At 39.0% G+C, this 144,179-nt stretch overlaps 4 protein-coding genes across 8 annotated transcripts; 1 reads left to right on the plus strand and 3 right to left on the minus strand.

The window, feature by feature from the left end:
• Positions 1–632: 632 nt before the first annotated feature.
• Positions 633–5,549, minus strand: LOC137268371 (solute carrier family 22 member 18-like). Its single transcript, XM_067802929.1, has one exon. The coding sequence runs from the start codon at positions 5,221–5,223 to the stop codon at positions 3,871–3,873; it is 1,353 nt and encodes a 450-aa protein (XP_067659030.1). The 5' UTR covers positions 5,224–5,549; the 3' UTR covers positions 633–3,870.
• Positions 5,550–5,670: 121 nt separating this feature from the next.
• LOC137268855 (DNA ligase 3-like) lies at positions 5,671–45,581 on the plus strand. 3 transcript variants are annotated; one of them, XM_067803427.1, is made up of 21 exons: positions 5,671–5,756; positions 6,342–6,858; positions 13,720–13,842; positions 15,121–15,306; positions 15,822–15,928; positions 16,643–16,687; positions 18,134–18,220; positions 22,730–22,809; positions 23,867–23,944; positions 24,215–24,377; positions 24,896–25,051; positions 29,154–29,285; positions 29,967–30,046; positions 33,123–33,210; positions 33,507–33,584; positions 34,424–34,547; positions 35,060–35,424; positions 35,676–35,870; positions 39,061–39,290; positions 40,662–40,731; positions 43,466–45,581. In XM_067803427.1, the coding sequence occupies exons 2-21, from the start codon at positions 6,357–6,359 to the stop codon at positions 43,565–43,567; spliced, it is 2,991 nt and encodes a 996-aa protein (XP_067659528.1). In that variant the 5' UTR covers positions 5,671–5,756; positions 6,342–6,356; the 3' UTR covers positions 43,568–45,581. The 3 variants fall into 3 exon arrangements, with proteins under 3 accessions (XP_067659528.1, XP_067659530.1, XP_067659529.1); XM_067803429.1 differs by having other exon boundaries at positions 15,127–15,306; XM_067803428.1 differs by having other exon boundaries at positions 5,711–5,772; positions 6,348–6,858.
• A 3,362-nt stretch (positions 45,582–48,943) lies between these two features.
• LOC137268617 (DNA ligase 3-like) lies at positions 48,944–81,570 on the minus strand. Of its 2 annotated transcripts, XM_067803192.1 has the most exons (12): positions 81,412–81,570; positions 76,369–76,447; positions 70,892–71,394; positions 63,266–63,397; positions 62,770–62,876; positions 62,156–62,200; positions 60,478–60,564; positions 55,812–55,882; positions 55,531–55,608; positions 54,762–54,879; positions 54,256–54,360; positions 48,944–52,955 (listed from the first exon to the last, which is right to left on the minus strand). In XM_067803192.1, the coding sequence occupies exons 3-12, from the start codon at positions 71,184–71,186 to the stop codon at positions 52,917–52,919; spliced, it is 1,077 nt and encodes a 358-aa protein (XP_067659293.1). In that variant the 5' UTR covers positions 71,187–71,394; positions 76,369–76,447; positions 81,412–81,570; the 3' UTR covers positions 48,944–52,916. The 2 variants fall into 2 exon arrangements, with proteins under 2 accessions (XP_067659293.1, XP_067659292.1); XM_067803191.1 differs by lacking the exon at positions 76,369–76,447 and having other exon boundaries at positions 52,828–52,955; positions 81,412–81,524.
• Positions 81,571–99,754: 18,184 nt separating this feature from the next.
• Positions 99,755–141,576, minus strand: LOC137268860 (DNA ligase 3-like). 2 transcript variants are annotated; one of them, XM_067803437.1, is made up of 13 exons: positions 141,327–141,576; positions 131,053–131,575; positions 128,359–128,490; positions 126,197–126,303; positions 115,858–115,902; positions 109,735–109,821; positions 108,458–108,528; positions 106,068–106,145; positions 105,178–105,301; positions 104,648–104,791; positions 102,990–103,102; positions 102,376–102,445; positions 99,755–101,545 (listed from the first exon to the last, which is right to left on the minus strand). In XM_067803437.1, the coding sequence occupies exons 2-13, from the start codon at positions 131,345–131,347 to the stop codon at positions 101,444–101,446; spliced, it is 1,368 nt and encodes a 455-aa protein (XP_067659538.1). In that variant the 5' UTR covers positions 131,348–131,575; positions 141,327–141,576; the 3' UTR covers positions 99,755–101,443. The 2 variants fall into 2 exon arrangements, with proteins under 2 accessions (XP_067659538.1, XP_067659539.1); XM_067803438.1 differs by lacking the exon at positions 141,327–141,576 and adding an exon at positions 141,006–141,112.
• Between the last annotated feature and the right edge of the window lie 2,603 nt (positions 141,577–144,179).

A 144,179-nucleotide genomic window follows, 5' to 3' on the forward strand; every position in this document is an offset into this window, starting at 1 on the left:
ATGTCCACTAAGTAACGAGGGGATGTCAATAAGTTTTGAGCCTTGAGCATTTTTCATACCCAGGTGTCACAGCCTATGGTACGACATTGCACCTTGGGGTGTAGCTGATGTGATATATAAGTTTTGGTATCCTACTCTCAGAAGTTAGTGAACAGCTCAAATTGACAGAAAGAGACCCCCCTCACAGCAGTGAAAATGAATAAAATTGAGCATAGAGCAGTAATTAAGTTTTTAGTTCTTGAAGGAAACTCGGCGAAGAACATTGAAGAAAGGCTTTCAGCAGTTTATGGGAAGTCTTCCCCTTCATCTGCTACCATCAAACGATGGGTCAATGAATTTAAGCATGGCAGAGAGAGTCTTGAAGATGACCCCTGTCCAGGTCGCCCAACAACAAGCACTAGTCAGGAAAACATTGACAGAGTGCGTAGACTTGTGCTGGAAAATCGTCGAATCACACTCCATGAGTTAGAGGAGACCAAAGGCATTTCACACGGATTCATCAAGACAATTCTTCATGAACATCTCGTCATGTCTAAGGTGTGTGCAAGATGGGTGCCAAGAATGCTTACAGATGAAATGAAGCAAACAAGGGTCACCATAAGCAACTCCATGCTAACCAGATACAACAAGAATCCAGAAGATTTTCACTTTCAGCTAGTAACCTGTGATGAAACCTGGATCCACCACTATGATCCTGAGAGCAAACAAGAATCCATGGAATGGAAACATCTCATTTCTCCCAGGACCAAAAAGTTCAAAGCCTCCAGATCAGTGAAGAAGGTAATGGCGACAGTCTTCTGGGATAGCAAAGGCGTCATCCACATAGATTACTTACCAAAAGGAAGAACAATGAATGGGGAATATTACGCTAACTTGTTGAGGCAAGTGCGACAGTCAATCAAGAAGCGCCGGGGCAAGATTAGACGTGGTATTCTTCTACATAAAGACAATGCTCCAGTACACACCTCTCGCGTTGCAGCTGTGCTGTCCAGGAATGCAGGTACGAAATCTTGCCGCATCCCCCTACTCTCCAGACCTGGCACCAAGTGATTACCATCTGTTCCCAAATCTCAAGAAACACTTGCATGGTCGTAGATTTCAGGATGATAATGAGCTTATTGCTACTACTGAGGCTTGGTTTGAGGACCAAAATGGCTCTTCTACAGAGATGGCATCAGCGCCTGGCAGAAAAGATGGAAGAAGTGTCTTGACTCATAAGGAGACTATGTTGAAAAATAAATGTGGTTCATACCAATATTTTGTGTTTTTCTTTGCAAGGCTCAAAACTTATTGACATCCCCTCATACCTTGGTGGCTGATTACCCATTGGAACTGGTAAACCTTACAAGTCATAGCAGGGATTGAGAAAGAGAACTTTGACAACAGGCCATTTTCTGGATTATTAGCTATTTTCTGAATTAAGAATGGGCCACTGCCGTAGCAATAGTAAACTTCAAAATTTCATTTGAATATGCAAAATGGCCCATGGCCCCTGCCTTTCCCAATTCCTGTCATAGTAACCATTTCATAACAGAGCAATAGTTCCATCACCATTTATCAAGCTCATTCAAATCATAAGTTTATAAGTGGCGTCAGTTTTCAAAATAACCACCTGCCCGGAGGCCCCATACCGGTTTATTTGTCCAGTATTCTATATGAAGGCATATGGAGTTTCAACCAGTATTTGACAACATTTATGGAAAAATAAATAGACGGGGAAACCTTACATTGAATTGTAGGGTCAAATTCCATTTGTGTGATTTTGTGGGAAAGAAATTAAAAACATACCTTGTGCTCACCTTCCATACAATGGGGAAAAATTGAAAAAAATGGAAATTGTCCCTTTAATAATATGTAAGTTGTCGAGGATGGATAAGGTTCATACAATGCAGAAAAACTTAAAAACAAGATTGAGGCTCATCACTCAAAGTGATGTAAATAAAACTGACATTGAGGTGTTCATGCCAAGTAAATATTTCTCTTCAGACCAAATTCAATAATGTCAATGTGTGTGTTTCCTTTTTCTGCCAAATTCCAAAACTTGTCAAGGTACCATTATCTGGTACCCCATCCCTACCACATTACTCTAGTGTGGTACCAACAGCAGGTTTCAAGAATCAGGTACAAAAACTCCACTTAGTTACTGTGTTAGCTGCGCCCTGACAAAACGTACCAGATAAATCTATACTATTAAAGATAAGAAGCCAAAGTCATCAATATTCCCCACAATGGCAAAATACTCTCTATGAATATGTCTTCTAATTATGATTAAGTCAAATGTACTGGCATGTATATAACAATGTGGAAGGAGAGTGCTGAAAGGTTTTGAAGTTCTGCTCTGAAAAAGAGCACTACCGACAATACAAGTCAAACTTGTTGACATGGAAATGCAAATAGTTTATTCAGAAATCCAAAAACTACGAAAAGGCACCAGTACACCACCAGATCTATTGATATACCAAGTTTGGTGAAGAATTATAAAACTGTTTTAAAGTTCTGCACCGTAAAAGACAATTGTGCACAGACGAACAGAGTCCCTCTTGATAACCCCCAGCAAAAAATGTTGGGGGTGGATGAGAATATTCCAACAATATGTTAGCAGCAGACACCAAGCTTGGGCTTAACATGTTGAACCATTGTGAGTAAGTGAAGCCAGGTCTTTGATGTCATGACACTTTTAGCTCCAGATTTCCCTATGACCCCTTTTATAAATGAACATCCGACTCTATAGATGCACAGTATGCCATTGTGTAAAATCAGAAAGTACAAGGACGAGATGAAGCTATAGTGAAGCCATGGATCAAGACAGGTACAGGTCCACAGGCTCCTGAGAAGGGTAAGTAGAGTGAGTATGGTTTCATGCCACTTTTAGCAATATTCCAGCAATATCACTGCGGGGGGACTCCAGAAATGGGCGTCACACACTATATCCCTATGGGGAATCAAACCTGAAGCTTCGGTGTGGCAAGCAAATGATTTAATCAATACGTTACCACACCGCAGGACACGGTAAGGACAGTCACTGGTAAGACACATACATGTATTCTTCTTTACATAAAAACATTTCTCAAAATACCATGTGGCAAATATTGTAACCGATGCATACTCACACAAACAGCCCAATTCTCAAAGATAAAATTATTAAATAATACATAAAGAAAGTCACTAAGAAATAAGCCTACTCTAAATACTACAGCAATTGGAAACATAAATTCAAAGCTTACTGACATTCTAATCTTTTTTTTCAGATTATGAAATAATCAAAATGCAAATTACATGTTTCTTTTCGAAGACTCTGTCTCTACAAAAGCAGTTATGCAAGCACATTGATCTATAGGAAAATATCACAAAATACAGAAAATTGTACAAAAACAAACATGCACAACAAATTAAAGTTTTTCAAAAATATTTCAACAACCATGCATACTTTTAATAACCATTGTTGTTTATTTGATGATTTCAGTAATCACTGTTCATAATTCTCTATCCTGACATGCTGGGTATTTGACATTAATCACATGATCCCAACAAGTTTTAATAATCCAAACAAACTCTTAAGCTGAACTAAGCATGTTTATGATTACAACAAAACCATTTTGAAATAATTCTCAACAAAATAGTGTAGCACTTGGTTACCACTTCCTACATGTCATTACTTATACAAAGATAATTACCGAACTGGCAATTCAACTGTTATAATAAAAATATACATTTCATTTTGGCATATATTTAGAACAGTCTGGCTAAAGTTTTTATGTATGATGATTATGCACCAATCTATCAAATAATAACAAAATAAAAATGGTCAACATTGCTCCTTTGGCATCTGACATTGGGACATATTCTGACATAAATAACCAAATAACCTGACTATATATTTCCTTGTCCAGTTGAACTTTGAGATCTGAACTTCCAGAAGAGGACAATTGTGACAACTGCATTAGTCACAAATCCCAGATAACCAAAAGAATGAAAGCCAATATTTTCCAACATGTAACCTCCAAGCGTTGGTGACACACTTCGCACGAGAGAGTTAACTGCCATGTTGACTCCTAACATAGCACCAGTGTCTGCATCTGCGACAGTTTTAGTTAAAGAGCTGCTGATGATGACATTCTGCGTTGTTAGTCCCACAACCAGGGGTAAACTAACCAGGCATAGCTCACGTACATTTGTCACAAAAGAGAGTAGTAGGTACGACCATACTAGGATAAATGTTGACCACTTCAGAATTTTACTTTCGCTAAATTTCTTTGTTACTACTCCGAGTCCAATCCCCTGCACAACCATGCTGGTGATTCCAATATAGGACATGAGGTAGCCATTTTGATCAGGTGCCAGGTTGAATGTATTCAGAGCAACAACTTGAAACATGCTCTGGAACACGCCAATGGGAACACCTGATGCTAGCCGTACTAGAAGTAAAAACAATGCTCCAGGACCCATGATTAACTGTATGATTTTCTTCAGATTAAAGATGCTCTTTTCAGAGGTATCTGTTTGCACATCTGCTTTTTTAGTGTGTTGTGGTACAAACATCAGAACAAGCGCGACACTTAGCAAAGATCCTGCACTTGCAATAAATGCTGCGATTTGCTCTCCCAAGACTTTTGTCAAGATTCCTCCAATCAATGGGCCAACAACCATTCCAACACCGTATGACATGCCCAACTTTCCAAGTGCATCAGCCCTCTGACTTGCATCTCCAATATCTGTCACAATCATCTGACCACCTTGCATTGCATGCATGAAGAGCGATGGAAGTCTTGATATGAACAAAATAGGAATGTTTGTTGACATACCTAAAAGGAAATATGAAAGTGTTGATGAAAGGAAAGCCAGTGTCATTGCAGCTCTACCACCAAACAAATCACCAAACCTACCAAACAGTGGTCCTCCAGCTAACTGGACCACTGCAAAAGTTGTCTGAAGGTATCCAAACATCACAGGATCTACTCCAAGTTTCTTGGACAGATATGGCAGGGTTCCGTTTTGGATCCAAAAACATGTGGCATACAAAAATATATTTAAATGAGTAATAGCAATTACTCTATTTATCTTCCAGCCTCGAATCCGAATAAACTGGCTGTCATCCATTTCAGTTTTTAGCTCTTCAGTTCCTGTCATTGTCTCTCTGGGGGTGTTTCCACGAAAGTTAACGTCAGCTAAATCTTTAGCCGGTAAGTCCTTAGTTGGTTTCGGTGGAGCAATGTTTCTCTGCATAGTAGCGGCTGGTTAGTGAACTATTCGTTAAGTGAAGCAAATTTTGATGATGGCAGACGCAAGCGACGAGCATGCAGCACTGGCGAGCAATGACTAAGGACTTCGTAGTACACATGTTATAAAACGATAGCGGCGATGGGTTTGTGACGTGTCCCACTAACACTGATCCAAAACAAAGTATCACGTGATTATGATCCAAAGTCCATTTGCGGGGTTTTGGCGAGGTAATGTCAAAAGGACATGCGCAGAGATAAGACAATGTTTGTTATCATTACATTCTTAGTTCTTGCATTCAGATATGACTGCGTTGTCGTCCTAGCACCGAACACACTGAGATCCAAACTAGAGTTAACTCCCTTAACTACCATATAGACTAGGTTCCTGTCTCGTAGATGCCGCGCAGAGTATATAAGCGGTGCCAGTCTATGTAAGCGTCTTCCGGTGAGGAAGAAACAAAACATCTTCACTCTGTCTTTGTGACATGGTGTGACAATGCCGGCTGACCACGGGGTCAGAATTTGTCTTAGATGCATGTATGTTATTTCTAAAGTTCTTGTTTCTTGCACGATACACATGACATGCATGAACACGAATGAGTCTGTTGTTCTATTGGAGGTATAATCGTAGTGGCTTCAGGGTCAGCGCCGGTTTTGATTGTGCAATTACTCTCATTACTGGTGCAATAATTCTACTAAACGTTCAGAAACAAATCTTAGTATGACATCACATAGATATACTTAGAAATAAGTATAAGAAGGTGTATCTTTGTGATTTTGAATCCTTTTATGAATTCTAGTTATCTGATGTGTCACAAACACATATTAAAGCAGAGACCATACTGTTATATGGTGTAAGCACATCAATCATGGGATCTAATTTTCACACGATTGCACATGTTTCAAATGATTAAGTCTCCTTTTGATATTTTTGTGAAGCTCTGTTTTAAACATATTTGCCTTAATTCAGCTAAAAGTCTTATGTTTAAACATGCACTGAGTTGGTTTACTAAGTTTAGACAGAACAAGTCAGATATGAGCTAATTTTTCCCTAAAGCTTGATTTCATCATGACTAAATAGATACTGTTTTCAGGATCATATTTTATGTTCATATATTTCAGGGAAAGAACAAGTAAATGATCAGAAGTCCTCGTCAGATCAGTTTCATAATCAGAGCTATTCACAGCAACTTTCATTGTGGAACGCACCCATGTCGCTTGGCCTCATTTTGTGTTCAGGCACCAGTTTTCAATTTTACATTCCTTAGCAAAAATACTTTAGTAAGCAACCGTCACCTAAACTGTTACAGTTTTTTTTCAAATCAATATAGATATTTCTGTTCTGACTTCATAATGTCGGAAAATAGATATATTGTTGGCTATGCAAAATTGGGGACATCCAGCTGTAAAAAGTGCAAACAGAAAATTGAAAAGGGAGCATTAAGAGTTGGAAAAGTGGTTTCCAACCCATTTAGTGATGAAGGGGGTGACATGAAACAGTGGTACCATCCTGCCTGCATATTTGAAACATTTGTCCGTGCCCGAGCAACGACAAAGAAGATTGAGGATCCTGATGATGTGGAAGGGTTTGATGATCTACAACAAGAAGACAAGGATGTCATGCAGAAGCTCATTGATGGTGAGGACTGCTGCAGAACCACTGCACATTATTTGAGATTTAATACTCATTATGTGTCACGGTTTTTCCACTCATCTTAAGTACTGCAAATGCTCATGCAAAGTTGTGTCTCTAAGGTGGACTGTTGTTGCGTGTTTGAAATCCCTGGTCCATCCTTATTGCCATGAGTGGTTTGAGAGCAACCTAGTCAGGTTCATTAGTTTCATCACAGTGGGATGCATCTGAGAACTAGTTCTTGTTCTATTTGGTATGTTTTAAGGTGAATTGAAAGTCAGTATGTGTTATCCTAACATGTTTATGCTTAGGATCATTTCATAATGAGCACTCCCTGTCATTATCACAACCTTTACAAGTGATTTGAAGACAAGCCTATGATTCCTTCTTCTGTTAACATGAGACTGGTAGTCCTGACTGCAGTGAATGACTCATCTATGGAAATTTGAGGTAACACTGCTCCCCAACAACAAACTGCAACCAAAATTCATTGGGTGGTCATAGGCTTTTTCAGTAGTACCTGACCCATGAAGGTCTCAGGGTAGAATAGGTCTTCTCAACCCATGCTTGCCATAAAAGGCGACTATGCTTGTGAGAGGCGACTAACAGGATCGGGTGGTCAGGTTAGTTGACTTGCTCGACACGTGTCATCAGTTCCCAATTGCACAGATCAGTGCTCATGTTGTTGATCACTGGACTGTATGGTCCAGACTCGATTATCTACAGACCGCCCTCATATGCAAAATGGCGCCATGCACAGGCAACATTTTGACATAGATTTTAATGTCAAGAAGCAAGTGATTGACAATGGCATTAGAATCTATGTCAAAATCATCATAAAGAAGGGTTTTTTTTGTATATATTTTATTCATTTCAGCCATTTTACATTTAATGCACAGTAGGAGTCATCCATTGTTTCATATGCTTGTGATATTAATATATTGTTTAGCTGCTAGTAGAGTGTGGTTAAGGAACTTGCGTCCAGTATCAATACCCAACAGTATCTCAAAAACTGAAAAGTTTTCATCGATATTACATGTTCTATATATGTATAGTTTCAGATTATTCCAAAACTGTCACACATGTACAAGCAACAAAGACATGGATTATACTTTCAGGTTCAGAGTTGTAAAAGAAACAAACATTGCTGTCAACCAGGTTCATTCTTAGCAATTCTTTTTTTTCTAAAGACACAGTTGTAAATGAGTGTGTATTCTAATTCCGAAAGCTTTGTATCCTTGTTGTGAAAATATTTTTCCAAGGGCTATCTATGCTAACATGGCTTTCTCATTTAGAGCAGGGCTTCAGCAGATGATACTCTGGCTGTTTATACAATACTTTAAAGTATTTTCTGTAATTTGTATTGCTATTTATAAAGTGATAGTTGTTATTGGGTCACAATGTTTAGTGTTTTGACTGATAGTTATTATGGGTCATATTTCGTAGCGGGCAATGTTCCACGGAAATCTACAGATTTAAATGCAAATCAGTCAATCTTGAGAATCGTCCAAATCTGGGGAGAAAAGTTTTAGGGGGGTGAAGTCCTACTTATTAACATCAAATGCCCACATTTGTGCCTCTTTGGCTATGAAATTTGAGAATTTCAAAGTAACCTCTTTAAATATATTGTTGCGGCCCCCAGATGAAACAGGAAATGTACTCTATTCACTTCTCCACAAAAAATGCTTTGTGGAATTCAGTGAACATATACATGGGCTTTCTTGGGACTCTAATGGTGTGCAACTTAATTCTCATATTTTGGTTTTCTTTTTTATTGTTTTGTTGTGTGTTTTTTTGTTGTTGTTAGTTGAGAGACATTTGAACTTAGGTGTGGTATGGTGTGATGTTATCCACCTCTCAAAAACTACTCTATGAACTTATAGATGGACTTTCTTGGGACTTTATTGGTGGAAATCTCATATTTTGTTTTGGTATTTTATTGGTTTTTGTAAGTTTAGAGACATTTGAACTTAGATACATTTTGCTGAATTTCTCTGTGATGATAGTGTAATAGGGGATAAGGGGGGTGTACGGTATGTTATCCACTTCTCCACAAAAATTACTGGATGGAATTGATTTAGATTACACATGTGCTTTGTAGGGACTGTGTGCAATGTGTGTAATGGTGTGCATCTCATATTTTGATTTTGTATTTTATTTATTTTTCCAATTATAATGCAGTTTAAATTTACATACAGTTTCTTGAATTTCTCAGTGAATATAGTGTTATAGGGGATGAAGTCCACTTTTCCATAATAGTTTCTCATCAGAATTGATAGAGCTGCTATGTATTTTTCATTGGGACTCTAGAGCTCACTCAGTGTAGGTAACACCTCCTACAGCAGCGGGGCATCCATGTCCTTGGACACAATTTTGTCTTGTGAGTTTTTTCTGTTATCAGAGAATATGTGATTCAGTTGTTAAACTGGGGTTATCATAACAGAGATCTGAAGTCATTTATGTTTCTTCTAATAGTGAACATTTCCAACCTGAAACGTTGCCACATAGAACCTTGTATACATATCTGATATGTATGTAGACTGTTTGTCTTGACTGTAATTGTAACATTCGACTTTCACTGAACTTTATTATTGTGTAACACCTCAGTTGGCAGTATTGCAGCTTGTGGCCTGTGTCTGGACACGACAACAGAGTGACTGGCATCATGAACATATCTATGCAACATGGATATGAACACATATATCAACCAAGGTGGCAAGCCTTACCACTCCGTACCCTTAGTCTTTACTTGTCTGTTCAGACAAACAGGGGTTGCTGAAGACCAGTTCTAAATTGGTTCTTCACTGGCAAAATTAAAAGTAATTTTGATAAGTTTTCTGTAAGTATTGCACCTTTCAAAGGTGCCAGACAGCTGAGAAAGGACAAGTTGTACGAATGGAATATATATATTATTAACAAGCATTTATTTTATCAAAGTGAAATTAATCAAATGAAGAATTGTATCAAGATCTGTTTTCAAACCGAAAAAAAATATTGATAACAAGTGGAGATTTTATGGACTTTAACATCATTCAACCCGTCAGATTGTATCTCATGCACATGCTGATGTTTTCATGGTTGCACATCCATCTTTGTCTCAGTCAGAAGTTGTATATCAGTAAAGATAGTCCTAGTTCTTTATCACTGTGGTGGTGTATGGTCATGTGCATAGAGCCCAGATAACAGCTTTAAGCAACGTCAAGCTCAGGCAGTTCTTGAATTAGTGACTGCGTTTGGCAATTTGACTCCCGAGAGTTTCTTTGACTTCAGCATACCCCTCAACGAAGCAAATGTGATACATGTGATCTCACCCTGGTCAAGTGAGTTCAAAATTGCCTCATTTCACCCAGCAGAAAAGGGGTACCCAGTGAGATAAAGTCATGTGACTATAAACTTTTAGGACCCAAGAGGCAGCCTGGGTTATCCAGTGTAATGATAATCAGATTCTTATAACAGCTCCAGTGAGCAGCTAGTCAGATGGATAGGTGCTATATTAATGAATTTTTGTTATTATTTTATTATGATCTGGTCCAGACTCGGTTATTCCCAGGCCACTATCATGTACATGATATACTGGTAGCTGGAATATTGCAGAATGGAGCGGTATACAAAAGTCGAAAACAAAGAATTGTGAAAGTACGTAGTCTTCATAAGAAACTATGTATACATATGTAACAACTTAAGTACCATAATACAATCCACATGGTTTTATCTTAACCTGCAAACCTTCCCCCATTTACTCCTTTCATGTGTCCTTGCTTGAAATATAAGGGACCTTTAACAGAATGCTGTACTTTAACATTTAATAAATGCCCTAATTACAAACTTTTTATCCCCACGGCATGTAATGCGGGGGGATATAGTTGACGTCCCATCCGTCCATAATCATATTGTTTCCGGAGCACAACTCAGAAACAGTTCAATATTTTTAGACCAAACTTGATAGATATAGTAATCTCAGCCTATGGTTATGCCCTTTACTATTTACAGAGTTTGGGCATTTTTATTTGTTATGTTTTCCCATCTAACATTTTGGTGTTAGTCTAATGGTGGGGTGGGTTTCGTTTCCGGAAGAGAACTCAAACACCGTTATTTTTCTGCAAAACGTGGAAGATACATCAATCAGAACCTAAAGTGGTGCCTTTTGCAATTTACAAGATTTTTTTATTTACTGTTTTCCCGGTTTGTAATCTCAGCCTATGGTGAAAAGTGAGAGGTGTGTTTCGTTTCCAGAGCAGGACTCAAAAAATTTCTATATTTTTCTGCAAAACATGGTAGATATATCAGTCAACCTGAAGTGGTGCCTTTTGCTATGTACAGGTTTGTGTGATTTATCATCCACCCGGCATGTCTGAGCATAACTCAGAAACCGTTCAATATTTTTAGACCAAACTTGATAGATATAATAATCTCAACCTATAGTTGTGCCTTTTGCTATTTACAGATTCTGGGCATTTTTATTTTATTTTTTATTTTTCCCATGGAACATTTTGGTGTTAGTCTAATGGTGGGGTGGGCTTCATTTCCGAAGCAGAACTGAAAAAACATTCAATATTTTTGTGCAAAACTTGGTAGATATATCAGTCAGAACCTAAAGTGGGGGCTTTTGCTATGTACAGGTTTTTGTGATACATTATTTTCTCGGTTTCCATGGAAACATTTTGGACTTAGTCTCAAAAGTGAGAGGTGTGTTTCGTTTCCGGAGCACAACTCGAAAACTTATTAATATCTGTCAGCAAAACTTGGTAGATGCGTGTGCCAGACCCCAACGTGGTGCCTTTTGCTATTTACAAGTTTTTGTGATTTATTGTTTTCTTGATTTCCAAAACAAATTGGACTTAGTTTAAAAATGGAGTTTCCAAAGGGAGGGGTGATGGAAAAATCACAGGATAAGCACATTAATATGGTTCCCTTTAATATTTTTATGCAGGTTTACTCAAAAGTGTTTAAAGGAAAATAGAGGTTCTTTGATTGGATTGTGCTATTTCTTTTTATCCCCCCGGCATGTAATTCAATGGGATATAGTCAACTCGTCCGTTTGTAATCATTTTGTTTCCGGAGCATAACTCAGAAACTGTTCAATATTTTTAGACCAAACTTGATAGACATAATAATCTCAAGCTGTAGTTGTGCCTTTTGCTATTTACACAGTTTTGGCATTATTATTTTTTTATCCCCTCGGCATGTAATGCGGGGGGATATAGTCGACACCTCGTCTGTCCCCCGCCCATCCGTCCGTGCGTAATCATTTTGTTTCCGGAACATAACTCAGAAACAGTCCAATATTTTTAGACCAAACTTGATAGATATAATGATCTCAACCTATAGTTGTGCCTTTTGCTATTTACAGATTTTGGCGTTTTTATTTTTTTTGTTTTTCCATGGAACATTTTGGTGTTAGTCTAATGGTGGGGCAGGCTTAGTTTCCGGAGCAGAACTCAAAAACCATTCAATATTTTTCTGCAAAACTTGGTAGATATATGTGGCAGACCCCAAAATGGTGCCTTTTGGTATTTACAGGTTTTTGAGAGTTATTAATTTCTCGGTTTCCATGGAAACGTTTCAGACTTAGTCTCGAAATGGAGGGATGTGCTTCATTTCCGGAGCAGAACTTAAAAACCATTCAATATTTTTCTGCAGAAATTGGTAGATGTATCAGTCGGAACCTAACATGGTGCCTTTTGCTACTTACAGGCTTTTGTGACTTCTTAGTTTCTCGGTTTCCATAGAAGCATTTTGTACTTAGTCTCAAAAGTGGGAGGTGTGTTTCATTTCTGAAAAGTGGGAGGTGTGTTTCATTTCTGAAGCCGAACTCAAAAACTTCTTAATATCTGTCAGTGTTACTTGGTAGATATGTGTGCCAGACCCCAAAGTGGTGTATTTTGCTACTTGTTTTTCTGATTTATTATTTTCTCCGTTTTTATGGAAATGTTTTGGACTCTCAAAATGGAGGGATATGCTTCATTTCCGGAGCAGAACTCAAAAACCGTTCAATATTTTTCTGCAAAACTTGGTAGATATATCAATCGGAACCAAAAGTGGTGCCTTTTCCTACTTTCAGTTTTTTGTGATTTATTATTTTCTTGGTCTCCATGGAAACGTTCTGGACTTAGTCTCAAAAGTGAGAGAGGAGCAGAACTCAAAAACTTCTAAAAATCTGTCAGTAAAACTTGGTAGATATGTGTGGCAGACCGCAGAGTGTTGCCTTTTGGTATTTACAGGTTTTTGTGATTTATCATTTTCTTGGTTTCCATGGAAACGTTTCAGACTTCAGACTTCAAAATGGAGGTATGGGCTTCGTTTCCGGAGCAGAACTCAAAAACCGTTCGATATTTTTCTGCAAAACTTGGTAGATATATCAATCAGAACCTATAGTGGTGCCTTTTGCTATGTACAGGATCTTGTGATTTATGATTTCTTAGTTTCCATGGAAACGTTTTGGACCTAGTCTGAAAAGTGAGAGGTGTGTTTCGTTTCCGGAGCAGAACTCAAAAACTGTTCTATTTTTCTACAAAATGTGAGAACCTGAAGTGGTGCCTTTTGCTGTTTACACGTTTTTGGGATTTATTATTTTCTCCGTTTCAGACTTAGTCTCAAAATGGAGGGATGGGCTTCGTTTCCAGAGCAGAACTCAAAAACCATTCAATATTTTTCTGCAATACTTGTTACATACATCAGTCAGAATCAAAGTGGTGTCTCTCGGTACTTGCTGGTTTTTGTGATATATTATTTTCTCTGTGTCAGTGGAAACTCTTGTTTACATTTGCTACTTGTGAGCTTGGTGGACAAATGTTTCAGTGTTATAATGCCTTTCTGTAAGACCCGGTCGGTCTGTGACGGATAGCAAATGGGAAATTTCTGTTTCAGATTTCTTAGCAAAGTCAAATGCAAAGGGTAAAGGCAAGGCCCCAAAGAAGGCTGTTGCACAGAGCAAACTGCCATTCTCCCCATCTAAGGTAAAGAATGAGAAGGATGACAGCTTTAGTGCAGGTGAGTCATTTATCAGTGTCATGCCTTGTTTTATCTGGATCTGGTTTGATGCAGGTAGACATACATTTGTGTCAAAACATGTCACTTTATGAATATGGTGAATGATCAGGGCACCTGATAAGGGCTGTATCAGCTTATCTACAGATACAAAATATGCACGATATGGTTGGAAATAATTTAGAAACCATAGTAGATACCCACACAGGAATGGTGTATAGTCTTAAAATTATTTACAGACGTGTTTATCTGAAAGATTATTATTTTATTTGTTGACCTGTTTACACAAGAGTAGCAATGTTGTGGTGCATATATGTGATGAAACACATAGCTGATGCGCCATTAAATTCCATCCAGTACACTAAATGTGCTAATGACCCATGAAGGTCTGTTGTAGAATAGCCCTTCAGCAACACATGCTTGCCATAAAAGGCAACTATGCTTGTCATATGAGGCGACTAACAGGATCCGGTGGTCAGACTTGCTGACTTGGTTGACACGTATCATCGCTTCTAATAGCATATTTCAATGCTCATGCTGTTGATCACTGGATTATCAGGTCCAGACTGGATTACTTACAGACTGCTGCCATATAGCTGGAATATTGTTGAGTGCAGCGTAGAACTCCACTCACTTGCTTCGTCCTAACGGTTTTCAGTACTCCTGTATCGCCCAAAAAAGAGTACCTACTCACGATGTTGAAAATAACAGATATTCCCAAACTGCTTAGAGAGGGCATTTGGTTTTGAATCCTACATAAATGTTTTTTTCCATGGTATTAACATCATTCTAACTTCAGGCTTACTGACTTCTGTGGCTGTTAAAGAATGTGGCAAAGGTGGTAATATAGGCTTTGTCATTAAAGAAGGAGATATCTCTGTCTAAATATTGTGTATCTCTGTCTGTACACTGTTACCATAGTCGGTGCTCACGAATGGTGTTTCAGAGTAACAGGACATTGGGCCCTGTAAGTGTCAGATGTCTGTCTGACCCACTGAAAATTCACAGTACCCACAGAATAAAATTAAACACACATTTCAAATTTAACATTTCTTTTAACTGGCATTGAAATTATTAACATTATATAATGACAAACATTATAAACATAATTTTTTCGTATAAACAGTGAACAAGTGTCACAGGCCACAATTAGCAACTTCAGACAAAGTTATTGTGATATGTTCAGTCACTGGGGCCAGCTGGTTGGGGACTTCTGTCTGACCATTGGCAAAACTGCCAGATTTGTCAAAGGGTCAGACACTATTCTTGAACACTGCATAGTTACAGATCCTTCAACAAACTCTGATGCTAATGGCCATGCTCCACCCAAGTTCGCGGATGGTGATACGGAAAGGGACAACTCCTTTAGGCAGTTCCGTCGGCTCTGTGCCGATATAGCCGAGGAAAACAGCTACACCGGCAAGACTGCTCTCGTGTCCAACTATCTCAGGAAGGGGAACAGTGGCAGTAAGTTGATGAGGAACAAATTCTCTCCCTATGCAATTCCTGACAATGTTGTCAGTCCTGCAGTATGGCTGTTATATTGCAAGTCAAAACTTCTAGACATGGCCATGTTTAACACTGTGATAAAAATGATATGGTAGTAGTACTACCAGTGTCCAGTCAGTTTGACACTCACTCTAGGTGATGAGGTAGTCTGGTGGTTAAATCGTTGGTTCATCATGCCGAAGACCCAGGTTCAATTCCCCACTTGGGTACATTGTGTAAAGCCCATTTCTAGTGTGCCTTGTCGTTACATTGATGGAATATTGCAAAATCATCATTGAACCATAATCAATCAAGCAAGCAAGCAATCAGTCGATGTTGTGATGCTGTAATGTGATCGTCCTATTTCTTGTGTCCCACCATTTTCAACTCATTGTAATTCATTGTTACCATTATGGGGAATGGCAACGTATGACTGATATTTGTTATGTGGCATCAGTTTCACCTACCTCTACCAAAATGTCTGTTATTTCCAGCTGGCTACAAAGGCGATGTCTATCTGTTGATGAAGTTGTTGTTGCCAGGTGTTGTCAAGACTGTATATAATCTCAACAACAAACAGCTTGTCAAGTTATTCAGTCAGGTTGGTAACCATTTTTGGGAGGTGGGAAAGCTTCGAGGCAGCAGTGTTGATACTAGGACTGGGACAGGTAACGCCGACACTCCTGGGATGGATGGGTAATGAGATGGACCTGGGTACCCATCTCAGAACCCAGGCACGTTATGATCATGTGACTAATAGATTAAACAATGTTACATGTTATTCTTTCATGATAAAAAGGTTGTACTGTCTTTGAAACTTTAAACAGAATTCACAGTCACTTCTTTTTAATATGATATGTGGTTAAGATGATGAAAAAATTGAAAGATTATTCTCAAAGCTGAAATTGTCAGGAATTAACATAATGGGTATCTTGGTAGGGTAGGGTAATAGGGGTGCGGTACCCAGGTAAAATATTTGGACCCATCCCAACCCTAGTTGATATATTGGTTGACTTATTAGATTTCAGTTCATTTGTTTGAATTCCAGCAACCCAGCATGAGTTACGTCCCATGGTAAATTTTAAGCACTTTCCAGCACAGTATTTTCAGCAGAAATCCATCTCTTGTAGTTCAAAGATCAGGTTCAGCTTCATGATTAGTCATGGAAGTGACACACTTTGAAAAGTTTGTCATGTGAGTAGAAATTCAATGCTAAACATACTGAAGACATGTACATACAGTTACACCAGCTTATACCTTGTTGAGAAAGACAGTGTTAAATGCAACATTGATAAAACATGAATTTTTTCTGCAGATATTTGGTACAAGTTTAAAAGCAATGGTAGAAGATCTGGACCAGGTATGTGTTTTAGCTTTTTAGTGTCGGCGTGTTAAGTTAAAGGTCACATGCAACATAAAACACAACTTTGCAGATTCTGATACCTTTCGGTATGCACTTACTGCAAAATATCATCAAAAATGCCAATTCAAACTATAAGGTTGAAAAAAATGCGATGTAAAAAGCCAGAGAAATCTGAGGTCAAACCATTCACTAATTTTCCTCCAGTGATTACAACAGCTATGCTGCAATGTGCCTATAATGCATGCACAGTTAATAGGTTAGCGGAGCTTGAAACAGTCTGCCTGCCCGGAGTATGAGGTCGTGAGCAGTAGTCGTATCTTGGTTGTGTACACAAACAAGTAAGTAATCTACTCTAATAATCTAATCTACATAAACAAAAACATGTTGATTCTAATAATCAGACCCTGTCACAGAGAAAACTTAATGTCTGGTTTATCAACACCTATATGTCTGCTTGCCTGTCTGCTGATGACAGTATGCCATGTGCAACTTCGATCATTGACCACATGCAATTTGAAAATAACACCTATCTGGCTTATAAGCCATATACAAAGAACCAGTTAAGTGTATTGGCAAATGAACCAGTGGCCATTGAGAAGACTTTGTTACATTTGAGTGCACACCCACCAGCTCTGACTGGGTTTTATATCACAGCTGCTCTCGAGGGAGATAAACCCAAGAACAAGATATTGCACTTTTGATTTGCGATTATATGCTTATAATTTTCTTTATTTGTTGTTTCTCAATCAGCAATGCATTTTATGTATTATGAATGAGTGATAACTGTGTTTCAATTATGTTTAATTTTTTGGTTGCATGTGACCTTTAAGGAATGAGTTACAAGGTTCATGTTTCAAATTGTTCAGTGATGGACCAAAAGGGTAGAATATATGTGCTTGTTTCTACTGTGTTGAAACATTGCCAAATGAAAAGATTCAGAATTGTTTATCCATAAAGTTGTAGCTGTTGATATTGTGACCTCATGGGTTATTTATAGTATGAGTGTAACTATATATGTTTGTAGTGTAGGTGGCAGTATACACTGACGCCTGCTAATACCAGCACCTGTCTAGTCTGGCACATTGTCATAATGAGCATAAGAATTTGGTCCCATTTCTAACAGTATTATGATCATTAAATCCATATTCTGCATTCTGACTTAACTTTTTGGTTCCAACAATCAAATTGAACTATTATTGGCACTGTCTAAACCAGCATGGGTATGATCAGCCCAATCAAGGTCCCATAATCCAGTACACACCTCTCTGCATGTTAGATAATCAGAGATAAAGAGAATGACAAGTGTAAATGGCAGCCATGTTGGAAATTGATCATCACTGTCTAATCCGGAACCCTGTCTAAACCGGCATTATATTTTAGTCCCATGGGTTGCCAGTTTAGACAGGTTTCAATGCATACACATAATGATATGTGTCTCCACAGGGTGATGTAGCAGAGACTGTCAGGGTATTTTTTGAGACTAACAAAAATGTGGAACCCTTGAAGAAGAGTGTCCTGTCGTTACAAGAGGTGAGTGAAAGGGACTCGGTCGTGAAAAGAACGGGGTGCTGGTCGCCCTGTCACATCATGTGTCAATGTCTTCACATTGAGTTGCTTTACTAAACATGCCACAGCAGAATGATCATGGGCCTCAATTTTTATTCTTGATGGTTATGTTTGTTGTGATTAGTTTTCTTCAGTGAAAGAACCCACTTTTAGTTTCTTCAGCTGAACAAATTTTAAGTTTAAATTGATGTTTATTAGCCTCTTATTGAAATATACGAAGTATACATTTTGGCTGCACCAACTGATAGTTTCATGAACCTGGAGACAGTAGGAAGTTAAACCCTGACTTACGAGTAAGGGTAATTCTGTGTAGAGTTTTGGGGAGATGATTCTTGACACAGTTATGGTGGTGGTGGGGTCATTATACCATGGAGATGTGATATCTTGCATGGCGGGCAAGCTGGCTAAAGTGCCAGGCTAGTGATTCAGCGAGCATGAGCTGACAGGATTGAGCCCACCTGTGCTGTGACTGGGTATAAAAACCTTGGAGTCAACTTTGTGTGCAAACAACCCATAGTGTACTGTCCTATGCCTTAAAACACGGGCAAACAGTAGCGCAAACAGGTTTGTGCAACAGAGAGAAAATGTCTTTTTGTATACGAGCAGAGTGAGCAAAGGTTGGCAACGTAGTTCACTCACTTCGGTTTGAAAAATATTGTTCATGTCAAAATAAAATATCGCCACCATCAAAGGTACACACCCATTTCCTCTTTGGGTTTTACGTTTCCAATCCCATGTTTTATGATTACTCACATGAAATATATTGTATTCAACATTTTAAGCACCACTTGTGGTTTATCAGATCTCCATTCACCTCCATTCCCCCTTCAAACATCTGGTTCAATTACCTTCCCACTGATTGTACTGATATCTTCTGTTCGGGACATCATATCTGCAGTCTTCCATACAGTAACAAAGTACCAGCAACAGAACATCCTGTTCTTTGACACTCTGAGGTTCCTGATAGTTTCCTTCAGCAGGAAGGGTTGGCTGCATGCTTCACCAAGACACTGATTGAGATACGGGTCCTTATTACTGTAGAACTCGGATCTACATCGTTCACAGTGGCATGCACACATGCAAGCGCGAACTCATTCACAGAATGTAGATTTGTCTACTAGACAGACACGCATGGAAGGAGCATACCCATGTTCACGTAAGGATCGACAGCTGGAGAGACGATTGCTGGAGCATTTGTGCAAGGGTCTGGAATCCCTACCTAGGGCTTTAATAAAATCGCCTCATAATGCCAGAAGATTCCAATTTCAAAGAGGATAAGATAAGATCCTATCTACTCTACTTACTTCAAAGAAGGATAAGCAAATCATTTCCAAGCATCTGGCACCTATATCAGCGGGACTTACTCCTGTAAGGAGTCAAGTATCATGGTCGTCTTGCACCAGCAGCGAGGAATTCAACAAGATTATGTTATGATGTTTCATTGAACCCGGTTACTATAGTCAACGTGTGTCAACATGAAGGAAGCTTGGAAATTGCTTCACAACATGTGTATAAGATGACGATGGTATTATCTTCATTTAAAGAACACCGCCACAACTACCAGGAGGACAGTATATCTACATCAGTATTAAGCAGCGGAAGGTTTCCCTCGCTTCTACTCAGGCATCTGTACACATGACCACTCATGTATCTCCGGGACAAGCAGAACAGTGAAGTTACTGACAAGCCCAAGTGTTAGCAAAGGAATCACTGACTGCACAAGTTCTGACGTCACATCTGGAATCTGATTGGTCCACAAGAGACAATGCCCTGTAACAGTTCATGTGTCAGGAAATTATCTGCAGATGGAAACAACCCTTCCAACATGGAAATAACTCAGATAGCACAGATAGCAGTCTACAGCATCATTCGATTATCTTCACAAGTCATAGAGGTCTTCTCCTGACAGCAGACTGAACATTGTTAATCTGGAAGCTTGCAGCAACAGCTATCACATGGATGACAGCTCACTCACAATATACAGTGTTGGTGATCTGAAGACGAAGAATGACACATCTTCACGGCAAAGGCAGTAACCTTGGCTCTATGCAGATCGACTTGCTCATTATGTGATGATAAATGGAGGCAGAAAGGCTTTACAGCTTTGAAAGCTTTACATGCTCAAGTGGCAGATTACCTATGTCGCCTATGACATACTCGAAGACTCAAAGTTTTCACATTATCGACTTACCTGGCAGCTCATAGCTGTCACCATGAAAACAGGGATCAAGCTGACAAAAGTGCCAGAATTAGTCGCCCTACTACGCTTATTGAAGTTGGAAGACCAACAACGAATGTGGTACAACACCTCACCAGTGACAAATATGAGCCACTAGATCAGACATCCTTTGAATGGCTAACACAGTTAATGCTGTTCCTGCTTGCCCTGGCAACTGCAGCTCGGATGTCAGAAATGCATGCTCTGGATTACAGTCAAATACGATTTCACTCTGGACATAGTGATATCATCCACTTAAGACTGAGATGTGATTTTGTTGCCCAAACTCAACTGCCTGGACAATTGGATAGATAATTCCACATCTTGGCATTATCTTTGTGCCCTGTCAGCATATTTCTGACAAACGAAAACATGAAGATGACAATTTCAGCACCGATTCATCCCCTTATCTGCTGAGACACCTACAGAAATATGACTGACCACAATCTCAGTATGGATGAGAGCCATTAAAGAAGGGGCCTACAAAAAAGCAGGATTTAACCTCAGCGAGCTTCAAATCTTCATGAAGTTAGGAACCGCTCATAATTTATCACTAGCGGGGACAATGAGGATTTTTATATTTTTTCTGTACAAATCTGGTAGCCCAAATACTTGGGACAAAACAAATAGCCCCCCACACACACATTCTATGTACAATATATGTATTAGTAATGTAGAATATCTGTACAAAACAGCTGACCCCCCTATATTCTGTGGACAAAAATGAATGGAGCCCCCCCCCCAAATCCTCATCGCCACCCCCTGGTGATAAATTATGAACGGTCCCATAGAGCTTATGGGTCTACACTCGCTCTACATGGAAATTGCTTGCTTACAACTTCAATGTAGGGCTGCTTTTGGAAATTGGATACAGTGTTTGCCAAGCTCTACCTCAGAGACATAACCATGGAGGACGTCTCAAGCATTCATCAGTTTGGGCCACTTCTTGTAGCACAGATGCTGAGTTACACTCAATCCTTTTTATTATGAGTGATGATGACCTTGTCCTTGTAAAGGAGATGCTTGTACATGAAAAAGGGTATCAACTCTGTTGAGGACATCACGAAGAAAGAGTTGCTATTGATAACTATTTGGAGAAAGAAACTAGTATGTCTAAAATTTCCCTCTTTACCACGTGACTTGTACAAACCAAGACACTTTGCAGAGGCTAGCATGTATGTCAAAATGAAGATACTTGTACATGTAAATGGTCGTAACCTGCCTTGATAAGATTATTTTGGCATAAAGTTGCATTAGACCGAAGCAGAAGGTTAGCTGATCTATATATCCACAGAGACATGTCAGAAGTATCTTCGCACGTAGAGAAGTCTGGCTGGATGTGGTCCCTCTGATTAATAGATGAATATAGGAAGAGCAGGGCCGGAAAAATTTCTGTGTTCCCGAAGAGGGCAAATACTGGTTTTACTTACGTGACAGCCAGCACCGTTTCCATCAGATAAGCATGATAAGGAAAAATATGTAATATGTAGATTCTCGTGTCAGGCTTATAATCAGAGAAAGTAACAAGCATGGCCAGTCATGTGACCAATATTGGCAGGGAAGCAGGGAGCTGCTCTTGGATGATGATATGTCATTTTCAAAAGAGGGAACTTCAGGGCATTTCAAGTGTTCCAGTATCTTTGCATAGAGGGAGGAGATAAGCATAGTGAGCATGAGTCAGGATAAGTATAACATATAAATTTTACTCACCAAATTACATTTTGACATGGAAAATATTTTTCCAACCAAGGGAAGTTCGGTGTTCCCAACTTTTGCTCTCCTCACTCACATACAAGAAGACTGTTTATTTTCTCTCTCTTGCACAACCCTATTTGTGCTACAATTTGCCTATGCTGAAAATAACACCTAAATCCATTGGTATATGACTAGATGGTGGTCATATGAGTGCATGTAAACACCAAGTTGTGGGTACAGCAACATACAGTAAACTTAGACAAAGTACTGTGACTTTGTGTCCCAGTCCACCCAGCTGTGAATGGGTACCTCAAGGATGAGAAAGCTGTAATAACCTAGTGGCAGCAAGAGTTGCTTACTTCCTGGGGAGTTGACATTGATAATATGATGTGCCATTGAGACTGACATCCAGTGGTTGAAGGAAAATATGTCCGTGCCTTGAGCATGCACATGTTGATTATGTGTGCTATATACATGTGACATAAAAATAAATAAAAATTAATCTTGGACCGTTGAGGATGGCAGGAGTTGTTTGCACCTGCAGAAATTTTGTGTTGCAGGTGGATGGTCTCCTGATTTCTCTGGCCAAGCTCACCAAGGAGGACGAGCAACTCAGACTACTTACAAAAATTGCTAAAAGGTAATTGGAGGTGTACTGCATCCAAGCCATGGAGATGTCAGGGCAGACATCTCAGTCCAAGTCTTGCTATGAATGAATGCAAAGATCAGAATCTGTTGTGAAACAGTATACCAAGCTATTAGTAGAAATGCAGTATCTTACCTTCATTTAAGTACAGTGTTTTTTTCATTTAAAGTGACATAGATTATGGTTATTTTAACCCATGTTATTAAACAATGAAATGTTTGGTTCTTGTTGCTTATTTTCTGCATTATGGTCATATATCATATACCAAACAGGATTGACCCGAGGACTTTATACCATTTCACCAATAGTGTTTAAGTACGTGACTAGACTGATTGTGTCTTGTGACACTGTTGTTGTTGATCAGTGCAAATGTTCGTGCAAACTCACTGTAATCAAATCACCCATGAAGATCAGTGTTAGAATTGATCTTCAGTAACTTATTCTTGTTGTACGAGGCCGCTAACAAGATTGGGTGGTCAGGCTTGCTGACTTGGTTAACACATGTCATTGGGTACAAATTGTGCAGATCAATGCTCATGTTGTTGATTACTGGATTGTCTGGTCCAGATTTGATTATTTACAAACTGCAGCCATATAGCTGGAATATTGTTGAGTGTGAAGGAAAAATAAAATCTGTCATTCAGTATTCAGATCTTATAATCTGCTGTCATACCTCTCTTCATTAGGAATCGGGAACATTGCCAAGGAGATTTGGTCAGGGAAAACTTTCAATCAGCTAGTCAGTGACAAGGCTAATAAATTATTGGTATGGATGAATGAAAGTTTCCGAATCCAGTGTATTTATCTCAAGAACAATAAGTTCCTAAAGTAGATCTGGTCTTTACAAACATGCAGATCGTAAATGTCAAGATATTTTAAATGCATACATATTACTGTCTTAGACATATCTCATAATTGTTTGAGAGATACACTCACAAGCATGTACAAACTGCCATGATGCACCTGAAACGCTGATGGGGTGACAAAAAGGTATTCATACGTGCACTTCTTCCATTAAAATTGGATCATGTGATGGGCTTGTTTGTTTCAGATGTACTGGAAATGATTTGAAAATGGTGGTCCGTCTCATCAAACACGACCTTCGCATAAACTCAGGGGCAAAACATATGTAGGTTTGGACTTCAATATGTGATGTGTTTTGTCATGTATTGTCTTGATTGTGAAAAAAAAGTTAGCCATGCTAGTCATCAATAAGTTCTCAGTTTATTCTGTCATTGATAACTGTGAAAATAGCTCAATCCATACTTGTCTAAATTCACCGAATTCACTGAGCTTTAAGTTAAACATCAATATAAAACCTTTTCATTTTCATATGTGTAGTTGGTACATCATTATTTGCTATCCTGTATAAACAGCAACTTCTCATCTTTGATCTCAGATTAGATGGCCTTGATCCAAATGCGTATGAAGCATTCCAGGCCTCTCGAAACCTGAAGGATGTTGTGGAGAGAGTTCAAGCTAACGCAGAGGAAAGCAAGCCAGGCATGAAGAAGAAGTTGAGTGTCCGAGCCTCACTCATGACTCCTGTACTTCCTATGCTGGTCAGTATCTTCTTCATCCCAAGTTTACTGGTCTCTGTACATGATACGTTGAGGAATATTGTGTTTATATTGTAATTTCTCTTTCTCTCCCCCCCCCCCACACACACACATCAAAAGAAAAACACACAAATTAAATGTAATAGTTTAAAATTTTAAAGCACTATATTGCAACACAACATATCAATCTTTAGATTCACTCAGGACACATTTTTCAGAAAGTTCATAAATATCACTTCACTTCACTTCACTTCACTTCACTTCACTTCACTTCACTTCACTTCACTTCACTTCACTTCACTTCACTTAAAAACACAGATTGTGGGTGATGGCTCTTAATAATTCAGATGCCAGTTGTTGGGGGCAGTTGTCTGGGTATGTGGGGGCAGTTAGCATGATACCTTATTATCAACCTGTCATAAAACAGCTTTTAGTGGTTGAGGCTTCATTTTGTCAGTTTTCCACTGAAATGCCACCAAATCACTTGCACTTTATTTATTCACCAAGCACTGTCTGTCCAGGCTGAGGCTTGCAGGTCAGTGGAGCAGGCCATGAAGAAGTGTCCCAACGGATTCTACGCCGAGATCAAGTATGACGGAGAGAGGGTGCAGGTCCACAAGAGGGCCGACGAGTTCCGCTACTTTAGCCGCAGTCTGAAGCCTGTCCTGCCTCACAAGGTGATAATATGAACAATTGGATGGCTTTGTAGGATTTGTCAGAAAAGTTTGTCAGTAGGAGAAGTTTGACACCTGGAGAGTCGATGTATCAAGAGTAGTCCAGGGAATAAGAGTAAACCTAATTTCATAGGTTCATAGGAATCTGGGTATGGCGCTAGTCTGGGACACTGCAATTTGCTGTGCCTTGGACATGTCAGAAACCAGGGATGACAAGTTGGAAAACTTGGAGTTGCCCGATGGCAGAAAATGTCAGAGAGCTTAATCACTTCGTGCTTTTCTCTCACATAAAGGATATGTCTAGTTATAACTAGGTGGGTTAGTTTCTCTGATTCTCACTAGGTTTATTCACTTAATACTGTCTTGAACTTTAAATAAATAGTGAGAAAAGTTTATGCTGCTTTGTTTTTAAGAATATTGTGCCAATGAATTTTTATTTTTAACTGTTATCTGCTATCTTGCCTGAATGAAATATTGGCGTAATAATTGATCACTTTCAGTGATTGATATAAGGGTAGCACTTTTTTTCAGGGCATTATCATTTGAGATCTTTCATTAACTGCCCAATGAAGGAGGGCAGTTGAATAACTTTCTGTTATTATAGCTAAAATGGATGGTATTTCTAATAAAATAAGAATACAAACAATGACATCGGTTTTGAAGCTTTTACTGCGGCCTGCCTTTAGAATACAGCACCACAAACTTTAAAGACACGTCATAATACTATTTTATGTAATTGCAAGTGATTTTGTTCAAAAGCACGTTCTTGAAACAATGCCCTATGACGCTGGCATAGCAACAAGGTTGTCAAGCTCAGCAAGTGCGGATAAGCTCCGCTCACTGATGTTTCATCTCTACTAGCCATGTCATTACAGAAACCCAACAATGTTGCGAGTTTCCAGAAGTAGTTCCCAGCGGATGCGCAATTTTTCGCAAGCACCAGTTTTAAATATTTTTTCTTTTTTGCCTAATATGCTCATATTTCTTTGTATTAAGAGGTGCTGAGGTGTTATATTTTATGTATTTATGTATTTTGTATTTTTAAGTTTAGTAAGAATGACTTACATTGGTCACATTGCGCTATGTTTTATTATTCGCAATTTTGGTCAATTAAAATAATCTAAATATATTCTATATTTCGGTTTCAAACGTAACTATTTGGATCAAAGGAATTATAACTGTAAACTAATATACATACATATCTTTGTCATTCAGTAATTTGCACCATTACAAGGAAATATTTATTTTTCAAAGCGGTAAGAATTCATTACACTGGATACGTCAGCAATTTTTGTGCTGGTTCGGTGTGCGTATTATATTTATTAGAATTATTCCAAGGGTTAGGGTAAGGGACCTTATCCAATATAGTAGGTAAATGCATGAGTACCAATTGTTTTCGTTTTCCATTTTTAGTATTTTGTTCACAAAGAAAAATTAGAGACCAAAAACGTCAAAAGTTAAATAAATGATGAAATGGTTTATTGTCGAAATTTAGGGCTGATGGAAATCGGCCTCAAGCAGCTTTCACCTCTAGATCTACATATTTTCAATAATGATTCGAAGTCTAACTCACCCATCACCAAACATGCCCATGTCTCACTCATTCCTTAGGGCGATCCACATTATCCTTACTGTATTCCCTACAACACTTTTCTGTCACGAAAGCACACAATGATTTTTATACAAGCACGTCATTCATGCTTGCACTGTGAAATCAACGTCTGACGCCTGACGTCAACAACCATTTTCAGTTCGAAAAACATCAGCTCATTCAACACAGCATGGCATCTTGTAGATTACGTAATAGGACGATCGTGCCAAATGACCATTTGGCAACCATCAGTAGATTGAAAGCACGAGGCACCAAGTCTACCCATAACCTTCATAATTGTCCGCAACCAATTCGACTCTTTCTGTTCATTTCTGTGACGTCACAGGAATGACTAGCTAAATTTGCACCTTGTGCAACAATGTGGGTGTAGCTCAGTCGGTTAGCTGTCGGGCTAACAATCCGAAGGTCACGGGTTCGCGTCCGACGGGTTCTCACAAACTGGTTGCCTGTCTCACTGACATGTGACCTACAGCTGGGAACGTCCTCACGAGAAATTGTGGTGCTGAATTCTAAAGGTGCTCCTTTACTGCTAACAGCAAATGATGGAGGTTATTGACACACTTTCTACAAATATGGAAACATCATAGAACAAAGCAGGTGGCATCAGTATTGAGAGTGATGACATTCACCCTTGCCCTTTGCCCATACTACCAGCTGCCTTTTTTTCCAAGTGCTGAATAAGGTTAGACTTCCAGTCAATGTTTTCATTGCTGTATGTTGTGATTTATGGTACAGTTGTTATGGCTGGCGCTGACACTAAAGTGAATAATGGCACAGGTAGATGTGACGAATATGAGTCAGAAATATCGACAGTGATAAACTCAAGATCAGACAAGCTATAGGTGACAAACAGCTGAGCAACGTATGATGTTACCTAACAACAGGCTTAGTAATGGAACATCTTCAGCATAGCCCAATGAATTTGTTACCTCTCTTTGCTGACTTTTTGGCCATTCAGGTGTCTTAATTATCTAACCAATTAAAGTTGGCTGCACAAACCATGCAGGGGCTGTCTGAAAGAGGGAGGAGTTCTTGTATATATTTTTAACAATTTTCGGACCTGTCAATTTGTCTGTATGATTTCCCCCAAATCTGAGTCGCACTGCGAACGAACCTGACACTGGCAAATTCGGTTGTAACAGCGACTTAGCTGATTGGGTACTGTGTCATTATGTATGTGTCCATCCATTCCTGCCCTCAATCAGTGCTCTTGAGCATTCAGAATCCAAAATGGCGTTTTGTGCTTCTTTACTTAGCGTTCTCATAATGTCTTTCAGACCTCCTGTATACACCACAGTGTTTACAAGTTCAAGGTCCTCTACCTCTTCTGCCATCATTGCAGTCTTTTTAAAATTATGTTGACAGTCATGAACTATAGGTTGATAGGAGCCATACTCCAAACGCCTAAGTGTGTGACCATCTCTTCCTGTTGGATTCATGTCCCTTTGATCCTTTCACCTTGTAAAGCTCGCATTGCTACCACCACAATTGTATCCACGACTGTTCTTAAACCCTTGTGGACCACTGCTTCCTCTTCCAGAGTTAGAGTAGTTTGGCCTTCTACCCCTGTGTGCCATGAAGACCTCGTGAACTGAAATTTTTGCCTCTACTTTTATGAGATTTGATGCTTCACTTTCTTCATGTTTGGCTATCATACCTTCTTTCAAAAATGTTTTCGAAGAAGCAATTACTTGTTAAAAAAGAGTATCCTTCTTAGTGAGGTCCATACCTGTCAAAACTAATAGTTTTTTTTTCTGTTGTTAACATTGCTCTCCATAACAGTTTAAATACTAAAACTTCAGATCTTTCTTGATTTTCTTGTATCAAAGGCAGTAGTATTATTCAGTCATTCTTTTCACTGTTTTTAAATTTTTCTAGAGAGTTTGCAAGTTCATCATTACCAAAATATTTGTTTATTAGTGCAGTTAATGCATCTAATCCTGTGTTTGATTATGTTTGATTTTAGTGTTTCCAAGTTAATTATAATTGATGCAGGGTCATCTTGTGGTAGAGATGATGCAACTACCCTGCCCCTCTGTTTAGCAGAATTTCTATGATTTCATTCCAGGCCATCATTTCCTGTTTATGATGTTCATAACTTTTATCAGTCCTCTTCTCAGGAGCATTAATTCTCACTGTTGTGGCTTTTTCACACACAAATATTTTTCAAACTGGGAGTAATGAGTCATGAAACACATGCTAGAAAATATTTCAAAGTCTTTCACAGACACTTTAGGTCATGCCTTTTGTCGATAAAATTACCACCACATGTGGAAAATATCACTTGTCAAGCAACCACACTTTGCTACCATTTGTTCATTCTCATACACCCTGTAACATCATGGCAGCTGACAGCACACATGCTTGCTTCTTGCCATCTTTATTTCTACGCCCACTTCCTGGCAGATACGATATCAAAGCCTCTCACAGACTCTTGGGCCTGTGTAATTAATATATTCACATACCTTCACTTACCCTCTTCCCACTTTGCAGGTAGCTCACTTCAAGGAGTTTATCCCCAAGGCATTCCCATCTGGCGATGACCTCATTCTGGATGCTGAAGTGCTCCTTGTCGACACCAAGACAGGCAAACCCCTCCCATTCGGAACACTCGGCGTACATAAGGTAACATTGATAGAAGTAATGAGTATGGTGAACCACTATTGAAGTTGTAGTTTCAGCAGTTTCATTAGTTAATAGTCAGGATATATTGTATCCTGTATCAAATGTCCTGACTGTATTTTCAAGGTTATCAAGTTAAAACTGTTTCAGGAAATGCTCACATTTTCTCCGATCTTTTACATGGCCACTATATTTTAATGGTTACTTATTTTCTTTGTGTGTACCTATCTATATGGCAATCCATGATCTGTCTCAGACTTCTTGTTGTAACAATAATGGAAAAACATCAGATGTTCTGGATCTTTTTGCTTAAGGACACAAGCAAAAACAGTGCATTATCAGATAGTTTCAATAGATGTGAATGAGTGAGTTAGTTTAGTTTTACGCCGTACTCTGCGATATTCCAGCTATATGGCAGTGGTCTGTAAATAATTGAGTCTGGACCTGACAATCCAGTGATCAACAACATGAGCATCATTCTGTGCTATTGGGAACCGATGACATGTGTCAACCAAGTCAGCGAGTCTGACCACCCAATGCCGTTAGTCGCCTCTTACGACAAGCATAGTTGCCTTTTGTGGCAAGCATGGGTTGCTGAAGGCCTATTCTACCCCGGGACCTTCAGGGGTCTTCAGTAGATGTGGTACAGTCACCACATCAATGGAATATATATCTTTGTTTCAGAAAGCTGCCTTCTCAGAAGCCAAAGTGTGTCTGTTTGTGTTTGACTGTCTTCACATCAATGGAGAAAACCTTATGGACAGGTGGGCCCAAGGAACAGCGTTCCCTCTGTAACTTTATTTGAAGTTTTGATTTGTAAGGACCATCACAGTGTTTATGGCATGTCTCCTCCCTCTGTGTGAATAATAGTGCAACACTTAAAATTCCATGAAGTTCCCTTTTTTGAAGAGGATGTAATATCACACGCACCCGAGTGTAGCCTCCCTTTATAGTTTGTCACCCTTATTGGTCACCCGAGCGGCCATGTTTGTCACTCGCTCCTCCACCACTCTAGTGAAGGGTAGTGGAGGCACCTGGGGTCTCTATACGGCACATATCCTTTGTATTTTCGATCATTTATCCAATTTTTGCTGTATACAGCTTATAGTCTGTATACATTATCATTATGTCTTAAGTTATTGCTAAATTTTACACATTTTTTACATTGTTGGCCATTTCATCTTGGGTACTTGTGTTGCATTTGATGAAATCGTATTTCTGTTGTAGGTACTGCTTTTATTATGTCCTTCATGCACTAACATTTGTTATCCAGCGTTCGTAAACTTTGTGAGAATTTATCATGAGAATTCATGATTTGTTAAGCTGTGTTCTAATTGGTCATTCTCAAAGGCTTCCAGATGTGACCTCCTACCAGTGTTTGTTAGACTCAGTAGAGGAGTGTAACGAATAATACTGAGACTATATTTACTTAAGTTGACATCACGATAGATCTAGAATCAAGGAAATATCGATGCTTCCTATTCAATGGTCATCACTTCCAGAGGAACATCCTACAATTTGAAATATCATTGGCTTCCAGGTTATTTATTCAAGTGACCAAGCCCATTGTTACTTATCAACATCATCAAGGGCTACGCAGTGCCTTTTACGAGGATGACAGGATTCAACTCAAGACTATAGTTGGGTCCATTACATCAGTTTCTGAATGCTCACCTAGACAGCATGGATCCAATAGCCCTACTGAAGCCATACCTAGTGTGGTGGACTTACAAATTGATTGTTTATGGAGGAACCACTCATCTTTATGTAGATGCATTGCTACAGGGATGGGGAGCCCACTTCTACAACAGAGTTACAGCAGGAAAGTAGATAAGACAAGAACAACTGCTTCACATCAGTCAGTAGGAGATGAAAACTGTAAGCAACGCCTTACTACCCTGCTTGATTGCACCAAGAAACAAAATGCCAATTGTCCACACAGACAACTCCAGAGTTGCATTCTACCTATACAGACATGAATTAACAAGATCGACAAGTCTACTAAAGCTCACCCTCCAGATGTTCAGCATCATTGATGACCTTAACATCTTCATAAAGGCATGTCACATTCCAGGAGCATAGAATGTCATGACAGATGCTCTACCTCGTCCACTACAACCTTCTCCGATGGAATGGAAGTTACAATTGTGCATTTCAGCTATTCATTCAGATGTTAAGATCTCCGCACATAGACCTGTTCAACAGACACCCACATTCGTCTCTCCAGTGCCAGATTAGTTAGCATGTGCAACTCTCAGCATATCATGCAAAGCATTAGATGCTAATGTGTTTCCATCTCCAGTTCTACTGCCACAAGTAACTGGGAAAATCTGCAACTGATTTTTGTTTCTCATCCTTATACAAGAAGTAGGAAGTCCATCCCTGAAACTACCAGAGTGGTTGAGCTCCTCCATCTGCACATCAAGCATGCTCACATGAATCCATCATTGTTCCAGCTTCATGTATGGACCATGTCAAAACTTGACTAAAGAAAAGAGAATATTCTGCCAGAGCAGCAAAGGCAGTAACCTTTCCTTTTATGCACAACTCGCACTTTATACAATAAGTGCAAGAGACTTGAGATATATGCATGGTGGAAGGGCATCAGTGGGATTCAATTCACCTGGGAATCAGTTACCTGATCAGCCTGACAGACAATTCCACATCCCAGCATTATCTACAGACCTTGGTCCAGAGGATAAGCAGGACTTATCCTTGTGTCCAGTCAGAGCCATGAAAATGTATTTACAAAGCAACAAGAAGACGAAAATTCAAGCACCTGTTCATATCTTTGTCTTCAGATACACCTACTGAAGTCTCTATATGAGTATGAACTATATGAGTTTGCATGAGAGATGTTTTACAAAGGGCCTACAAAGCAGCAGGATGAGTGTACATGAACCTCCAATCCACATTAAGGTAGTTTGCTAGACTCGCCCTACATGGAAATCTGATATGACATTCTCCAATTTGGGCCATTTGTAGCACAACAGCTAATGGTTTCACAAAAGCGATGAGTAATTCTCACCTTTTATCATGTGATTTGTAGGGACCAACACTCTGTGGAGTAAATGGTTGAGAGTCCATGCATATGCCGAGGACAGGCTAGCATGAGTGATTATGACCCTGTACCCTGAAGGGTTGCCACTTGTCTTGCTAGGAACATCTTGACAAAGAGTTGCACTAGATAACTAGCAGGACACTAGTATGTCTATATATCCACATGAAGATATCAGCAGTCACTTCACAATAAGAAAAGTCTGACATGATGTGGTCCCCTAGAATTAACAGATGAAGGTTGGAAGAACAGGGTCACCACAGTGCTGTTACAGGTCCCATGGGGGAAACTACAGGATGTATAAAGACAGCCAGAGAATCCTGGCCTGACCCACCACTGATTCTGTTGGATTCCGTTAGTATAATAAGCATGAGTCAGGGTAATATGTAATTTTCTGAATAAAATTGATATTTTTAACTTAGACCTGACTCATGATGTCAAGCCCTCCCAAACTTCCTGCTTATGGCATGCTGGATTTCCCTAAAAGTGGCTTTTGTTTGGTGAGAGTGGCAAGAGTGGCCAGTCAGATGACAGATAAGGGCACCAAACCATAAAGGGAAGGAGGCTACTCATGGGTGAGTGGGATTTTACGTCTTCTTCAAAAAAGGGAATTTCAAGGGATTTCAAGTGTTCCACAGTCATTTGTATAGAAGGAGGAGACAAGCATAATACGCAGGAGTCAGGATAAGTATAGAATATCATTTTTATTCAGAAAATTACATACTATGATATGCATGTGATATTCTTCAAGTGACTCACAGTTAATGTAAATATGGTTCCAGACCCATCAAGAAGAGGAGGGCGATACTGCAAGATAATATGCAGGAAATACCCAACAGAATCATGTTCTCAGAGTATGAACACATTATGGTAAGAAACGGTGGTGGTAGTGGTAGTAGCAGTTGCAGTAGCATCAGCAGTAGTAGTTGAAGCAGTTGTAGCAGAATTAGTAGTAGCAGTGACAGTAGCATTAGGGGTTGGAAGAGCATTGGTTTTGTACTAAACAAACATCATCATCATCATCATCATCATCAAAAGTGTTTATCCATCTTACCCATACTTCCAGTGGTAATACTGTTTATTGTAAGACCGTAACTTTGAGTAATATTGTCTGGTCTTGTACTAGAAGGAACAGAACATGAACTGTATCCTTCATCTGTTTGCAGAAACCAAGTGACCTCCAGACCATGATGGACAAGGTGTTCCGTGAAGGCCTGGAAGGGCTTGTGCTGAAGGATGTCAATGTGAGACATATTTGCCATATCTACATGGTGTTAATTAATGTTGATTACACAGTTGATCAGAAAATAGAGTCTCCCCTAAATGGCAGCATACAAGACTCTTCATTTTGTTTCTCTATATTGTATGAGTGCTCTCAGTTCAGTTTTGTGAAAGGTACACTGTTTTGAATGAATGTGGTTTTAATACCACTGTGAACAGTATTCTGGTTATATGATGGCATGTTGGTTTGAAGTGGGAGAAAATCTTTAAGTGATGGCATTCTTGGAAGTTTACATCTTTTTGGGAATCCTTAACAAGGGTATGGTGGTGACAAACCAAGAAAGTGGGATTCAAACACACATGTATCGCTGTCTGATGTACCAACGAGACCCAGCTTTGCACAATGAATTTGCAGTGCCTAACATGAAACATCTTACGTATGTTTGAATAATAAAGGGGTGGTGGGGTAGCCTAGTGGTTCAAACATTCGCTAATCACACCAATAGGTACAATGTGTTCCTGGTGTTCCCCGCTGTGATATTGTTGAACTGTTGATCAAAGTGACGTAAAACCCAGCTCACTCACTTTATGAGGGGTGGGGGGTGGGGGACAGAGAGGTGACCAGTTCACTTCATGGCATGTTCTTATGGTCCAAGTTCAGTCTTGAGCTTTTGTCTTTGGAAATAGACATTTGGACGTTTGTGCCAGTTTGAACTCGCAAAAAATCATGGCAAGTTTAGTCTTGCCAAATTGAACACTTGTCTTATACAAGAGGAAACATTAAGTACAATTCAATGTGTTTTAAAGACGCTGCTGGTAAAGTGTGACTGTTTGATATGGAACTATGTTCATGTATTTTCAGAGTCACTATGAACCAGGGAAACGGCACTGGTTGAAGGTGAAGAAGGACTACCTTCATCAGGGCAGTATGGCTGACTCAGCCGACCTCGTTGTCCTTGGGGCGTATTATGGCACAGGAAACAAAGGTATGTACAAGTGTTACCTTGTTACAGTGCAGTAGGGGTTTGTTCCTCAAACATATTGTAGCATCAAGGTGAGGCAAAAGTATGAATTCCTGAGTTGTTTTCCTGTTAATTACCTATGATCATGCCATGAAACATTGCTCACAACATCATCCACTTGTTTGTCTGACACAGAAGTAATTTTAGTATGCTATGATCATGCCATACCCCTCTCCCTTTCCCTCTCCTTCCTTCTCCCTCTTCTTCCTTCTCCCTCTTCTTCTCCCCTCCCGTTTCTTCCAATTCCTGTCCCTCTCCCCATCTTCCTCTCTCTCCCTCTTCCTCTCTCTCTCCCTCTTCCTCTCTCTCTCCCCTTCCTCTCTCTCTCCCCTTCCTCTCTTCCCTCCTCCACCTTCCTCTCCCTCTCTCCTCTTACCCCTCACCACGTCTTCCTCTCTCCCTTTCTTTTTTCCCTCACCTCCTCTCCCACTCCTCCATGCTGCGTCTATTAACAAAGTTCCTTCTTCTTCCACCAGGTGGCATGATGTCAATCTTCCTGCTAGGTGTGTATGACCCCAAGTCCAAGCTCTGGTGCACGGTGACAAAGTGTGGCAGCGGTCTGGATGACAAGATGTTGGAAAGGTTGAACAAGGAGATGGACATGGTCAAGATCAGCAAGAACTTTGCCAAAGTGCCCTTGTGGCTCAACATCAAGAAGCCACTCACACCAGATTTTGTCGTCACTGATCCTAAGAAGGCACCAGTCTGGGAAATCATCGGAGCTGAGTTCAGCAAGGCAGAGGTTCACACAGCTGATGGTATCTCTATCCGATTTCCCAGAATTCAGAAGTTCAGGGACGATAAGAATTGGGAGAATGCAACGGATCTTCCCAGATTGAAGGTAGTGATGTTTAGAAAAAAACACATCATTTGTATCTTGAGGAGGCAAGTAAGCTAAGTGGTTTGGTGGATCTGAGTACAATTTCTTAAACAATTAGCTGTGATAATGATATTTTTGCCAAGATGATATGAAAATACAGCAGCTACCTGACCATTCATTCCTAAACACACTCACTCATTACATGATAGACAGACAGGGCCAAGCTAACCCTATGCTTTGACTTGTTACAATGCTGTATGCTTCTTACCCAGGTCTTGTACAAAGAATCCAAGGAGAAGAGTGACATTGTTGTACCAAAGACGACAGGAAATGATGAAAGTAATGGTAATGGTGCCAGGCACAGCAATGGGGGTGACAGTGACAGCATGGACATGGACATCCCCGTGAAGAAAACACCAGTCAAGAGACAGGCAGAAGATGAGGGGCTGACCACGCCCACCAAGAAGGTGAAAGACCATTTACAGTGTTCCCAGAAATTATTGAGAAAATCTTTGGTTTTTTTCTAATGACGCTAAGATTGGAAAAATTGCTTTCACTATGCACTAAGCATACTAAATAAGGGAGACAACTCTTGAAGGCTGAGAAGGCAGCTCATTACGTCAAGAGTTATCTCCCTTGTCTGGACAGACGGCTTCCTGTGTTGACATGGCAGAATTTACAGCAAGAGAGAAAAGAAAGCTCATTCTAGATGATTTTGAAAGGGGTGAGGCTGATGCTAAAGTGTTAGCTTGTAGACATAGTATTCCTCTGACTACAGTATACAGAACTTTGAAGAATATTCAAACAGGAACCGGGATAGAGCACAAAGCAGGGGCAGGTCGGCCTAGGAAATTCAGTGTTGTGGATCGCCGTAGACTTGGGCAGATTGTGAGTAGGGGCAAACTGAAAAGTGTTGAGAACATCAGAAATGAAATGATTAGCAGAGGAAGTCCTCAGGTATGCAATGAAACAGTTAGGCAGGAATTACAGAGACTTAATTGGGTGAAAAAACGTGGAATTCCCTCGCCGTTGATGCAAGATGACAAAAGATACTGTCAAACCTATCTACCAGCGACCAAAACATAGCCCGAAGTTTCACATGTGGGGTGGCATATTGGCTCACGGAGTGACGCCATTGTATGTTGTCACGGGAAACTTGACAAAAGAAAGATACGTTGACATTCTAAATGGTCACCTTCTTCCGAGAGCACAAACATTGTATGAAGATGATTGGATTTTCCAGCATGATAATGACCCAAAACACACTGTGCGCTACACAAAACAGTGGTTGTCGGGCGAAAATGTTCAAGTTTTAGACTGGCCCAGTTACAGCCCAGACCTAAACCCAATTGAGAATGTGTGGGGAGTCATGAAGGACAGAATAAACCAAAAGGGACTGAGAAATATTGAAGATATGAAGGCCGAGGTGGTCCAATATTGGGATACCCTGTCACACGATTACCTACAAACTTTGATGGGTAGTGTGCCTAGGCGTATTCAGGCATGCATTGCTGAGCGAGGAGGTCTAACAAAGTACTAAAACAAGACTGAGACTGTAAAAGGATGATGTTTTAACATGTTTATGTAAGTAAAACGCCAGAAGTTAATAAACGTAATGAGTTACATGACGCAACATGATTCTCAATAATTTCTGGGAATACTATAATTCAGTAACAATTTCAAGACATAGAGAATTTAGGCTGATATGATTGCTCCCTCCACTCCAGTTTACTTTTAGTAAGGAAGAATGGATGTCCAGTCTTCTGTGATGCTGCTGTTTTCCTATGTGTAGAGTTGTGGCCAGAATAATTGTGACCTCTCAAATTATGATTCACCTCAATTATATTTCTAGGTTTTTAACCACATTTTCATCGTAATGACTTTGGAAATTTGTCCTTAAGTAAACAGAATACTGCTTAAACACAGTTACTAAACAAAAAAGTAGTTCCACAACACTCATCTTCAATAATCTCCAGGGTATATGTTCCAATAAATTTCAGTATACCCTGGATGAATCTAGATTTTATTACCTCCCTTGGCTGGCTTTTCATCCAATTTCTTGTCTTTGCGTGGAAGTTGAGCATACCAAACACAACTCACTTTCACTTCCCAAATAAGTTAACCAATTAAACTTGGCAACACAAGTGATGCAGGGGTACTCTTAAAAGAGGTAGGTGTTCCTGCATGTTTTCTAAAGTTTCAGACTTGTCAGTTTTTATAATTTCCCCCAAAATCTAAGTTGCTCTGCGAACAAACATTCATTGCTGCAAGTGGAATCTTTGTTGAGACTGGCAAGCTCAGTTGTAATGGCAGCTTAGGTGGCTAGCTACTGCGAGAATGTGGAGCCAGCAAAGGGAGGTAATAAAATTATTGGGCCAAGACGTAGATGCATTCAGGGTACTTGCAGAGATTTATTGGAACATTTACCCTTTAGATTATCGAGGATTTACAACACCTGGTTTCTTCAATATTTAATGCCATGACAGATTCACTGTAGTAATGTGAAACAGTGGGATATTTTGAGTAGTTTGTACAGATGAAGGCAGAAATTGCTCCCTAAACATTACTCAACTGACAGCACCCATTAACATTGACTTGTTTTGTACAAATGTAAATTACACAGATCTTCTGGTCCAGGAACATGTATGGCATATGTATAAATATTTCATAGTTTTTTAATATATTATGGGATTGTATTCTTATATGCATGGCGGTAATGGTGATGATCGCACTGGATTTTCAGAATAACAATGATTTTTTGGCTGCTCAAAGAAATTTGGGCTCCTCCTTATGATCTTAAACCAGGCTGAAATACTGTCCTAAAAATCAAAATAGTCTCTATCTACGCTCATATATGAAATGCTTATGCTATATGATGAAACTTAAATTCTGTTATTATCTGTATTTATTACATTATCTACATGCAGCATATGTCATATTTGGGATTTCACTTTCTTAGTAAAGTACAAATTCTAGTTCTTTCTTGGTTGAGTCCAATCCGGGATTCGAACCTGCACCCTTAGCGCTGGGCACCTAACTGCAGGCTAGACGGCTGACTTTGTGTGCTGGCAATTAGGTGCCTGACTCTGAGGGTGCGGGTTCGAATCCCGGATGGAACTCAACCAAAAAAGTACTAGCATTTGTACTTTACTAAGAAAGTGAAATCCCAACTACAACATGTGTTGCATTTGACCACTTTCTAAATGCCATTGTGTAATCATTATCTACATGCAGTTGGTGTCAGTAGGTGTGAAATCTATCATCATGTCATCTGGTTCTAGCTATTTTGTCCACGGCAGAAGGTCTGAAATATCATGGTAAGGTGTTACTGTGTTGTTTCTGAGCTTTATCCCAGACTGACCTGTGAAGGTCCGGGGTAGATAGTCCTTCAGCAACCTATGCTTGCCATGAAAGGCGACTATGCTTGTCGTAAGAGGCAACTAACAGGATCAGGTGTTCAGACTCACTGACTTGGTTGACACATGTCATCGGTTCCCTATTTTGCAGATCGATGCTCATGCTTTTGGTCACTGGATTGTCAGACTCAATTATTTACAGACCGCCGCCATATAGCTGGAATATTGCTGAGTGCAGCGTAAAACTTAACACACTCACTCATTTATGTAACACTATTTAATCATGTCCAATTTATTTCAGCCTAAACCAGAATGCAAGTATGGTTCCACTTGCTACCAGACCAGCCCCGCCCACAAAGCAGTTTTCTGTCACCCAGCTGGTGGCAGCACCCCACAGAAGTCACCGTCCAAGCCCTTGACTCCTGGGGTAACAAGTTCCTCCAACAAACTACCCAACATTTTCACAGGCTGCAAGATCTTCCTGCCTGAAACCACAGAGCAGTTCAAGCAGCTCAAGCGGTATATCATTGCGTATCTTTTACACATGTGGTCCCAGTGGGGATTCTGGTTTACTGCAGTCTTTAACGGGGGTCTGGGCCCCCATCCCAATCATAGTGCTTCAACTGTCATAAGTTTGTTTTCGCTAGGGGAGTTAGGATACCTAAGGGCTGGGATCCCAAGTTTCTTCATAATATAAGTAGAACTGTGAATGTCTGGGTTGGAATACTGGCCTTCAGTAACCCATGCGATTAACAGGATCGGGTGGTCAGGCTCACTCACTTGATCGACACATGTCCTCAGTTCCTAATTGTTCAGATTGATGCTGATGCTGTTGATCACTGGATTGTCTGGTCCACTATTAATTGACAGACCACTGCCATATAGCTGGAATAAAGCTTAAAACTAAGCTTACTCATGATATAAGTCACTGGATTGTCTGGTCCTCACTTGATTATTTACAGCCTTATCTTACAGTGGAAACATAGAACAGAGTCTTGTAGAAAGAGCATGAAAGCAAACAAAACCATGCTCATTGTTACCATTATCGTCATAAGATTAACTATGATCTTCATGCCTGACATATCTACATGTAAATCTGGTTATTATTCATATGAAAGAACTGACTTACTGTTACAGTAAATCAATGTTTGTATGGTTAGTGAAAGGATTTACGTAAACTTACTGAAAAGTAATCTCATTCCATATACCTGTTATAGCTGTAACATTTGTTGTGAGCCTGTGTTAAAGTATCACTTTAGCCTTAGATCACTTTGTGTAACTTGGCACTGACTGTCATTCTTCCTAGTATAGGTCCATCTCTTATTCTCACAGTAGTTCTTGGTAGTTTTTTACATCACCAACCGGTAACCAGGAAGTGATCCAATTCTGCCAATGATCACAATCTTGCAGTGTTACGGATATCAGTGGGTTTTTACCAACTTGGACATGTCATAACTTCTTCCCGCCCTTTCTGACAGGATTGCTCTTGCATACACTTCATACCATTACTTCCTTGTTATCCTGCAAGAAAGAGAGAAGCCTCATTTTGTTAATGGCGGATGGTATTGTTTCACACCTGACTCAAGAGTAGTAAGCCACCTGATGGATCAAGCAGCTGATACGTGCATATCTTAGAGGATAAGACCCTGCATTTAAAACAAGCATTCATACAATAAGAGTTGTTTGTATTATTTTTTCAGCCAATATCCGTAAGTACCATGAGAATGGATAATGCCTTCGCACCAAAAGCAATTCTGAAGATATATGCGTACTGTGGGTCAATCCTTACCCACACAAGTAATTCTTCTATAGTTTATTTCTATGAATTGTGACATTAGCCGTGACTACTCTTATGATTTTAGCCAAAACCAGTCTTTCTGTTGTTTCCTTAATTGTCACAAGTTTTGATGGAGACTTGCTCCCAGAGTTCAGTAAGGGATCAGCTACACATATTGTGTCTTCTAAAGGAAAGGTAAGTCAGTGCTTCAACAGTTCATGAGTGAGTATTGCTTTATACTACTCTTGGCAATATTCCAGCAATAGCACAGCTGGGAACACCAGATGTTGGTGTCACACATTGTACCCATTTTGGACATGGAACTGTAACCTAAGAAGATGTGACCTGGGAGCACCTTAAGGACATGGTTTAACCAGAGCCCCAAACATGTAAAATATGCATTTCATAATCTTTCGTTGTTTGGTTTCTTAAAAAAAAACAAAACCTTTTTTGAGTTTGAACAGTGAGTGCTATTAATCACCACAGATGAATAAAATACTGAGGATGTCATCATAACCTGGCCCCAATTTCCCAAAACAAACTTGAGTTTTTACTCAAATTTCAAACTGAGTTTGACAGATTGAAACATCTGAATTTTTAACTCAAATGTATTTTTGAAACGCAAAAGCCAATACAAACTTAAAAGTCACATGCAACATAAAACACAACTTTGCAGATTCTGATACCTTTCGGTATGCACTTACCAAAACAAATCATCAAAAATGCCAATTCAACATATAAAGTTGAAAAAAAACTGTGAAATTTGAGTTCAAACGATCCACTACTTTTCCCCCAGTGCTGGGGGAAAAACTGGTTTCAACAGCTATGCTGCGCTGCACTCATAACACATACGCAGTGAATAGGTTCGCTGAGCTTAAAACAGTATGCCTGCCCAGAGTATGAGGTCGTGAGCAGTAGTCTAATCTTAGTGGTGTACACAAACATGTAAGTAATCTACTCATTACATAAACACAAACATGTTGATTCTGATAATCAGACCCTGTCACAAAGAAACCTTAATGTCTGGTTTATCGACACCAATATGTCTGCTTGCCTGTCTGCTGATGACAGTATGCCATGTGCAACTTCAATCATTGACCACATGCAATTTGAAACGTTGTGTGTCAAAGAATTAAAAGAAGATTTATCCATAAAAGATGTTGGTGGTATGTAACAACTTCTAAATACATGAACCACTAACAGACATCAAACTCAAATTGCCAACTATACTTAAGTTTTAAAATAGATATTAGTTCATTCTTGGGAATGCATTTCCCTGTGTTTTCTCAAATTTGAGTGTAAGCTCAAATTGAGGTTCTTGAGAGGCATTTAGAAGTTGGTATTCTAATATACGACAGAATGGCATGTGTCAACTTCTTTATTGTTTTCACAATGTTTCTGGGCTATTCCTAACCCCATCGTCAGGTGGATGCTAACTAACAGTTAAACAGGATATATATACTAGTAATGTACATGAAGCCAGAGAGGTGATTTAAGCATGTATATACAATTGAAACATAGCAGATGAAAAAGAGGATTAAAATATACAAAAGCTGGTATGGTGTTGTTACAATGGATTAATCAGGAGAAGCCAATGTATTGATAGGTGTACAATGGTGAGGAGATGATAGACTAACAATTACAAAAGCTAAGATACTAAGGGCGGGATGATGCTGTAACAGTGAATAGCAGATGATTGGTGAAGCCTCGTGTCTAACTGATTTTCCAGGCATTGGGTAGGTAAACCCCTAGAATTAACATTCCCTACCAAGGTCATATTAGCCATCACATCAGCTGACTGCTCAAGAAAACTGCCGGTATAGATGTGACCTTCAAGTCTGACAAAACACTCAAGACCATTCTGAAGGCCAATGGCAGATGTACACCAACCAAGACCACTCACAAGCCCAGGAGCTGCATCTACAAGCTTATGTGTGACTGAGGCAGTAGCTATGTAGGAGAGACATCTCGCCCAATAGACATCAGGCTGAAAGAGCACAGAACCTCAGTAGAAAAATCAGATCTTAAGTCAGCCCTTTCTGAAATTTTGTCAACAATCCATCACACTCCATTGACTGGCAAGCAACTACAATCATAGCGTTGAATGTCCATGATTGGCGAGGACGCAAACTCTCAGAAGCCATCAACATCAAGAGATTAACCCCACAGATGAACAGAGACCAGGGGGTTTACCTACCCAATGCCTGGGAAATCAGTTAGACACGAGGCTTCACCAATCATCTGCTATCCGCCATTACAGCATCATCCCACTCTTAGTATCTTAGCTTTTGTACATTGTTAGACTATCATCCTCCCACCATTGTACACCTATCAATACATTGGCTTCTCCTGATTAATCCATTGTAACAACACCGTACCAGCTTTTGTATATTTTAATCCTCTTTTTCATCTGCTATGTTTCAATTGTATATACATGCTTAAATCACCTCTCTGGCTTCATGTACATTTCTAGTATATATATCCTGTTTAACTGTTAGTTAGCATCCACCTGACAATGGGGCTAGGAATAGCCCAGAAACGTTGTGAAAACAATAAAAAAGTAGTTGACATCCATAACATTTTTTCGTATATAAGCTCTAACTGATGTCAAAACTCAGACTTAAGTTTGTTTCGTAAAATTTGCTGCCTGAACTATACTAGTTGGATTTCAGGCTTTGTCTTTTGAAACATCTTACTTTCTGACATACACAGATTTTCTAGCAGTTGCTTAAAACAAAATTTTCTGAGGAAGAACTACCCATGTATCACCGCTAATAAATGCAGTGTTACTGAGGCACCATACTCACTCACTCACTCACTCACTCACTCACTCACTCACTCACTCACTCACTCACTCACTCACTCACTCACTTACTCACTCACTCACTCGAGTCTATTTATTAATATCTCACTATTATTTCATTTCAAGATTGGAACAGTAAATAGCAAGGCCAAGGTTGTGACCCCTGAGTGGCTGTGGCAGTCGATCAAGAAGAAACGGCTGGCATCAACTGATGTGTACAGACCCTGAACATTCACACATTCTTAATCATTTTTTATACACCAAGAACTTAAAAATATATGTGTTGGCTCAAGCAGGCTGAGTTGACTCATTCAGTGGCTTCTTCACACCAAGATCAAAGTCATGTAAATGTTGACAAAATATTTGGGGAAGTTGAAACAAGTGACTCCTGGTCAGTAAGATGGTAAGTAACATCTCCACACATGGCGCAAGAATAACCCAGGTTAAGTGATTCCAGATATCTGAATCCAGAGTACATAATTAATTTCTCTTTGATGTTCAGGGTTTTATTAAGACTTGTCAAAGGCTAAGATTCGGCCTCAAATCTGGAGTATATATTTGATAAACTGCCGAAATGGTAATTCCATAAAGTATGATTTAGCTCAAGTGATGGCATGGTTCAGGTGACTTAATGCTAAATTTACTTTGTTATTTTGAACACTTTGTTTATATGCTTTTTAGAGATTCCTCAGGTATCTAATGATATCTAAACATTTTATGCAAATCTCAGTATCAGATATAATAAAGGGTGTGGTTTTTTTCACATTTTACAAGTTGGGCAACTAGTTCTGAGTTTTATATTAATCTGTGCATGTACAAAATGTATTTACCAAATGAATGGTTTTGAGAATATGAGGATCCCAGTGTCCATTTGGAAACCCCTAAGACTCACCAAAATAGAATGAAAAGTTTTTAAGTTTATGGAAAGTGACAAAACGTTCTTACACAATAAGAATTAGGATCCATTACCGATCTGGATCATTTTAATTTGTTGGTTGTGAGAGAAATTTTGTTTGAAAACTTGTTAAGTTCACTTCGTTTTTTTTAACCCAACCATAAGGCTTTGAATTTTATTGTTTAATATCTGGATGAACAAATTCTGCAATTCTGCTATTTCACTGTGGTCAATCAGTATTAGATGTGTCATTCTCAAAATGACCAGAACTGTACTCTCAATAAAAGCCTTTTTTACTCATATAGGAGAAAAATTATTTGTAAGGAATGATATTCCATCTAATAATTCTCTTCAGATCCGATTCTTTTTAGCCACACTGGTGAGGCACATATGAACAGCTGTTTCATGTGATATCCTGATTTTCAGTGACCAAGAGATGTACACAATTTATGAGTAGTGTGAGGTTTGAGAGAAACATCAGATATCTATGTCAGTGAATAAATGACAGTCAGTCAGGGAGGATTATCATTTTATACAGTGAAGTATTTGCAAACTGATTCTAAGGGTCATTTTACAGAATTTTAGCAGACATGTTTCACCTTCAATCTAATAATAATAATAATATTGGCTGGCCGGGCGTGTACATCATGGAAGGTTAAGGTTGAGATCAAGAGCTGGGTGCCTTGTATGTCAATTTATGTATCCCATATATCTTGATGTTCTTCAAAATAGATTTATCATCAGGAATACAAAGAATTACTTTGATTTAGCTGGATTTTGGCTTGGACACAATGGTGAAGGTTTTCAGGTCAAGGTCATGGGGTATGCCAAAAGGTCAGTATATAAATTCCATATACCCAGCTGTTCGCATAATAAATATACCAGTAGTGCAAATACAAAGAATGAATTTAGTGACATATTATGTGTTATCTGTCACGTGACTGCTATCAGACCGGTACAAGTCATAGAAGAACATCTAGAATTTCTTGAAATGTGATATGAAGTGATCAGTTTGTTTACATTTTGTAAGAAATAACAATACCCACATTTTTGTCACCATATTCAGCTGCAGTAGAATGTTCCATTATATTACCACAGCGATATATAGCCTTTGGATGAAATTTCTCTATAAGGATATCCACCCTGGTCACCATGGTGACAGATTGTTTATTTTTAAAGAAAATTTGACATGAAAATTATTTCTAGATCTACTGCAGACTGACTATGTGATTAGTAGAAGTATGTTCAAAATGAAGAATTTTGTTATTTCATTACATTCATGGTATATTTTAGAATGTTGTTACAATGGATACTGATGTTTTTTGGAATACATTTTTGTAGCCCCTCGTTTTGTCATAATTATTTCCTTGAGTATGTATAAATTGTACATATTCATGTCATAAGGTCCTGGTAGGTTAGTTCTGGGTCCTATCCCTTCCACTGCATGCATTCTTTTTTTGGTGTCCCCATGTCCATATGACTTCATCAGGGGGTAAAAATGGAGTTCTCGGCCTCATGTCACAAAACACTAAGGTGGTCCGATCATAAGTCACTAAGGTAACCATAGTGCAATGCTAAAGAGTGGGAGATAAGGCTAACCTTAGAAAAAGTGCCCCTGTGACACACATGTGGGGAGTGCAGTCCATACAGATTTCTGGATGAGGGACAGGTATGCAGTCTTGGTATCTTCGTTGAGGGCAGATCATCATACCTGTTGCTTATGGCATCAATCACTGGGTTGTTTAGTCCAGAGGGGGTTAGTTACAGAACCTTCACCATGTAGCTGAAATATGTTTGAGTGCAGTGTAAACAACAATCTAACCCTTTGTAGAGAACCAGGGTGTCTGAAAGCAAGCCCTATCATTTAGAGGCCCATGAGCTTTTATTCAGCATTCTTTTCCAAGCCCATGGGCTTCTATTTAATTCCAAAGTGTGTCAAATGTGTCCAGTTTACTGGCATTGCTCCAAATGGAAAAGATGGCTATAACAGATCTGAACAGTTGACTTCAAGGTTTGGAAGAGGGTGATGTGGATGTAGTTGATGATGCCGCAAGCGATACTGATGATGAAGATCCTTTCAGTGAACTTGAGCTGTTTGACTGACCTGTTGGAAACCCCATAAATGATGGCCAAGCGGTGTCGACTGCAATGCTCTTTTTGTGCGATGTATTGACTCATTTCAATCCCATAGTTCTGATGACCAATTTTTAAACATTTCTAAGTTTATAAGAGTTATATTACAGTTTATCTTACCTCACACATAAATGATGGGGTAGGCACTTATTATTATTTTCAATGTACGCCGCTGCTAATGGCAGCTCATTCGGTTCTTCATGGTAGTACTTCTTCATCTCAAATAGTATTGAATCACACATGATTCATGGAAATTACAGATGATTTGCGAATACAAATGGATGTAAGGGAGATAACTCTGAATTTGTTTTTCTTGTTTCATCTGCAAAATCCATTGATGGCTACAAAAAGATTTGATCACATTCCAGTAAATACTTTTGACAAATGTTTAAATGTAGTGGCTGTGAATATCAAGAAGTAGAATTATACCTCAGTGATTTTACTAAGACAATACCTGCAGGAAAAACAGCAATATTTCAATCGTTTGATTCACACGGGTTTGCAGAAGTGTATGATCTGATGTGTCAGAAGTTCAGAATTAACATTGAGGTGTTCAGTTAGATAAATACATTGTTCACTGCCCATGGGTTGATGTACCCTCGATGCTTGTTTATGTTCCCAGAGCCCCCCCTAGTGACCTGTGGACAACTTATATTGTAAATGTTCTATTTCATTGCCTAGTCATTGCAATATTCATGAAAATGATATTAAAAAGATTTATTTCCTTATGATTTTTTTTTCCATATGATTGTCACTTGCAAAAAAATCTGAATAAAAGCCCATGTTTCAGAATATAAGCCTGGGCTTATATCTGGTGTCAAAGACGTTATTTTCAGTACAGATGCCCAGGGCTTGTTTTTGGATAACCCCAGTAGCTGTTATGATATAGATATTTGTATATAGTAAAGATCTGATCACTGTAGTTGAAGCCAACTGTGTCAGTAGTCACTGTGAGTAATTGTCTTTAAGAAGCCATCTTAAATTATATTAAAGTAAGGAAAGTAAACAAGAGTGTAATGCCAAATAGTTTAAGTTGTCTGTCAGTTATTTCTTCTGCAGTTAAGAGATCATTTATTATTTATAAAAGTTTGAATCTCATGTTTCACTGATAGCAACAAACAGAAGAATACTATTACATTTGAATTCTTTTGATTTACTTCATAATTGTTGTTTTGGGCTCCAGTAGATCGAAAAGAGATCTAAGCCGAACAGAGATCTTAGTATGTGTTTGGATTGTTTTCCAGCCTACAGCAAACATACTTTTCAGTAAAATATTGGGTACATTGTTTCTCTGTCTCTTCCTGCAATGTTTCGATCAGTATATGTAATGAACCAAACACCCTTCCAAACATCAGGGAAGGTAACTTCAAAATGTTAACAGTCCCAAATGGGACCAGACCAGACACCAAGATATGATCTTTACTCCAATGTATGGAACATCTAAATATTTTTACCAGACTAATGAGCTGGCTAGATGTAAATCTAGACTGTCCATCAGAAAGCTAGCCTGTCTCAGGTGGTTGAACAGACCCTATTTCATACACAGCTTTAATTTGAATTTGTCTCAGGCCCTATGAAGGGTGGTTCTTCAGTCATGCTGACCTGTGAAGGTTCGGGATAGAATAGGCCTTCAGCAACCCATGTTTGCCATTAAAGGCGACTATACTTGTTGTAAGTGGCAACTAAAAGGATCAGGTGGTCAGGCTGACTGACTTGGTTCACACTCGTCCATGGTTCCTAATTGTGCTGTAGATCACTGGATTGTCTATTCTGGACTTGATTATTAACAGACCACGGCCACATAGCTGGAATATTGCCAAGTGTGGCATAAAACTCAACTCACTTCAGTCATGCCACAAACTGCATGTATATTGCTTTAATAAATTATGTACAATTCAACTGTTTCTTTAGACTATCAGCATTGCTTCTTTGAATCTGGTAGGGGATACTGGGTTAGGACTGCACCACAACAATGTATGCTTGTAGTTAAAGGCGACATAGTGTCTCAGGTGGAAAGGCTTGATGGTTTGTTTGATCATAATTATATGTCATTGTACCTTGACATGGTCAGGCATTGTCCAACACATCATGTAGCTGTTTCTTTCTTGGAATCACATATTGTGCATTTCTATAGTTCAAATAGTATGAAATTTCTAATATCTTTGAATAAATTGATTTTGTAGAAAGCATTCGTTTTTTCATTTGTCTTGGTTTGCATCACATATGAACAGGCTAGAAAAGCAATGCCACTGCTTGTTGCACATTCTGATCTTATGGTTTGTCAGACTGGTGTCAGACCTGAAGATATTCTGTTCTAGCACTGATATATTTGGAAAGAGCATAGTCATTTTTTTCCAGGTAGAATTAGGTGTGATAAAAGGAACTTAGTGGTTAAAGCGTTTGTTCATCACATCAAAGACCCACACTCAATTCCCCACATGGTACATGGGGCAGTGAATAAGTGAAGTCCATTTCTGGTTTCTTCACTCCCCGTCAATGATATTGCTGTAATATTGCTAAAAGCAGAGAATATTCAATTTAAACTTAGTAGTTATAATATGAAACAAGAAACAATGACTAATTCAACCTGTTTATTTATAACAGACAAAATAATACAAGCATGTTAAACATCAAAATATTAGTATAAAATGTGAGCACAACTAACCGAATATGAAAAGAATTAAGTAGATTGTGTCAAGAAGTGGTCTAATGGATTTTCATGGAAAAATCAATGACGAAAATAGCTACCACAGATTTACTTGTGCATCTTAATTACAATACCACAGGACGGAGGACAGATGGACGGACTTACTGGTCACCAGATCCCATTTAGGGCTCAAATAATTTTTTAAACATTGTGAATGTGTGCCCCTCTTTTCTTCAAAACAGGAGTACTGGAAAAACAAGAGCACATTTAGACTACTGAATAAAATGTAATGGGTTACCAGTAATGTTAGTTAGTGTTTCATGTCATATATGCATGGTAGCACCACAACATTGCTTCTCGTGTGTAAACATGCCAATAAACAATAAATAAGTGCTTTTGTCAAATAAATATGTCCATAAATGATTCTAAGACCATACACCACACAATACACCACACAATGTTTTGTAAATTATTTCCTACCACCTTGTGCTTATTTTTTTCCCCCATACATACACCGTAATGACCCTTATCTGCAGCCCTGCCGTTAGTGAGATATTGCATTATTTGCGATATGACATGCATCAAAGAAGTTGACAACATTTGAAGCATCTCATCTCATTATGAAATGGTAAGGTACATTTATGTTTGGGAAACCTCAAAATGTCTTATATAGAGAACTTAGGACTTTCAATATCATATCTGCCAGCACAAGTTGATGAAGGTTACATGAGAATAACTCTGTTATTACTGAAAATAACATCACAAACATTTTTTATCATCTTAGAACATTGTTCTCTAGTTAATATTAAGCATCCCACGGTGGTTTTGTGTTTGAAGGAAATTTATTGAAACTACTGAAATAAAATGAGAATAAACTGACACATAGGTGTTGTGCCCACTAAATATATACCGCTGAGTAGCTGTCATATGTAATGACTGTTATGCATCAGAGTGGTATTGTTGATGTCATACATCTTCACATTAGATATTCTTGCTTGAGAATTATTTGTTCAATTTGAGAATGGTACACACAATATAGACAGAGTAGTGGAATCCCAGTAGTCCAACCCAGACATTTTGTACTGCCTGTCCATGTTTTAATCTCCTGCTGAAACCCAGACAAGCAGTACCATTTTTTAACATCGCTTTGTATGACGCAGTCAGGGAACTGAACCACTGACCTTCCTGTCTCTGGGCACATGCTATATCCAGTGCATCAAAGCAGATGATTATTAGTTATGAATCGTCTACATACTATTAAAGTGGATAGTAAGAAAAACTTGAAAAATCAATGATCTAATACTGCATGGTGAAAACTCGTTAAAATTCCAAGGTTGAGTTCTTTAGCGATATGTGAAAAAATGCAATCTGCGTAACACGTGGTATCACTACGTCCATGTTAGTGCTGTTAGTACAAATCTACTGCAGCAACATATTGTCATCATCTCATCAAAATATCTGACATAAATGTTGGTAATAAAGGTATCAAATGAAATACCTTGGTATCATTCACACTCCCTTTTCACTGAATCTTATTTTGACCTTCACATAAAAACACACTCCAAATATATCGACCATATCAGTGTATGAAATAATGCCCATCTGACCTCCCAAGACTGGTTACATTTCTGATGGATGGTCTAAATTTACAGCTGGCCAATCTAGTGAAACTCAGTAGTTCCATATATCTGAGGAAATTCACAATATCTTTGAGTCTGGTCTGGTTAAATCCATTTTGGGCTGGTAACTTTTGAAGTTACCAGCCCTGATGTCTGGCTGCACACTGGGCTTATTTCATACACTGACAATACACTACATTACCCTCAAGACCCCATGGACTGTTTGCAAACAATTACCATGTTTTCATGAATTTCATGTAAGTCTGAGTATTATGAACATCCCTTAATTCTTGGGTACATATTTTCTGAAAAGCAGTGAAACTGTAAAACTGGTTAGTTGTCTAAAATTTAAAAAGAAAAAAAAGAAATTGCTCTCAGCACTGACAAAGATACTGCAGACAATGGGACATTTCAGGCTAATGAATGGAATGGAGTATAATGTCATGAGGAAAAGCATTCATGCAGAAATTTAGCTGCCTTGATCTTGTAATTTTATTATGGAAATTTACAGAAATATATATTCTGGGCTTCCCATAACCCACAAATGTCTGGAACAAACTAGAATGTCACCATTTGGGGGATCAAGCATGTCATGTTTCAGCTCCACTGCTGTTGGAGAAATCCAAAGCCCAAATGTCAAAATACAAAATGTCACAAGAAATGGAATGTGTGGAGCCTCAAGTAAGGACAAAATGTTATTTGAAATATCAAACTAAATGGTTGAATGATGTCCAAAAGAAGTTTCAGCTTTCAGTACGACCAAAATGGAAAGGTCAAGTGGAGGTTAAAACATGACCTATTGCTAAAAACACCACTTACTACAAGACACAAAACTCCATTACAATTTGAATAAAAATGTCTTTGGAATTAATGTAAAGGTTAAATAAACATGAAAACATAAAATATTGCAAAATATGGAATGCATCTGTTCACCCACAATGTAAACGATTGACCATATATGTTGTAAAGTTCATTACATTTTAGCCAAAGATGCAGTTGACTTTAAATGTGCATCAAAATGATGTTTGTTATGTAAACCAGACCACTTACCTATCTTGTCATCAGAATGTAATGTCCACAAATTTGTACTGAATTATGCAAATCATCATGCCCCTTGATACTTAGATGTACACTTCACATTTCATTGAGGAAGTTAGTTATCCAGGGATTAGGAAAGGCAGGGGCCATGGGCCATTTAGCACCTTAGAATAAAAAATGGCCCATTAAAATTTGAAGTCTACCATTGATACAAGTGCAGTGGCCCAATTTACATTTGGAAAATGGCTAATAATCCTGAAAATGTGCCATTTTTCATTTTCTCTATCCCAATCCCTGTTTATCTATTGTTTGTTCACTTGAAGCTATAAAATATACTCTTTCACCAACAGAAAAATAGCTTCATGAAAGTATAGAATTTACATATGACTCCTTCCCACAGAGCCTATTCTTACAGGATCTCAAAATATAGCTAATCTAGGGTCATATACCACATATTTTAACAAACATGGCTCAGTAATGACCAAAATAGTCATTTTTCAGGGCCCCAGATGAGGAGCATATCACTGTATGTATGGATAAAAAATATGTACGATACAGTTAGAAACAATAAAGAAAATGCAGGAGGCAGCAATCGCAACAGCGATAGTGTATATTCTTAGAATCATTTACAGATGTAGTTATATAGAACATTTCAATCTGATTTTTAGCAGTGTCCCATGTTTGAGTTTCCGTGATAGAAACATAATACAATTTTCCTTGTTGTGTTTTGGAAGGAAGGAAACTGAGTACCACACTGAGTCATCTGATTGGTCAAAACTGCACACATGTATGTAAACATGGTGGCACAAAAACAAATTCCAAGTTCCTTTTAGAAATAAGACTGTGCCTCGACGACTAGTAAACAGTCAAGTAATCAAACTGCTGTATGAATAATAAACAAACTGCTTACTAGTATCACTCATTTGACTTTTGGTAGTAAGACTTCATTACATTCCATTCAGTACTCTAAATGGACTCTAACTTTTTCCAGTAGACCTATACTGACAAAAAGTAAGGAGTACGTATTCATGATGTTGAAAAATTATCTGGAGCCCTGATTTCAATATGGTAGCAGAGGAGGCTACACAGAACATATATAGTATTGTGCAATTATTGTGCAATTCCTTGACCTCGCTTTTTGATGTGAACCCATTGCAACTGTCGTCTGAGTACTGGAGCCTCTATCCAATATATTGTTTGTTGATTAAATTTTCAGTAATGGATGAACAGTCTGACTGTTCCAGGTCAAGGCTTGCAATCGTCAGTTGTGCTGTCTGGTTTAGCCTGAAATACAGCGAACATGAGGAATTACTGCCCATCATAAATGAGTAATTACATCTCTGTAGGCTACTTCTGCTTTCAAGTGAAAAGGTAGTACAGTATCAGTAGAACCACTGTATTTTGTCTTCGGTTCAGTATACTATAATGCAATCCAAAAATGTTTGTATTTTCGGTTTTCATACTGTCATTTCTCTCTTGTCTTAAAATGAAAGTTTTGTTCATTTAAAATAACAAAGATTATGGTTATTTCTTTCATATTGTTAAACAATCTAAGGTTTGGTGCTTGTTTACAATTTTTGCTTCAAGATCATATCTCATATACTAAACCGAAACAGACCAAAACTGAAGGCCTTGTACCACAATATGTATCACACTGTGGTAACAGCATACCATTTCACCCCTACAGCAAAACCTTTCTCTGCCAAAACAGAATTTTCACCTTTGTCCTGTGACCATCAGTCAGATGATATAGAGGTCCATCATAGCCATAAAGACTCAGCAAAGCTGCATCAGTTTACATGCAAACTGTTTCCAAATTTTGCTTGCCAATTGTGCAAGCTATGCCTGAGGTTACCAGCCCACAAAATACTTCACTAGTCCAGAATTTGAATGTAGACACAAATTTTATCATTAATCTGATAACATGATGAACATTTTTATCAGGCGACATTCTTGCATGACTTTAAAGTTTGATATATCTTAACAAGTCACTGATATCTTTACAAAGTGATCCCACTAGTTACTCACGCCAATCACTGGAAAACACTACTGGCCCAACTGGATGTTTACTAGCCATAGGCTATTTTGCACACTGCATACAAAATATGTATACATGTACTTCATAAAGGACAAACTAGACACAATTCATCAATCAAGTGAGTTCTCATAGTCCACTTCCCCATCATAAAATCATACAAAGATTCAAATGAGCTCAAAATCGGAATTATATGAACTCGGTCAAGTGACTGATATGACATCACTTGAGGACATGAATGCTGTTGATGTAAGGGAGTTTAGTTTTACTCCACTTTTAACAATATTCTAGGAATAATTAAAGCAAGGGACACCTGAAATGGGCTTTACACATTGTACCCGTGTGGAGTATCAAAGCCAGGTTTCGGCATGACAAGCTGACAGTTTGAAAAAATGCTGTCATAGCAAACTCAAATCCATAAGGAACTTCCAATTTGTAAAACAGATGTAGAGGTAAAATCAATAACAGATCATACAGCCTTCTCTATCATATGGGTCTCTTATTCAGTTTTTAATTGTCAGAGGATTAAATTGTCTATGGTCTTGTCACCTTTTTGGAAGGAGTTGTCTGCCTTACATCTTCTGCCTGTCTCTTGACCAGTGTTTTCTTATCACTGCTGCCACTGGCGCCATAACTCTCACTGTCATTTCCTGTCTGTGTGAGTTATGAAAGATTGTGTAAATCATGAAAATAATGGGAAATACCAGAAGTTGATAAGTGGGGCTTAAATGATTACAAGGGGAAACACCATATTGGGGAAGTGGGGTAGGGGTGGGGGTGGGGGTGGGGGTGGGGGGGTGTCATCGATTGTACACATGTACTAGGGCGTGGCATGCTCCTCCATATAATCTCATCATCACCATCCTTAACCATTACTCATGAAGGGTCCCTATTAATATGGAAAATATGAAAGGTTGATATGTGATATAGTCAAGGCTGGTAACATAAGAAATATGGGAGGCTGATAACATGATAAATGCAGGAGGTTGATAATTAACATAGGAAGGCTGATAACATGGGAGTACTGGAGGCATGAGTGATGCTCAGATACTAACCTTCATTTTAATACCTGGCAAACTGTGTAATGTCTTAGACTGAACCCTCTCCACCACATCCTTCAAGTCTTCAGATATCTGGAATGCTTCATAAGCATTAGGATCCAGGCCATCAAATCTGTGATCAAAGAGTGAGACAGTGAGTTGGGTTTTACACAACTTTTAGCAATATTCCAGCAAAATCACTGCAGTGACACAAGAAATGGATTTCCCACATTGTGCCCATGTGAGGAATTGAACCCACATCTTCAGGGTGACGAGTGAACGTTTTAACCACTAGGCTACCCCCATCGCCCCTGTGATCAAGGAGAAGATATAGCCATTAACAGCTTATGAACCATGTCAACTTGCATGACTGATCACTCTTTCAGTCTTGTCAATGACTGAGACAACAAAGTGACATTATAACCTTAATCCTGACCTTAGTAGTTTAACCACCGAGCTGACCACCCACTCTCACTTAAAAGAAGCACTTTTACTAGTTTCTTTGATTTAGTTAGCTTATTGTTTAAAGATGCACTCATCAGTATGGAAGCAAAAATAACAGCAATCTGTGAGTGAGTGAGTATAGTTTTACGCCACACTTAGCAATATTTCAGCTATGTGGCAGCGGTCTGTACATAGTAGTGTCTGGACCAGACAATCCAGTGATCATGACAAGCATGGGTTGGAGAAGGTCTTGGTTCTAACGTTCAAAATAGGAGAATTAAATAGGAATGTGACCAGGGTATGCATCATGAAGTACCCCAGGAAGGAAGATTTTACTGACATATATTTTGCCTTTGAGTTGATGCCAAGGTCATGTTTGATGAGGCGAACCACCATCATCAGATCATTACTGGTACATCTGAAACAAACAAGCCCATCACATGATTAAATTCATGCGAGAATGAATGTTCATGCATAACAATGTCCCATGTAAATGTTGCATCAGAATCTGTGTTATAAACATTGTATCATGGTGAGTTTTAAAACACACAAGTGGATGACAAGCAGAGTCAACCTATTTTGCGCTGGAGGTGTATCGATTTACATTATAGCTATAATCACCTTTTGATAATTTTCTTCAATATTCTGATTGGTTGAGTGGCAGTAGACAAGCCAGTCAAGAGGCCATCCATCTAAAACAATAGACATATGCAGAATTATATCGAGCTGAATATAAAGAAAACCTTTGAAATTCTTTTGTTATCTGTTAAAGGTCACATGCAACGTAAAATACAACTTTGCAGATTCTGGTACCTTTCGGTGTGCACTTACCGAAACAAATCATAAGAAATACCAATTCAACCTATAAAGTTGAAAAAAAACGCGATGAAAAAAAGCCCGCGAAATCGGAGTTCAAACGTTTCACCAAATTCCCCCCAGCGCTGGGGGGAAAACTGGTTTCAACAGCTGTGCTGCGCTGCGTCCATAACGCATGCGCAGTGAATAGGTTCGCGGAGCTTGAAACAGTATGCATGCCCAGCGTCTGAGGTTGTGAGCAATAGTCTAATCTCGGTTGTGTACACAAACAAGTACATAATCTACTCGTTACGTAAAACAACTTGTTGACTGTGGCAAGCAGTCTCTGTCACAGAGAAAACTCAGTGTCTCGTTTATTCACACCTATATGTCTGTCTGCCTGTCTGATAAAGACAACATGCAATCAGGGATACTCTATAACAGGGATTGGTCACTCGCTTGCTTTCCTTACCATTTGTACTAATTAACGTGTGCCTCGTCATGCTCCACTGCACACGTCGACTTGGTTTGTTCTCAGCGCAAATCGGCTGCACTTAACAGTATTTCAACCAGTTTATTGTTGGAAACTATCGGCATCTCCCGGAGTAATACTCGGTAAATTGGAGTAGGCTCCCCTGAATGTTGTCACAACAAGCTGGTTACACTTCCTGTCGCCGAATGATGCATGTGTGGATTAATGAGAGGACTTGAGAATGTGTTTACACATTGCCTTGTTCAAAGACTCTCTGTTTATGTGACAATTTTGATACAGCGTTCGAAACGATCGCCAGCCCAGAGGCCCAGCGTCGGATGTTAATGTATCAGGCCAACAGTTTCAGTTATCTGCAGGCCCTTGTGGTCTTCTGTCAATTTGATCTCATTTCTTTTCAACTAGCATCTTGCCCATAATTTGTATTAATGTTCAGGAATGATCCCTGATCCTTCATGTTAGGATAACTTCCAGTTTCACTTCACAGTATTATATATTCAGTGCCGCATAGGAATGTCAGCAGTCTATAACTAATGTAAACTTCTCTGTGCTCCATACACTTCACTAATGGATTTTGTAGGGACTGTGAAACTCTCTACAATGAAGACTATTTTGTTTTTATTGGTTTGATTTCAACAAAATGGGTATGCAGACTTTAAAGACTGCAAGTGGCAGCAAGCCCTGATGGCCAAATGGCAAACTAAAGAACTGCAAACACTGTTATTATATGTATTTGAAATGATCTGTTACACAATTAAAATGTATCATTACATTTCAGTGGTTTTCTCTTTGTGTGGAATGCTTAGGCTGCATAAAAATATGTTTCTCAGGCACATTCTTTTCAAAAGTGACGAGTAAGACTTTGATTTTTAATTTTTGATAGAAAAAATGTGACAAGGGAGGAACACATTTTTATTTCTTTTTCCTTCAGGAATACAGTTTGGAAAGTTAAGCACATGTTAATGAGTTGTAGATTCAGTCACTCTCATTCTTACAGACACTCAGTCTATAATGGACAAATGGACGGTCGTGGCAAAGTCGAAATTATATTTTTTAAGAGGGCAGTTAATGAAGATGACCAGATGTCTTCCTGCATGTGCGCAATTGCATGGATACTGACAGAATGTCAACTGACACAGTCACTCCCACCTAAAAAAACAGAAAGTTTAAAACCATCACAAAGCGTTAAAAAGTCCTTTGCAGTTTTGTCAAATATCAACAATAGTTTCAGAACTAAAACATTCAAGCATCAAAGGCATCCATGGCAGATTAGAACAGATCAGATATGTCATACCTCACACTTTCACCAGATAGAATATTCCCCTCAATACTTAGAGGTGTATTTGAAAGAAATGAATTTTAGGACGACTAAACATTCAAACATTGGCTTGTAGTAATGAGTGATCAGATCAGATCAACGATATGTCATATTTTTCACACACATGAAATACTTGTGAATGTATACACCCTACCAATTATTTTTTTAATTCATAAAATCATCACTATTACTTCCAAACACCTCTCACCAAATGGAACGTTTCCCTAACAGAAATTAAAGGTGTGTGTGAAAGAAGTTTGTTGAGCAATAACTAGAAACACTCAAAAAATGCTGTGTAGTATTTCAAAGGCGGATCAGAACAGATCAGCGAGATGACACGTTTATCACACACCTCAAATACATCCTAACAATATGTTTAGATTATCAAATTATTAATATTACCTGCAAACACCTTTCGGGTCATAGTGTATTCCCCTCATAAATATTTAAGGTGCATGTGAAAGAGGTTTTGGAGCAATAACTAGAAACACTCAAAGTTATACTATTTCAATGGCGGATCAGAACAGAACCGCGAAATGGCACATTTTTCAACACCTCAAAAACACCCTACCGATTTTTTTTAAATTATAAAATTAGCACTATTACTTCCAAACACCTTTCACTAGATGGTATGTTCCCCTAATGGAAAATAAAGGTGTATGTGAATGAAGTTTTTGAAGCTGAAACAAAAGCACTCAAACAACGCCGTGGAATATTTCAATGGCGGATCGGATCAGATCGGCGAGATGGCACAAATTTCACACACCTCAAGTACGTCCTAACAATTTATTTTAGATTATGAAACTATCACTATTACCTGCAAACACCTTTCGCCTGATGGTAAATTCCCCTCATAAAAATTAAAGGTGTAAGTAAAAGACGGTGATGAGTAATATCTAGACACACTTCAAACAACGGCGTGTAGTATTTCAATGGCGCATCAGATCAGATCGGCGATCTGCCACATTTTTCACACACCCCAGTTAAACCCCAACATGTTTTTAAGTCACAAAACTATCACTATTGCTTGCAGACACCTTTCAACTAAAGGTATATTTCCATGCTAAAACATAAAGGCATGTGTGAAAGAAGCTTTTATTGACGAAACTCAGTCTATCTTCGCTGTGTACCGATAATTGAAGCCAGAGAGTTACAAGATGCCGACTTGAAACTTTACTACAAACATATTTTCTTATACTGACACTAATTACAAATATGTGACTAGAACTGAAGTAACAGAACAGGTGACTTACCTTCTACGTGTAGGTTCCGAGTTGTCACAACACTCAGCGAATGTAATCAGCTGTTGAAAATGAACCGAGCTCAATCTTAAATACTAAGCTGCCGCCATATTGTCTCCACTGGTCACGTGACAAAGCGAGACATACGTTCAGCGGTTTTTCGAGGAGTTTCACCTCCCCTCTCTATATAGGCTCCCTGATGCAATACACAGCTTCAATCATTGACAACGTGCAATTTGAACTTAACACCTATCAGACTATACGACATAAAGAAAATAAGTTGATTTATGACTCGTGCACCCGAGTCCCGTGTCTGCCACATTATGTAATTAGGCACGTGTGATACACATGACATGTTTTTATGTCTGTGGGTTGCAAACAAACTACATTCATTTTATTCGGATGACTGGATGTGACGGAAACTTGTGCAAACTCCAGATTCCAGTCCTGTTTTGTACTTGGACGAATGACAGATGGCTGGAGCCACGCAGTAGTTTACCATCTCTCCTGACATGATTTTTTATTGGATCGAGCGCAAATTCAGAGAATATGTATTTTCAAAACCTAACATCTCTATATAGATTCGTCATGGATATCGACTTCTTTTGGTGTATATGATTTTGCTTGACAACAGAATATGAATCCATACTGAAACGACGCATCAAGTACACAAAAAGAAGTTGTTATCCACAAAGAATCTTACTTTCTTGTGACTGGCTATACTTCTAAAATGCCCATCAAACAGATCATCTTTCTGTAAACACAATCAGGGAGCCTATATAGAGAGTATCCCTGACACAATGAACCCTCAGCATGTCAGCAAATGGAACAGCCAATCAGAATCCGTCGTTCCACTTGAGTGCATATCCACCCGCTATGACTGGGTTCGGTCTCCCGAGGGCTTCGTTTCGGGGGAAGTAAGCCCAAGTACAAAATATTGCACTTTTGAATCGCGTTTGTACGCTTATAATTTTGTTTATTTGTTTTTTTAAAAGCAGCAATGTATATTATATGTCATGAATAAGTGATAAATGTGTTTTAATTATGTTTGATTTTTTGGTTGCATGTGACCTTTAAGTAGCTATTACAGTTACTCTTCTAGCAACTGACAAAGCTCACTGCATGAAAATATATGTTTTATCTTTAAACTAGACATGTCAGCATGAGGATGTGGTATACTGAATAACTGAGGTTAGCAATTAGCTGAATGATGATCTGAATGGCTTATATGATAATATGATCAATTAGCCTCCTACAGCTCACAAACAGGCTTGCATAATCCTCAGGGTCCTGCAAAATAAATGTGTGTACATACTGATAAATCAGAAGTGGTAAGAAAATGGTATTTGAGGTTGTGGATTTGTTACATAACCATACACATTCTCATTATTGTATATCCATATTGTTTGGTCATTACATGATACATTCAGACATTTTACTCACCTCTCGTAAGGACACCATACTCTCCTCCAAGGGAGTCACAGTTTTGCTTTTCTCATAACACACCCTGATTATTTCCCACACCTCAGTCTGTACAAACACACAATGATAACACTCAGTTACCTGTATATTGCACATGGTGTCATTCAGACATAAAAAACAAGGCGCCACACAAATCAGTAGACATACTTTTCAAAATATATCAAATACTACAGTGATACTGTAGAATGCTTAAGCCTTCAGTTTTACTAAATAAAGTATGGGCTATGTATGCTATACATTTAGATTAGGCCAGACAAAATACACATCTTGTTTTACAGATCCACTCCATATGTATTTAGTTTAGAAGGAATACTACTCTCTCAGGACAGAAATTTGTAAAACAAGAAATAAAATTGGTCTGGCCTTACTTAAGCTTTCAAAAGAAAAGGAGTCATCTTTAAAATCAGGATTACCTAATATCTATCCAGAACCTTTCAATAATGTATTACAAAGACAAGAGTCATCAGAAGATGACATATCCCCCTAGCTCCCACATATTTGAAAGGACAAACCATCTGACAGTTACTTAATGTCTTTAGACTAAGTTTGAATTGTTTCCACTGAATTCATGCAAAATATAAATGCCATATATCTGTAAACAGCAAAAGGCACCACTTCAAGTTCTGTCTCATTTATCTACCAAGATCTGTTGAAAGATATGAAATGGTTTTCAAGTTGTGTTCCAGAAATGAAGCCCATCTGTCCATTTTGAGACTAAGTCAGAATTGTGTCCATGGAAACCAGGAAAAATAAAAATGCCAAAACTATATAAATAGCAAAAGGAATGACTTTGTAGTCTGCCTCAAATATCTATCAAGTTTTGCAGAAAAATATTGAAAAGTTTTTGACTTCTGCTCCGGAAACGCAGACCATCCCTGCATTTTGAGACTAAGTCTGAAACATTTCCATGTAACCCGAGAAAATAACAAATCACAAAAATCTGTAAATACCAAAAGGTACCACGTTGGGGTCTGCCACACATGTATATCTACACATGTTTACTGACAGATATTTAAAAGTTTTTGAGTTCTGCTCCGGAAACAACACACACCTCTCACTTTTGAGACTTAAGTCTGAAACGTGTCCATGGAAACCGAGAAAATAATAAATCACAAAAACCTGTACATAACAAAAAGCACCGCTTTAGGTTCTGATTGATAAATCTACCAAGATTTGCAGAAAAATATTGAACTATAGGTTTTTGAGCTCTGCACCGGAAACGAAGCCCACCACACCCCACCCCACCATTAGACTAACACCAAAATGTTCCATGGAAAAACAAAAAAAATAAAAATGCCAAAAATCTGTAAATAGCAAAAGGCACAACTATAGGTTCAGACTATTATATCTATACAGTTTGGTCTAAAAATATTGAACGGTTTCTGAGTTATGCCCCGGAAACAAAATGATTACGGACGGGCAGATGGACAAACAGACGAGGTCTCGACTATATCCCCCTGCATTACATTAAAAGTGAATCACTTTCAACTGTTGTGAATATCTGTATCAAGTAGAATATGTATTTGATATAACTGTTCTCCTAGCTCCTTTTCTGTCAATTACTGAACAAGCTGAAACTTGGACACTTATCCTAGCTAGTCCTTTCTGTCCAACACTGAATACAACATGATACACATACCTGTGCTAGATCCTCCTCCATTGCCTTGTGACTTGTACCAAATATCTGCAGACAAATATATTTTAAAACATTGTTTTCAGCTTCACGGACAGTACAATGTAAATCAAAAAGAAAATATACCATTTCTCAAATTTTTAAGAAATACTTTTGTATGCAAATTGTATACTGAAACATGTAGCAATTTGATATCTTCACTGAAATTCATGTGCATGTAAATGAAATGTCTGTATAAACTATGATTTAGGGCCGCTGACAGAGTCCCACATGCAGTAAGGGTATAAAGTGTAGTGTGAATATTACATTCAACAGAACCTGACCCCATGATGATAAATGATTCTGTTTGAGTTTTACATTACCTGTATTTATAAATCTCAATTATATGATCACTCCCAATATTGTGGCAGATTCAGAAGTACACAAATGTTTATGCTGCAACAAGTCACAAGGAGATAAACGTATTACTTCCATTCACTTACCACCAAATGAACCTGCACCAGCCATTTTGAGCACCAGTGTCGGTTGCAAATAGCAAAATTGCACCCTGAACTGTGCCACGTTAAACTGTAATACCCATGCCCCTTGGGAATGATCCTCCTCTATAAGGATGTACCCACCTCACTGAAGTACTTGACAAGATCTGTATTACTGAGTCTATAGTTAGTCTTCACAACACCAGGCAGCAAAAACTTCATCAACAGATACACATCACCTTTGAAGCCACCTGCAAAAGACAGGTTTGAAAGACTGATTGATAATATTCCCGCTATATGGATCTGCACATAGTCAAGTCTGGACCAGACCATCCAATGATCAACAGCATGAGCATCAATCTGTCAAACTGGGATATGATCCAACTAAGTCAGAAGGCCTCAAAACATTGACAGTTATACAATGCTGCAAGCAACTTTCAGCCACTGGTCCCCCTCTTCTAGTCAGACACAAGAGCAGTCTTGCCTGTGGGTAGGTGGGTGAGTGAGTTATAAATAACTTTAAGCAACTTACTACGAATACTCTCCTTCTTGAGGTAGTCGGACGCAAAAGCAGTCTTGCCTGTGGGCGGGTGGGTGAGTGAGTGACTGAGTAAGTTATACATTACTTCAAGCAACTTACTGCCACTGGTCCCCTTCTTGAGGTAGTCAGACACAAGAGCAGTCTTGCCAGCATTGCTGTCTTCCCCAGATATCTTGTTACAGAGACAGCGGAACTGATGGAGAGAGTTGTCCTCCCTCTTTATATTTGTATCTGCAAATTTGATCGAAGTATGTTAACAGAGGGGCTAGAGTCAAACTTTGCCTATCTAAACTCTGTGTTCTTCAACATTTTGTCTGGATAAACATATTTCTGGATATCTGAATTACCAAACTTACCCAAATTGTGCAGAAGCGAAAAAGGCTGTTGATGGCACAGTACACACAAATATTTCAACTAAAGTCTGTTTGCAATGACAAAGCACCAACGAATTTCACTTTAAACAAACAAAAGTCATCAGAAGATGACACATCCCCCCGGCCCCCTCATGATTGAAAGGACAAATCATCTGAGAGTTACTCATTGTTTTTCAGACTAAGTTTGAATTGTTTCCATGGATTTCATGAATGCCATGTATCTGTAACCAGCAAAGTCACAATTTCAAGATCTGTCTCACATATCTGCCAAGATCTCTTTAAAGATATGAACTGGTTTTCGAGTTGTGCTCTTGGAAACGAAGCCCACCCCTCCATTTTGAGACTAAGTCTGAAATGTTACAGCACAAAAACCTTTAAAAAACAAAAGACACCACTTTGGGGTCTGCCGCACATATCTGCCAAGTTTTAAGACGGATATTAAGAAGTTTTTGAGTTCTGGTCCGGAAACAAAACACACCACTCACTTTTCAGACTAGGTCCGAAACATTTTCATGGAAACCGAGAAAATAATACATCACAAGATCCTGTACATAGCAAAAGGCACCACTTCAGGTTCTGACTGATATATCTACCACGTTTTGCAGAAAAATATAAAACGGTTTTTGAGTTCTGCTCCGGAAACGAAGCACATCCCTCCATTATGAGACTATGTCTGAAACATTTCCATGGAAACCAAAAGAATAATAAATCACAAAAACCTGTAAATACAAAAAGACACCACTTTAGGTTCTGATTGATATATCTACCGAGTTTTGCAGAAAAATATTGAAAAGTTTTTGAGTTCTGCTCCAGAAACGAAGCCCATTGCTCCATTTTGAGATTAAGTCTGAAACGTTTCCATGAAAACCGAGAAAATAATAAATCACAAAAACCTGTAAATAGCAAAAGGCACCACTTCAGCTTCTGACTGATATATCTACCATGTTTTGCAGAAACATATTGAACAGATTTTGAGTTCTGCTCCGGAAACGAAACACACTTCTCACTTTTGAGACTATGTATGAAATGTTTCCATGGAAACCGAGAAAATAATCAATCACAAAAACCTGTAAATAGCAAAAGGCACCACTTCAGCTTCTGACTGATATATCTACCATGTTTTGCAGAAACATATTGAACAGATTTTGAGTTCTGCTCCGGAAACGAAACACACTTCTCACTTTTGAGACTATGTATGAAATGTTTCCATGGAAACCGAGAAAATAATAAATCACAAAAACCTGTACATAACAAAAGGCACCACTTTAGGTTCTGATTGATATATCTACCGAGTTTCACAGAAAAATATTGAACTATAGGTTTTTGAGTTCTACTCCGGAAACGAAGCCCACCCTACCATTAGACTTAACACCAAAATGTTCCATGGAAAAACAAAAAAAATAAAAATGCCAAAAATCTGTAAATAGCAAAAGGCACAACCATAGGCTGAGATTACTATATCTATCAGGTTTGGCAGAAAAATATTGAACGGTTTCTGAGTTATGCTCCGGAAACAAAATGATTACGGATGGACGGACAGACGAGGTGTCGACAATATCCCCCCACATTACATGCCAGGGGGATAAAAAAAATAAATAAATCACAAAAACCTGTACATAACAAAAGGCAGCACTTTAGGTTCTGATTGATATATCTACCAAGTTTTGCAGAAAAATATTGAACGGTTTTTGAGTTCTGCTCAGGAAACGAAGCCCACCCCACCCCAACATAAGACTAACACCAAAATGTTCCAAGGAAAAACAAAAAAAATATAAATGCCAAAAATATGTAAATAGCAAAAGGCACAACCATAGGCTGAGTTTACTATATCTATCAGGTTTGGTCTAAAAATATTGGACGGTTTCTGAGTTATACTCCGGAAACAAAATGATTACGGACGGACGAGGCGTCGACTATATCCCCCCACATTACATGCTGGGGGGATAAAAAGTAAATTGAAGTCATTTGAAAGTATCGAAGTGAAACCAGACAGTACTGACAATGAACTGACTTAGTCAAAATTGATAGAAGAAATTAATACAATAAAAGATCAACAATTTGAATTAAATAAATACAAAACAGAAGGCATTATATTGAGATCAAAAGCAAAATGGTATGAAAGAGGAGAAAAAACATAAAAAATCTTCTTATCTTTGGAAAAATAGAATTTCCTAAACAAAGAAATAACGAAGCTGGAAACTGATGAAGGACCAATAAGCGAAACAAAGGATATTATCAACCATACAAAGACCTACTTTCAGACTTTATATACCAGCAAACATGTCAAAGATGTCGATTTAGAATTTTTATTCAAAGATAGTGAAATACCTAGATTATCTGATAATGACGCCCATTCTCTCGAAGGCGAACAACAATACGACGAAGTGCTTACAGCTTAAAATGATATGAACAAGAGTCATCAGAAGATGACATATCCCCCTGCCCCCACATATTTGAAAGGACAAATCATCCGACAGTTACTTATTGTGTTTTTAGACCAAGTCTGAATTGTTTCCATGGAATTCATGAAAAATATAAATGCCATATATCTGTAATCAGAAAAAGTCACCATTTCAAGATCTGTCTCATATATCTGCCAAGATCTTTTGAAAGATTTGAAACGGTTTTCAAGCTGTGCTCCGGAAACGAAGTCAGTAACATGTTCATGGAACCGAGAAAATAATACATAAAAAAGGGAAATAGCAAAAGGCACCACTTTTGGGTCTGCCACACATATCTGCCATGTAACACTGACAGATATTAAGAAATTTCTGAGTCCTGCTCCAGAAACGAAACACACCACTCACTTTTGAGAGTAAGTCAAAAACGTTTCCACGTGAACCGAGAAAATAATAAATCACAAAATATTGTAAGTAGCAAAAGGCACCACTTTAGGTTCCGACTGATATATCTACCAAGTTCTGCAGAAAAATATTGAATGGTTTTTGAGTTCTGCTCTGGAAACGAAGCACATCCCTCCATTTTGAGACTAAGTCCAGAACGTTTCCATGGAAAACAAGAAAATAATAAATCACAAAAACCTGTAAATACCAAAAGGCACCACGTTGGGGTCTGCCACATATATCTACCAAGTTTTGCAGAAAAATATTGAACGGTTTTTCAGTTCTGCTCCGGAAACGAAGCCTGCCCCATCACTAGACTAACACCAACATGTTCCATGGAAAAACAAAAATTATAAAAATGCCCAAACTCTGTAAATAGCAAAAGGCACGACTATAGGTTGAGATCATTATATCTATCAAGTTTGGTCTAAAAATATTGAACGGTTTCTGAGTTATGCTCCGGAAACAAAATGATTACGGACGGACGGACAGACGCATTACATGCCGGGGGGATAAAAATGGAAAAAGCCCTGGTCCATCAGGCTTTACAGCTGAATTTTATAAATTATTTTGGAAAGACATCAATAAATACTTAATCAATTCATTAAATGAAGCATATAGGAAAGGTGAGCTATCTGTAAGTCAAAAACAAGGTCTCATAACATGTATCCCCGAAAAAAGATAAATCTAAGGACAATTTGAAAAACTTTAGACCCATTTCACTATTAAACATATCATACAAACTAGCCTCAGCTAAGAGATATCATCACGTATTAAAAACATACTTCTAATATAATTAGTGAAGACCAAAACGGTTTTATGAAAGGTAGATACACTGCAGAATGTACAAGACGGATTAACAACATTATGGACTACACAGAATATACGAATAAACCTGGACTTTTGATACTTATAGACTTTGAAAAAGCTTTCGACTCTGTGCAATGGTCCTTTATTAAGAAATGTCTTGACTTTTTCAATTTCGGACCCTCTATCAAAACTTGGTTAAAAACATTCTACAATACCATAAATTCTAGTGTTCTTGTAAACAGATTTCCATCAGAATTCTTCCAAATTACGCTGGGTTGCAGACAAGGCGATCCCCTCTCACCGTATATATTTCTCATAGTAGCAGAAATTCAGGCCCATATGTTATGGCAAAACAAAAAAATAAAAGGAATAACTATGACTGACTTAGAACACCTACTGACTCAGTTCGCCGATGATACAACTATAATTTTAGACGGGTCAGAGCACTCGTTTAGGGAGACCTTACAAGTACTTGAAACCAGTGATCGAAATAACGGCCTGCCCGACTGAGTTAGGCTGCCTGGAAATTCTCTCCACCAGCCCGATTGTCATTCTAAAATTTTTAAGGCTGACCTACTTTCAGTTCGCTCTTAAGACGATCATTCCATTTTAATTGTCATGTCATATTTTGATTTAAGAAAGCTGAATGAAAGCTACGAGCATTTTCCATAATTATACATGGACAACTCTTCAGCAAATGAAGATAGCAATAGGACACTAAAACCGGATGGCGTAGTAAGCTACACGGTGATTGGATATCTGTAGTCACATAGTTCAATAAGAACAAACCAAAGACAAGGTTACTTACTCATTTGTACTTGTTACAAAATGGCGGCGTTTTTGTAAATTATTGCAAAAAAGTATGTTAAAAAGGTGGGCAGGCAACTTTCAAGATGACCAGCCCTGCTGTCAGGTTGAGTTGAAAAATTATTTCAATCACTGCTTGAAACATACGCTTCCTTCTCTCAGCATAACAAAGCAAAAATGGTGGAAAAGAACTATAAAGATATCACACCTAATCTATGGACAACATACAGTTTTATACCATTTGAGCTTCATGTAGATCTAGACACAGATGGCTTCAATACTGTATTTTGCATAGGATTCTTACAACCAATAAACATTTACATAAATACAAACTAATAGAATCACCACTTTGTACTTTTTGTGACACTGAAATGGAATCAGTCCTTCATTTATTACATGCAAACATGTCAAAAAGTTGTGGCAAGATCTACTAGAATGGATTGAAAAGGAAACAGACACACAGTTGAAATTAAATGATGAAACCATTATTCTCAGACTCAATGAGAGAAGAAATGATGTACTAAATTTCATTTTCATATCAACTAAAGAATACATATATTCTAGAAAGGTAGCAAACACTGTACCTCCTCTCACTGGTTTGAAGCCAATATTGAACTACAATTACCAACTGCATAAATTTAATGCATACTCCCAGTGCAAATATGACACCTTAGTGACATTCTGGTCATGTTGCCACAATCTATTTATACAATAATGGCTCCATAATTTGGTTTGTTTCTATGGTGTATACAAAGATATCCTGACTGATCAACTTCAACTAAAGTCTGTTTGCAATGACAAAGAACCAATGAATTTCACCTTAAACAAAAAAGTAAATTGAAGTCAGTGCAGTAGTTGGTGCAGTAAAATAAATACACATGTTCTTCTCGGTGTTTCATTTAATGTGCATACCCCCTTGTAAGACAAACCAATAATAGCAATTTAAAACTATGAATGTTTGTTTAACAACTTTTATGCTGAGTTGAATAAAATTCTGAGATTTAAATGTTCAGCTGGCAAGGTAAACTTGGATTCTCAATCTTAAGTTCACTTTATTCAAAGCACTTTTTTGTGTAAAGTGAAATTCAACAGTACATTTTCACTGCAAACAGACAATAAGTTGTTGTATACAACTGAAATGAATCCAAGGAAGACCAAATGTATCACTTTATTTTAACTGTACCATATACAGTATCATTTGAATGTATCAATGTTTAAATCTGTTATGGCATTATCTAGTTCAAATTTAAGACTTTTATTTCATCATACTGCAATGTCATGACGCTTGTATTTGTTGGCTGGTAAAAATGTTGGTTAACGCGCAATCATCAAGATTCCAGCTATAAAGCAGCAGACTGTCAATAATCAAGTCTGGAAAGCCAATCAACAGCACAATTTCATTTCTACTTAAAAAAAAAAATGATCTCTTTAATTGGCATTGAATGAGGGAGGGGGGAAGTGAGCATGGTTATACATCACTTTTAGCAATACTCCAGCAATATCACAGCAAGGAATTAATGGACATCGAACTGCTAGTCAGATCGCTGAAGTATGATGCACAGGATGAGGTTGAATATGCACAGTAAGCATTATCACATTTTTAAAATCCAGAAGATTCAGCTTCAAGCACAGAACCATATTCAGGGTAATTGGAATACTTGTTTACAGTAGCTCAGCTAGCTAAACTAGGTTTGGAGGTGGATGAGTGAGGACATGTTTAATCAGTTTGAACCACAGAATCATGTCATGGTAATCGCTTTCTACAGTGTGAGACTCCTAAAATAGAAAAGAGTTCACAGGGCTAATTTATAACTGAAAACTGTTGCTGGGTGTGTTAACATATAACCAGCCCTGTATTAAAATAGAAAACTGAGATAAGGTGTTATAATAATGTAATCAATGAATTACTTGTAGTGAGGTAAACTTGAATTAACATATGTAAAAGCAAATTTTACAAATGATAACCTGGTGGTCACTGTTTATTCACTTAGTGTCACTGCCATCTGAATCAGAAAAACAGGCAAAGTCTAAATGGTCAGTATCTTTAGCAAGAATGGTCTCTACACTTTCTTCATGTAATGAGCACAAGGGATTAATAACTGTCCTTGTGAAAAGTAAGCACAATTCTCCATTATGTTTGTTTACTGAGATATTGCCTCAGGGGCACTTTTCAGCATGTGTTCAACTTTTTTGCATCAGTGATTGTGACTTCTCCAGTATGTTAACGGAGCTTAATTTCTGTGTGCACGTGCATCATGTGTTGGTAATGCATCACATGGAATTTCATTGTCATTGGAGGTTTCAAATGACATCTGCTGCATTCAATTTCTTAGTTCCCTTATTTTTTGTTGATAGTATACTATTATGGATCTCAATACTTTGATATCTACTGGACCACAATATCATGATACTACTATGGATCATAATCCTGTGATACCATTCTAGTTTGCAATACTGCAATAGGTCTGTGGATTATTTATTCATTGAAACATGTGAATAAATACCAACATTCACCTATCAGTTATCCTTTCAACATAGGAAAATTTGACAATGGATTCAAACTAAGCCATTAACAGAAATTTTTTCAGAGACCATCCCATCTGTACTTCAATTTGGATGTTTCATAATCTGGTTAAAACAAATGTTTAAAAAATCCCAAACACATACGACCAAAGACAAATGTTTGATTCCCCAGATGGGTACATAATCAGTAAAACCCATTTCTGGAATCCTGCCACAATATTGCTCGAATACTGCTAAAAGTAATGTATAACTGTAATCGATCAAATGAAACAAGCATAATTATATCAGTTCTTCATATCAAACCTCTAACTTGAAAAAACAAACAAATGGTATATCTCACAATGATGTCTTGAATCACATATACTCACCATGGATGAGTTTCAGAACAGTCTCCTTCTCATCTTGTTTTAACTGATCAAACCCACACACATCAGCAGGAGACTTGATCTTCCTTTCCTTGGCTTTTTCCTTGTCGAACTCCTCAAACATGCAGGGAACATGGTAATATAGAGTTATATCACCCCATCCCTCATTCTCCAAATCACATGGGTTGGGAACATTTTTGCCAATTCTTAACATCTTTTTTGCAATAAACTGGCCACAGTTTCTACAGATTGACCTACCCGATGCTGCAGGGTGAATAAAGAAGATCTGTTCAGACATTATGATGTTAGAACATAAGTTATAAACTGTACTGAGATGAAGACTTTCGCTGAGTGTTGCTTAGCAAAGGTTTTATTGCTAAGGAATGTAAAATTGCCAAAAGATGTCGATACAGAGACCAAGTGGAAGTGTTCTAGAGGTTTCTGTAAAAGACTCAGATGAGGAACTTGATCATAGATGTGCTTCCCATCAGTCACTCTTTCTTCATCTGGAAAATAGAAAAAAGAGAAATTGATAATTGCTGGAAATATGCATGGAACTGAGCTCTATGCAAACCTTTGGGAGGATGAATGGCACAGTAGCAGCTATTGACTCGGTTGACTGATGAGGCCATGATCATAGGTTCAAATCCCTGACCACCTTCAATTGTGTTTCTTATGTTCAAGTGTCAAATGTCCATGACCATTAGGGGCTGTGGGGTAGTCTAGTTGCTAAGGTGTTCATCACACCAAAGAGCTCGGTTTAATTCCTCTTCTTGGCACAAAGTGTGAAACTCCTTTCTCCAGCTGTGACATTGCTGGAATATTGCTGCAGCAATTCCTCACTCTTGAACTACTCTGGGTTTTCTTCAGATAATTACTAGAAATTAATTCTTTTCTGAACCCCATAAATACATGACCTAAGACAGCAGTGGTTTCTGAATGAATGTGAATATGTTGTAAAAGAAATGATTTAGGTTAACAAAAAGAGTCAGTCTGACCCAGAACAGTGACTTTGTTCAAAAAACATTCCTTCTAAAAAATATCTGTAAACAATCAGGAAGACTGATACAACAAAACACAAAGTCTTAACTATGTAACTGTGCCACTGAAAATTATAACAAAGTGTAATTAAAACACTAAAATAAAATGAAACACTGATGATATTTTTAATGAACTTCTTAATTAATACTATTTAAACAAGAAACAAGTGACACCTTCAACTCAATTATCCCTAATTAGTTTACACTACCACCTCTCTTTGATTCATGCTGCACCGTGCGTGACTATGTGGAAACAACCTCAGTTCAGAGGGATACTTGCCCATGACAGATAGGTGAATATCAAGTGTCTTTCCACATATCAAGTAAGTTTGTCTCTTGGACCAGGAAATTATATCAAGACATCATATTGTATTAAAAGTGCCTGAATAATGATAATGTACAAAGTATTTTGCAGCGACCATGATGCTACATCGAGACAACTGAGATATATAGTTATCAGAGTTCGATACAAGGGTGCTCGACTTTATTTTGATTATAATCGATAATCATTCGATGCAAGTCCTCAATAATTGATAGTGGATTTGGTACCCAATTCCCATCACTAACTATGTGTCCCAATCCCTCCAACTGTGAATGGGTACCGGGTAAGCATGGGAAAGACGTAATATCTCAAAACACCTAATGGCTGCACTGAGATTGACATCCAGTGATTGAGGGAAAACAAAAACCAAAAACAAAAGCATCTTTGAGCAGTTGACGTGGATATTGGTGCTATACAAAATTTAATGTGAGTGAATTTAGTTTTATGCCGCTTTTAGCATTATTCAAGCAATATCAACGTGGTGTGGACACCATAAATGAGGTTCACAAATTGTACCCATTTGGGGAACTGAACCCGGGTCTTCATCATGATAAGCAAAAGTGTTATTCACTAGGCTGCCCCATCGCCTCGAACAGATATTGTTTAGCATAAAAATAACATAATATATAGCTGGTCAACATGCCCAAGTGCGTGCTGAGGAAGCCTAACTAATGGAACATTGATCAATAAAACAATAATGAGTGAAGTTAACTTTGGTGATACTGACTTAATTGTGGAATATAATCTGGACACTGAAAACTTACCTTGATGTCGTTATGGCCACCAGAATTTGTAATGAATAATGATTACTTTGATCATGACAGTCTGGCCAGGTAAAAAAATGTCATCAACACACAAGAAGCAGGGGGGAGGGGGGAAAGGAAGCTCTCTATTCACAATTTTTTTTGGCATTCACATACCACATGTTTCTCTATTTCTAATTCTCTGTAAATGATCATCGCCTCCCTAGCCATATCATAAATTATGAATGATCCCTTATTTATTTTGCAAGCATATTCTCACATCCCAGCAAACATGACGTCTCTGGGCCATTGCTGGCCCAGTCAAGTTAGAAAATCAGGCCCACATAAGGCATTCTGGAACTGGCCCTGTACTATTTTGCACACTGGCGTTGAACTGGCCCAGTACAGGCAAAGAAGTATGACCCAGTACACAGCTGTAATGTTTGCAAATTGACCCTTTACACTTTGGCCACCACTGGTCAGCTTCAGTTTAATACAATTACTACTATTTAAAACAAACTCTAAAACAGAATGAAAACATCATGTGTTATTCTTTCATTGTACTTCTGTGTGAGCTTGCTAAACACAAGTTTCAAAATTCAATTCACCCTATAGAGTCTTTTTTAAAAGTATTTTCAAAGTTTCTGTTAGTATTCAATTTTGTGGGCTTTTGTCCAGTACGACAGGATTATCAAACAATACTATAAGATAAGCCATATACAGAACTTATGTTCTTGAATGAGGAATGTCAACAGGTTTTTCACGATCTAACAACATGACACATACTGAATGTTTCAAGTGCCCTAGTCCCAGCAAAATTCATGCTGCATGTTATTGTTCATAACTTAGCCCTACACTTAACTCTAACTGTAAATGTAGTATTTATAAGTGCTTCTCAGCAAATACTATTACTTATTACTGTCACATCTTACATTCAGAAATGAAGAAAATTTTGACCATTTCTCTTGAGATGGTCCTCAGATAACTCCACACACAATTCATCAGACAGGAAGTGCATGCCCATATCATGGAAAGTAACTTTGCCAGTGAAAATCCAACTGTATCCTTAGTTACACCCCATGCTAAAAGTTTTCTTCAAGTTACATTTGGGAGTGAAACAACAAATTGTTTCATAGATACAGGGGCATCCATTTGTGGTATTTTGTCTGCTTTTCTAAACAAAGCATTCAACAACCTTGTACTTGGAAACTCACCTTTTCCACAAGTTTAAGGTGTTGGTGGCAAATTGCACATGGAGTGTTTAGTTCAGTTATGTCAGATTTTGTCACTGAGGATCAGGAATTTTCACAAAATTTCTATGTCTGGCCCTCATTACCAAACTTGGTGATACTAGATGAGAACTTCCTCAATGACAACGATGCAGCCTTACATAAAACTGACATTCCCTCAAAGAAGTCAGAACTTACACATACATGTACCTATACATCCAGCCACTCACGAGCACATACATGTTGGTTGTCAGTATTAAAACATTAACAGCGAAGAAATATTGAGCATTTTAGAATTTTGAAGTCAGAGTAGGATTGTAATTATTTTCTATACTGGGCACAGCACCCACACAATGTGTGCAAGCTCCGTCACAGATACAGGAAGAGCACCCATCATGCTTGAAAGGGCAAAAATACCCTCAAGTATCGTCTGAGTCTGAGGAGTTAGACTCCTGGTTTCAAATTTCTTCATGTGAAATAGTTGCTAAGAGGCACCAAAAAAATATTAAAAAAACCCAACCCCCAAATCAAAATTAAGTGAAGTAAACTAAATCAATCAAGGTAAACCAAAGCCAAAATCAAATGATAAAATAAAACAAAATAAAAATCACTAAACAAATTAAAGGTGTTCAAATTAGTATGTAACAAATGGTTCTAAACTAAAATGTACATGTATGAGCTCAAAGAACAATTGCACTTGTTAAATGCACAAGCACATGTATATATGTTTGCTTCTACATAACATTTTTGCCCTAACAGGAGATACTTACTAACCCATGTACATTGCCCATGCTTCATTCCAGGTTGTGACTTCATTATAAGTGTCATATATTGCTAATAAACAATTTATTTGCAGGAAAAACTATCCTTACGTACATATTCTGCACAGCAAAAAAAGTTGCATGTTTATTGTTGCCACTAGCTTACTCCCATTTGCTTTGTATTTTCATGCAAATCATCTGTCTGTATGGGATAATGGACAAGTCGACTCCCAAAATTAGGATGTGGAACCATCACAAGGCCTCCTGCAAACAACAAGAACCAGTACACGGAGCCAAGACAAGCCAAATTCCACATCCAGACACCCTGATGACAGCAAAATAACCTGTGCCCTATATCAGAGAGACACAATAATATATTTAATTGTCATTCTAATGCAACTGTCCATCAACTAAATTTATACTACTGTCCATATTTTCTTTTTGTAACAAGATTGGGGACCAAACCTTCTCAGACAGAGAGGAAGTTATCATGAAATAACAATTCATACCAAAATTCATCATCAATTGTAACCAGTACAAACAATACATCAGCATTCAAATATTAGGAAAATATAAATATAGGATATTAGTTTTATCATGTATCAATAATAGCTTAGACAAAGACTCCTGTCAAAAGTAGTAAAACTTATCTCACAGACATTCTATTGGAAAGGGTATAAGTTATGACCACACAGTTTCACAGAGATAAAAATCCTAGCCTGAGATAATCAGAACTCCACTGTAACACAAACCATTCACTAAGAGATGGGTTATGTCTAGACAGGTTAATAAACTGCTTTGATGAGGTAAACATGCCATCACCTACAATAAAATAACATTATGCAAACACCAGTAAAGGGTTGTTAAAGATCCAGCCCAGAGTAAGCAATCAAGCATCCAGTAAATGTGCCAACAAGATTAACGCCACTTAGAATAGGATTTAAAAGATGAAGTACTCCTCCTGTCTGGTCATTGAAATTGTTCTGGTTAGACACACCCCATCTTGTTTATTCTGTATTTCATTTGCTATTGTAGGTTACTCCCATGTTTGTATCTGTCAGCAAATCATAATCTTTGCATTGTTTCAATTTTAGTCAAACAGTCTCAACCTCCATTTGTCCAGCAGTAGGGTTTAGACTCCCAACACAGGTCAGCTCTAGCCCTCAGCCCAGAGTTTTGTACCGACTCTGTATCATCAGGCCACCCTCAGGCCTACCATACTAACGGTGAACAAATCATCAAAACTGAACTCATATACTCCAAAACTGAACTCATATCCACCAAAACAGAACAAAAATCACCAGAAACTGCCACAATATCCTCTAAAACTGAAACAAACCCCCTGTAATGGAAAACTAATCATTTGAAATAGAAACAAAACTCACGTATCAGCTACAACAGCGTCCGAGAACAGTCGCGCACAAAACGGCAGTCACAGCATCCAAAAACGGCAACCATAGCATCCTGAAACGGTATAAATATCATCAAAGATGACGGCGAACAGGCTACAGTCAACAATGTTTTTCATCACTATGTGTCTAATGTTGAAAATTTGACATCGGGATGTAGCGCATCAACCCCCTATTGTATTAAGCTTCAAATCTATGTTCAGACTTAGCAGAGTCAGGCTTGCGATTCTGCACCATTTGGTGCCCCGTTCGACCGAATAAGGTTTGTTCCGAAAATGTCAAAGTCTGAGTGTATTCAGTGTAAAAAGGAGTTAAAACTCGGACAACATTACGTTACCACCTGAGAAGGAAACATAAACTGGCTAACAATTTCAATTGTGAAGTGTGTATCAGGATGTTTTTTCATTTTGCAATGTTATCATCTCCATGTTCTTCATCTTTACATCATTTAATTAAAAATACAATAAAATAACACTTAAATTGTGGTACAAACATTCGTTCTTCTTAGTTCTTGTAAGTCTCAATATGTTGCCTCCTGTGGATTTGAAACAAAAGTCCTTGCCCTAATCAGTGGATTGAGTTTGCACTCATTCACTTTATTGTGAAAGTCAAAATGAAACTTAGATATACAGTTCACAGATAGTGATCAACGTTTTAAATCACCAACATATATTAACGTTGAATGTGACTCTATGAATACTTTATAAGAAAAACAAGAAGAAAAACAATAGCACGACACATTGCCAAGAACAAAGTACAAAACCTTTTTGGCCGAACGGGGGACCAAATTTTGCAGATTTGCAAGCCTGACACTGGGAAGTATGAAGTATTTCAAGCTTAATACAACAGTGGGTTGATGCGCTACATTCCGATATCAAATTGGACTCATAGTGACGAAAAATGTTTTTGACTATAGCCTGTTCATCTCCAATCGCCACCATCTGGATTGAATATGTTCATGCATCAGTGTTATCATGTTTGCTTGCATCACATAATCAATAATGAGCCACTCCCTTTTTCACTAATATTTAGACATAACTTCTGATCACGGAACGCTCCCAAGTTTCGACCGCATGGCGTTCAAAAGTTTGTCGACCCAGATGGTACTGAGTCTTTTGCCAAACATTTTCTGCAGTGAAATGAAACCTTCAGGTATTTACAATATTGACATGTTTCTGATTAATGTTGTAATGATCACGCTTATGAGAATTCAGTTAATTTGCTGAAATTTGTATAAATGTAGGTGCCTTGTCAACTTTGGAGAAGTCCAGGTTGTAATGTCATTGGGTAATGTTTCGTAAATACTGTCTCATGCTACTCATTGCCGTATCTTCACGTCCGCAAACCTTTTCACGATATTTCTCTAGTTTATAGAACTATTATGGTACTTTGTTCAGAAGTGTTATATTATCTTGTGAACGTTTTCTTGTCAGTTTATCAAAATTACCTACCACCCCCGTTAGTGAAGTAGAATAGTCTTCCAAAAATTGGCGGACAAGTTCGAGTTGCCTACATGATGGTATTGACCTTAAAAGTTGACATATCTTGTTTGAGATCACCTTAAGCAGATTAATTCTGTTTATGCCTAGAGAAGAGAGTATAAATATGTCCATAGTTGAAGAGTATAAATCCAGGTGTAAAGAGGTAATGTAGGGATTGTGGTAATGGCAGTGATTGATTTATATTTATGTATGCTTCAGTTAATGTTGGAAGTTGCATTGTTGGATAATGTAACTCAAAACATCTTTATTTGTGTTTCAGAATATGCTTTGCATTTCTGTATTGTAACACCAAACAAGACAAAACAATACAGAACATATAAGAAAAATTCATGGCTCGGTTGTCTGTTCTATTCACACCACTATCTTTGATGATATTTATACCGTTTCAGGATGCTATGGTTGCCGTTTTTGGATGCTGTGACTGCCGTTTTGTGCGCTCGGCAACCGTTCTCGGGCGCTGTTGTAGCTGATACATGAGTTTTGTTTCTATTTCAAACGATTAGTTTTCCATTACACTTTGCAGGGGGTTGTTTCAGTTTTAGAGGATATTGTGGCAGTTTCTGGTGATTTTTGTTCTGTTTTGGTGGATATGAGTTCAGTTTTGGAGTATATGAGTTCAGTTTTGATGATTTGTTCACCGTTAGTATGGTAGGCCTGACCCTTGTTATTCTATTTCTTGTTAATAAAGTTGTAATTAGGTGACTTCACACTCTTTGCTGAGTTGATTCCCCCAAGCAGACCAGCATGCAAGTTAGATACGGGATTTCACTAGAACCCTCACTTGGACCCTCACTATCATAACACCCTGCTAACATCGCATAACTGGGTTATTACTATGCCAGTAAAGTCAGAAAATCTGGCCCATTTAAGGCATTCTGGAACTGACCCTGTACTATTTGGCATGTTGGTGTTGAAGCCGCAACAGTTGCAAACTGGTCCATTACAGTTTCGCCGGTACTGGCAGAGTTAAGTTTAATACAGTTTCTCCTATTTAAAACAAGCTGATACCAAAAGAAGCTCTGTAAAAGAAAAGAAAACACAAGATTATCCAAATGAGTTTAATTCATAAAACAAGAAGGAAACACAATGCATTATTCTTTCACTGTTCTTCTGGATGAGCTTGTTCAACACAAGTTTCAAAATTCAATTCACCTGGTACAGTCTTTTTTAAAGTATTTTCAAAGTTGTATTTTACCATTCAGTTTTTTTACATTTTGTCCAATATGACAGGATTATCAAACAATACTATAAAATAAACGAATAATACTAACAGGTTTTCCATGATCTAATAACATGACACATACTGAATGTTTCAAGTGCCCTTGTCCCAGCAAACTTCATACTGCATGTTATTGTTCAAAATTTAGTTCAACACTTAACCTTAGTTGAAACTGTAGCCTTAATAATTGCTTCTCAACAAATACCATTACTTCTTAGAGTCACATTAAGTAAATTTACATTCAGAAAAATGTAGCAAATGCCACACTCTACCTTTCGACCATCTCTCCCGAGTAGACGACATGGTCCTGAGATAATCCCCTACAATTCTCCAGACAGGAAGTGCACTGTCTATACTGAGACAGTACTGGGCTGGTGCAGTATTGCAGTGCAGTATTTAAGGTAACTGTCATGCATCAGGCCCAGCACAGTTTGGCCTGTAATGGGCAACTAATGGAAAACAAGCATTGGTCCAATGATGGCTCTATACTGTTATGCATGCCAGTTCCCACGGTACTAGCTAGAACGATGATGGTACTGGCCAAGTGATGTGATGTTAGGTGGGATCATATTTATGTTGACTGCACTCTTTAACATTTTTACACTTGATGAGACCTCAAACTTTCCCCAAGTGCTCTCCAACGTTCCTTGACCTGAACTATGATACATCATAGGCAGATCCAGAGAGGGGGCTGCAGGGGTGTGCACCCCCTTTTATACTGAGATTTGGTTGAATAGCCATTGAAACTCAGGTGAAAATGAAGTGCGCACCACCCCTTTTCTCAATAGAGTGCATCTCCCACACCATCCCCTTCCTCTTTGATGTATCCACCCTGCATAGACCCCATGAGGAATTTTGCAGAAATTAAATTGGTTGTTTTGTATCTTGGATAGTGAGTGAGTTTAGTTTTACGCTGCACTCAGCAATATCCTGGCCTCATGTAAATTCGCAGAAAACTATATTCGTGAACCTGTCACTTCCTGATTCACGCGGTTGCTACACATACTGTGTGACGTAAGATTTCATGCTTGTAAACAAGAAATTGTCTTCTTTTTCCTGCTGTCACTATTCGGAAATCACAAACGTTTTATCCAACGTTTTCCCACAAATGTATTTTTACTCTTCTGCAGTAATACCAAAACATCAAAACGAAAATAAACCCTAAAAAATAGTTTTCATTCATGACATCACTGATTTGCTGGTAGTCTGTGTTGGTAAATGGTAATGCTAAAAGGTAATGACCCCAGAGGGTGGTGTAGTGTAGGGGAAAATAACTGTGGAAGCCCATTTCAGACACAATCCTTATAACTTTACAATACATTTTCATCAAAAGTTTCTAAGTAAAAGCAATTAATATGACTTTTTTGACTTTATGATGAAATCAAATGGTTTTAATTAATGAAAAACGAACGTATGCTTGTGTTTATTCAGAAAAAGTCTCCAAAGCTATGTAGAATATTATTGAAATTTTCATTCAAAATTACTGGAACTTTTACTTGTTTAAATGGGTCTTTTTATGGAAAAAGACAAAAGCAGACAAACCCTGAACATCTTCTGACAAAAACCTACTTATCAGCATTGTGAGACATGAACTTCAATATCACATCTGTATCAGCAGCTGGCGTAAACTATTCACTACATATACAGTCCAGTTTGTCCGGATTTTAGCTATCACGAATATTGATGTTGACCTTGAAACTGTCGTGTGGATGATGACTTGTTTCCGCTACGACAGCGATGTGTCAAGTGCTGAATCGTATGTTTTTATGAACATTTTATATTGATGAAGGTTTGTGCAATTGTTGATTTTCATGTGCCTTGTTAATTCCGTATACCGTGCCGAAACGTTCGTGTTAGATGCGCGAATATTGATTACGTGATTACGTTCCCGCTATAAGGCGGCATATCTTAGATATTTTTATAGAACCCAAGAGACACACTACATGTTACTTCGATAAGCATCACTCCAGAAATGACTTACCTGTCCATTTATGCACCAGCCACGAGTTTTTTTCTACGTAATATATCACGCATCAACATATTTCCACAATAACAATTAATGTTGTTCCCTTAATTTGTTTACATACTCTGCGCATGTGCAGGTAAATCACTTAGATACACGTACACGTGTGCCCTCCGCGGTCCCATTTTGGGATTTACCAGGTGATTAAGTTGCAGGAGTCCTTCTTTGAACTGCAGAATAAAAAATATATATATACAGAGAAGCACTTGATATATGTGAGTGCTCAGGACGCTCCGACTATTTGTCACAGGTAGATTTAGTCAATCATTGCATACCTTGCAGTGACAGTCACTGTATCACAATGCAGGTACCACCATTCCACTAATGCTGACTATCAGTGGGCATGCATTGCGTCGACCTTCTGTTAGTATATACTGATCATTTAGACCCAGTCAGTCGTTCGTCTGCCAATGATATGGTCACATGGACCAATCAAAGCGCTTTATTTACTTCCGCATTTGCACACGGGCACACCTTCCTTCATGTACCTATGCTAAACCCAGCGCATCCTTCATTTTCCATTTCAACGACCTCGCACAAGAACAATGAAATCGAAATTTGAATTTAGAGATCTTTACACCTGTGGATTGAACTTTTATGCGAAAGCCCATATTTTAATCAGGATTATTATTGAGATAGGTCTTCGCTACAAGATCAAATTAAAGTCGCCGACTAAACTGCGTCCTGTTTTTATTTACGACATAATTAATAGCATTTAGAACTAAAGTCTAAATGCCTTTATGACAGGGATGCCAAGCCTTAATAACATTTTCGTGTTATATAAATGACTCCAATGTTTACATTAGTTGTGTGGGTGACGTCAAAAAGTGTGACGTCACGATTTTGTGTGTATGACGTGAAAGGTGGGAGCGGAAAAATAAACGTGTGCCTCGTCATGCTCCAACGTACACATTGACATGGCTCGTTCCCAGTGCAACTTCAGTTGTGTTTAACCAGGGAGACTATATAGAGTATATACGTTGTAGATTATCCCTGGTTTAACAGAACTTCAGCCAGTTTATTGTATCAGTCGGAATTTTACAATAAATGAATGAATTATAGCAGAGGCCATATCGGTATATGGTCTCTGATCATAGTAAGGATTTAAGAGCAAGAATATTGTGAATGAAAGAACGAAATAAAAGAAAAAGAATAAAAGAAATAAGTACACATGTGAATGAATGAAAGAATAAATGACACACCTCGGCCTTCCCTCCCAAAACATTTTAAAGAACGCAAAAGTATCGCGAGAACACGTGTTAACATCAGCTGTCCTTTTAAAAAATCCACTTTGAAACATTTTTGTTTACATTAAAAATTAATTCAGATATCTTATTGCATGTGGGGAATGGAATGGACATTAACAAAATGTTATATGACACTGTCACGCTGCCTTCAAAAATAAAGCGTAAAACTCTCACAAAGCGTTCTAAAACACCTGTCCAGTTTTGTCAAAGAATAAGATCAACAAGAACGAAAGAAGTTATGGAACTGTAACCCTCAGGCATCAATGGCGGATCAGAGCAGATCGGCGATATCTCACATTTTTCACACACCTCAAATACACCCTAACATTCTGTTTTAGGTTATGAAACTATCACTATTATTTGCAAACACATTTCACCTGAAATTATATTCCCCTCATATGAATTAAAGGTGTATGTGAAAGATGTTTTTGAGGAAGTAACTAGGAATACTCAAACAAGGGCGTACATCATTTCAATGGCGAAATGTCATATTTTTCACACACCTCAATTACACCCTAACAATTTTTAAGTCACAAAACTGTCACTATTACTTGCAAATACCTTTAAACTAAAGGTATGTTATCCTTCTAAAAATTAAAAGAATTTGTGAAAGAAGTTTTTATCGGTACAATTTAGTCTATCTTTGCGGTGAATCGAGAATAGAAGTCAGTGAGCTATATCATGGCGACTTGAAACTTTACTACAAATCTACTGTCCTAATACGGACACTAATACCAATTATTTGACTTAACCTGAAGTGACAAAATAGATAACCTATCTTCTACATGTTGGATTTCAGTTGTTACAACACTCAGCGAACTTAATCAGCTGTTGAAAATAAACTGGGCTCAATCTTAAATACTACGCTGCCACCATATTGGCTATACTGGTTACGTAACCACCCGAGATATACGTTCACCGGCTTTTCGAGGAGTTTCTTCTCCCCATCTGTATAGGCTCCCTGATGAAACTAAAAGAAGGTCAGCCTGTAGAAGTTTTCCATTAAGAAATTCTGGAAAAGGGAAGGAGATTAAACAAATCTAACAGGGACATCTTGGCCAAGTTTGTAGAGGGCCTACCAGAAAGATTGGCTTTTTGTGTACGAGCTGGACACCCTATCAGCCACCAAGCAGCTCTCAAGTCAGCCAAAATAGGAGAGGATTACAGTTATCGTTCTGATTCAACCATCCTTCCACAGTTTCCATCTAGCCTGAATAAACACCTGGCCGATGCAGGTGATAGCTCTGAGGCTATGACTTTTCAGCCAACCCTACTATATGTTGCTTCAGTTGGAAGATCAGAAATGGATACACTAAGGGGAGAGATACAGAATCTGGCAGAGGCTGTGCATGAACTCCAAGTTATTACATAATCGCTACCAAACTCAGCTCATCACTATCGGCCAAGTCATAGATATCAAGGATCAAGAAGTGGATCAACAAATCAACCACCCAGTGCTGATACTTGTTTCAAGTGTCAAGGAACCGGTCACACAAATCATTGTAACTCGCCAGACAATCTCAGGGGACACATGGATCTCTCTTGCCAGGTTTGTCATCAAAATGGTCACTCAGCATGGAAGTGCAGGCTTGTGACTGTCACAGACATGGGACAAGGAAACTAGACAGTCCCAAGGAAGCAACTCAGGCGCACATCCTTGGGATCTGCGAAAGTGCCAGTTTTGATCATATTCAATCATCAGACTCTAATTTCTTTACAAGTATCAGAAATAAGAATTAAGATAATTGTATTGTCCAAGAATCAGCCAACAGTTCAGAAAAAGACAATTGCTATTCTCAGTCAGAGCCATATGAGAATGATGCAGAAGATAATGAACCTCTCAAAAAGACTTCATGTTTATGCCTGTTCATTTTTCCTCTTTCGAAGTCTCAGCCTTGCTTGACTCCGGAAGTGATATTAACATTGTGTCAAAGGAGTGTTATGATCTCATCCCAGAGTGTAACAAGAAACCAATAATCCTAGCTGGGTTTGAATCAGTAGTCCTTGCCAGCAACCAGAAAGTTCAAGTTTTGAGGACATCTATATTGAAGATTTCAACTCCTCATGGCAAATATTTTGTAACAGTTCATGTGTTATTACAGACTTCTTATCCCGTTATATTGGGAACAGGCTATCTCATATCAAAGGGCATTGTACTTGACTTCAGGCAATGCAAAGAGGAAATCAAATGTAAAGATCAGAGGTAAGAAGTCATTTACAGTTCCAGGAAACTCCGAAATTGTGACCTATGGTAAATTACCTGCAACTATTGGATTTGGTGTACAAGGCATATGTACACCAACGAAAACTATTTTAGTAAAGGACCTTCTAGTTGCAAAGGTAGTTGTTTGTTGTCCACGGAACCGGAAGGTACCTGTGAAGTTGATTAATGTCACGGATAGTGCTATTTCTGTTAGCAAAGGACAGATTCTAGCAATATTTACAGCTTTTGACAGTACATTTGAAATCAAATCTACTGAAGAGGAGAACCCTTCTTGTGCCCATGCTACTTTAAGCAGTCCACCAGAGCAGACAGATACTGCCATCAACGAACAAATACAGTCAAATGGAAGTTCCTTATCTGAGTTTGATGACTTTATCTCAAATTTTGAGCTGCCAAAGAACCTTTCTGATGGACAGACAAAACAGCTTGCAGAATGCCTATATGATTTCAAGGACATCGTTGTGACACCTAGCAATCTTGCTTTGGGATTGACTTACCTAGTTGAACATAAAATTCACTTAAAACCTGATTATGTTCCAAAGCATCAGTGGCCTAAGCACTTACCGCCAGACAAGAGAGAGAAAGAGATGCTGAGACATCAGCCAGATGAACTAGCAAGGTTCAGCAAGGTATCATTAGATTTGTGGATGAAACACAAGATCTTCCTTTTCCCAGTCCAATAGTATTAGTAACTAAGAGGAACAAATCTAAGAAAGGACTTGTACCAGGTACAAAGGAATAGATTTTGCTGTGATTTCCGCAACGTGAATTCTCAGACACAAGATTTCAGGTATTCAATTCCAGCACCTGTCAGTTCCAAAGGTTACCAAGGAGACTTTCTACCGCTCCAAACAGTTTCCAGTTACTTATGGACAAAGTTTTGAAAGGCTTAACCTTTAAGGCTGTTCTGTGTTATCTTGATGATGCTGTTATCTACTCTGATACTTTTGATAGTCATATATACCTGATCTGAAAGAAGTCTTCAGCCATTTCCGATCAGCAGGACTTAAACTTGAACCCCAAAAGTGTTCTTTTGCTCAGTACAAATGTATATACCTGGGTCATGAGATATCCACACATACATATACAGCAATGAAAATATCGACTTGAAGTATAACGTTGTTGATCACTGAAAACAATGGCGGCTGGTAGTATGGGCAAAGGTCAAGGTCGAATGTCGTCACTCTCAATAGTGACGTCATATGTGTTGTTCTATGAAGTATCTATATTTGTAAAATGTGTGTCAGTGACCTCTGTCGTTTGTTGTTGGCAGTAAATGCTACTAAACCGATGTCGCTGTATTTATTCTTATTTTATTAAAAATTCTATTCATTTTAGCTATAATCACGGTAACGCTATTTTTGAGGGCATTATTATTTGCAGGAGCCCTCGGTCCTTTCAACTGCACGACGAAGAAGGGACCTCGGGCTTCTGCAAATGATAATGCCCTGAAAAATAGCGTTACCCTTCTAATACTGTATATATATACAGTATATATGGTGTAGATTGTCTCTGGTAAACCCAACCATCAGCAGACGTTGCAGTAGATTTATTTTAAGGACACAGACATTTTGTGCAATAAAGAGAAGCGAAATAGCTTCCAAATGAATGGTATTAATAATTGTTTGACCTTCAAGAAGTGAACGTGATTGGGGATCAGTTCCTCCAGGTTTGATTGCCATCTCTCTGGCTTTTACATAATGTACTATAACAGTAAACATACACATTGCACCGTTGGTCATTATCAAATCTTTCAGCAACTAAAATATGGTTTGCCTTAAATGTAGATAAGTTTTCTGTGAGCCGGAAATACGGAGTATGGCACTTTCATCCCTTGTGATCAAGGCTGTTGACATTTGCTACCAGACTCAGTACAATGACCTGGGAGGTTCATCAGGTAGAATACCGCATAATTCCATCCATGGCTGCAGTACTACGTACAACAGTCCAATGGAAACATTTCTCTAAACATCATATATGCACTCAGCAACACTCCAGATACATGGCGGTGGTCTGTAAATAACTGACTCTGGACCAGACAATCTAACGATGTACAGCATGCGCATTGATCTACAGAATTGGGGTACGATAAGTATCAACCAAGTCAGCGAGCCAGACCTCCAGATTCCTTTAGTCGCCTCTTTCGATAAGCATCGGTTACTGAAGATGAATTACAACCCGTATCTTCAGGGGTTGAACATCCTGCAAAATGGTCAGCTGCGTTTACAGATAGATGGTGTTTTTTTCCTTGAATACCATTTCATTGCTTTCTTGATAACAGTGCCAGCAGCTACAATGAAACGTTTTTGTTATTGAAGTCGATTAAAACAAGTTGTATATTCACATAAGGCTATCACCGTTGTTTAAAAAATGGTGTGTGTTTTTAAAGAGCTGAAATGCTACTCGACACAGTTGGAAACATATTGGAAGACTGTTTGATCGGCATTCTATAAGTTGGACAGTAACAAAGATATCCAGCCTGGAGCCTTAGCATAACAACGGGGTAAGAATCGACACTGAAACATCAGCTGATAATGGTATAGTAGTATCGACACTGAAACGTAGTTCTGTAGTAATGAACAAGAAGTTGTTATCAATAAAGTCGCAATCTTAAGATCCCTGACCAAGGCTGGCTGATTGTGTCGTTCCCCCCAGATATAAATGCATCAAAAGAGATACATGTCAGTGAAACAACAGTCATGAGACAAAACATGGTTAGACTGAATGTGCACTTTCATCATCTGCCCTGGAAGCTCTGTAGGAAAACGATGGGTTACAATATTAACACAGAATATGAGGGTGCAGGTTTGTATCACTGTGTGGCATTTTCTTGTAAAATGTGGCTTATAACTAGTAAACGATCAGAATAAGAAGCGTATGAAGAGGTTATTTATATACAGCTGAAATGTAAAACCTCTCAACACAACACTTGAACGTATTGCCTATAAGCATGGCGAAAACAAGAAACCTATAACTTTATAGTTAATCATAAAGTGTTTCATCTGCATGCTTCCTGTAAAAGATTATTTGTTCTCTTTACAAGGTGTTTGGAGCACTGCATCCGAACAGCAATAAACGTACCTGGTGGAAATGACACTAGCTTATGCGTCTGAGCTACATCTAAAGACATATACTACTAAAAACAATATGAACGCATGGCCCGTGAGGGGCTACACATTTCCACTGCCACCAGAACACCATTTTTGCAATGGTGAGACGCTACCAGAACGCTAAAGACATCGATCGGTCACTTTCTGGACGTCCGCATGTAACAACGCCAAGACGGGACAGATGGATAAGGGTGATCACAGGTTTCAGACTGCAGTGATGACTGGCCGGACCAGCCCAGAACATCGCCATATTCACCCGAGCACAGTTCGACAATGTTTACGTCATCACGGAATCAGACCATAACATCCCGCTATACGACCTATCCTGACACGTCGTCGACAAGCTCGCCGAATGTGGTGCGAGATCATGTCCGCTGACCCTTGTTTTGGTGGAGAAATGTTGTCTTTACAAATGAGTCCAGGTTTAACATTTCCCATAGTGGTGGACGTCAATGTGCCTATAGACGCATGGGAGAACCTTATGCACAGGCCTGTGTCTTAACTGGTGTGGGCTAGAGAGATCAGATTCTTCCACCTATGGCAATTCCTTTTCTGCAACGTCATGGCCCTGGGTTAACATTCCGACAGGACAATGCCCGCCCTCACACGGCAAGGGTTGCTATGGCTTTTTTGCATCACCACTACGTTGACTTACTGCCTTGACCTGCAAATTCTCTGGATCTCTCCCCGATAGATTATGTTTGGGCCGAGATGGATCAACGTCGACGCCGTCTTCCTCATCCGCCAGATAACGTCCTTGACCTTGCGTTTGAACCCTGTCCCTCTTGTGGACTCGTGACGTCATTGTGATTAACTTTTCAAATGAAATTGTTATGGTTTCATGATCCCTCCATTACAGTTATATATACCTTTGACATTGTTATCGTACTTAGCATGATGATATTTTGACAATGACAGTTGCTTTATGTGGCCAGTACACATACTGAAAAGCACAGTGCAGGCTTATAATATTTAGGAATGATTACAGAATACAGGATAGCTGGTGAGTGTGCAAAAACGTCAAGGTACATTAGAATTAGGGTTAAGTTAGTGTTATGGCGTCCTTATAATTGGACTCTAAACAATATGGCTGGTAGGTATCCAATATTCTGTAGGCGTACCAATATTTGCATCAGGAAATGTTCGCTTTATGAAGCGAATCGGCTTAATCTCGGGATTGAGGTTAGCCTCTACCAAGCAACAATTTTGCCTGGTCAACACTACACCACCTTGAAGCTACTACCACGCACCACATTCTGTCACCACCCATATAGTATTCCGACGTTGGCCCAACGCCAGTTTACGGGCACAAAATAACTATTCGTACTAACAAGTTTTGAGCCTTGCATAGAAAAACACAAAATATTGGTAGGAACCACATTTATTTTTCAACATAGTCCCCTTGTGAGTCAAGACACTTGTTCCATCTTTTCTGCCAGGCGCTGATGCCATCTCTGTAGAAGGTGCCATTTTGGTCCTCAAACCAAGCCTCAGTTGCAGCAATAAGCTCATTATCATCCTGAAATCTACGACCACGCAAGTGTTTCTTGAGATTTGGGAACAGATGGTAATCATTTGGTGCCAGGTCTGGAGAGTAGGGGGGATGCGGCATTCCTGGACAGCAGCGGCTCTAACGCGAGAGCTGTGTACTGGAGCATTGTCTTGATGTAGAAGAATACCACGTCTGATCTTGCCCCGGCGCTTCTCCTTGACTGACTGTCGCGCACTTGCCTCAACAAGTTAGCGTAATATTCCCCATTCATTGTTCTTCCTTTTGGTAAGTAATCTATATGTGGATGACGCCTTGGCTATCCCAGAAGACTGTCGCCATTACCTTCTGCACTGATCTGGAGGCTTTGAGCTTTTTGGTCCTGGGAGAAGTGACATGTTTCCATTCCATGGATTCTTGTTTTTGCTCTCAGAATCATAGTGGTGGATCCAGGTTTCATCACCGGTTACTAGCCGAAAGTAAAAATCTTCCTTCTGGATTCTTGTTGTATGTGGATAGCATGGAGTTGCTTATGGTAACCCTTGTTTGCTTTATTTCATCTGTAAACATTCTTGGCACCCATCTTGCACACATCTTAGACATGACGAGATGTTCATGAAGAATTGTCTCGATGGATCCGTGTGAAATGCCTGTGGTCTCCTCTAACTCGTGGAGTGTGATTCGACGATTTTCCAGCACAAGTCTATGCACTCTAGTGCTTGTTGTTGAGCGACCTGGACAGGGGTCATCTTCAAGACTCTCTCTACCTTGCTTAAATTCACTGACCCATCGTTTGATGGTAGCAGATGAAGGGGAAGACTTCCCATAAACTGCTGAAAGCCTTTCTTCAATGTTCTTCGCCGAGTTTCCTTCAAAAACTAAAAACTTAATTACTGCTCTATACTCAATTTTATTCATTTTCACTGCCGTGAAGGGGGTCTCTTTCTGTCAATGTGAGCTGTTCACTAACTGCTGAGAGTAGGATACCAAAACTTATATATCACATCAGCTACACCCCAAGGTTCAAAGTCGTACCATAGGCTGTGACACCTGGGTATGAAAAACGCTCAAGACTCAAAACTTATTGACATCCCCTCGTATGACATTCAAAAGTAAAGAACGAAGTCCTTAAATCGACATGGCCTTCTGTGTTAACGAGAGGGCCTTGTTCGTTGGCTAGGAACTCTTGTGGAATGTCAGAGTCAAGGGAAAGTTCACCCTCCTCAGAAATGTGGGTGATGTCGAGTTTATGAATACTGTTGGGCTCGTGGCTGCTGTATAGTTGGGGGAAGATTTCAAGGGGAATCTGTGGGGCACAAGGTGGGTGAAGAGGCTGACTGGGTTGGTCTTCACACACTGAAGCGTCTCATTATGTGAGTTTGTCCTGGGAAGTCTTCATACAGGATGGCACCTTGTAGCATTTTGACAGTTTAACTCTGTATGAAGTGTTACGTACTGACACCCAGTAAACTTGCGAATGTTGCACCATATTCCATCCTTGGCAACTACCAGATAACGAGTTCTTGCACATGTTTTGTTGCAATCATTGTGGAGGTATACCAGGTTCTTGAGGAGCCTTGGATTTCTCATTGTGAGTGTGTTTCCGTGTTGGTCCATGGTAAGCAGTTTGTCTGACAAAGGTAACTGACAGAGAGTGAATAGGTGAATAGACACGTATAAATAAGCGTCTCTCAAGTCTATGCAGATGAACTTGGATTCCTGTTGTATGAGAGTTCTCAAGATGGCCAGGGATTCTATTTAGATCTAAGTCAGAATTTCCTAGAACCTCCTCTTGATCCACGAGAGGAACCTCTGCCTCTGCCCCTAGTGGAGGGAAATCCCCAGGAACTTGAAGACTCTGAAGCAGATCGTGACTCAGAATCAGATGCTCTATCAAAGGCTGAGTGTTGGAATGATTCCCGTCGGTTAGACGAAGATGACCGAGTAGTATGAGCTGGTGGATCCCTCCTAGTTCTAGTCTGAGGCCTGTCTGTTCTGTGACGGTAAGGCCAACGCTAATGTCTGATTTAAGTTTCGTGAAGTAACAGCGTCTGTACCCAGAATCGCATGACTACATTGTCCATGAAACAGTGACTCTAAATTAAGGAAGAAGCAATTCCTTGGCCAACTCCTGTACACTCTGGACTGAATTCAACCTAGACGTTCTCTCCATAGCTGCAGTCCTTCCGCTATTACAGATCTGGTTATGAGGAGCATCCACCACTGTTTGATGTATCACTTCCAGAAAGGAGTGACTATAGCAACCTCTTCCATAGTCTTGGAAACGTGTAACTTCTTCACACCCTCTTAGTCCCGAAAGACAGGCGACAAGAAGTCCCGAACTCCCACGGCAAACCAATTGGTGTACGACACAATGTCTATAGCCGCATGTGCGGAGACATCAATGTTCTTTAGATCCTTATTTTGACGGTTGAATGAGACATCCTTGGATTTAGACACCTGCAGTCTAATTGTGGAGTGTTAGCTGCTATAAACCTGCCACCGGCTTAGATAAGGAAGTAAGTGATGATGTCTTGGCCATATTAGCATTGTATGACTCCTAAGAAGATTTCAAGGCCGAAGAATGAAGGAGTGATAACTTGTATATCATTTCCGAAGGTAGGGATCCTGAAGCCCTAAGTTCCACACGAATCTCCAGTTCCATTTCATCAGTTTGAGGGGGAACCGTGGTAGGCCATAGGTCATGTAATAACTCCAATTTCTTCATGAATGACCAGTCCTCAGATGACATATCCATGGGTTGATCTGTGAGTTACCCATCCTTCATAAAAAAGTTGAAAGATCGGATAAATAGAAATGCTGTCAGAATCAGACAAATCTGGCAACAGAGGTAAAATTATAACAGGGTCAAATTTGTCATATTTTACTTCTAGTCTTTACTGAAATGTATTCTACAATGTATATTTGACTTTAGTTTACACTAAGTCTACTTGCGCCTGGCAGCTGGCATATTATCACTTATTACGTCAGGATACAAGCTGTCCCAACTGGTCAAGCGATGCTACATACAATCATAACCAGTCAGGCGACACTACATGCAATTGAATGTTAGGTCATTTTGCATATTAATCGTAACACAGGGCTTTGTGAACGCAGGGAACCTAATAATGTAACCCCAGCTGACCAAGTCAAATATAATCTATCAAAGGAACCAGCACAAACTGTGACATTAAAGGGCGTTGATAATCTTTGATTACCTAACTTTTACTATTTCGGTATTCAGCGCTAAGCATCTGTCCTCCAAATCTTGCGTAAGGTAACCAGCATGTCACATATTCTAAATGTCGCATGTCGAAACTGACAATTAAACTTGCGCGCATAGTCTTGCTTTCAAATTCGGACAGGAGGACTCGTGTATATATATACAGGATGGTTGCACACTAGAATCATTCCTACTTTACTTGAGATCCCTGTCTGTTTGTTTTTGAAAGTAAGTCGCTATCATTTTGACATTTATGTCATACTCTGCTTATAACTCTTGTACTCTCCTTGAACATTGAATGTAAGTTACATTTAGTCAAAATTCGTAAAATGCCGTTCCAACTCACTAGTTTGTCGGGATATTTCATTTGAATTGTGGCGTCAAATACAGTACTAAATCACAGTACAGTTTGGTATAAAAGGTAATTGCATTGTAGAGGTTTTTCTGTACGGGGTCGTGGATGCTAAAATAGTTTGTGTACAACACGTTCAAGGTGTGCAACGTTATTGAAGTGTTCCCAATTGATACAGCCATATCTTTGTCATGTACACTACTTGCCATATAGGTTATATGAACGATTTTTTATATGTCATGTTAGCGCCAGAAGCTTATACCTACGTTCAAGATATCCAGTTTGTGACTGCATATGATCTGGAATACAATAATACTTTATGTAAACGTATCTAGCTAAACGCGCACATTCTGGCAATGTCTTACAAATATATGTTCATGTAATGTACACGAATTATCACAATGCTGCAGCGATGTAGTACTAGTCTAGAATAGTTCAAGATATACAGGCATTTTTCTTTAATATCAGTTTCAGTGTGAAATAATCAGAGCATATCCACTTTTCATTGTAAGACATATATTATTGTAATCAGTAAGCTGTCACGGTCAGACACACTCGGGCGTCAGGGCAGTATGTACATTGTGAGGCACAGCCTCCTTTGTCACCATGGCAGCTGTAAACTTAAGTTCAACTGCTCCGTTATTTATTGCCGCTAGTTATTACCATGTTTACCAGTTATCGGTTCGTTTTAAAATCCAAACTGTGGATGTTTCAAATAAATTATCACGTTGAAGTATTTACATAATATTGATCTCCATTTACTGTAATATTCGACAATGATAAAACTGTAACAGGTTTCATTATTCAAGTTACCTTTATTCTTAAACTAAAAGTTAATGACTAATCCTTTAGGGTTCATCAATGAATCATAATAAGTCATTTACAGGTATTGCGTCATAACACCTATGACGTTGATTACTCGTCTTACTTAGTTCATTCTCGTATATTCAGTGACTGCAACTGATTGACTGATTCATTGATTGTTCTGTTCATTGATTGACTGGCTGATTGGGTGATTGGTTTACTGGTTTATTGATCTATTGATTGTCTAAAGAATAAACGATTCCTGCCTTGCCTGAGATCCCTCTGTTTGTTTTTGAAGGCGTCGCGATCCCCGAGTTAATTCAACGCAATAGTTCTAGGTATAAACAGGCTACAAACAAGCCTGTTTCAGTATCACTATGTCGCCGTGGCTGTACTGCTAGGGACATCGATAGCCCTCGGCACGGATCCATCGCTGTTAGATTCCGTGAAGGTGGAGACTTGCTGGCTGGCAATGGGTTTTGAATTGAAGGTGAGAGGCACTAGTTCAGTCCCGTTACAATACTGAAGTCCATTCCCATCGTGGGAAAGTAGAATCGATACACACCTTGAGCAAACACTAGGTGCATGGGTATGTGCGCTATATAAATATCCTATAACAACAACTCATTTCTTATTTCCGTAAAGGATTGACTAACTGATGCCTGCATTTCTGACTTAAAGGGGGAAAATAGGTCGCCATGTCAAACCGAGTGGAATGCAATTACTGCCTACACTTAGATATAGATTCTGATCTTTGAGAGGAAGATGGTGTACTAGAATATGCCCGTGGGGAACATTTACGTTTTTTAGACTGACACCAAGCCGTACCCATACTGATATATTTGAGATAAATCATAGCATAATACTACTAAGGTGCATGGGGTACCTGGAACGAAGCTATGTGCATAGGAATGAGGGTCAAAATCGGTCATGAACTTTTGGCACTGGACACACTTGTTTTTCATCATAGCTTCCTGAAAAGCAAAAAAAAAATGGCGGGAAAATTATGGCAAATATGCAATATTATAAAACAAATATGATTGTCCATTAGGATGTCGACGTCACTAAACAACTACGATGAATGTAGTGTAGAAGACTGTGTAAGATGAAAACATTTTCCACATCACCTCCGTATGAGACCGCTGTAACGCATACAGAAAGATTGTGAACAATAGCAGGACGTTATGTCAACTGGAGGTAATTCTTTGAGTTGATGGGGTAAACATACTACGGGTAGCTATGACTTCGGGTTTATTTTTTTTTTCTTTTTGTTTTCTTTATGTGACTGTTGGCATCAGAGAATTAAAGGTCACATGCAACGTAAAACTCAACTTTGCAGATTCTGATACGTTTCGGTATGTCTTATTGAAACAAAAAAAAATGCCAATTCAACTTATAAAGTTAAAAAAAACGCTATGAAAAAAGCTGTGGTTCGCGGAGGTTGAAACTGTATGTATGCCCTGAGTATGAGAATTGAGATCGCGAGCAGTAGTCCAATCTTGGTTTTGTACACAAACAAGTAAATAATCTCCTCGTTACATAAAAAGTTGATGACTGTCGTAAGCAGCCTCTGTCACAGAGGAAGCTCAATGTCTGGTTTATTGACACCTTTATGTCTGCCTGCCTGACTGCTAAAGACAATATGCTATAGAGTTGTGTCCTGAATCACCCATCATAACCCTATTTTAGGTCACTTTGTTTGCAATAAATTATTTCAAAACTCGTTATCGACGTGTTGATCTTTTCCGTATAATGGATACCGTGTGACTTTTCCGCAAACACCACACTCCGCGCAGCGACGACTTAGCATGGAACTCTGAGTAGGAGAGTGCACTAGGTAGGAGAAACACTTTTTCACGTACTTCCGTTTATTGCGTCACTACTTTGTGCGCAATACGTCGGCGATCTTTGAGTTCCTGGCGGCAAATTTCAAAGACCTCGACAGCACGCACGCCTCAAAAATAGCAACATTGATGATATTCTTGACAGGTGAGGTGTTCCACGTCATCAATTTATGTGCACATTCTCGGTGTGAACAGATGAACTGGTATTACAAGTTTCATTCACAATAACTGTGAACATTTGGTTTTAAAAACATGAAAATATAAACGACCGGAATTAAAGGGCATTTTACAAGTCCTATGAAATAAAATCGGTCAATATTTTTTAAGCTTTTGGTTGGAACATAATTATGTAATGAAAACATTGCTTGATACGTAATATACCGTTGCCTTAAACAGGAACTGGGTGGAATTGGAATATTTAAAAGCACCAAAGCCTATTTAAAATATTTTTATTGTATTTCACGATTACTGAGTGACATAGATTTGGTTTGCCTGTACATTGTGTAATGATTTGAACAAACGTTTTATGAAACATTTGGAAAAGAAAACTGACACATTACAATACATTTATTACAGAAAATACAAAATTTACATGCAAACTATACACAGAACATAATACCATATAAAGATTCCTATTCCAAACGAATATGTAACAGTATGGATCCATAAAGTCGATTGCGATCATTTGTTACGTTTTTAGCGTTTACAAATCAAATACTGATGTTTGAGCTTAATATAAGCAGAATTTCAAAAATGCATTGCTTCTATTTCTTCAGGCATGAACACCAATATTGTGTCATCGTTGTCTGCCAGAAACATTACTGGAAAATGGTTTATTCAAGACGATTTCATGAATTATCAGATCAGGCAATTGTTCTTTTAGGAACCCCAGTTCGATGGTGTTCAGTTCAGCAACTCGTAGAACTTCTAATAAATCTACTTGACCACCCTGTCTGTGGGGATCTGACCAGGATTGTCACTTTGGAAGTTTTTGGTGCTGCAAATGTTTTCATGTCCCCAGTGCCAGTGCTGGTAATGGCAAAACGGGAACTCAAGAGACTTGAGGACAATGATGAATGCCGACCCCTAGGTCTCTATTGTCATTCAGTACTCCTGACGGACCACATAGCGCTATCTGGGCTTTTCAGGAGAAAGCTTGGGTTGATGATGAACTGGGTGCCATGTGGTTCCGGGTTGTTTTCTTGAAGAACTGTGGCCTTGAGACACCACAGATTCTTATTGTGGATCAGCACCACAGCCACGAGGTGCTGGAGACATTATTTCTTGCTAAACAAGAGGGGATCATTATACTCGCCATGCTACAACAACTCGAGAAAGGGTGTTTTGGTCCATGGACGAAAAGGTTCAGTACAGTACAGTCATGAGTACACATGTACAGAATGTCGTGACCAAAGCATCTTTTGCGCGGTTGTTTGCCAAGGCTTGGTCTGATTCTATGACTCCTAGTAACATTAAAAAGGGTTCAAAGTTACAGGAATATTCCCATATGACCCATCAGCCATACCTCCCCATGCTTTAGGACCATGTCTGTCCAATGATCAGTCCCGTCTGCCCGCACCGACAACTGAGCAGACCCGTCTCTCTCCCTCTGTATCCTCATCTGCCTTTGCCTTGCCATTGACGACTGACCAGCCTCGTCTACCCACAACGACACTCATCTCGTTTGTCTTTATTGACGACTGATCCGTCTAGTTTGTCTCCAATGACGACTGACGCGTCTAGTGTGTCTTCGGTCACGACTGATGCGTCTAGTGTGTCTTCAGTCACGACTGACGCGTCTAGTGTCTTCAGTCACGACTGATGTGTCTAGTGTGTCTTCTGTCACGACTGATGCGTCTAGTGTGTCTTCAGTCACGCTCGATCCGTCTAGTTCGTCGTCAGTCAAGACTGATCCGTCTAGTATGTCTTCACTGACGACTGATCCATCTCATTTGCCTTCACCAGAGACCATATAATATGGTCTCTGCCTTCACTGACGACTGACCAGTCCCGTCTGTCTCCCTCGGCTGATGCATCAGCATCTTCATCTAGTGTAACTTCAACAAGTACAGCACGTGCTACATTACAGACATATGACAAAGTAATTTCGGATGAACACCAGTTGCTACACCAGATGAGTTACAACCTGTCATCACTGATCCATCTGTAGTCGAGGCACTTTTAAGATCGATATCTGGGTCATATGTCAAAATTATTGATATTCCAACTTCGGCAGCAATGAATGAACAGTTAGCCGTATGTAGACACAGATGTGACAACAATATTTCAAAATTGCGAAAGGAAACATCACCAAGGGGTCATCGTTTGTTGACGAGTGATAAATGTATTGCAAATAAAACCGTTGAGAAAGAGAAAAAAAAACTTCGGGAGAGGGCCAAACAAGAACATTTGGAGAAAAGACAAGGGAAATCACTGACTAACAGGGAGTCTGCTGAAGGCAAAGGAAAGGGAATGGGTAAAGGGGCGAAAAACAGCACGTTGGCTCCAGCATGGGAGTAGACAGAGTAATTTTATAACTTACCTGACGGAATTGTCCTCATGGTTTTCTCCGTCCATTGATGTGCGAGAGGAATGGATTGTTTTTTATTTATGAGTTTTTCATGTTTTTGTTGTCGCTTTGTGGTTTGGCTACGTACGTCGGACAACCCATTTATCTTGATATTTGATGTGATTCTTGAATTAAGAGTGCAATGAAAATATCAGTCCACAGAACATTTTTTCCATTTTTATGTGTTCCGTCTGTAATAGACTAGGAATGTGTTGAATCTGCAAAAGTAGATTTAATATTCTATTTATGTATGGCGTGATTGAATCATTTGACTATCTTGATGTTCGGCTCTGAATACGGCATTTTAGAACTGTAGCGGGGTGATAATAAACAAGAGCAATTCTGTAGTAGTATTGGTGGTGTAAGGATTTTACATCACAATACACTTAGTTACCTTAAAAACTTATCGTATTGACAATTACATATAGGGTATTTTCAGTTCTCAGTTGGAACTACAACTGGGGCACATCTTGTATTTGTTGTCTAACAGTTTCAATGAATTGTATGTTTATTACACAACTACTGTCATATTTTTTGTAAAAAAAACTGACCGAAATTACAGGATAAATGACCGAATGCAACACGACAGGTGACCGAATTCAGAGGACTCAACTCAACTTGGTTTATATTATTAAAACACGTATCGCAGGCGATTCAGCTATCAACCAATGACATCGTTCGTTACAAAACATGTTGAAGTGTTGCCCACTGCCGTAAACCATAACGATGCACGGCACATTGCAGACACAGTCCACACAGCGTCAATCACTGACCACATGCAATTTGAGCTTAACATTTATCAGGCTGTACGCCATAAACAATACAAATTGATTTACGACTCGTGCCTCCGAGTCCTATCTCTGCTACATTATGTAATTAGGCAGGTGTGATACTTGTACACAACATGTTTTTATGTCTGTGGGTCGCAAACAAACTACATCCATTTTTCTCAGATGACTGGATGTGACGGAAACAGGTGCAAACTCTTGTCAGTTTCAACTCCTGCTTTGGTACTTGGACGAATGGCAGCTTACAGCCACGTAGTTCACCATCTCTACTGAGATGATTTTTGAGTGGATCGAACGAAATTTCAGAGAACATGTATCTACTAAACCCAACATCTCTATGTGCATTCTTTATGGACAACAACTTCTTCTTGTCTACTTCTTCTAGTGTATATAATCCCTAATGAAAGGACGCATCAAGTATAATAAAAGAAGTTGTTATCCATAAAGAATCTTACTTTCTGGTGACTCGCCATACTTCTAAAATGCCCATTAAACAGATCATCTTTCTAAAGACACACAATGGGCCCTCAGCGTATCAGTAAATGAACCAGCCAAACAGAAGCCGTCGTTACACTTAAGTGCACACCCACACGCTATGACTGGGTTCGGTCTCCTAAGGGCTTCGTTTCGAGAGGAGTAAACCCAAGTACAAAATATTGCACTTTTGAATCGCAATCGTACACTTTTAAATTTGTTTATTTGTTTTTTACATGCAGCAATGTATATTATATCTCATGAATAAGTGATAATTGTGTTTTAATTATGTTTGATTTTTGAGTTGCATGTGACCTTTAAGGTTTAGCAAACATTATGTAGTGTTCCAGAATCAAAAGAAATTCAAATTTGTGTAATGGTATGACTTCGTTGGTCATGATCGTGAGAGCATGTAAGTTCCAAGTTCCAAATACAGTGATCAACATCTAAATAATAATAATGCTCAGTATGAAATGATTTTCCGAAAAACAAAGAAACATATAACATTTATTGACAAAATAAAATGAGTGTAAATTCAAAACATAATATGAAATATAAACGTAACAACAGATTCTATCAATTTCCTAGTGTAAAACAATTCAACAGATAAATGAAATAATTGAATGAATGTTCAGGAAGATATCAAATGATCACTACAAGGTGAAACTCTTAGTTTTGTAATCTGTTAAGACAGAAGCAATTGATGAAATAAAAATCAGGTGTCATACAATAATAAATATTCTCTGAATGATAGAAATAAAAAATACACAAATAAAAAACAAAATATGTAAAAGGGAATCACTCTATATATAGTATACGATTTTTAGCTGGATCCACCACACACGAATCAAGTCACAAAATAATGTGATAATATTGTTCCTCTGGACAATATGTATGCATGGTGTTACTGTTTGTACTAGTCTGGATTTGTTAGCTTGTTTTTTGTTTACCGCCACACTTAGCAATATTCAAGAGACTGCAGTCTCTAAATCTGGACAAGACATTCCAGTGATTGATATCATTAGGAGATGGAATACAATGACCTGTCGACCAAGTCAGCAAGTCTGACCTGATCCCATCACTTTTCTCCTACAACAATAATGGCTTGCTGAAGATCATTTCAGACCCAGATCTTCATGCATTTGTACTAGTCTGTACTTCTCTTGGTTTCTATACTACTAGCTTACTGTAAGTTAGTGGCTTGAAACAATGGAGAATGTAAGTCGGTACAAGAATGATGGGTTATTAAAAGTTAAACAGTGTGATGTCATGTCCACCTTACTGGGCATACACAGACTGTTGGGAAGTGGAATTGTGAGAGGAGTTGATGTAACGTGATCCAGGTGGAAAGAAGCGTGAGTTTGTATGCTGGAGTGTTGCTTAAAACAGTACCTGGGTGACTGCCTTCATTGTGACAAATAAAGAATGCATGATTAAGTACCACTGTCATTGTACAAACAAAAAAATAAAAAATTACCATTTTATATATAGCTAGCTCACGGAGACACAATGAATAGTTTAACATGGGTACCCTTCTGAGACTGACTCTGAGCCAGCCAGTCCTTGTTCCTTTCCAATTAATGCCATGCACCAAGCAGAGAAATAAGAAATACATTACTTAAGGTTAATTGGAACTATGCCACCAGGAGATTGAACCTCTGACCTTCCAATCTCAAGGCAGTCTCAATTAAATCAAAGGTGAAAACTTGTATGCGATACATCAATATGATGCATCAATATTGTTGCAGGAATGATCTTTGTGTTCCAAATGCAGAAATATTGATTGAACTATGAGAGGACACAGTTAAAATATAGATGTGTGGTGAAGTAAATGAGATTCATTCACTGTTCAGCACCATGTAAATCATTTACCCTTGACATCTTCAATACCAGACTCTGCACAACATTTTATGGTGGAGCAGTACATAAATACAAACTCTGACTAATGTGTCAATGCATTTCTATGCCGTACAGTTACAAAGCATTGACCTTTGTTCCATAAAGAAAATATATATATCCTATACATTGTGTTCAGCAAAAGTATACTATAATCTACAAGTTTTACTTTGATCCAGATCCTTCACAAGAAACCTTCGCATGTGTCATATGAGTAAGCACTAACCAACGTATGTATTGTCAATTTGTTTGTATGTAAACCATGATAAAAGTCGGAATGTCCCTGTTCAGGGCTTGAACTCCTTAGTAGATGCAAGCTGTTTTTTCTTGATAGACTGCCAAAGCCAGTCAGGGGTCACGACCTCGGCCTTGCTAACACCGGCTCTAATCTGGAATGGAAACCTACAAATGAGAGATGGGGAACATTATCGGTAATCTATTGTTTATCTCAGTTGACCACATGTAACAATCTCGGGGGGGGGGGGGGGGGGGAAGGAAATGTGAGAATGAAATATAGTGGATGTCAGGCTAGAAAATGCAGTTGTCAACTGTTAAGTATAGGAGAAAACACGCCTCCGAGGTTTTGATAGACAACGTAAAACCGGGGAAACTCCGCCCCTCGGGATTTCCAACCCCCTCCGGTTTAACACTGTCTACCAAAAACGAGGAGAAATGTTTTCTCTAACATATATACCATCAATGATGATTAATTACAATGTAGATGATCATTTAATGAAGCTACGTAACAATGCCAGAAGTGCAAGTAAAATCAATTTATTGACAGTAACTATAAGTAGATAATTTAACCCCAACACTTTCATTGTCCCGTTGACTGTGCGGTAGAGCGTCTGCCTATGGATGAGAGAACTCTGATTTCAATCCCGCTTCGGAAAACCTTTGCATTGCGAGTTGGACGATATTTTTCAGTTGATTTCAAACACTCATGTATAATTTGAATGTTAATGTTCATATAAAGTTAAGGAAAAGTAAAACCTGTCCCTCCAAAACAAAAAACCTCAAACGTGGTTGCTCTAGGAAAACAAGAGATGACCTAATATGCAGTGAGAAGCACACTTTAGGTATATATCAAAAAGTCAAGATACCAATATTTCAGTTACAATGTCATTCTAGACGTGCAGTGGGTTTTGCCACTATATTTCATTATAAACCTCTATGTTTGAAGGAGTGATGACATAGGTACTCTTAATAATTGACTTACCCTTCCTTTAGAAGAGACAATATGTGTAGCTAATCTCTTTCTGGACTCATCCAAAACTTCACCATCAAAACTAACAAGAGTTAAGGTAAAAAACAACAGAACAAAGCTGGAAATATAATCAGATTGAAGACATGTATATTTAATGTGCATTAAAATATCACATTTGCTTCTCCTTGTGTATGTCTTTATCTACCTACTGAAATTATAAGGCTTATACAAATGCAAGGTTTTACCTTGAACAACAAAACTTGGAGTCCATTGGTCTACAGACACCAACCAACTAATTTCAAGGGTCACGTAAAGTGATGAAATGAAATAATAGGCTGTAAAATGTTTAAACATACTTAAATAATAAGAACTTTACATTTCTTGTCACAAATTATGAACAATGAATATTTTTTCTGCGCTCATTCTATATTTTTACTCTTATTGGACACACATTTCTGTGTCATGCAAGGCCCTGCAAAGGTCATGCATAGACCAGAGTTCACTGACACTGCCATCATCTTAAACATCCTTTTTCATTAGCTCTCAAAAATACATGTCTCTTCTCCACCAGCAACAGGAACACTGTGGTCAAACCTGTAAAGAACTGACTCTGAAGTAAAGGATACTCTATAATATACTGCTTGAGCTCCTTAAATTTGTCTGTGGCTACTGGCAGGAATATCTTGCATCCTGTGAAAATTTTTGACATGGAGGGACTTGGGGACCTTGCTGTCTTGCACTGAAATACAATGTACATGAGGAATGACTTCTACGCTGAAACAGAATTGTAACCACTATGACAGCTCTTAAAGTCATGCAGAAAATGTCACACAGGTATACACACAGAGACTCACACCACATGCACACCTACATCAAATCATTTTCTTTCTGTTGGTATAAACTGGATTTCACCTTGGTGGTTATTTTTATCTTTACTATGTTTACTGCAAATTGACTGGAAAAGTTTTACAGTCAGTCAGTGAGCCAACGAGTTTAGTTTTATGCTGCTTTTAGCAATACTCCTGCAATGGGCTTCACATTATGTACCAGTAGTGGAAATCAAACCAGAGTCTTTGGTGTGATGAGCTAATGCTCTCACTACTTGGTTATCCTAGTGCCCCCTTTTCAGCAATGACTCATCACTGATTCAGCCATCTCTGGTTGAGACAAGAACAGATCAGACATTAAGGATTTATCAGCCCGCAATGAGAAATTAACGGACCATTCCACCTGGATGAGTGGATGGTGGCAGTCAGCTGAAGAACTGTTATGCCAAGAGAACATTAATCCCAGATGAGTGGGCATGGTAGCCCAAGTCTAAGGAAACAAGCAGTTGTATCTAAGGTGATGTAAACCCCAGTTGCAAATTTATTACATAAATTAAAAAGAAAACCAAAAACATGACCAGAAAATAGTAATAAAGAAATTGCCGATAAAAATATTCAAGAGAAGTCATGAAAGTCTGTACATAAAGACATTCCAGTGAACTGTATCTTGCAGACAATCTTAGCATCCTGAACTTGAAGGTCATCCAAATTGCACATTCCTCAGATGAAAGATGGTGTCAAATATGAAGAAAATCCAGTGACTGGTTCTTGAGGTATCGCACTGACAAGTTTCAAATGCAGGTTAACATGATGAAGTAATTAAAGTGGTGCTGTGACCTTCAAAATTACATGAAGATCACCAAAATCGATGGAGCCCTGTGCCTTCCATAGATGAAGCTTGAGTCAAATGTGAAGAAAATTCAGTGAACAGTTAAGCTTAAGCTTAAGTCGCAGGAAAATATGCTGAAATCTTCACAGTGATGCATAGACCTTGAAAATTCTGTGAAGGTCACCAAAACTGACTGGGTCCTGAACCGTCCCTAGACAAAGCTTGGTGTCACAAACTGCAAGGTGGGTTATATTTACAATATTCATCAAGCAAGCTTGGCTTTATGTCACTTATAACAAGATCAGAACAGAGGATGCCAGAAATGGGCTTCACATATTGTACCCATGGGGAATCAAAGCCAGGTCTTTAGTGTGACAAGAGGACGATGTGACCACTAAACTAACCCACTGCCCTAGATTTATCACAGGGGACAAAATGACCATGTATTTCTGGAGAGAAAAGGCATAATATATGAGCCATCGTATAATGAAATTTGAATTGTGTTTTTACATGTCCTAGTTACACATACAGATTTAGGAGACCACATAGCCATTTCTATAAAGTCAGTATGATACCCAGTTCCTGTGTCAGTACTATTCCTATATTAAATAGCTAAAGGTCTGGTCACCTTCTTAGATGGAATGGTCTGGCCTTCATCCTTTGCCTGTCTCTTGACTGGTGATTTCTTCTTGGAGATGCCCAAATCCATGTTGTCACTGCTACCACTTCTCCTTTGCTCTGCGACATGTTCAGTATTTTTCTTTGTCTTCTCCTTGGGATGAATGAGTAGAAATTTAAGTCATCATAACAAGGGAAAATAACACTGACAAAGGAGTATAAGAGACTGACAACATGGGAAGTATGTGAGTTTGACAACATGGGAAGTATGTGAGACTGACAACATGGGAAGTACAGGAGACTGACAACATGGGAAGTTCGGGAGAATGACAACATGGGAAGTATGGGAGGCTGACAACATCGGGAGTATGGGTGACTGACAACATGGGGAGTATGGGTGACTGACAATATAGGAAGTACAGGAGACTGACAACATGGGAAGTATGTGAGATTGGCAATATGGGAACACAGGACACAGACAATACTTAGCCTCATGATGTGCAAAATAAGGAACACTGCCAACATGAAAAAATTCCTTACCTTCATCTTCTTCTTCATGCCTGGCAGTCGGTGTAATGTCTTAGACTGAACCCTCTCCACCACATCCTTCAAGTCTTCAGATATCTGGAATGCTTCATAAGCATTAGGGTGAAGGCCGTCTAAACTGAGATTAAAGAGCAGGATCTCCAGACACTAATCAAACATGGCACTCTTATAACTATCCAAATAACTGAGGCAGCATAGCTACATCACAACCTTAATCCTGATCCTAATCTTGTTAATATATGGCATATATGTCTGAATTATCACATATCTCCAATATGATAAACACCCTTGATCCATATGAAGTTATGTCTTTGTTGTCGAATCATACAATGAAATTACACATTTTTTTCACAAGACATATAAGTGACAATATCAACTGTACTTGACTTCCATTGTCGTTTGTCATCTCTGGTACCATTTCATGATTTCCCTCGCTTGTCTTAATATTCATGGGGGTAGGGGGTAGCTAGTGGTTATAGTGTTCACCAAAGACCCAGATTCAATTCCCAACATGGGTACAATGTGTGAAGCCCCATATGTCATGAAATTGTTGGAATATCACTAAAATCGGGGTAAAACTCACGAACTTAGCATTCAATAAAATATCTTTTAAACTAAAGATTCTGTTTCAACCATCTACCAATTTCAGAAACTACATGGCATTCCTAAGGGAGTAAGTGAGTTAGTTTTATTTATTTCATGTCATTATGTTTGTGCAAATTTCAAGATATGTTATGGACAAATATATACATGTCTAGAATATGTGGTATGTCTAAATAAAGTGTCAGTCTCTAGCACCTTTTCATTGTGTTTTATGGCAGCTTATTTGTTTGCAAGATGTAGATATGAGAAGTAACAGGCAAATGAGGGAAGAATTAACCTACATAGTTTTTGCCTCTGCATTGATGCCAATGTTGTGTTTGATGAGGCGTACCACCATCATCAGATCATTGCTGGTACATCTGAAACAAACAAGCCCATCACATGACTAACAATAGAGATACGAAATTTTCTGAATAAAATTGATATTTCACACTTACCCTGATTCATGCTTATTATGCTTATCTCCTCCCTCAATGTGAAAACCATGGAACACTTGAAATCCTTTGAAGTTCCTGTCTTTCGCAGAAGACGTACAATTACACCCACCCACAAGAGGCCTCTGCTTTCCCCGCCAATATTGGTAACATGACCTCCCATGCTTGTCACTCTCTCCGAGTCATAAGCCCAACCCTAGAATTTACTGTGAAATCCAACATGCCATAGTGATGCGGTTGGAAAGGTCAACATAAATATAAAATATCAAATTTATTCAGAAAGTTACATATTCTTCCTTATCCTGACTCGTGCTTATTATGCGGATACAGTCCGATGGAATCGGAGGTGGATCAGGCCACAATTGGATTCTGCTGGGTGTCTTATATGTAAGTCAAGTATTTCTCCCTTCAGGAACTATAACAGTGATTTTTTGGTCCTGCAGTAGTATCAAATGAAAATAATGGTTTGTTAAACAACTTTTGTATTTTGTTGACAAAATTCTGCAGAGTTGGTGTGTCTTTCCTATTTACTTTGGTGTTATTATGAATCGTTTACGATTATTTGTTTTTGTGTTTGAGTGCAATTCATTGGGGAAATTATGACTCAAATGCACTGTACAAGTATCTTCATTACGAGTACAGGGTCCAAATCACCCATACTAGACTTTTAAAGACATGCTCATGGACTTTCAAGCATTTTACTCCACACAGTCTCTATACTACCAGTCATGTGATAAAAGGGTGAGTGTAACTCCGTGCCTTTGTGGAACCTTTAGCAGTATATCTGATTTGGTTATGATATCAAGTTTACCCTTGGCCATTGCTTTATGAAATAAACCTTTGGTCAGCCCTAACCTGTCACCCACTTTTGATCCTCCATTCATTTCTCTGGCCAAAAGCCAATATTTCCTGGTAGTTAACTATAATTGTGTTGAAGGTCTGTTTCCACTTTGTCCTATTAACCTTTTTTCTCTTCTTCACTGAAGAGGTGTTTAGGAGACTTTGTTCGAATCTCATTGTTTGTTTCATTCTGTTGTATTTACCAAACATTACTCTTCTGATATTTTGTTATCAATGAGTGTGGTTGAAATATAACGCCTCTATGGTGTTGAGCTTAGATTTGGATAGAATTCTGCAATCATTCTGTTTCAATGCTTTACATTGTAGTTTATGAGATACGTACTTAAGGGCCAATCCTGCCACCCCTACAACTCCATGTGTTATTTCAATGCCTGACACTACAGGTGCGGCAATGATAGTGGATAACAACCCTGCAACCATTGCACCTAATCCTATGCTGGTTGCCATCAAAGCAGTGTAGATGACATCCCTGGAATTAACAGCTCTGTGATACTTTGTTATGTAATTCACATGTATGTATGTCACATAATTGTTGTAACCTAAACCTGTCTATGGTTTCCAGTGTTTATACTACTTCTTCCATGACCATGAATATCAGCAGTAGTTAACACACAGTTACTAGACACATTATCAGCCAATACATCACTTGAGAGAACCTACGTATTTTGTCCTTAGCATGGCTTTGAACAGTAAACAGCACAAACTACATTCAGTATCAGACGAAGTCTTGCAAAGTTCACAGAGGAAGAACAAACAATTGTGCATGAAGGACATAATAATCAACCACTGACAGACTTAGCTTGCACTGGGAACACGATTTCATCAACTGAGAACTTAATCTCATATGGTGAAATATATGTCCAAAAACATGAAAAATATGTAAATTTTAACAAGAATTTCATATCATAAAGATAATTAATACAGACCAAAAGCCAAATATGACTCAATTTTGACTAAAGGACCAAAACATAAACAGAAATTATACGCTGTATTGGGACCCAAGATACCTCTAACCATCTCGTCAGTGAAGGAGAGAATGACAAGCATGGCAGGTCATGTGACCGATATTGGCTGGAAAACAGGGAGGCTACTGGTGGGTGAGTGTGTTTCATAAGAAAGGAACTTTCAAAAGTAGGGAATTCAAGTGTTCCAAGATCTTTGCATAGAGGGAGGAGATAACCACAATAAGTATGTGTCAGGATAAGGAAAAATAACCAATGTTGTTGAATGTCTGATGTATATGTTGCATCAAAATTTTAGTAGTAATGTCATAAAAATCGCATCATAGTCTGGTTCTAAACAAAAATCTGGATGACAAGCAGAGTTAACCTATTCTGCCTTGGATGTATATGGATTTTCGCTACAGCTAAAAATACCTGTTGACAAGTTTCTTCAGTACTGTTACTGGTTCAGGAGCAGTAGGCAACACATTCAGGAAGCCTTGCGTCTGAAACAAAAGACGTATAGAATAATATCAAGCTGAAAATTAAGTATACCGAATTCATCTGGTGTCTGTGTTGTAGCCATTGTACTCTCTCTTCTAGCCACTGGCAATTCAGGGGGTTCAACTTTCTTTTAAAGGCCACTTGCCACACGGCCAGGCCAATGAAGGAAGTGGAGCTGAATTATCTATTTATAGTAATTACTGTCATTAAATTGATTTTACTTGCACTTCAGTAATTGTTATGTAGCTTCATAAAATGATCATCTACACTGTAATTATCCATAATTGATGGTATATATGTTAGAGAACACACTTCTCCTCGGTTTGGTTCACACTTTAAAACTGTCCGGGTCAGGAAATCTGTCTCCCTCCAGTTTTCATTGTCTACCCAAACTGAGGAGAAGTGTTTTCTCCTACACATCCAACACTAACATGGGCTGAACATACACATTCATCCAGTTAATATTGGCTGAATGTCTAAACTTCTCTCTGAGTATACACATTCATTGTGCTAACATAGGATGAATATCCATATTTATCCACCAAACTCACCTATAAAGGGTCATCTCAGATGGTATCATATGGTTACACTATATAATCAGAGGTGTGTTTTGTAAATCCCCAGGATGTGAATTGTAAAGTGGGTTCCTTCCACAATCAGGTAGACATCTGCTGTGAGTTTCGATCATTTCTAAACCTAGAATGTTATTCAAGACTGATGTAACGTTCACTTGCTATCACTGATCATAAAATGTCACATTACTGAAAACATCCAGTATATAGTGGCAATAAATGGTTTCAAACCTGCAACCCTTCATTCTCTAACTTGGTGGTTTTATCCACTAGGCCACAAGGAATTCCTTTGAAGGATAAGATTGTTTGTCAGTATGAAATGTGTGTTCCTCACAAGACATATACTGCATACAGGTAGTGCATGCATGGCCTGTGCAAGGCAAGGTGTTGGTTGCCAGTCACATCCCAGTTGACACCAACTGTTCCATCATTTGCGGGCTGTTCCATCAATGTTGTTCTGCTCATGGCAAGTAAGTCGGAGAAACAACTCCTACACAGGTTTATTAAAGTTTGCAAACCCTGAGAGTCAGGAACATCCCTCTACACAGGGTTCACAAACCCTCATAATCGTGGTTTCTGCTATACATATCAGTCACTACCAGCTGATGTACGAAGTGTAAAGATATTTTCACTCACCTCTCGTAAGGACACGCTACTCTCCTCCAAGGGAGTCACAGTTTTGCTTTTCTCATAACACACCCTGATTATTTCCCACACCTCAGTCTGTACAAATGCACAATGATAACACTTAGTTACTTGTATACTGCACATGGTGTCATTCAGACATAAAAAACAAGGCGCCACACAGATCAGTACACACACAACATATATACAATACCAGTGTTTGCCCTAGACATGAAAATCTAGGAGTCTTCATGACTCCCTGGTGTCATGAAAGGGAGTCATAGGCATGTTGTTGGGATTCAACTTCAGTATAGAACGTTGATCAAGACATCAACTATGACTGTTTAATAACCAAAAACAATGTAAAGCAAGACAGGTATTTAATGAACAGTATTCAGATCTGAGCAGTTAACTGGAAAAGAATGAACTAAGCAGTTATAAACAACAAGCTTAGATTATCTGAACTTAGGGCCCACTAGCAGTGTACATCAAATACACAGATTTTCTGCATCAGAGCAAACACTGCAATACTTCCATGAGATAGCTGAATTGTAATTTTCTAAATAAAATTGATATTTTATACTTGTGACTCATGCTTACTCATGTTTACCTCCTTTCTCTGTTTGAAGGTAGTGAAACACTTGAAATCACTTTGAAGTTTCCTTCCTTTGAAGTGGACGTAAAATCACTCTCATGCATGGGTAGCCTCTCTGCTTTCCTGCCAAGTTCGGTCATGTGACCTGCCATGCTTGTCACTCTCTCCAGTATATATCCCTGATATGAGAATTTACTGTGAAATCAACATACCATGGTGGGGCGGTTGGGAGGGCATGAGTCAGACAAGTATAAAATGTCAGTAATATTCAGAAAATTACATGTTTTTCCTTATCCTGACTCATGCTTATTATGCTTACAGAATCCAATGGGATTGGAGGTGAGTCACGCCATGATTGGAGTCCGCGGGCTGTCAACTATATCATCCAGTATTTCCCCCCTTCAGGATTTATAACAATGATTTACTGGTCATGTTTTTCCAATATTCAACCGTTACTTGGGGGGGACCACAACCAGTCAGACTTCCCTTCATGTGAAGTGACTGCTGACTTGACCGTGGGGATACATCGATCAGTTTGCATTCTGCTAGTGTCTAACTTTATGTTAAAATATTCTTATCAACACAAGTTACAACCCTTCACATGTACAAATCTCTTCATTACAAGTACATAGTCATAATCACAGACTTTTAAAGACATTTGCATGGACTCTCAACCATTCTGTCTTAGTCTCTACAGATCATGTGATAAAATAGTCAGTGTAACTCAGTGCTTTTGTGGAACTGTTAGTTGGTGTGCTACAACATGTGGCCCAAGCTGGTGAATGCCTGAGACGTCCTCTGTGGCTATGTCTCTGAGGCAGTGGTTAGCAAACAGTCAAACACTGTGTTTGATTTCCAAAGCAGCCCAACATTAGAGTTGTAAGCGAGCAATTTCTGTGTAAAGCGAGAGTAGATGCCAAGGTTCTTATTTCAAGGGGATTTGAAGTGGAGGTTCAAGTCCTCCCACTTTGTAGGCTCTCAGTTCAACAGCTCTCATCCATACTAAGACAGTAAACCTTGATATTTCTGTAGGTGTCTCAGTTGATAAGGGGACGAACAGGCGTTTGAATTTTCCTTGTTTTTGTTTTTTGGAGATATCTTTTCAGCATTCTGACTAGGCATATTGATCTGGTGTTGATCCTTGCTTGTTTATGTAGAACGCAACAGGGGAGTTGTCGGTGCAGATGGTTTGTTCCTCAATACCGGCAACGAATGTCATGCTGCGGTTATTACAGCTTTCTTCTTAAGTCTTTCATCTCTATCTGATCCGAACTGGTGAGGTGAGTATGCAGGAACTGATGTAACGGGAGTAGTTGTAGTCGTCCCCTTCTGGTCAGATCCTGCACTGAGGTGAGTAGACCAAAAGGACACTGCCACTGTCATTGTGGTAACGGAGAAAGAAGTGCTTGTTCAATCATATCCTGAATCTTGTTCCAGTGGTCCTCCAGGACTATGATGCATTTCAACAGTGTCATGAATCAAGTCCTTGTGGAATTGTAGATCTTGTTGCAGCTCCGGCTCTGATTTTTGTAGATTCACAAGCAATCTGGGCTGAGTGAGTAGCCTGAGGTGAAGTCCAAATGCAGTCTGAGTTGACTTATACCGTGCAGAACTTGAATGCTGTCGTCCAGGTGAAAAACATTGTGAGGCCCTCAATAATGTAGGTAGGTTACGATGAGCTTGGCTACCCAAGTAAACAACCCAGGGGCCAATGATATTCAAAACGGAAGGATGTTGCACTGGAAATGGTGACTGTTGAATAAAAAGTGCAGATTTTCCTGGATTCCAGATGTACTGGGATGCGTAGAAACGCATCTTGTAGATTGACGCTTGCAAGGAAATCCGCTACATGGATGAGATGCCTGAGATGTGGTAGATGGATCATTCTCACCCTTTTTGGTTTTAGCAGATAATCCTTGTTGAATTTTTTCACGTTGTTGATGAGTAGAAACTTTTCTTTAGAGATTTTCTTAGTACAAAAACATTTGGGAAGTAAAATCTGTGTGAGACATGCTGCAGATGTAGTTCCTCAACTGCACCTTTCTCCTGTAGATATGATATTGCTTTGGCAAGTTTGTCCACTTGATCCAATGCGCTCAAAAAGAGCTCTGGGGCCCTTGTGAGCAGTGGTGATGCCTGTACTGGGATCTTGTGACCTTCTTGTAGGATGTGCATGATGTCGTCGTCGTTGAGGATGCCCCAATACTTCCAGTAGCTTCGCAGATAATTACCCACTTGAGATGGTTTACGAGAACAGCTTGAGGTCGAAGACTCCAATTGTTTGGAACCTGATCTTCAGCCCTTTCCTCCTCTAGTGCCCCTTGAAGGATGTCCTTTCCCAAGGGTGCTCGCCTTGACAGTTGCTGGACTTCTTGTCTCTCACTCTCTGTACTCCGGCTTTGTTGGAGTAGCGTTGCAATGTCTGCTTGATGACAGTGGACCGAGAGTTTTGATGGATTAATAATCATAACTTCTCTATGATTCTTTGTAACGGGCTTAGCAATGTCCTTGATTCTTCTGTCAAAAACTGCAGGTGCCGATCAGGAAGCCCGTAGTAGCAGCTTGATAAAGCTGTTGCCCCAAGATTTTTCTGATAATAAGACTTTTTGACGAAGGTCCAAAACATCAGACCCAGAGGCCAGATGTTCCAATAAAAATTGTTGATCCTTCTTCTGAGTGATGAGGGAAAACAGGATCATCGTATCTTCTTCAGTCTCTGGGTTGCAAAACCATAATATGAGAGCCTGGTTGATGTCACATGAGCATGTAAGAAGGTTCGTTGAGTGGTAGTATCCAGCATATATGTCTGTAGCGCTCAGGGGATGCAGGTGAATCATAGTAGCTGGAGCGTGATGCTTCGGGTGTGCACTTACCAAATGGTGTCTCTTTTAGACTGCATCAAGATGATACAGCGGATGGTAATGACTCCCATGAATGAGAATGTTCAAACAATGCATCCTCTTCATCTGAAAAAGCTGTACCACCTGCTGACCCTTCGCACAGGGCTACAGTTGCAGACAATGATTGATAAAGTTCCTCTCCATAAAGTTCATCATGTGTGCAGTGAACTGCTGTATGGAGAGGCCTGTACTGAAAGGCTGCGGCGAATGCAGATACTGTAGATGAGCAGATGATGCCTGTGTTGAAGGTAGACTCTCTGTAGACTGAAGTGTTGGTCTGAAGACAGTCGATGAAGGTCTAACAGTCGCTCAACGTTGAGATGACTATCTGTATCTCAGGAAGTAGTAGCAGAGGCTCATCGTGGATATCCCTCTCATCTAAAGGAATGATGTCGTTGTTAGTGGTTTCAGAAAAGATTTTGCAGCTGAAACCTTAGTATTGGAGGACACAGATGACATCAGGTCTGAAGACAGCCTCTTCTGAGACTTGGACATAGCATCCTTGCTATCAAGACCCTGCCCCCAGGGTAAAATCAGGTAATTCACAACGTAATTTATCCTTAGCAGGTCTTTGAACAGGAAACAAGTACAAACTAAATTCTACATCATAAAGATTATTAGTACATACTGAAAACCGAATGCAACTATAATTGTATTAAAGAACGAATAAACTCAATTTTTGGGGTACTCTTTTACCACTGCATATGAAAGACTTCTGGTTAGTCATAAAGGGAACACCATTTTTTTTTCAAAAAAAACCTTTTTGTTAATTAATACCCGGCGCTCAAAAGTTGCTGAAAAGCTGTCTGCTTCTCTCTCGCCCACAAACGAAACCACAGACAAGTTACATAACTCTGTCGCCAGAGTCCTGCAGTGATGTCATAGAAGGAACGATTTTCAGTTAGTTGTATAGAAATGTGTAGGAACCTTGTCATTTTGCTGATTTCTCGACGTCACCAAGGACATGCCGAATTGATGTGTTGCCATCAATTGCTTCCTGGGGTCAGGTGATGGTGTTACTATGCACAGATTTCCACCTGACCCTGTAGTTTGTGCTTAAATTGGTTGTTTGTGTGTGCGATGCGAGCGTTGTGGAAGCCTGTGGTATATACTAAATCAGATGGTTCGCCCCCTACCACGCTTCCAGGATAGAAAATGGAGTTCAAGTTTCATCAAGTTTATAAAATCAAGACTGCTTACTACACATTGCTGACCAAAAGGTTTTTGCATGAATATAGCACTTTCTTCCTCAGAAACAAGGTTGTGGTCGAAGTGAAAATATTATCGTAAGTAATATTATGCTCAGCATCAAGTGAATGATGACAAATAATGTGTACGTTTTTACCACCTAACAGGGTTTACAACCTAGTGATACCAAGTGATTTTGACAGAATCGTCTATGAAAACAAGGGTTGAAACACAGAACCTAGGCAAAGCAGGAGACAAAACTAAACAAAACTAAATGATAGTAGATTGTGAGAACATATAGCTTTCATTTTTCACAACAGCTGGCGAGATTTCAGGTTTGTACAAACCTGTAAATGAAATAGTTTACCCTCTGAAATGTAGATGAATTCTGCATAGACCCTCATATCTATACCTACTATTACGTCATGGCGACATGCCACTCTGATTGGTTGAAATTTTATTTGCGGATGAGAATTGTGCACTGTTGTCAAAAAGGTCGATTTAAGGTAATTAAAGATAGAAATGAGCAGTTTTAATGATGCGGTTTCATTCATAACGATGTCATTGAGCGATTTATGTATTTGCACCCCCTAGAGTGTGTGTGATCTTTAAAGGACTGAAATAATAACAGAAATTCAACCCTGTATCATGACCCAAGATGTCTCCAACCGTCTTGTCAGGTGATGAAGGAGACACAGGCATGGCAGGTTATGTGACCGATACTGGCATGAAAACAGGGACACTACCCGTGGGTGAGTATGATTGTACGTCCACTTCAAAAGATGGGAACTTTAAAGGGATTTCAAGTGTTCCACTATCTTCGCATAGAAAGAGAAGATAAGCTCAATAAACATGAGTCTGAATAAACATATGCAGAGGAAGCTGTATAATCTGATATCTGAATTATCCATCAATCAGTGAATTCTGACATATCTTTTGGATCACAGCAGTGTTCTTCTATAGCATCTTCAGTTAACCATTGATAATCTCTGGATAAACACTGGTAATCATAATACAAATATGACATATATAATACAACAACAGTACACTTTCAAAACTATGTATGATACTACCATGAATGACACATTTACAAAAATAATGTAACTCTTATGATAAAACTGATATTTCATACTAATCCTGAATATCAAGACACACTTTAAAAATATAGATCATACAACTGTGGCTCCCTCTAAAAATATGGATGATATTAAATATTAAAGATATCTCCAGAATCAGGGATACCTAACATTTATCCTGAAAGTTTCAATAAGGTATCACAAAGAACAGTGAATAATTTTCAACCGCTGTGCATATCTGTATCAAGTAGAATATATATTTGATATAATTGTTCTTCTAGCTCCTTTTCTGTCAAGTACTGAACAAGCTGAAACTTGGACACTAATCTTAGCTAGTCCTTTCTGTCCAACACTGAATACAACATGATACACATACCTGTGCTAGATCCTCCTCCATTGCCTTTTGACTTGTACCAAATATCTGCAGACAATTATATTCGTAAACATTGGTTTCAGTTTCATTGAAAGTACAATTTATGTTCTTTAGTTATATACTGACCTGAACTCAGCATCATACAGACATAGAAATTTTAAGGTGAGGAAGGTGTGATTATGTATGAAGGTTCCAATGTGACTTCAGCAGTTTTGTTTGCTTCTGGTCCTCAGTTTTCCACATGGTGATCTGTTGATAATCATGTCTTGAGCTGACAACTATCTCACAGACAAAGACATGCGTGATATAAGTCTGAGTTTGATCAGCCAATCCTGTTGTACAAACATGAGCTGCTGAAGATAACGTCTAACTTAACAGGTTCAAAATGTGGAGAGAGGCCATGTTTAGGTTCACAGCCTTTGGGCAAACTTTGCCATGTCACCTTTCACATTTACCAGGAAATCACATACAATGACAAGTTATTTTGAGACAAAATAGAATTTTGTTGAATTATTAGGTGATTACATACATTTGGAAAAAGTATTGCAACACCAGAATAGTTGTAGGCTGGAATGTCTTCCATCTTGTTAATTCAGTTGTTGTAAGACATAATGCATATGTTTCCATCTCCTCCAGCTGCTGTATCGCCCAAACACATTTATGCATGAAAAATGTATAAAAAAGTGCTAGTGAAATTTTTGTACCCAGAACCATATAAAAAGACACTTTCCAAACTGAATCAGTTTAGTACCAAATTCAAGGAGCACAACATTTTTTGACACACAAGGGAAGCAAATGGGTCTTCCACAATTGCTGGCTGCAAAGTGATTTGTAGGAGCGCCTGAGAAGGCAGCACACTCAAAATAGGTCGTGACACTTTTGACAATTTCACCAGTTTATACTACAACCAGATTACTAGAATTCAACTTGGCATGGATGCCTATCTCATCATAGTGAACAGTTAAATATGACTTTAAAGATGATTGAAGAAAAGAAATCATGATGTATATTTGGATTTACTTGCTTCAAATATATGTAAACAATGGACTAACTTCATTGAGCGAATGTAAGCTTACAGGGACAATAACAATGCCCAGCCACAGAGAACAAAAGACTGGAGTTAACAGCTACCCCACCTCACCACTTGTCTACTCAAGAGACAAGCTTTGTGAGATCAGCTCCCATTGTCTCAACACAAGTTGTGTAATCCAAACTGTTACTGAAGAATTCAATGTGTCTGTTAACCAGCTGAGAAAGAAACGTAGACACAAGACAAGGAAAGGCAAACAAGCAGGGAAGTCAATTCATCAAAGACCTCAAGTTAAATCTGTCTCTAATTAAAAAAAATGTTAACTGAAAGTATGTTTGGAATGCAAGGAGTGCTCAAAATAAAACAACTGATCAATGCGACCTTTTACATGAGAGAGATTTAGACATACTTTACATCACAGAATCTTGGATAAAGGACAAGGGTGATGAGGTCATCAAAGCAGAATTAACACCGACTGGCTACACTATAATTAAACAAACCTAGGCAATCTGATCACATGGGCGGAGGAAACACGGTTGTTTTCAAATCACACATTAAGCTAAAAGTTAATCCTCAGATGATGAACTTTCTGTCTTTTGAATTTTGGAAACAGCTTTGAAACATATCAATAACCTGCGTATTATCTGTGTGTAGAAACCCCCCTTCGTCAACTAATAATAAACTGATAGCCTCCTAATTTCAAGATGATTTTGAAAATTTTGTTCAACTTCTGAGCAGCAAAACAAATGAAATTACCATTCTGGGTGATATGAACATCCAGTTTGATGATTCGTCAAAGCCTTACAGGAATAAACTTGTCACATTCCTGGACTCAATTGGACTTGTCCAAATTGTGCCAGTGCCAACCCACAAATGTGGACATATTCTAGACTGGGTAATCGTGAGAGACATAAACAAAGAACTCAATCAAGAAGTGACTGTTGAAGACCTACAAATGTCAGACCATTTCCCAGTGTTTCTCTCTTTCAACAAGGAAAGGCAAACAAGACAGAAATCAATGAAAACATGTTGAAACTTCTGCAATGTGGACACTGACAAACTGAAAAAGGATATTCGGCACTCTCCACTCTGTGAGGTGAAACCGGAGACTGTCACAGAACTAGCAGATCTATACAACAGAGTCTTATCAGAGCTTCTAGACAAACACGCACCTCTTAGAACCAAGATTATATCTGTGAAACCAAGCTAGCCATGGTACACAGAGGATATTAAGTAAAAAAAAAACAAAGGAGAATGCTATGGAAAAGGACAGGCGTGGAAATACACTGCCAGATTCATGTCTCACAGAGGAACATGGTGAATCATTCCATGAGATGGGCTGAGACTGAGTAACTTAACACCAAGGTGGTTGATGCTGAGGCCAACCCTAAACAGCTACACCGACTCGCCTCCAGATTGTGTAACAAGTCCTTTGATACCAACCTACCTGAGGACCAATCTCCTCAAGAAGCTACTGAGAATTTTGCAAAATTCTTCAGAGAGAAAATCAAGAGTATTCACAGCAAATTAGTAACTTTGGCTTCAATGCTAGATGACAGTACATCCACTCCAGGTAACCAGTGTGATGAATCTACTTCAGCTACTTCAGTTATTTTGATGAAATACAACCTTTCTCAACCGATGAAATCACAATGAGAAAGTTGCTAGGCTGTTTGTCTGTTACATCTCACCAAATTGCCTGAAAAGTGTCATTAAAAAATCTAATACAGCTCCAGGGCCTTTTGGCATTCGAAACTAGTATTGGAAACTGTTTCCCTGCATCCAAACACCGTTACTTCACTGTTTTAATTCCCTTGTGGACACAGTCGATGTTCCTCTATGGTTCTGCAAAGGTCGCATGATACTCCTTCCCAACAAAGGAGACTTGACTGATCCCCAAAACTTCCACCCTATCACGTGTTTGAATACTCAATACAAATTATTCACTGGATGTTTGACAAACATTGTGTCATCTTACTGCTCTTCCAGTAAGATCATTTACAGAGAGCAGAAGGGGGTCAAAAGATTTTGGAAGAGGCTAAAACGTATCACCACAACTTCTCCATGTGCTGGGCAGACTACATACAAAAAGGCATACGACTCTGTTCCACACGAATGGATTCTGAAGTCTCTTCGGTGTATTGACCTGAGCAACTACTTGATTTACTCAAGTCTTTAATGAGTTGCTGGTCGACTCATCTTCAGATGTACTCACAACAGCAGGTGCAGACTTCGGAACTTATTCCAATCAGACGGGGAATATTTCAGGGAGACTCCTTCAGTCCTTTTTTGTCTGTCTTTAAATCCTTTTAGGTTTCTGCTCAATAGGGAGGAGGGTTACCATCCCGGACCTCCTAAGCACAGATCCCCAACACCTCTTACTTATCTCCTCTACATGGATGACATTGAGCTCCTTGCCAAAGGAGATACCAATCTGAAAGAACAGGTTCTCCTTGTTGAGTCTTTTTCTAATGATATTGGCATGACATTTGGACATGACAAATGAAATACTCTTCATTTGAAATGTGGCAAGGTAACTAATGATGCATCGGTAAGGTAACAAGGGGGAAACAGACGTCACCTGTAGAACATCAGCCGCCTAAGTCATCAAAACTGATGTTACAGCCGACACTATTCTTTCAGGCCCCACCAGAACACAGCTTTAGTGCGTTGTCACCAACATCGGCAAGTACGCCTAAACAGACAGCAGCTACCGCAAGTCCAGGTACTGACAGAACTATTACACCAAATGCTGATAAAACACCCCTGTTACTGTCTACCTCAGTGTTCCAATTCATCAATGATGCATCAACAGATGTATTAACATTGAAACTCTCTAGTGCGTTAATGCTGCCTCAGTTACAAGAGAAATTTCAGCAAGCATTTATGAAGATCACTGCTGATCTCATAACTGAGCATTTTAAATCTGTTGTGCAACCTCTCCAAGCCGAAATCTCTAAACTAAAAGGCGAGATTGAACCCTTCAAAGCAGAGATTGTAATGCTTAGAAAAGAAGTTATGCAGAAAACGGATGATTCAGAACAGTATAGCAAAAGGAATTCGGTCACAATTGCAGGCATAACTGAAAACGAGGAAGAAAATACAGACGAACTGGTAATAGAAGTGCTGAAAACTGTGCACCCGCACATCCGTATCTCAGACATTGACTGGAGTCACCGAATCGGCAGGAAACATTCGGAGAAAAGACAAGATATCATAGTCAAGTTTGTGTCTTACTGGGATAAACAACAAGTAATTATCAACATGTCAAAACTGAGAACAAAATATCCCAATGTGTACATAAATGAAGATCTTACACAACAGAGGGCAAACTTTTCAAGTGCACAAGAGACTTGATGAAAAGACATAAGATTGAGGCGACATGGACACGCGATGGACGAATTTACATCTACAGCCGGAGGGAGCAACTCATGTGATCTCATGCGAGTCCGACCTGGTCAATTATAAATAGAACTTAATAGATCACCTTGATAATATGTGACTGTACTAAATCTATTATCCACTCAATAGTATATATCCTGTAAGTAGACACATTGTAAATATGTATATGTGAAACTGTTGATCTCCACAATGATGATTTAATGTCTCATGTTGATTTAATGTCTCATGTTCCTTGTTCTGTGTGTCATTGGCTGTTGGATAGTTTTTTGTATTGTTATGAATCCCTTGATACTTAGATTCCTCCTCTCTAACTCTATCATACTGTGCAAGCTTTTTTCTTCTGCCTTTATCGGATCCATTCTTCAACTATTATCAGCTATCTGTGAAAGTGTACTTATCCGCATTCGTTCTATCAACCCAAAATATGTTGTGATCACACTCAAGTTTAACATTTGTTCACGACAACACGAAATAACAGTGCAATGTTTGTTTAATCACATGTCATATTTTCATCTAATTTTATCTGAGTATATACTATTCTCCCTGTACTTACATGGGTAATGATATTATGCAACACCGTGTGGTGATTGGAGTCTTTAATTGTGTAAACTTTAGAATACAGGTTAGATTCAAGAGCGTCCTTTACGTGTATCGTTCGCTTGATAATGTAACGCTCTTTGTACGTGAATTGAGGTTAATGTTTGAGATCTTCTGTAACGATTGGAAAGCATGCACAATGTTTCTTACTGTCTGTTGTCTTCAGTCACAAGCTGGTAATGTTAACGTAATCTTTGTGTTACTATTGTTATTATTGATTGCTGGGGACGTGCAACCCAACCCAGGGCCACTGACCCCTGACAACACTGTCGCTGACCGTTCATTGTCTATTTTCCACCTAAATACTAGAAGTGTACGTAACAAGCTTTCCTATTTGAGTGAATTCTTCTCAGATCACAACATTGTTTGTTTCATGGAAACGCACTTGGACGACAGTATTAAAACTGAAACGCTAATCTGGGAAAACTTCCACGAGCCAGTACTCAAAGACAGAAATATGTTTGGGGGTGGTTTATTAGTTTATGTTAATAAAAGTCTGTTTTTTAAGAGAATTCCAGAACTTGAAAATATCTATGATGAAACAATTTGGATACAGATATATTTACCACAAAATTCGCTGCTACTATGTACAGTATACCGACCAGAGTATAATTCATTGGACTTTTGGACTAATTTGATGAGGGAATCCCGAAAAAGAGACCGATTACGGAGAAAGGCCAAGAAAACAAAAAAAGAAAGCGATAAAAAAGCTTATAAACACCAGAGAAATAGAGCAAACAACATGAAATGCTATGCGAAAGAAAACTTTTATTCCAATATTAATGGCCTACTATTGGAATTATACTCTGAAAATAAATCTTCAAATTGGAAATAATTACATTATATTGTTTAAAAACTCGGGTCTACTTCCCATATTCCCCCTCTCAAGCAGAATATTGATGATGAATTTCCAATGCTATTTTCTGAGCTGGAAAAAGCTGAAAAGCTTAATACATATTTCGAATCAATATGTTGTTTGAATGATAAAGATGTACCATTACCACATTTTCCATCAAGGACCGATATGCAGTTAGAGAAAATAGTAATTTCTGAGAAGGAAATATCTGATGTTATAAAAAGTTTACAGCTAAATAAAGCTTCAGGGCCTGATAGAATAAGCCATAAATTATTAAAGAACACCATTGATTCCCTACCTAAACCCCTGTGTTTATTGTTTTACCTATCATTGCAATATAGTGTGTATCCAAACAAAGGGAAAAGTGCATATGTCATGCCACTGTATAAGAAAGGTGATCACTCTATTGTTTCCAATTATAGACCTATTTCTCTTATAAGTTGTATAGGAAAACTGTTTGAAAGAGTGGTATATAAACACTTGTATAACTATTTTCATGTTAACAAACTTTTATACAAGTATTAATCACTTTCAAGCAGGTCACTCAACTGTCCATCAATTTATTGAACTTTACCATCATATTTGTACATCCCTTGACAGCAAAGAAAAATATTGTATGATATTTTGCGATGTATCCAAAGCTTTTGATCGTGTGTGGTACAAAGGGCTTGTTCGTAAATTAGAGATGTATGGTATCGGAGGCCAGCTTTTATAATGGATATCGAGTTATATAAGTGATCGTAGTCAACATGTCTTCGTAAACGGAGCTATATCCAAGCCCAGGTATTTAACAGCTGGTATCCCCTTTGGAAAATCATCGAAAAGTACTGAAGAAATTGAAACTTCTGTCAATGCCAATTTAAACATATTATACAACTGGAGCAAAAACTGGTTGGTCTCATATAATCCTGGAAAAACCGAAGCAGTGTTGCTTTCCATGATTGATGAAACTGAACAAATGAAATTATTTTTTGACGGGAAGCAAATCAATTTGGTAAACAATCATAAACATCTCGGAGTAACATTTTGAGGCAAACGGCAAATGGTCTTGTCACACTAATCAAATTATTAAGTCGTGCTCAAAAATGATATCATCGATGCGGTAACTGAAATACTTACTTAACAGATATACAATCGACACTATCTATAAGATATCACACCACACTTTGAATATGCTTGTGAATTGTGGGATGGTTGTACTGTACAACAGAAACAAAACTTAGAGAAACTTCAGTTAGAAGCTCCCAGAATAGTAACGGGTCTACCTAGATATACCTCACGGCAAATACCTCTGTATTGAGACAGGATGGGAAAATCTTGATGAATGAAGAAAAAGAAGAAAACTTTGTCTATTCTATAAAAATCAAAATAATTTGGCCCCTGTATACTTAAAAGATGTTACTCCAGATAGTGTGGGGTCAAGATCTAATTATAACCTTAGGGACGCTAACAATAAAATCGTCCCTTCTGCAAGACTAAGACTTTCGTTTGATTCCTTTTTTCCATCAACTGTAAGAATGTGGAATAATATTCCTGAGACCAAAAGAAATCGACCTTCATTGCAAAGTGCGAGCAACCTGTAGCTCCATCATATTACTCGTTTGGAATTAGAAAACTTAATATTATACACACAAAGTTGAGATTTATGTCTAGTCAGCTAAATTATGATCTGTATCGTTTCAAAATGAAAGATTCTGCCTCTTGTTACTGTGGCAATGTTTGTGAAAATGTTCATCACTTCCTATTGGAGTGTAAATTGTATAACATTCAAAGAGAGATATTAATGTTAAATGTAAAAAGTACTGTAAAACAAGATTCTCCAATCACACTGTCATTGATGTTATATGGAAGTCCTGATATGACCACTGAACAGAATGAATACGTTTTTAAATGTGTGCAAACCTACATTCAACAATCAAAACGTTTTGTGTGATTACATAAATTGCATTCCTTCCTCTCTTTCATTTTCCTGCCTCTTCTCTCTATTCTTTTCTAAGATGTATAAAATTAAAAATGTACATATGTAAATAGTAGGGAGCGGGTATTTTAAGTTGGATAACTTGTCCCCTATCCCGTTCACATTCGTGAATAAAATATGTTTAAAACCAAACAAGGGGGAGGAATTATTGAGCATCTTGTGGAAGATCAGGCCTACACCTATCTTGGAATGCAAGTTTGAGACAAGCTCCAGAATGCCCAGATTCAAGATAAACTTTGGGCCGAGTATAAATCTTGTTTAAACAAAATCTGGAGTTCAGAGCTAAATGCTCGAAACAAAGTCAAAGCCACCATTACTTTTGCTGTGCCAGTCCTCTCGTATTCTTTTGGTGTAGCTGATTGGACAAAACAAGACATCCAGAGTCTTGACCGCCTGACCAGAAGGATCATGTCAGATAACAGAGCACACCACCCTCATTCCTCTCTTAATCGTTTATATATGCCAATCAATTCTGGAGGTCAGGGTTTGATTAATGCAGAGGCTCTTCTTGATAGAATTTTTTTAATGTACTTTTGCACATATTTGTTTATCGGATGATCCTCTGATGATGCATGTGAAGACTCATGATGAAAGCAAGGAATTCCACAGCTATTTTAAGCGTGCCAAGGATGTTGGACACAATCTGAAATTTGAGGTTGATTTTGTTGATGGCAATGTAATGCTGGACGGTGCAGCATTGGGAGTAAACCAGGTGAAGTCCTTCACCAAGTCTGCCCAGAGTCAGTAATATGTGGAGATGCTGTCAGAGAAGCCATTGCATTGTGTGTACATGCGGTGTGTGGAACAGAATAGCAAATCCAACCGACGCCTTTGCCTGGATGAGGTCAGCTGGTCTCAAATGTGAACCTGAAGGTTTTCTTTTCGCTGCTCAGGACCAGTCACTTCCCACTCGCAATTGCCAGAATGTTCTTAATCAAAATGTTCACATGAAATGTCAACTGTGCAATGAATTCACAGAGACTGTCAAACACCTGGTCAGTGGAGGCCCTTCCTTGGCACAAACAGCATATCTTAAAAGACACGATGGCATGGCCCGTTGCTTTTACTATCATCTCCGCCATGCCTGTGGCTTTGACTCTGAGGTCCATCCATGGTATGACCCTGAACATCCTGGAAAATGATGCTTTCAAACGTCTATGGAATAGGCCAATATACAGCCTGAGATGAATTCCAGCAAACAAACCTGATCTTGTCCTTTTTGATAAAGCCAATGGAATTATTTATATCATTGAATTTTCTGTCCCTTTTGACAGCAATGTGATTGGCAAGATTCAGGAAAAGCATGATAGATATGCAGACCTCGCCTTTGAAATATCTCGCTTGCATCCCAAGTACACTGTCGTCAGGCTCCCCATTGTTCTTGGCACCCTTGGTTTGGTACCTCCTGATCTCTTGGTGCAGATCAGGAGAGTGCCCGGGTTCTCCAACGGGAGCACAGCCCTTCTGACAATCTGAGTAATGCTGAAGGCTGCAGTGTTGGGGAACCTTCACATTCTCCAGAAAGTTCTTGGCGGGTTCGACTAGCCAGTGTTTCCTGGGAGAAGCCCTGTCCGAGGGGGCGAGGTTCCTGATGATGAGCTTTACCAGCCTGACTGTGCCAGGATCACCCCAACACACTCGGCTGCATTTCTATCTCAATCTGTAAAACATAAAAATAATAATAATCCAAACGATTACAATAGGTCTCCTGCCTACAGTGATGGAGTGCTCCTAAGTATTTAACTACATGAACTGGACTGTTCATAAAGTACAGACTTGGGAGTAAAATATCACATTAACACCGTCACTTTCACAGACAACTGCAATATTCTGAACCCTGATTCAACTAGAAATAAAGCGAAGCCATATGTCTAGTCGATTTAGCATGCCTGATTAACAAAACTGGCATTATTAATATCATAAATGCTATTAAATTTGAGTTGAAATGACAAACCTTTTCACACTGATTTATTATATGTCAGGTAAAACCTGGCATTTGAACAATAAGTCAACTAATAACCTTTCTGAGTAGCTGGAAAGGCTAAGTTTTTAATTCCGTCAAATCAACATCATAAATGTATTGTTTCTTAAATATACAAATATAAGAATTATCACATTCTGGCTAGAAAGATGTGACAGAGTAACCAACTGGTTAAAAGGACTTGTGAAAACCAGGGTGCAATTTGAAATTTGTGAGGTAAATGCTACTGCAATGTGTGTGAGTGACGTTTAAAGCTGCTTTTAATAGTATGAGAGCTATATCAAAGCATTTATATATAAGAACCCAAGAAAGTCCACATGGTTTGATCTCACTTAGGTGCTATCCACAAGCATGAGTACGATTCAAACCCACAACAACCATTGGTTCCTGGCAAGTACAAGGTATAGGATGTAGCTCTAACCAGCAAACTGTGACATGACTGTGCTAGCCATGTCCGATTTTGCATTAACAATTCTTCCTCCTAAAGGATCTACTAACCTGGCTGAATAGGTCAACAAGGACTCTGTCACTGAGACTGTTCCAAGTCTTCACAACACCAGTCAGCAAGAACTTCATCAACATATAGACATCACCCTTGAAGCCAGCTGCAAGTCACATAAGTGAATGAGTCATATGAAATCTATTTCAGGACACATACTCATTTGTGTTTAGAATTTCTCTTGTAGTTAAAAATGAAATCAGCCAATGTTGCGTGTTTCATCAGGTCCCTTAAGAGTGATGTCAACAATATAGTATAATCAGAAATTATTGAGAATATGTTTAACTGGATTTCTAGTTTTATACAACTGTGACCCACTATCAAGTGCTTGGTTTCATTCAAGAGACACAAACCTGTTAATCCTTTTCCATTAGCTTGTGAAGAGTTATCCCCCTTTTTTTACTTGCTAGCAGACAGCCTTTTCAGTGATCCTCAGTATGGATGAGTTAGAGATGAGGAAGTTGATTTTAGAGTATTATAACAAGGGGAAAGAGTTCCTTCTGTTCCCCCCAGTCTTTCATCTGCAGATTAACACACGTAACACTAGGTGGTGTCACCCCATGTATTATATTTGATTTGGGGGCTTCAATTCTTTTTGTGAGTTTTCTAGTAATTGTTGTGTTAGGTTTTGTTGATAATGTTCATATACATTAATTTATGAATATTTTGGGGGATGGGGGAACGGAAAGGACTATTACCTAACAAGATCATCAGATCAGCTAAAGGTATTTCAAGTAGAACAGGTATCCCTTTGTCCACTGTTTAAAATTAACGTGTTTTGAAAAATATTGCAAATGAGCACCATGGAGGTGCAGGAAAGCATAGAAAATTGACTGCCGGTCACAGGAGGCAGCTTGGTATTCTTGTTTCTAAAACCAAACAAAGGAGTTTAGAAAATATAAGGCTGGATATGACTGGCAGAGGAACTGTGGCTGACTGTAAGGAGACAATTAGAACTGTGGCTGACTGTAAGGAGACAATTAGAACTGAGCTGCATGCAGTCACCCTAGGTTGGCAGAAAAGTAGAGGAATTCAATCAACAATCATAAAACCATAACAAAAGGAGTGAAGGTTGAACTGGTGCTTACATCATAGAAATTTTAACTGTCACAATGTGATTTTCTCAGATGAAAGTTCTGTGTGGCTGCTTCCTAATACACTCAAATTCTGGACCAAACAAAGTCAAAAACCTTTCTAGCAGCACCCAAATACACCCTCTGTGTATTTAAAGGGAATACAACAGTGATACGCAATGAACACAGATATTCTTGAGGGACATTTACTTCAATCTGCTCACCTGTTCTATGGATTTTTTTTTATTTTCCAGCAGGACAACATGGTCACCCAAAAATCTTTCAAAGCATCCAAAGGCCTGGTTTCGAACCCAAAATATGACATTATTAGATTGACCAAGCTATAGCCCTGACCTAAATCCAAAAGAAAATGTTTGGGTACTTATGAAGGAAAGTGTCAGTAACAAAAATCTGACAAATATTGCTGATATGAAAGAAAAGGTGGTCTGGCATTGACGCCTGCATTGACAAAATACTAACTGTTTATCTGTCTTTGAATCTAGAGTTATGTTCTGCTAATATTCACATTTAATAAGTGAGTAATGAGTGAAAAAAATATAAAAAATTACAGCCTATAAATTCTCAGTAATTTCTGTCATACTATATAAGCTGAGTTTGAGTTAAATGCATGATGGGTGACTACATGTGATGTGATGTGAGTGAGTGAGTGAGTGAGTGAGTGAGTGAGTGAGTGAGTGAGTGAGTGAGTGAGTGAGTGAGTGAGTGAGTGAGTGAGTGAGTGAGTGAGTGAGTTATACACTTCTGTTGGCAAGTTACTACCAGTGGTCCCCTTGTTGAAGTAGTCACACAAAAAAGAGCAGTCTTGCCTGTGGGTTAGTAACTGAGTAACTGAGTGAGTGGGTGATTGTGAGTTCGACACTACTTTGAGCAAGTTGCTACCACTGGTCTCGTTCAAGTAGTCAGACCCAAGAGCAGTCTTGCCAAGGAGTAGGTGGGGTGGTGAGTGAGTAAGTTATACACCACTTATCAACTTACTACCACTGCTCGCCTCCTTGAGGTAGTCTTGCCAGTGGGTAGGGCAGTTGCTGAGTGAATAAGGATGTTATACATTATTTCAAGTAACTTACTGCCAGTGGTCCCCTTCTTGAGGTAGTCAGACACAAGAGCAGTCTTGCCAGCATGGCCGTCTTCCTCAGATATTTTGGTACAGAGACAGCTGAACTGATGGAGAGAGTTGTCCTCCCTCTTTATATTAGTATCTACAATTTTGAGTGGAGCATGTTAACATTAGGGTGTTGCAGACTTGAACCATGCCACGGTTGATTCATAATTCGACCCACTAATTGATGCATTAGCATCAGGCAAAACAGATTAGCATCACATCACTACAATGGTTCACATTTCATTCTCATTTTCTTCGTTTTTTTCCACTTGTACAGGCCTGTATCAGTTATATTCGGACGTGCCATAATTTTCATAGACTTACATGTTAATTCAGCATAGTATAAATAGATTTCATTAATTTAATTTTCATAAGATCCAATTCAATTTTTGCACATTTGTGAGGAATCATCTCACCTACAGGCCCCCCTATGTAATGGAAGGAATTACTGCAACTTTGAAGGAATTGCATCTAAAATGTACACAAATGCAGCCCACTCGTGAAGCAATTGCAGCGATATCGGTAGTTTAGTGGTAATATCTCAAACACAACGCCCCTATTGGAAACAACGGCAGTAATACTTGAAACATGCTCGGTCATCTTCTGAGATTTCTTGGCTCCATTCCGTGATTTGTTGGTCGCGTCCTAAAACTCACACATCAAAACATGGCATCACTAGAAGGAGCACCCATCTCAGCGAGGTTTGTTTTTAGTTTGTACTGTTTTCATTTTTATAATTATCCATCTTTGACCACCTGTGCTGAATGCGTTTAGGTATGAGGTGTTGTCGTAGCTATAGAATATTTTTTCAGGAAAGGATCGTCACTGCAAAAGACCGTAATAAGTCATGCCCCTGGAGTTTGTTTATATCTGAACATCTGAAGCATCCGAGGGCATGACTTATGTACTGTGCTGAGAACTCAATTAACACTATGGGATAGCGCGCTGTGGAAGTATGTGTGATTTTATAAATGTGTTATCATTAGTGAAATAGTGGTCGGAAATCTGAACTAAAATTATGTGCGCAGAGAAGAGATTATTTCGAATATGCCTGTCAAATTTGACAAGGACCCATCCTAAACTCACTTCATGAAAATTATTTATGCTACACTGAAATAACACAGAAGATGACATCCATAAGACTGACTTTGCTTTCCAGTAAATGCCCTTCAAAGATCTACACTGAAAATAACATGTAAGTCTATGGAAATTATGTCAAGTGTCCTAGTATAACTGACATGGGTCTGTAGATGACTATGGTGTTAAACTACAAAGAAACATTTCACTTGTATAAGGAAATTCTGTACTTTTGGGCCCCCAACACACACACACTGGCTTTCATTTCTCTCTTCTTCAAATGCTCTGTAAAAACAGTCAAACCTTGCTTATGCAAACACTTGTGTTCCATGTTCTCTCACATTTAGTCTGGATAAACGTATTTCTGGACATATGAATTATCAAACTTATCCAGATTGTACAGAAGCAAAAATTTTTTAAACACAATAGGATATTATGTCAATCCTACATTTCAAACTTCTATATTTAAAACTCAGATAGTTCAAGACATAACTGATGAGATAATCCTACTGTGTTTACACTTTGGAAGTGATTATAGGTTGTTGAACGCAGCTTAATGTGATCTAAAACCAAACGTGTTAGCCTATCTACTTCTTATGTCCTGGACAACTTTAATGGAATGAGTTATGTAAAAAGGAACTCCCTTCTAACTTCAAAAACAGATTTGCCTGGCTTGACCTTTGTTCTGGTGGCATTGGCACACACTATTTTCGAAATGTGGCTGTCGCGGATCCATGTCAGTGCTTTGCTTAGTTTCAAAGTAGTTATTTATGACAACCTCACTGTTGCCAATTTTGAAAAGATCAGACATTGAAGTAGCAGTGATTGTGTGATGCAACTTACATGCTGAATCTACCATGTTTTGAAGCTGACTGCCTTGCAAAATTGCCAAATACTGATGTTTTTGAGTGATCAACAACTCAAGGCTACACGATGACAATTGTTAGCGAAGCTCAATATCAAATTACCATCTATAATTAAAACATTCAACCTAATTACAATACACAGCATTGCACATAAAAAAACAAGTATCTTACATGTAAATCAGTAAGCCTTATTAAAATTCATCCCTACCTATACAAAATGTGCAGCGAATCATTAGTACATATTGACCTATCTGGCAAGTGGTATACTGGTTTCCAGAATGGGATAACAGTTAGGCAAAACACCAGATATTGCATCATTCAAAACATGGTGGAGGCACCTACGTGAAACCATGACCCTAACTCATTGGTCACAAAAAATCTTTGAATGGTTACAAGTGGTAGGTTGATCAGAAAAGGAACTATTCATTGATTTTGCAGGGTTCAGATTCAACAGTCAGTCAACAAATTTCGACTATGACTTCAAATTTCCTCCATATCCAATTCAAACAAATAAAACATAACAGTTTCAGATGATATGTTTGTTTACCTTTGCAAGGGTTAATGAGTGCAGTGACCTGCCCCTCAGATGTGGTTATTGAAAAAGTTTTTTCTAATGTTTTAGAAACAGCCAACCAAAAACGAACACACTTTCATGTCATGGTAGAATGTGAGATGTGCCCTGAACAGTGAACAGTGTTATAGACAATAATACTCACCACGGATGAGTTTCAGAATGGTCTTCTTCTCATCCTTTTTCAGCTCATCAAACCCAAACATGTCATCAGGAGACTTGATTTGTTTTGCCCTAGACGTTTCCTTGTCAAACTCCTCAAACATGCAGGCAACATGGTGATATAGAGTGATATCGCCCCACCCCTCATCATGCACATCACGTGGGTTGGGGACCCTTTTACCAATTCTCAACATGTCCTTTTGAATAAACTTGTTGCAGTGTCTACAGATTGATTTACCCGATTTTGCATGGCTAAGATAGAAGATGATTTCCGTCATGATTAAATTAATACATAAATACTAAAACTGTACTGAGGTGAAATGAGATGAAAGTTTTAGGGAGTGCTGCTAACCAATGGTTTTATTGCGTGGGAATGTAAAATTACCAAAAGATGCCTGTACAGACACCAAATATTATGGGAGGGTTCTACTGTGAAGGCTGCCGTGACTCTGACAGCTGAGGAAACTGATCCTAAATGGGCTTCTTTTCGTTCACTCAGTCTTCATCTGAAAAATATGCAAAAAAGAAACTGATATTTGCTGGACATTATTATGAAACTGAGACCTATCTAAACATTTGGGAGGATGGGTGGCACAGTAATCCAAGGTGCAGCTATTCACAGCATTGCCTGATAAGGCCAGATCCTGGGTTCCAATCCCTGTTCACCCCAATCATTTCCAGGCACTCCTTTCACAAAGCACTGAGTCACTAAGGTTAATCTCATTAAATGAAGAAGCCCCTGGTCTGTCAGTGCCATACCAAGTTCAACTGTTGAATACGTAATTCCTTCAATTCTTTGGGGTTTTATTATATACTAGAAATATATTTCAATCTGAGCCCCATGTGTCTATTTGTGATATGACTCCTTAAACACAAGACATACTTGCAAAATCACATGCACCCCTATGTGTAACAGTTTACAACCTGAGAAACCGAAAGGCTACAGTTAACTTTATTGCTGAACCCAGCACAAAGTTGACATCATGCAAATGAATGACATACATGGCGTGACTGATGCTTGTGAAATTGATCACTAGATTATCTGGTCTAGACTAAAATATTACAGCAACGTCAAGGCAGGGACAGGCCGCAATGGCAAACATGCAGCAGGACCAGGATTCCATCCCACGGTGAAAATAGGCCTCCAAAGTGAATGTATATGATGCATATGATTTATAACATTACCTAGATGTTGTTCACGTGTCAATTTCCATAGGGCTTGTATATGGGTCTAAATGTGCACTATATCAGTTTTTCATTCCAGCACAGTGTAGCGTAGTGATTCAAATTGTTTGCAGTATGTTTGAGCTCTCTTCGGAGTAAGTTAGTATAATAAAGGGCATATCATATTTATTTCTAGTGCTAGCATATTCTTGTAATGTGTAAACAGCAATACTTTCTCCAAGAGTTAATTACTGTTAGAAATGAATACACATAACCTTCATGTCCAATTTGTCAACTTGAAGTGCACATAAAATCTCAAGATATCTGCTATGTTAGAGCATCACTATAGTTCTGCAGTATAGAATTGTTTAATTCCGGATTAAATGAAGTTTATGTCATCATGAGCTACTTTCCCCTATCTTTGGTTGTGCATAGGATATTCATAAAGAATGTTCTAATGGACATATTTCATGCAACATTGTATAAATTCATTCAAACTTTTGCATTTAATATAGTAATATAAATTCTTTGGGAATAAAGTATATGTTGGGTTGATAGTTGATATTATTGAGAGAAATGCTTTATTTACATTAGAGAAGTGTGGTGTGATACAGTGCCTTTTAAAAACTTCCTGTCTTCCTACCTGTGTTACAGTTAACAATTTACCGTGATAAACGATGTAAAAAATCCCCTTGTGAACCAGCAAAACAGAACAAAGACAAGTCATAAACGTTCAAAATTCTGTTATTATGCAGTGAGAGCAAGGTATACAAGTCACATGTCAATATAGCAATGCAGATTTAAGGTACAATTCAAGAGAGACAAAATCTAAATCAGTGGGTCACAAAATACAATATAGCAAACTCACCAAAGTCTTGGTGTGAGAGAGAATCAAACCTGGTCCCGTGCACACCTGCACCGTGTTTTCATGGTTCCGCAAGGCGGATGTAAAGTGAAATGGAGGCAAAGGAGCAGACCTCACAAAATCCCATAACAACGGTAAGACAGTCAAGGAGAGAAAGTAAACTACCCCTGCACCTCAGGGAGGAATATGTATTAACAACCCCACCTATGAATGTTGATGGGGAAGATGCTATAGCAGAAGGAAATACAATTTCTGTGAACAATAGGGGTAGAAGCCAAAGGTCAGTAGTATCAAACACGTCTGTCACTGGAACAAGCAGAAAGTCAGAATCAAACAAATCCGTGAATGGTAGGAACAGAAAGTCAGCAACATCATCAAAGTCAGTGAATAGTACTGGAAGAAGTAGGAAATCAGAAAAATCAGAATCCACCATTTCTGGCAACGACTATAAGAAGCAGAAATTCCCAAGCATCAATAAGTTCCGTTACCTCACAGCTGTCAGACAAGCAAACTGCAAGGTTAGAGAAACTAAAGAAAATATCTCAACTTGAAGAACTGAAAAGACGATTTGAGGAGGATGTCAATACACAAGAGGAGTTAGCAAGATGTGATGATATGGCACGAAAGGCACAGGAAGAGGCTGAAATGGAAATTCTAAAGGCTCATAGGAGGGCTCATGAGATAGAACGCGAGGCCCAAAGAGAGCGAGAGCAACTGGGAACCAAGATCACGCACTTAAGGAGAATTCGGGAAGCGGAAGCTGAATTACAAGACGCAAGTTTCATTGACTGTATGATAAATGAAGATTCCCCTGTTGCAGTAATTACTGCTCTACCAGCTTCCAGTGCTGTCCACTCTACCGTCCAGACACCTTCAGGTGTACCACTACCAGCTTCCAGTGCTGTTTTCTCTACCGTCCAGACATCCTCCGGTGTACCACTACCAACTTCCAGTGCCATCCATACACCAGTCATGATGTCACCCAACACAGTCCACTCTCCCATCATGATGCCCTCTGGCTTGATACCAGGTCCTCATGTGGCCAACCCTCCTGGCTTGACACCAGGTTCTCATGTGATCAACCCTCCTGGCTTGATACCAGGTCCTCATGTGATCAACCCTCCTGGCTTGATACCAGGTCCTCATGTGGCCAACCCTCCTGGCTTGATACCAGGTCCTCATGTGATCAACCCTCCTGGCTTGATACCAGGTCCTCATGTGATCAACCCTCCTGGCTAGATACCAGGTCCTCATGTGGCCAACCCTCCTGGCTTCATACCAGGTCCTCATGTGGCCAACCCTCCTGGCTTCATACCAGGTCCTCATGTGGCCAACCCTCCTGGCTTCATACCAGGTCCTCGTGTGGCCAACCCTCCTGGCTTGATACCAGGTCCTCGTGTGGCCAACCCTCCTGGCTTGATACCAGGTCCTCATGTGGCCAACCCTCCTGGCTTGATACCAGGTCCTCATGTGGCCAACCCTCCTGGCTTGATACCAGGTCCTCATGTGGCCAACCCTCCTGGCTTGATACCAGGTCCTCATGTGGCCAACCCTCCTGGCTTGATACCAGGTCCTCATGTGGCCAACCCTCCTGGCTTGATACCAGGTCCTCATGTGGCCAACCCTCCTGGCTTGATACCAGGTCCTCATGTGACCAACCCTCCTGGCTTGATACCAGGTCCTCATGTGGCCAACCCTCCTGGCTTGATACCAGGTCCTCATGTGGCCAACCCCTCTGGCTTGATACCAGGTCCTCATGTGATCAACCCTCCTGGCTTGATACCAGGTCCTCATGTGATCAACCCTCCTGGCTTGATACCAGGTCCTCATGTGATCAACCCTCCTGGCTTGATACCAGGTCCTCATGTGGCCAACCCTCCTGGCTTGATACCAGGTCCTCATGTGGCCAACCCTCCTGGCTTGATACCAGGTCCTCATGTGATCAACCCTCCTGGCTTGATACCAGGTCCTCATGTGATCAACCCTCCTGGCTTGATACCAGGTCCTCATGTGGCCAACCCTCCTGGCTTGATACCAGGTCCTCATGTGGCCAACCCTCCTGGCTTGATACCAGGTCCTCATGTGGCCAACCCTCCTGGCTTGATACCAGGTCCTCATGTGGCCAACCCTCCTGGCTTAATACCATCAAGCATACCAGCAAGAGTTCCAGCTGAGACTTCACTTGCAGACTCTATTAACCAAGCATCCCCAAGGAGTCACACTTACCTTTATCGACAATGTTACTCACAACAAAACTATGGTGACCCACATTACGTTACCCAAAGACAGAACTTGAAAAACTCTCACTCAACCTTAAGTGAGCCTGTGAATGTTAATCCAGTTCCCTATGGCTTCCAGCCTGTCAGCCCACAAGTGACGCCAAACATGTCTCAACTTTTTATTCCAAGACCTAATCTACCTAACTTCAATAGCGGAAAGGAAAGGGACTTTGCCCTACTGAAGATAGCCCTGGACGATCTGGTAAGCGTCCATCCAAACTTGACTGAGCAATACAGATATCAAATTCTACTGGACAGTCTTGGAAGCCCCCTAAGAGATTAGCTTCAGTATTTATGCATGACGAGAGGCCGTTTACAGCCATACTACAAGCATTGAAAGAGAGATATGGGCAGCCACGACAGCGTGTTCAGAGTTTCTCATGTCGACAGATTACTCGGAAAATTGCCACCAAGTTACAGAGACAGCTTCGTAGAGCAGTGTACCAAAGACTCAATCCTTCAGTCGGACAGTGACCAAACATACACACTGTGTCACTTAGCCGACTGGTTACAGACCAAATCACGCGCCATGCGCATTGCCAGTTGGCTTCTACACTCTACAAGCCAGAGACTCCGAGAGAGCCACGGAAGCCTCCAACGCCTCGGTTGGCCAATCGACAACCCAATCCAACAGCTTCATTCCTGACTAAGGACTCCAAGACTCTGTCTGTTAATAAGGCTTAGCCATTTTGCCCATATTGTATTAATGGGGATCACTTCCTGAATGGGTGTCCTGAATTCAAGAAGCTGTCATTAAGTGAGATTTCCAAGTGGCTGAGTCAAAGCAGATGCAGTAGATGTGGCCGAAACCACAAAGAAAGGGAATGCACCTTGAGGGAGCCGTGCCACATTTGTAAGCAGTTGCATCTAACAGTTTTACATGATGCCCTTCAGCAGACATCATCCAAGGTCTACTACATGGATCAACCATCTAATCCTGCACTTGTTATGTTAAAGATTGTGCCAGTAATCCTTCATGGTCCTTGCCCCTCAGTATCCACATACACAATCCTTGATGATGGATCTATGCGAACCATGATACTGAAATCAACAGCTCAGTAGCTCCAACTCACTGGGAAGCAGGATTCCATTCTCCTTACAACAATAAGTCAAGAATCAGTGCACTGTAATGGACAATCTGTGAAACTCCAGATTTCGCCAGCAGATCAGCCAGCTACTAGGTTTGACATTGACAGTGCCTTCACTGCTGACAATCTATGCATGTCAGAGTACACATATCCCATAGAGAATATGCAGCAGCACTGGACACATCTGTAAGGCCTTCCTCTATCAAAGATAAATGGAGCAGTGCCAAGTATCCTGATAGGATCTGACAACTCAAAGTTTATCTTGCCTATAGAGCCGGTCCGCTTTGGTAATTCAAATTCTCCAAGTGGTGTCCACACCAACCTTGGCTGGACTGTCCGAGGACCATCGATGATATTAGGGCAGATGAAGAGGAACACTTGCCTACTGAACCAAACTCAAACAGCTGAGCCCTTGACTTCTCACTACGTGGAAAGACTTTGGCAACTGGACACCCTTCCCTGTACGATTAAATGGCGCTGAAAATATTAGACTCCAAGACCACAAGGATTGAGGTAGATGGTTAAGTCACTATGCAACCCCACTTCTACGTTCTCAAGATGGTACCCGTTTCAACACCAGTGTGGAAACTGTTCTCCCCACTCTGAAGCGTAATGAACGACAACTAAAGGACAATTCCAATATGGCCAGTAGACACAGTGAGGCTATCCGGAAACTGGATGAATCTGGATTTGTGAAGAAGTTCACAGATGATGAGATAAGAGATTCCAAAGAGTCATGGTACATCCCTCACCACATGGTTGAACATAACGGAAAGCACTGCCGTGTGTTCAATTGCTCATTTGAGTTTGAATCTAAAAATCTTAACGATCACTTGTTAGCAAGCCCTACCATCGGATCATCACTTCTTGGGGTATTTCTCCGATTCTGACAATATACACTGGCAGTAACTGCCGACATCAAAGCTATGTTCCACCAAATCAGACTGCTTCCACCAGATCAACCCTAGCTTCGCTTCCTGTGGCGAGATATGCAATGCCATCATCCACCAGATGTGTATGAATGGCAAGTTCTGCCCTTTGGTACAACCTGCTCCCCATGCTGCGCAAGCTATGCACTGTTGAAACACGCAGCTGAGAACCAGACAGAAAATGACGAAGTGTTCCAATCAGTGAGTGAAGCATTTTACGTAGACAACTGTCTAGACAGTTTTGAGACCCAAACGCAGGCAAAGCAGCTTGTCACAAAGATGCGAGATGTGCTCAGAGATGGTGGATTCAACATAAGACAGTGGGCTAGTAATATTCCTGAAGTTGTCGCCGATCTTCCCGCTGAAGCAAGGTCCGAGGCAGCAGACCTGTGGCTCAACTTAGGACAGGGTGAACCTAAAGAGCCAACTTTGGGCTTACGCTGGGACTGTCAGTCAGATGAACTTACCTACAAACACAGAAATGTAGACTACCCCAACTTAAACATGAGAATGGTCTACAAGGTGCTGTCAAGCCAATCTGACCCAATTGGGTATCTGTCACCATTCATTGGACAAGCCAAGGTCATATTACAAGACTTATGGAGGACAAAGAGAAATTGATATGATCCCACTGAAAATGGGCAACCTCGTGACAGGTGGCTTGCTTCGGAAAGGGAGCTGGGACTCATCCCACTGATTACTCAACCAAGGTGCTATACCCCTAAAGGGTTTGATCCAGATGATCCAACCACACAATTACACATCTTCTGTGACGCATCCGAAAGACTATATGGGTCAGTCGCCTATCTACGCTCAGAAGATGGACATGGAAAGGTTTATGTCAGCTACGTGATGTTGAGATCCAAGGTTGCACCAAAGAGACAGTTAACCATACCTCGGTTAGATGCGCAGCATTGACAGGTGCTCAGTTGGCAGACCTGTTGCAGTGTGAAATAACCCTGCCAATGCAAGCTACTTACCTATGGAGTAACTCTACTACTGTGCTCACATGGTTGCAATCTGAATCCTGCAGATACAAGGTATTCGTTGGAGCCAGAGTAGCTGAAATTCAGAACCTCACGGATGCATATTGCTGGAGGTATGTGAACACAAAGCAAAACCCAGCTGATGATATCACTTGAGACCTGAGTATCAAAGAACTTGTTGAAGAATCAAGATGGAGAAATGGACCTGCCTTCCTCCGGCAATCTGTGGATGGCTGGCCTGAATCTCCATTAACACACTGTGACGAGCCAGCAGAGCTTAAGAAATCTGCCATGTTGTCAACACTTGTGACACAAACTCTCACCTTGCCTGATCCCACACAGTATGAATCATGGGAAGTGTTCATCTCTGATGTAAATGAAGTCTTTGACGGGGCAGTCAGAGAACATGTTCACCACCTGACAAACTGACTTATCAAGAAGTCCTGAAGAGCTACTACTCTCTGAAGATAAGTTCTCTGTCTCCACCTCACACAAAGAATGATCCATAAAAGTACCTGACAAATCATAAATGGTATCATTCTGCAAAGAAGTCTTGGAAGAAATGCCTTTCGACATTGAACGAGTCACCGCACAAGAAGGAAAAATATCCGGAAATTCATCCTCCAACTTTTCAGTACTAACTGAACTCTCCGGCAAAACAGTGACAATAGGATCGGCGCCAACTTTAGCCCCCATAAGATCAATACCGATCAGCAAATCGACACCCAGAAATGCGAGAGAGTCAAGAACACCAACTTTAACTCACCTGAAATCAGATCTGAGGTCAAATTCACAAAATGGAGAGGAGCAGAAGAATTGTCACCTATACCCGGAAGCAAAACATCTGAGTTAGCTGAAGACTCATCAGAAAAATGCAAAATATCCTTCAAAATCAGAGATTGAAGAGCTCCAGTATCCCTCATGATAATAATGGGCCGTGGGGTAGAATTATCTCCCATAAGTGACACAGAAACCTTATACACAAAGGGCAAAAACTCCTTCCGAACTACAGAATCTGGAGACTTCCTCTCACAGACAAAACTCTCCTCAGAACCACCTGGAAAGAAGGCTTAGGTGCGATCCACACAAAAGAATTTGGGGAACCTGTAGCCTGATTTTTAAACTGGAGTTTGTAACATGCAGACACCAAATGACCTGGCTTCTTACAATACGCACAAACAGGATCAGAACCACTGGTAGTCTTAGGCTTAGACTGAAAAGTATGTGACAGCTTGCCACTAGAATTTGAACCTGTTCTAACACCACTGTAACCTGCATGTCCTGTAGTCTTAACTGGGGAAAAGCCCTTTTGGCCAGAAAACTTTGTATTACCCGGAGACTTAAAAGAACTCTTGTGAGTCAAACAAGAATCATCTGCCAACATTGCTGCCTTATGTAAGTCATCAACCTTTTATTCATCCAAGTAAGTCTTAAGGTCAGCATGAACACTCTGCTTGAAATCTACCATCAACACTAACTGCCTCAAACCATCAAAATCTGTGACCTCCTTAGACCCACACCACCTATCAAACAATGTTTCCTTTTCTCTAGCAAATTCTACAAAAGTCTCATTGTCTCCTTTGTGACCATTTCTGAATTTTTGACGATAAGCCTCAGGTACTAACTCATAAGCTTTCAAAATTGTTTTCTTGACAAGATCATAATCTGAGCTTTGCTGTACTGACAAAGCTGAAAAAGCATCCTGAGCTTTACCCTTCAAAACAGTTTGCAATAACATAGTCCATGACTCCCTAGGCCACTTGAGATTTTCTGCAACCTTCTCAAAATGTAGAAAATATTTGTCTACTTCTTTCTCATTAAAAGGGGGTACAAGCCTAGCATGCTTTGAAATGTCAAAAGTGGAAGAATCTGAGGTCTGAGAATGGTTTTCAAGTTTTTTCAAAAAAATTTCTTTGTCAATTTCTAATTTCTTCCATTCTAATTCATTCCTTTCTGTCTCTTTCCCTTTCTATTGCCTTCTCCATCTCAAACTTTTTCATTTCCATTTCTTGACCTACATTATGATACATGAACCCAATTCATGTTATTTCAGGACAAGCCGAATAGCGACTTGTGTCCCTCTCGAAAGATTTCATATTAGCATGGGAACTACTTCACACAGGAACAATAACACTATTCCTGTATGATTCCAGTGCTTCTTTATATCACTAAAGTACTCATGCATTGTATTGCTGTTTTGGTTTATTTATTTTAAAGAATTAAACCTCATTAATACAACTAAAAGAAGAAAAACATATTTGTTACAGACATACTCTAATGTAATTATATGTTACCAGATGTTCACTTTATATTTCCAAGTAAATTTCTGAAAAGGTTTTAATGATCAGAAATGGAATTTATTCCACTACATGTGCAAATAAATTTATAAAAGACACCCTATATCTACATTATGTCCCAAAGCAGATATTCTAATATAGCTTTAACATGCCTCTCAAACTGAACTGTCATACCCAAATGCCACTCAATGCTCGTTATGTGAGAACATACGACAAACCAGTCAGAATGCGCATAAGGGGGCCTGGACTTGGACTCAATGAGGATTTTTCGCGGACTTAGGTTGCAGGGAAAATATATCGATGCCTACAAATCCATAAATAACTTAACCGTCCATTTCTGCAGCTGCCATGTGTTTGCTCTGCGCATCATATTACAAATCACATTGCACTCGGCATATCTGTTTTCTTTCGCGGCCTGAGTTTGTTTACACACTCGACGCATGCGCCAATATTCTGTTCAGGTGAACCCTTAACATCAGCGTTTGTGCCATCCGTGGTGCAAATGTGACATTTACCGCGTGATTTACTTGCAGGAGTCCTAGCTCACTTGGACTGCAACATCAATAAAGTATACACAGAGAATATATCTGCCCTGGACGCCCCGACTATATTTCACAGGTAGATGTATAGTTTGTCATTAAGAGCATACCTGGCACTGCACGAGAGGATAACTGTTACAGGTGACAGGTTCAGTAAGGCAGTGACAGTCACTGTATCACAATGTAGGCATCATCATTCCATGTATGCAGGCTATCGCTGAGAATATTGCATCCAGTTAATCTTCTACTGCTCATATACCTGGTGAAGTGTTCGTGGGACAATATGATCACATGGACCAATCAAAACGCTTTACTTACTTCCGCGTTTGAACACGACCATGCTATTTTTCTGTAATAGGCGCCCTCTGGTAGGCAGCACAGAGACACAGATAGTACATCTGATAGTACATTCCCCTCATAAGAATTAAAGGTGTATGTGAAAGATGTTTTTGAAGTAATAACTAGAAACACTCAAACAACGGCGTGTAATATTTCAGTGTCGAATCAGATCAGATCATCGATATGTCACATTTTTCACACACCTCAAATAACCCTAACATTCTTTTTAGATTATGAAACTATCACTATTACTTGCAAACACATTTCACCTGATGGTACAGTCCCCTCATTAGAATTAAAGGTGTATGTGAAAGTTGTTTTTGAAAAAATAACTAGAAACACTCAAACAACGGCGTGTAGGGGATCAGAACAGATCGTCTCATATTTTTCACACACCTCAAACACACCCTAACAATTTAAAGTCATAAAACTATCACTATTACTTGCAAATACCCTTCAACTAAAGGCATGTTTCCCTTCTAAAAATTAATCGAATATGTGAAAAAAGTTTTTATCGGCACAATTTAGCCTATCTCCGCGGTGAACCGAGAATGGAAGCCAGTGAGCTATAACATAGCGACTTTACCACAAATCTACTGTCCTAGGGTGCAGGCGAAAACGTCACCACAGCAAAACGGCACCTGGCGAAAACGTCACCGTTTGGACAGAACAGAACCTTCCCTTGGCGAAAACGGCTACAAATGTTAGGGCGAAAACGTCACCATATACAATTTAAAAAAGCATGAACATTGATATGATGACTTTATTGTATTGTGAACTTTGGATAAACATTTAGTGTTTCATAAATAGACTTTGTCACAACCCAAAAGAATGCGTGATAACTTGAAATAAACATCTAAACATTACAAACAATTAAACAATAAAGTATTTTACATGTAGGATTTCAGTTGTACAACACTCAGAGAATTTAATCAGCTGTCGAAAATAAACCGGGCTCAATCTTAAATACTAAGCTGCCGCCATATTAATTGGCAACACTGGTTACGTGACGACCGTGGCATAAGTTCAGAGGCTTTTCGAGGAGTTTCATCTCCCTCTCTATACAGTCTCCCTGATTCTACAAGCTAGATCTGCTTAATTCCTTATTTTCTTCAAAACCCACACTACCTACATGTTAAATCCGAGAAAATAAACTATGTCATAATCTATAGTTACTCCACCCGCGACTACAGTAGAAAACTACTTCAACAGTACGAGTCTTAAAAATAAACTAACCCTAACGAGCGATATCGGAACACACGACATAGGCAGTGGACTTACTTCCTCGGAACACCCATACGCAAGACAATTTATGTCGTTGCTGATGTTAAGGTCGCCCTCGTCTGTTGGCATTTCGGCAGACCTGTGAATGCTTGTTGTTTTTAAGTGAAGAGACTCTCCCTCTAACATCTGCATCTATCAACTGCTTGATGCATCAGGTCAGACTCTTGAGTCGGATACTGTGAGTGGCCGAGGCGTCTCCCATTGTCGCGGCATGACGAGGGAGTAACGTTATTTAGTGTAAGGAAGTTAAATCTTGTCGGAAAGGGCGAGAAAAAGTTACGATTTTTCCAAGTTGGTAATAACACACGAATATTCGTTATTCACAGACTTGGGCCACTTCCTAGTTACCGGTCAGTGATGAAAACAACCGCTAAGTAACACGCATTGGCGATCTCGGCAGAAAACGTGTTCACCGCGAAAATAGGAGACGGCCATATATATAAAAACCACCTAAACTGCCGATGAATAAATATAAACAACCCATAACGCTTTGACACTGTACTATTCCACCCAACAACCCACTTGTAAAGTATAAAGTACCCAATCTCCTACACTTCATGTACCTACGACCGCACCATTCACTGGCTATGTAAAATGTCCCAGCAATGCTGCACAAAGACCATGAAATCGATTGGAATGTTAAGTATGGAGATATTTAATCTTGTATTCTGAATTTTATCAGAAACCCCATATTTTAATTTGAATTATTACTGATATACTTCGTTGCAAGAGCTCAGTCGCCGACTCCGCTGCATCCTTTTTTTTTGAGCTGCGTCCTAGCATACACGGTGTTCAAATTACTCAATAACGACATCGCGTGGTCAGACGCATGGACAAGTTGTTTCCACGTTTGGTACTCTTGATGTCAGTCATTGTATTGTGTAGTCCAAACTCAACTAAGAGACGACCGGCAATTACTAGTATTCAATATTGCTCAGTGCCGCGTTAAACCAGGGATACTCTATAGCCTCTCTATATAGGCTCCCTGGTTAAACCAATAAACAAAGAAACACACTGCAAAACAGCAAGCAAAACGGACGCTGTTGTATTGCACGAGGTCTTTCTCAGCCATGAGGGCGATAAGGTAGGGCTAATTAAAATGTTCAGTCGTTTCGACAAAGACCAGGACCCAGATTTTTTAAGCTCTCTTAGCGCTAAGATGGTCGTAAATACTATACATTCGAAAATCGAAAATCTAGGCCCAGGATTCGATACCCACACGGATACAAAGCATGACACCCATTTCTGGAGTCACCCGCCGCAATGCTGCAGGAATATTGCTAAAAAAAGCGCAGGACTGAACTCACTTACAAACTGTATTTGATGGAGATGCCAGATTA

The sequence above is a fragment of the Haliotis asinina genome, chromosome 16, assembly GCF_037392515.1.
Source record: "Haliotis asinina isolate JCU_RB_2024 chromosome 16, JCU_Hal_asi_v2, whole genome shotgun sequence".
NCBI lineage: Eukaryota > Metazoa > Mollusca > Gastropoda > Lepetellida > Haliotidae > Haliotis > Haliotis asinina.

What these genes read in the sequence shown, in the direction of transcription:
- LOC137268371 (XM_067802929.1), bottom strand. Translation starts at nt 5,223, where the DNA reads ATGCAGAGAAACATTGCTCCACCGAAACCAACTAAGGACTTACCGGCT.
- LOC137268860 (XM_067803437.1), bottom strand. Translation starts at nt 131,347, where the DNA reads ATGACGGAAATCATCTTCTATCTTAGCCATGCAAAATCGGGTAAATCA. An exon ending in CTGAAGAAACTTGTCAACAG is followed by an intron (nt 106,146 to 108,457) that starts GTATTTTTAGCT and finishes TGTTTGTTTCAG; the next exon opens with ATGTACCAGCAATGATCTGA. An exon ending in GCATGAAGAAGAAGATGAAG is followed by an intron (nt 104,792 to 105,177) that starts GTAAGGAATTTT and finishes ATTCATCCCAAG; the next exon opens with GAGAAGACAAAGAAAAATAC.
- LOC137268855 (XM_067803427.1), top strand. Translation starts at nt 6,357, where the DNA reads ATGATCAGAAGTCCTCGTCAGATCAGTTTCATAATCAGAGCTATTCAC. An exon ending in TGACCACGCCCACCAAGAAG is followed by an intron (nt 35,871 to 39,060) that starts GTGAAAGACCAT and finishes AATTTATTTCAG; the next exon opens with CCTAAACCAGAATGCAAGTA. An exon ending in TTGTGTCTTCTAAAGGAAAG is followed by an intron (nt 40,732 to 43,465) that starts GTAAGTCAGTGC and finishes TTTCATTTCAAG; the next exon opens with ATTGGAACAGTAAATAGCAA.
- LOC137268617 (XM_067803192.1), bottom strand. Translation starts at nt 71,186, where the DNA reads ATGTCTGAACAGATCTTCTTTATTCACCCTGCAGCATCGGGTAGGTCA. An exon ending in TGGAGGAGGATCTAGCACAG is followed by an intron (nt 60,565 to 62,155) that starts GTATGTGTATCA and finishes GTGTTTGTACAG; the next exon opens with ACTGAGGTGTGGGAAATAAT. An exon ending in GTATGGTGTCCTTACGAGAG is followed by an intron (nt 55,883 to 60,477) that starts GTGAGTAAAATG and finishes CTATTGTTTTAG; the next exon opens with ATGGATGGCCTCTTGACTGG.